This window comes from Stylophora pistillata, chromosome 4 (genome assembly GCF_964205215.1).
Source record: "Stylophora pistillata chromosome 4, jaStyPist1.2, whole genome shotgun sequence".
Lineage (NCBI taxonomy): Eukaryota > Metazoa > Cnidaria > Anthozoa > Scleractinia > Pocilloporidae > Stylophora > Stylophora pistillata.
The window spans coordinates 30,232,942-30,377,120 of record NC_142522.1 but is presented as its reverse complement, the minus strand read 5'-3'; the positions used below and the strand labels follow the sequence as shown (position 1 = coordinate 30,377,120).

The 144,179-nt window shown below is 38.1% G+C and overlaps 6 protein-coding genes, 3 long non-coding RNA genes and 3 pseudogenes across 10 annotated transcripts in view; 2 read left to right on the top strand and 10 right to left on the bottom strand.

The window, feature by feature from the left end:
- Positions 1-4,163: 4,163 nt before the first annotated feature.
- Positions 4,164-8,947, bottom strand: LOC148733288 (uncharacterized). The gene is made up of 2 exons (XR_016000672.1): positions 8,523-8,947; positions 4,164-5,228 (listed from the first exon to the last, which is right to left on the bottom strand). It is a non-coding gene; the product is annotated as an uncharacterized LOC148733288 (long non-coding RNA).
- Positions 8,948-21,615: 12,668 nt separating this feature from the next.
- LOC148733287 (uncharacterized) lies at positions 21,616-23,459 on the bottom strand. The gene has a single exon (XM_088758589.1). It carries the CDS (start codon positions 23,391-23,393, stop codon positions 21,744-21,746), a length of 1,650 nt encoding a protein of 549 aa, XP_088614715.1. The 5' UTR covers positions 23,394-23,459; the 3' UTR covers positions 21,616-21,743.
- Positions 23,460-35,059: 11,600 nt separating this feature from the next.
- On the bottom strand, positions 35,060-51,570 carry LOC148733286 (uncharacterized). 2 transcript variants are annotated; one of them, XM_088758985.1, is made up of 15 exons: positions 51,244-51,570; positions 49,205-49,250; positions 48,796-48,876; positions 47,432-47,488; positions 47,054-47,092; positions 46,781-46,837; positions 44,231-44,371; positions 43,423-43,514; positions 43,021-43,089; positions 41,988-42,036; positions 39,727-39,762; positions 38,787-38,807; positions 37,662-37,682; positions 36,569-36,685; positions 35,060-36,470 (listed from the first exon to the last, which is right to left on the bottom strand). In XM_088758985.1, the coding sequence occupies exons 1-15, from the start codon at positions 51,430-51,432 to the stop codon at positions 36,028-36,030; spliced, it is 1,458 nt and encodes a 485-aa protein (XP_088615111.1). In that variant the 5' UTR covers positions 51,433-51,570; the 3' UTR covers positions 35,060-36,027. The 2 variants fall into 2 exon arrangements, with proteins under 2 accessions (XP_088615111.1, XP_088615110.1); XM_088758984.1 differs by having other exon boundaries at positions 36,569-36,688; positions 51,244-51,568.
- A 2,728-nt stretch (positions 51,571-54,298) lies between these two features.
- Positions 54,299-55,481, top strand: LOC148733285 (uncharacterized). The gene is made up of 2 exons (XR_016000864.1): positions 54,299-54,394; positions 54,479-55,481. It is a non-coding gene; the product is annotated as an uncharacterized LOC148733285 (long non-coding RNA).
- Positions 55,482-56,848: 1,367 nt separating this feature from the next.
- Positions 56,849-58,388, bottom strand: LOC148733284 (uncharacterized; annotated as a pseudogene).
- A 63-nt stretch (positions 58,389-58,451) lies between these two features.
- Positions 58,452-59,476, bottom strand: LOC148733283 (uncharacterized; annotated as a pseudogene).
- Positions 59,477-59,523: 47 nt separating this feature from the next.
- LOC148733282 (uncharacterized) lies at positions 59,524-60,391 on the bottom strand. The gene is made up of 3 exons (XM_088757976.1): positions 60,161-60,391; positions 59,944-60,043; positions 59,524-59,809 (listed from the first exon to the last, which is right to left on the bottom strand). The coding sequence occupies exons 1-3, from the start codon at positions 60,389-60,391 to the stop codon at positions 59,595-59,597; spliced, it is 546 nt and encodes a 181-aa protein (XP_088614102.1). The 3' UTR covers positions 59,524-59,594.
- Positions 60,392-60,642: 251 nt separating this feature from the next.
- On the top strand, positions 60,643-61,860 carry LOC148733281 (uncharacterized; annotated as a pseudogene).
- A 10,002-nt stretch (positions 61,861-71,862) lies between these two features.
- LOC148733280 (uncharacterized) lies at positions 71,863-75,168 on the bottom strand. The gene is made up of 3 exons (XR_016000033.1): positions 75,143-75,168; positions 74,023-74,142; positions 71,863-73,756 (listed from the first exon to the last, which is right to left on the bottom strand). It is a non-coding gene; the product is annotated as an uncharacterized LOC148733280 (long non-coding RNA).
- A 1,018-nt stretch (positions 75,169-76,186) lies between these two features.
- LOC148733279 (uncharacterized) lies at positions 76,187-87,767 on the bottom strand. The gene is made up of 7 exons (XM_088757975.1): positions 87,715-87,767; positions 82,884-83,024; positions 81,284-81,375; positions 80,883-80,951; positions 79,380-79,428; positions 77,096-77,144; positions 76,187-76,190 (listed from the first exon to the last, which is right to left on the bottom strand). The coding sequence occupies exons 2-7, from the start codon at positions 83,002-83,004 to the stop codon at positions 76,187-76,189; spliced, it is 384 nt and encodes a 127-aa protein (XP_088614101.1). The 5' UTR covers positions 83,005-83,024; positions 87,715-87,767.
- Positions 87,768-89,633: 1,866 nt separating this feature from the next.
- Positions 89,634-92,412, bottom strand: LOC148733278 (uncharacterized). The gene is made up of 3 exons (XM_088757046.1): positions 92,056-92,412; positions 90,109-90,154; positions 89,634-89,778 (listed from the first exon to the last, which is right to left on the bottom strand). Exons 1-3 carry the CDS (start codon positions 92,242-92,244, stop codon positions 89,654-89,656), a joined length of 360 nt encoding a protein of 119 aa, XP_088613172.1. The 5' UTR covers positions 92,245-92,412; the 3' UTR covers positions 89,634-89,653.
- A 34,522-nt stretch (positions 92,413-126,934) lies between these two features.
- The window catches only part of LOC148733277 (uncharacterized), an 18,793-nt gene continuing 1,548 nt past the window's right edge, over positions 126,935-144,179 (bottom strand). Inside the window, exons 2-14 of the mRNA XM_088756939.1 lie at positions 142,356-142,401; positions 141,215-141,274; positions 140,818-140,850; positions 140,073-140,186; positions 139,660-139,748; positions 138,465-138,524; positions 137,365-137,419; positions 136,653-136,709; positions 135,021-135,044; positions 134,869-134,892; positions 134,021-134,044; positions 133,584-133,722; positions 126,935-127,203 (exon numbers count right to left, since the gene is read on the bottom strand). Coding sequence (XP_088613065.1) covers positions 127,191-127,203; positions 133,584-133,722; positions 134,021-134,044; positions 134,869-134,892; positions 135,021-135,044; positions 136,653-136,709; positions 137,365-137,419; positions 138,465-138,524; positions 139,660-139,748; positions 140,073-140,186; positions 140,818-140,850; positions 141,215-141,274; positions 142,356-142,401 — 738 coding nt within the window. The 3' untranslated portion in view covers positions 126,935-127,190. The remainder of the gene's footprint in view (positions 127,204-133,583; positions 133,723-134,020; positions 134,045-134,868; positions 134,893-135,020; positions 135,045-136,652; positions 136,710-137,364; positions 137,420-138,464; positions 138,525-139,659; positions 139,749-140,072; positions 140,187-140,817; positions 140,851-141,214; positions 141,275-142,355; positions 142,402-144,179) is intronic.

Sequence of the window (144,179 nt, the reverse complement as noted above, 5' to 3'; positions counted from 1 at the left end):
CGTTTTAGGCGATTATTCAAGTTTCTATACTTCTGCCATATGTTTACTTTTTTCTTATTTCTGGCCATTCTATACAGCTTTTTCTTCTTTTTACAGAGCTTAATAATCTCTGTTGTTATCCATGGAGGCTGACCATTTTTTCTTTACCTCTTTTTCGGGATTGACTGATCGACTGCAGTTAAGAACAAGTCTGACCAAGCATTCCATATTTGGTCAATGTCATCGTAAACATGAGCACAGTTTCAGGGAATGTTCATAAACAATTCCTTCGAAGAAGCCCAGTCGGCTTTACGGAAATTGTTCAATAATTTCTTGGAAGTTTTGTGGCAGTGTGGGTGAACATTTATAATGAAAGTTACGACGGTATGATCTGATATTGGCGCGCCAACGGTCGTATCTTGTACAGTATCTCTGTTGTCAGCATAGTTAAAGCCAGGTCTAGGATGTTTTGACCTCCAGTGGGATGAAGGACCATTTGAGACAAGAAATTATCCAGAATAGTATCCGAAAAAATTTCATACATATCAGAACTATTGAGCTTAAGATTGTCACACCAGTAAATATCCGGCAGGTTGAAGTCCCTAACAAGGACAATATCTTTATTTTGTATAGAATCCAATTATCTGCGTAGGATCTCCAAAGGTTCCAAGCCACTCGAAAAAGGACGATAAAATACTCCAAGCACAAATGATTTATTTTTTGAATGATGAATGTCAAGAAACAAAAGCTCAGCGTCCAAACCTGTAGGGACGCGCTGGTGGCAAATGAGATCGCCATTTACTGCAATAAGGACTCCACCGCCTCGTTGATCTCTGTCTTTGCGAAAAACACTGAAGTTTGAAGGGAATAGCTCGGAAGAGAAGACTGAAGCATATAAATGTGTTGCATAAAAACAACAGCACTAGTTTGGGCAAGTAAACTCGAGGTAAATGACTTTCATTGTAAATTTTTTATCTTCGCTGTTCTTCTGAAAAGAATAAGAATATCCCAAGACGATTAGTCTATGAAGAATTAGCTCTGTTCAGTTTCAAGTGTCAACGAAAGTCAAATCGTAAGTAAATTCAAGAATTAGCTCTGTTCAGTTTCAAGTGTCAACGAAAGTCAAATTGTAAGTAAATTCAAATGTATGTTTTGAAGTTGTGAGTCTCTTGTTTGCTTGCTGTAATAGCGTCTGTAAAATCCTCCTTCCACCGAAAAATTGAAGTCAAATGACATGCTTTTTCTGGCTACACAGAGGGGATGTAATGCAACCCGAAGTCATCGAATTTCTTCGGTTTTTGTTGTGAGATGTACGGTAGAATTATCCAAATTGCTAGAACTTGCAAAGAAATAGCGAAAGCTTTTCTATAGTAGCACTCAAACCTTCGCTTAACGTCTTACAACCAATAAACTGTTTCGGAGAATTCAGTCTGATATTAAACAAATGAAAGTTACATCAATTAATGTAATTGTTAAGTGCAAATGCCTCTCCTTTTAACTTTCTTCGCTACTTTTTGAGAAGGATTATTGAATTACAAACGGTTTTGTAGGTCGTATGCCAATCCATTTAAAAAGCACATTTGGTACCAAATCAATATTTTTCCATTTGAGAGTGCGAGAGTGAGAGAGAAAGAGGAGAGAATCAATAAGTTACGTATCGTCAAAAGTTCGTGACCGAAATCCCTGCATACAGATGCTGACCAGCTGGTAAAACAAAGTATATTTGTGAAAGTTTGCAACGGAGCTAAAGATGTACTAGGCGATTCAACACGCAACGTATATAATACCGCCCGCTGTTAGCAGGCCGGATAAAAGAATACTGCCCGCTCTTGGAACCAATCAGATCGTAGAATTTTTAAAAGACCGCCCGCTCACGAACTGAGAATAAAAGGATAAATGCGTTACTGACCAAACATGAGCTCAAGATGGCTGGGTATTAGCCGAGTTCTTTTTTTACTCTTAAAGGGACCGAGACGAAGTCGCGTTCCATAAAAATGTATCCGAAGTACTTTTCGGATTCTCCTTCATTGGATGGCTACGTCGATATCCCGTGCACTTTTAAAATTCTCTTTCATTGGATTGTTGCGTTAGTATCGAGCATATTCTTAGAATTCTCTTTCTTTGGATTGTTACGTTAGCATCTTGCACATTTTTAGAATTCTCTTTATTAGATTGTTACGTTAGTATACCCGGCGCTTTTAGAATTTTCTTTCATTGGATTTTTATGTTGATATCCCTTGCTCTTTAGAGCTTCTCTTTCATTGAATTGTCACGTTAGTATCTGGCGCACTTTAAGGATTCTCTTTCATTGGATTGTTAGTATTTGGCGCACTTTTAGATATTTCTTTCATTGTTTTTTAACAGTGCGTGATGGCGTGTATAAGGACAAGTTATCAATAAAGTTAGCTATTTTCCAATTTTAAATTATTAGGCTTAAAATAAAAAAAAATATTTCAAAACTGTCGATTGTTAATTTAGTCTCTTGCGCATTTTTAAAATATCTCTCATCAAATTGTTAGGTTAGTTTCCTGCGCACTTTTGGAATTCTCTTTCATCGGATTGTCACGCTAGTATCTTGCGCACTTAAAGAATTTTCTCTCGCTGGAATCTTACGGTAGTATCTTGCGAAGTTTCAGACTTTTCTCTCATCGGATTGTTACGGTAGCATCTCGCACGCATACAATTCTCTTTCAATGGAATTTTATATTCGTACCCCCCGCACTTTAGGGATTCTCTTTCACTGAAATGCTAGGTTAGTATTTTGTACACTTTAAAGATTCTATTTAATTGGATTGCTATGTTAGCATCTGGCGCACTTTAAGAATCTCTTTCATTGCGTCATTACGTTAGTATCTTGCGCACTTCTAGAATTCTCTTTAATTGGATTGTTACGTTGGTACCTCTTGAACTTTCAGAATTCTCTCTCCTCGGATTTGTTACGTTAGTATCTTGCGCACTTTTAGAATTCTCTGTAATTGAATTGTTACGGTGGTATCTAGCGCGCTTTCAGAATTCTCTCTTATTGGACTGCTGCATTGGTATCTTGCGAAATTTTAGAATTCTCTTTCATCGGATTCTTAAGTTGATATCTTGCACACTTTTAGAATTCTTTGTCCTTGGACTATTACGTTAGTATCTCGTGCACTTTTAGGATTCTCTCTCATCAGATTATTACGTTAGTGTTTTGCGCACTTTTAGAATTCTCTTTCATTGGAATTTTTTGTTAGTATCCTCCGCCCTTTGGGGATTCTCTTTCATTGGATTGTTTCGTTAGTATCTTGCGCACTTTCAGAAATCTCTCTAATTGGGTTTTTTTTACGTTCGTATCTTGCGCATTTTTTAGAATTCTCTCTCATCGGATTGTTAGGTTAGTATCGCCGCGCTTTCAGAATTCTCTCTCATTGGATTGTTACATTAGTACCTTGCGCACTTTTAGAATCCTCTTTCATCGGATTGTTACGTTAGTATCTTGCTCACTTCCAGAATTCCTTTTCATTGGATTGTTACTTTAGTATCTGGTGGAGTTTTAGAATTCTGTTTTATTAGCTTGTTAAGTTAGTATTTTGCGCAGTTTCGGAATCCTCTTTACCTCGATTATTACGTGTGTATCTCGTGCACTTTTAAACTCTTTTTAATTGGATTCTTACGTTAGTATCTCGTGCATTTGGATTCATTTGAATTTACTATCTTGCACACTTTAATAGTTCTGTTTCCTTGGATTTTTATGTTAGTATCTTCCGCACTTTAGGGATTCTCTTTCCCTGGATTGTTATTTTAGTATCTTGCGTACTTCTAGTATTTTTTCCTCAATGGATTCTAACGTTAGTATCTCGCGCACTTTCCGAATTGTCTCTCAATGGATTGTTACGTTAGTAACTTGAGCAGTTTTAGAATTTCAGCGTCTTCGCCGTAAACCCAAGTTTTTCCGTTGGAAGTTTGCTCGTTTGGAGATATTCCACTTTTTGCGCATTGCCACAAGTTTTCAAAGATGGAATTGGTACTTTTACAATCAATATTGTAGATTATTCCAACTCAACCAATTACGTTTTCATCGGATTCTTACGTTAGGATCTTGCACACTTCTAGAATTCTCCTTCGTCGGATTGTGCATCTGTGGCGTTCGTGTGTTGGTTAGTCAGCTTTGATCAGTCAGTAAAGTTAATTAACAACTATTCACCAAAGTGGAGGTGGTTAGTGGTGGATATTTACCGAGCCGCGAAGCGGCGAGGTAAATATCCACCGCTAACCACCGACACTGAGGTGAATAGTGGTTTTAGTATATACTAAAACAGTGAGATAATCTTCACCACCGTCGTTAATTTGAGTGATTTCTTCGCTTGTTACGGATGCAAACCGGGACGCCATTTTTTTCCTGAGTTGCTCGGAGGAAAATGGCAAAGGATGTTCGGAGTTTGACTAGCCAATCAGAGCGCGCCTTCAACGCTATCCACTGTTTTAGTATATACTAATTTGTTCTATTTGGTCCGTTGGGGACCTTATTGGTTTGCTTTATTTCGTTTCTAAGGTGCCGATTGTTGGTGTCATCTGTGGTGAGGAGCCTTCTCTAAGTCAGTAAACTGGCTGTTTAACGCCAGCCTTTGAGATTAGTGTAGGTCGATGGTATTCAGCAATGTTATTTTTGACGTAAAGAAAAGACGAAAAATAAATGAAACTCGTTAAAAAAAAGTTTGAGTTCCATTTCTTCCTTGTATCTCCGGAGTATTTTATCAGTGCCACCTAAATATCACCTTTGTTCGACATCAACTGGGTTATAACTGTGTTACTGACTGTTAAACATGCCAAATATGAGCGATCAGAGCTTCAGAATTTTTACTCAAGTGTAGGCGTTTCGTGGCCGGAATTATATCAGTTTTCAATCGTTTCTGCCTTTCATTCGGTAGAACGAGATTATCTGAGATAAGCCAAATTATAGCTGGTGGTTGAAATAAATCAAACGATCGCTCAAGGTCTGCATAACAATCCGTAAAACAATAAACTATTCCCAAAATGGTGGCTAATTGAGAACTATTCACCTACCATATAATCAGTTTTATCCATTCAAAGACAATCGGTAAAACATCAAAGACTTTGTACAATAATAAGAAATAAACGGCCACCGTTTTTGTTAGTATTACTAAATGATTTCAGAGTTCTTATCTGTGTAGTATCCACTAAAAAGTCAGTGATTCCATGCAGTGTCTTCTTTTGACCACAATCTTTGTTCTTCCATTACTCTGACATTTCTCATCCTAAAAATAGAATGTGAATGTGAATGGGAATGCTTACTTTCTATGAGTCGGACGAAAACTAAAAATTTAAATTCTGTAGAATTATTGGAAAGATTGGAAAAAGTTCCATATAACCCCCATACATTAATTATGCATTCCATGTCATTAATTATGTATGTACGTTATTGTTTTGCAAGTCAATAACGTATTCCCAAGGGTTTAGCCTATATACATTACTAATGAGTACTTACTGCTTCAATAAAAGAGAAATTGATTGAGAGTGGCTTTTCCTTTTCTATTTTTGTCTTTCGTTCTTCTCCCTTCTCTCCTTTATTCCCACTAATTTCTCCATCTTTTTTTTTCCTTTTTTTACCCTCTGAGCAGCCCTGCTGAGTCTAGCACCATTGCTCATTAGTCAACGCGTTATTACCAGACCATTAGGAGGTATCCTCCAAAAACTACTTTTTGTTTTACCTCACGTGACCAAAACCCTGACAACTGTTGCTACGCCGCCATATTTGTGTACAGATATCGCATGCAAATCTACTGCGTCCTTTGAAAGAAGATGGTTTTGTGCTTGACTGTCGGCTGTGGAAATAGAAGTGGAAGGAATAAAGGATTATATTTTGCCAAAGTACCTTCGATAATTGAAAATCAAGGAAATGAAGCCTGAGAATTGTCAGCAGAAAGAAGATCGCGCTGGATTTCTGCTATTAGCAGAGACGATCTCACCGATACCATTTTGGAAAACGATCGCGTGTGTGAGAAACACTTTGTTTCTGGAAGGCCGCAAAATCATGGGATAAATTTAACATTGATTGGGTCCCAACACTAAATTTAGGACATAATAAGGAGACTGGCCGTACGGATCGAGAACAAGCGGCAAAAAGAAGTAAGAGGGCGAGAGAAAGCGAATTGGTGAAGAAGCCGGCGTTTGCCAAAAGGGTGAAAGTACTAGAGTCCGAGAGGCAGGAGAAGTTTTTCAAAGTTAGCGAATCGGGGCACCAAAGTTTAGATTTAAACTTCGAAGGTAGCGAAGCAGAAAGTCTAGATAACCTCACAGAGAAAGGCACACAAACTGACTCAAGAATGTTTGTTTACGTCGGGACGCAATTGGAAGAGTTTGGGTGCAAGCAAGTTTTCCATTTATCTTCGTCCACGCTTCTACGTACAATAACACGCGTGCAATATGCGAGCGTGATTCAGCTAGCCCGGCCTTACAACCTAGGCAATGAGCGGATAAAATTGTCCCCTCCTTTTCTGCTATAATCTAGATAGGGATCAAAGAGTCATTCATTCTCTGCGAATGTCTCACCTTGGCTAACACAACAAATTTGTTTGAGATTATGTGGCCTTTCAGCTGGTTATAAATCCCGAAACCATCGGATTGTTGGCTTCCAGGCTTCGGAAAGCCTTAAACTGTTGTTGCGTGTACAAGCTCGTCTCCAAAACCAGATAGAAAAGGAGATCTGTAGATTCAACTGGAGGCAAGCAGTCTGGTTGAAAATTGTTACTCTAAATAAGGACGGGATAGATCCCAATCGCCGAAATATTTTCCAAATAATGCTGCCTTACTCGTGGTTCTAGCTTCTTGGCGTACTCAGAAAGAGGAGGATGGATACTGATATCAGTATTGGCACTTAATTTTGCTTCCGTTGCTGTAGTATTCATTTTTACAGGCAGAAATTGTTGATGTGCTTATTATTTGCATATATAATATTACCCTGGGTTGTACACAAATATGGCGACCGGAAATGATGTGACGTCACGTGAAAACGATCTATATGGGCATTGATATAATGCCCAAAAAGTCCTCTTTGCACTAAAGAATGCATTTCTTCTTCTCTACAATTGGCCAAATACCACATAAAAAAACAAACTTTATTCATCGATATCACCTAGGTCGCGCCATCCAAGTAAAGTGGGTATTCGGGAGCATTTACCGAGAAACCAAGGCCTTCTTCCTTGTTCCGGTAGAGTGTAGGGACAAAGATACACTACTGCCCGTCATACGCGCTCAAATATTTCCGAGGACACGCGTGATGAGCCACTTATGGAGAGCTTACAATTGCCTAAATGACGAGGGCTATAATCATCGCATAGTAAACCACTGCCTAAACTTCGTTGACCCAGACACTGGTGCCCACACACAGGGCATCGAAAATACATGTTGGAGAATCAAGCGAGGTTTGCCCCGAACAGGAACATCCAAAGGACTTTTCGATGGCTACCTACAAGATTATATGTGGCGTCAGCACTACGGAAACGATCCCTTTGGAAACATTATTGAATATATCGCCCACCTTTATGAAGGCAGAAAGACTAGTTTAATAAAGGTTTCTTTGCATCGCCGTATGCACCGGCCTTAGTGATCTACTTTCATCACTCGGGTACGAAAATATAATGAAAAAATCAACCAAAACCACAAGAACAGGTAAGATATAACACTTATTTAAACTCTGCATTGACAAACTTTACAGCCTGGTGATAGCCTCGATATTATTTTCCGCCCACCCATAAGCTTTCAACGCGAAACTGAACATTCAATTATATTTCAAAATTAAAAACCTCTAGAAAATGACTTAAATTTCTCGTTTTGCAAAGTTAAAACGCGCCGAATTTACCGTGTTTCAAAAAAGACTTATAAAAATATCCAAATTTTGAAAATAAAGACTACAAGTCTCTGCGGAGTTCTATTGTTATCGCTATTGTTTTCATTGAACGAAGACTGAATGCGTAATTAATGTATGGGGTTATATGGCACTCTTGCCTAAAGATTTCCATCTAACCCCATACCATAGTTAGCTAACTATGCCCATACCGATCAAAAACAAAAGCCGTGGTTTCAAAGGAAATCTGTTGTTTTAACTCTGCTTTCCTTTATCCAAGAATTGAATGCATAATCAAGTATGGGGTTATACGGAATTCTTGCTGAATTATTTTGCTCATTGAGACAATTAGGGAAAAGGGAAAGGCATCAAGACTTTTCAAAATTTTATTTACAATGGTGCAAAGGCCATTGTGTAGAAGAGTATTTAGACCTCCACATGGCTGCATTTATTTACAAAACGAAGTGCCCAAGCCATTGTCAAGCAGAAGCAGGGCATTTTCACAAGGGCATTTCGAAAAAAAAATATTTTAAAAATCGTAGGTTCTGCTTTTCCCGCAGCTAACAACCTAATTCAATCTAATTTCGAGATGAAGAGCCGCTCAGACCGAGCAATCGATTCGTGTTACGACGTTCAACTGAAATAATACAACTCGTTTATGTCTCGAAAGGAGCTTACGGCGATGTTTTCTAAAGGCAATGCTTACCTGCCGTTGAGGTGACACAACAGTCCTTTCGACGCTCGTCTTTGCCGGTCCAATGTCTTCCTTGCAGAGAGTGCTACGCTAATTTTTAGTGCAACGGACATCATTTCTGCATTCTGCGACAGACAGGTGGTTTGCTGAAAATTCTACAACTTGTGATGAATATGGATTAAATGTGACTACAACCAATAATCGGTTGCTGCGTCCCAAATTTGGCGCGGAAATCTGTTTGCACGCTCGGTCATCTAATCAAGAATCAAGCCAAATGAAAGGCATTGTGAGCGATGGATTTGTATGTGACAGGAGAAAACAATTCACAGCTACTGAATTTCAGGAACTACTAAGTGAGCAGGAACTTACTCTGACATTTAAAAAGAGCTCATTTGAAAGACTGATATCTTTAAAAGTGGTGGATCTCTGTATCATGAATAAAAAATATTCTGAAATTGCATGAATAAGTAAGTAATTGCTCGCTATTCTTTTATGAAAGGAGCGTACGAAAAACAACTCAAAGCTGATCATGGTGCACTGTAATTTACTGGACGAATACAACGTTTGAAATCTGACCAGTTAATTATTTCAACGAAGAAAATTAAAATTTCTAATTCTCCTCTTAAAAGTGGTAATTAAAACACAGTAAACACCAACAGTAAAAACATTGTTATAGTCATACACGGAAGTGGAAAGACAGAATAGGAGGAGTTTGCCAAGAGTTTGCCGAGAGACTAGGGACGAGTTTAAGTAATAGTCACCGCCTGAACAACGTTGTTAGTCTCCCAGGCCCAGTTACCAAAAACGACATAGGAAATAAGCCCGTCTTTCCTGAGAAAACGGTGGAAATCGAACTTATTAGTATCCTTCTCAGACGTTATTTGGATAGTCACGCAACGCTGTGACTGTTCTCCTTGGGACGCTGTGTGACATGGTAAAGGGACTACCACACCAGTGTGAGTCATGTCCTGTTTCCGTTTGCGTATCTAGTCTATTAGAGTGTCAACATACATTAAGATAATCTCAAAAAAGAAACAACAACTTTGAGTTTAAATTTACAAGACATGTTTCGACATTCTCATGTCATCTTCAGTTGCAAATGAGCTTTAAACTGTTGTACATTTGAATTTATATTAAGGTACGTTACAAACTACATGTCAGGGCTTACGTTACATTTGAATGTTAAAAACGCGAAAAATGTAAATAGTGCGCGCTTGACTAGATTAAAAAAATAAATAAATAAAATGATAATAATGATAAATTAAACGACCAAGGAACAACATAATTAAAAGGAAAGAGACAATTCTAGATGTTTCAATTGCTGATTAAGGATGGGTTTTTCCCACTTAAGATGCAATGCCTCTTTGATCTTAATTTGGTATTTTGAAGCGTCAGAATCTAAGATCGTGAAACATTCAGTATCACAAGAGTCAAGACAGGCCCTTGATGATTGCAGGTGCTTGTACATATGCGAAGTTTTGTCCTACAAGAGGTGCTCACGAACTCGTGTACAAATGTGGCGAGTGGTCTCACCAATAGAACTGACATTACAGCCAGCACATGAAAATTTATATATGACACGCGAACTTAGACCTAGCGGTACTGAATCTTTCACACTGAACATGTTTCTGAGTTTAAACGTACTGAAGACTAACTTAACATCTAAATCACCTCTACAATAACGTTTGAGTAGTTTTCTTAACTTAGTCTGAGCGGTGTTCGAAAACCGACCAAAATAGGGAAGTGTTTAATAGTGCGCAGAAGTTTTACCGGAGTTAGAAGAGGCGTTCTGCCCAGTAGGAGAAGGATTATTTTTCTTCGCTAGATACCTGTAAATGATCTTGTCTATGACCCAAGATGGAAAACAATTTTTCCGTAGCAAGAAAATACGTTTCTTGACATCCAGATGAAAACCAACCCAGGAATTATTGATCTTATATGCTCTGTCAATCAACGTTCTGACTAAACCTAATTTGTAAATCAAAGGGGCGAAGCTGAAATAATTAGTAAGAAGACCAGTAAACGTCTTCTTGCGATATACACTAGTGACGATGGATGTATGATTGTTGTCTAACAATATGTCTAGAAACGATAATCTCTTATCAATTTCCTTTTCCATTGTGAAACGAATACTAGGATGCCTGGCGTTGATATAATCAAAGGACACGAGCGCGTCCTCCTCGCTATTGAACAAACAGAAGGTGTCATCAACATAGCGTCTGTAGAACAGAACTTCAGAGAATGAATAGTTATCTAGCCAGTTTTTTTCATGATGTCCCATAAAGAGGTTTGCAAGTACTGGAGCAAGTGGGGACCCCATGGCAACCCCATCTATTTGATCATAAAACACACCCTTAAACAAGAAACCAGTCTCAGCAGTTGCGAAGGTAAAAAGCGTTTTTAGGTCAGCGGCGTTTATCTTAAGACCAGGGTTACCTTGATAAATGTATCTGATCGCCAGATCAATGCATTCATCAAGAGGTATACTAGTGAACAAACTCTCAACTTCGAAAGATACCATGATCTTCCCTGAGGTTGATAACTGGTTGATTTCATGTACAAAAGAAAACATGTCGCGGACGTTGTATTCACGCGGGACATGTGGCTCTGGTAGATTACAAAGGAGCTTAGATAAATTGTAATTGTAGGTACCTATTGAAGATACTATGGGTCGAAAAGGATGTGTTTCATTAGGCTGCCGAGCCTTGTGCATTTTAGTTAGCCCATAAAACCTGGCTGGTTGAGAACCAGTTGGATAGATTCTCTCATAGGTATCTTTGTCTAAGTGGCCCTTATTTTTAAGCGCTCTTAAAAAACGTTGTAATTTACCCTCCCTTTGTAATGTAGGATCGTTATCATTAACCTTAAACTTAGAAGGATCACTGATAATGGAAAAAATACCCTCTTCGTAGGCTTTCCTGTTCATGACAACTAAGCCATTTCCTTTGTCATTTTCCAAGTCAAGCACGCGCCATTTACATTTTTCGCGTTTTTAACATTCAAATGTAACGTAAGCCCTGACACGTAGTTTGTAACGTACCTTAATATAAATTCAAATGTACAACAGTTTAATGCTCATTTGCAACTGAAGATGACATGAGAATGTCGAAACATGTCTTGTAAATTTAAACTCAAAGTTGCTGATTCTTTTTTGAGAGTTATTGTCACTCTGCTGTCTTTACGTCCTTTTGGTAACATTAAGATATATAAGAAACCTTTTTTTTCCGCCATGTTAGTATGGTCCAGGCTCCCAATCAGTTGAGATGAACAGTGAAGAGGTCGGTGAGAAGCAGTGGGGGTGCATGTTAGCTGCGGAACGACTCTCCACCCTTTATCTCCTTGGTTTGAACCCGTCATTTAATTTCTGGCAAATATCCACTAACTAAGAGCCAGACTCAGCTTACTCGTAATCACGAAGTTAAACCGCAAGGCCTGAGATTGCAAGGGTCCAGACAACTTCCGGTTCTGTGGACATTTGTTTACCGCCTAACTCAAATCCTCTCCCGTGATGAAACATTTCTTCTGACTCCCTCTCCCCAACCCAAGTACTCGCCTTAGTTAAAAAAAGATGCGCAGCTAATGTTTTTAGCTGAGCCACGAAGACTTAAGAAGAAATTGTGAGTAATTAATTTCAATCATTTATCTTAAAGGTGTCTCGGAGTGCATTCATTGCTAAGAGTTTATGCGTTAGAAATTATTTTGAATAATTAAATTATTCTTTTTTTTTTTTTTAACAAAGTTTATTCAATTCAAATCTCAACTGTTATTCAAAGCGGCATGACTTTCGCTCAAATAAACGCGTTCAAAATTTTGATTTTTTATTGATGTTTTTTACAAATGATAGCCGCATTAAGTTTGGAATATTGCAGTTTAAAATTGTCATCTGAGTTTGTGAGGAGAATGAGCATACTGCACTTCCATGAATTAAATAAAATGAGGTGGAATTGGACACGAAAAAGTTATAGAAAACAAAAAGGTGCGTTGCATCTAGATCTCTCGAACTCAACGACTCGAACTCACTTCTAGATAGATTAATGAAACCTCAATAACTTACAATCACTTACAAAGAAAGTAGGTTCGATCAAATAAATCTACAGGACGGGATAGAATGGCGCTGGCTACCGGTTAGGCAACGCATTAGTTTTAAGATTGTGCTATTTGTTTTTAAGGCCCTCCATGGAATTGCGCCAACGTACGTAAGTGAACTTGTGTCAATTAAAAGACAGGAATTTATAAATTAAAATCCTCCTTCGATGGTTTGTTGCTTGCAACACCAATGTTTAGAAGTAGAGTTACATTAGGAGACAGATCTTTCCAGGTCGCAGCTCCGGCACTTTGGAATGCATCACCGCGTGAGATTCGTTCTAGTACAGATCTAGGGATTTTTGAGTGCTACCTGAAAACCCCCCCTCCTTTAAGGAAGCTTTTTATTCATTTTTATTAAAATTTTATTATGATAGTTGCCATTATCTTAACATATGTTGTATGCTGTAATTTTAAATTAAATAATAATAGTTATTCTTAATAACTGTTTTTCAATAATAGTTATTTTCAATAATAGTTATTCTAAATATAGCTATTCTCAATAATAGTTATTTTAATAACTGTTATTGAGATATAATGCGCGCTTGATCATTTCATGGAAAGCGCGCAATATAAGAATTAAATTTATTTATTTCTTGGAAATTATGATGAATAAACATGTCGTTGGAAGAAAAAAAGCATTTTTGCAAAGTAAATTGGTATTTTCCATAATATAATTCAATCAAGGACTATCGCGATATTGACGTGTACGTTCTTGTGCGTGAGGGACAAAACATGAGCTAGGTACCCCTGAAAAGAAGCTTACCGATTTAATTCCGTTGTTCTAATAAGCGCCTCTTATCTCTAGTGAGCGCCCCCTCGAATTTGTTTTTGTCAATAAGCGCCGCTACTCCTATAAGCACCCCTATTGGGTAAGTACCCTCGTTCCGATAGGCGCCCCTATTCTGTAATTAACAATTATTCCACGAGCGCGCGTTGGATATGAGATGATAGATAGCCAACGAGGGGCGTAGCGCCGAGTTGGCTATAATCATCTCATATCCAACAAGAGCGAGTGGAATAATTGTTTTATTAAAAACGTTAAATTAAGTTATTAAATTTTATTAAATTTTTAGCTCCCTTTTAATTTTAAGCTGACACGTACGCTTGCTATATTTGTAGATTATGGTATATTGGCTGATATACCATAATGGCTAACCCAATAAAAAGTCTTGAATTGCATTATCCAATGATCTAGTTTTTAATAATGTAAATTATTGATGACCCACGTATATAGTGTTATTTTGTTTTCGTTGGCTTGTGATTTAAATTGGTGATAGCAAAATAGTGTGGATATCTATTGTATACCCCTCCTTGGAAAATGTTTCGTTTAGTAAATAGGCGTTGCCTTTGATGACAGATCTATTTTAATTACACGCCTCGTGATTCACAATAATTCTTTACAATGATTTAAAAGTTAGATCATATTTGAAACCAGTTTTTAGGAGAATCAGTAAGTCGGCTTTTTATAATCTGTTCGCTTACCCGAATCTGCTAACCTGAAGTAAGAAACCTGTTTTTACGACCCGCCACAGAAGTAAGTTTCCAATCGTGTTTTTCTTCAATTTTGGCACGAGATAAAGACTTAATTTCCGTTTTTCTCATTTCGAATTACAAATGTCTTTCATTTAGATCGAATAATTATTAAAGCTTGGATAATATTATACGGTTTGTGGCGGTCGTCTGAGCTGACCAGTTCCGAGTAAGGAAACAGAAAATACAAATCACCAAATTAAGTGCGCCCAAAATTCTTTTTCACGTAACATCATGAGAATTACCTTTAGAGCTATGTGCCAAAGACGTAATTACCTCACCGAACAAATCCTACATTGCCGCTCTGAACTTTCCAAAATCTGTCCAGCAGTTTTATTACAATCTATCCGCGCCAAAATTCAGGAAACCAATTCGAAACTTTTCAATCATTTGAACCAAATTAAGGCCCAAAAACTTAACCAACTTATCGGTCCCCAAATCGCTAACCACTCATCACCAGAAAACCTCAAAACTGTAGTTACCATTCCAGAAAACCTCTCACTTTCCGATTCAGAAAAATCCATCCTTTGTAAGGGCTTAAATTTTATTCCCATTTCCAAAACAACGGACGAATTCTCAGTTTAACTTCACCGCGTTCAATTAAAAGCCTTTTTTCACGACAAAGAGGATGACTCTAACACCTCGAACAAAGACACTTTCGAAACACTTCAGACTCGAAAGTCTAAATGGACTCCTCCGGAGGGCCAGTTGGCATCATTAGACTTTTTAATTTTATCAAAGCATGTCGCCACGATATCATCAAACTTAATTTCAATCGTATTACCAAATTTTCCAATCTCTCCTCTGAAGAGTGGTCGGCTCTAAAAAGCCTTAGAAAACGCAAAGACATAGATATCAAAACGGCCGATAAGGGCGGCTCAGTCGTTGTTTGGCGCACCGACCTCTACCAAAAAGAAGCTTTGCGGCAACCTTCTGACACCTCTTTTTAATCAAAAGGTCGACAAAGACCTACCAGCAATCAAAACACCGTCAAGAATACGATCAACCAACGCATAACTAAACAAGAATTGCCGGCCACAGCAAAAAATCTCATCATAACCACTCCTAGAACTTCTTGTATTTACTTTTTACCTAAAATTCCCAAACCTAACAACCCGGGTCGGCCTACAGTTGCCCTACTGAACTTATCTTCAGCTAACTAGACAAAATTATGGCTCCCATCGTCAAAACTTTACCATCGTATATTTAAGACAGCCAACACGCTCTTCAAATTTTTCGCGACTTTAATTTCCTTGGCCAAAACAAACTTCTTTTCACCATGGATATTACATCTCTTTACACTGTCATTCCTAATGGCGAAAGCCTTCTGGCCATTAAACATTTTTTTGATCAACGTACTGTTAAGGAACCTAAATCTGAAACACTACTACGCTTAGCCGAACTAGTGCTCACACTCAATTGTTTTCATTCGGGGACAACTTTTTCAAACAAACCAATGGTGTAGCCATGGGTACCAAAATGGGACCTAGCTATGCCAATCTTTTTGCCATTCCACTAATTTATTCATGTTTTTCTCGTTGCTATGCACCTACCAATAACGTAGCTCCATTTTCTGCCTTTAAAAGCACACACAACCCACAATTCCTCTATTCGCTCCGACGAAGGGCTAACGCTCGAAACGTCAGCTTTTGTAATCATTACGGTGGCCAATTTACCATTTCAACTTTGTTGATATATCCAAATCTTTTTGTAGGTTTTGTCGAACATCAATTTTTCAACCAATACAACGGCTCCAAACCTGAACTCTACAGTCACTACATCGACAACTGTATTGACGCCACCTCCTCTACCAGACAGGAGCTGACTCACTTCATAACCGCAGTCAATTCTTTTCACCCGGCTCTCAAATATACCTGGGAAATTACTGACAATTCTTTATCCTTTTTAGACATCAAAGTTTCAATTGAAGGCAACGGTTTATGCACTGGCGTGTATTACAAACCTACAGACTCGCATAATTACCTGTTGTATTCGTCTTCGCATCCATCTCACGTTGAAAATTCCATTCCTTTTTCTCCGTTTCTAAGACTTCGTCGTTTATGTAGTGATGACTCTGATTTCCACCACAAATCAGAGTCAATGTGCCAGTTTTTCGGTAAACGTGGTTACCTCGATTCTGTCGTTCAAGCGGGTTACCACCGCGCCCAACTTATTGATCGATATTCAGCACTACAAACGTCACAAAAGGAAGATTCCGACCGCATTCCATTCACTCACGTTTCACCCTCACAACCACTTAGTTAAATCCATCATTCTTAAAAACTTTAAATTACTTCAAAACGATCCAGAGACAAGCAATATCTTTTCGCAGCCTCCGCTCATTTCATTCAAACGCGACAAAAACATAGGTAATTTTTTGGTCAGAAGTTCTTTTCAGACATATGACCAACCAGGCACTTTTAAATGCGCTTGTGCACCATGCTAAACGTGTCCTTTCATTCACAACACTGATAAAACATCGGGACCCAAACGATCCATTAAGATCACCGATCACTTCACGTGCACCTCCGCCAATGTAATCCATTGCATAACTTGCACTTATTGCAAAAAGATTTACATCGGCGAAACAGGCAGAAGACTAGGTGACCGATTCCGAGAACACTCTCGCGACGTGGAGAGGAATGACAAGGACACATCGAAACCAGTCGCTAGAAATTTTAATTTACCTAACCATTCTAAGCAACACATGGCAATCTGCGGTCTTTCGTTACACTTAGGTAGCACGGAAAGCCAGAAAACTATTGAAAAAAAGCTCATCTTTCAAACCGGTAGTCTAAATCCCACAGGTATCAACAAACGCTTTTCATTCCACTAATTTATTCGTGTTTTTCTCGTTGCCATGTTCCCGCCAATAACGTAGCTCCTTTTCCTGCCTTTAAAAGCACACGCAACCCACAATTCCCCTATTCGCTCCGACGAAGGGCTAACGCTCGAAACGTCAGCTTTTATAATCGTAACGGTGCCCAATTTACCATTTCAACTTTGTTGATATATTCAAATTAGAAAATACAAATAGTTTTAAAACATTGTAACTGTTGACTGCTGTATGGCAACCGGAAAGGTTGATGTTTCTTCTCCTTATTCCTCTTCGGCCCAATAATGGACTTTGAAAGAATTGATGAGACGAACTATAAGGAACGAGGACTTGAAACATTTTTACATTCTTGGTGGTACGTTCCCGTTCGAAGTATTTTGAAAGATCGCTCATGAACATCATATCATCGTTTAAACTACTTCAACAAAAATTCTTCCACATTTTCTGGATGATCTTTAATATCCCAAGATTGAGCATTTTTAAAAACGATGCGAAGCGTTGAATTTTTGCGGAAGGTTCTGACGTCATATTAGCACTGATGACTAGTATATGATGACTGGTATATTCAGCAAAGGGAGTGATAGAGGACACCTTTCGTTAAATTTGAATAAAGAGATATCATTACGAAGTGATAAGTCAGTGACTTAGGTGATAGAATATCTAACTGTCAAGTAAAAACTCTTAACAATGTAATTCTGAAGGTGTAGTCTGATCGTCCGGGTGAGTGTAGTCCTGAGAAGGACTGTTGTCGGTGGCAGTGACTGACGTTTCGACAACCTGTGCGGAAGTCATCATCAGAGTCAAGTGAGTGATTGTTGTCAGTAGAATGTTCTTATTCCAGTTCGTGTGAAATGATCGGTTGGTTTTGCCGTGATGTTATTGGCTGTAAGACTCAAGTGACGTAAGTCGTTCGTGATTGGTCTGTTTCGGTCTGTCGGTAAAGCTAGGTTGTTCTTTTTCGGTCATTTGTGATGTTTATGTCGTGAATGAGTCGTTTGTATGGGGCGGGTAGTTGTTGACATCTGTTTAGGGGAGTCTGTTCTAAGTTAGTAAACCAGCTTTCCAGAGTCAGTCGTTGAAAATAGTCAGTGCTGTAGGTTAGGCATTGCGCAGAGTCCCAGTCAATGTTGTGGTTGGTAAGTCGATGGTGTTCAGCAATGTGATTGCTGACATCACCTTTCCTCGTCGCCCGTCTGTGTTCAGTCAGTCTTGTTGTGAGGTTTCTGCCAGTCTCACCGATGTAGGAGGCTTGGCAGTCGGAACAATTGATCTTATAAATCGTTCCCTGTCTGTTCCTCGGTTCGTCTTTGTCTTTAACGTTGGTTAGTAACTGACGTAGTGTGGTGATGGGTCTGTGGGCGACGCGGATATTGAAGGGTAGTAAGATGCGCGAGATGTTTTCAGACATACCTTTTATGTACGGTATGGTTGCTGTAGTCGTAGGGGTTGCGGTGTCGGTTGTTTCGGTAGTGGTAGTGGGTCGGTGAGTGTTTCGTCGGATGAAGTCGTTGTTGTAGTTGTTCTTCGTAAAAACACGGTGAAGGTATTTGTTCTCGTCGGATAAGCTGTCTGTCGAGTCACATACTAGTTGTGCGCGTCGTGTTAGAGTTCTGATAGTTGTGGCTTTGTGTGATGTAGGGTTGTAGGATGACTCGTCTAGTAATCTGTCGGTGTGTGTCGGTTTCCTGTAAACTGTCGTTCGTAATGAGTTGTCGTTGTGGCTTACCAGGCAGTCTAGAAAAGGAAGTTTGCCATTTTCTTCGACTTCTCTGGTAAACTGTATGTCAGTGTTTAGTTCGTTAAGGTGGTTGTGGAATGCGTCAATTTCGTCGTGTCGAACGGCGGTGAATGTGTCGTCAACGTAACGTAACCAAAGCGGTATCGTTTGTCGGCAAGTCGAAAGGGCGCGTTCCTCGATGTTCTGCATCACAATTTCTGCTATAACAACAGAAACTGGAGACCCCATGGCAGTGCCGTGTAACTGTTTGTAGTGTTTACCGTTGTACTGAAAGTAAGTAGACGTTAGGAAAATGTTTAGCAAGTCCATGATGTCGTCTGTCGGTAGCAGTAGTGGTTCGGTAGATTTTCGGATTGCAGTTTCAGTGCATTGTAATGCTAATTGAAGTGGAATACTTGTGAACAGTGATTTCACATCAAATGACACTAGTTTGTAGTCGTCAGGTATCTGAACAGTCTTGGTAGCGTTAATGAAGTCTTCAGTGGATTGTAGTTTATGTCTGGATTTGTCGGTTAGCGGTTGTAGTATTGTCGTCAGGTACTTGGATAGTTGGTATGTGGGAGAGCCACAGAAAGAAACAATAGGTCGCATCGGGAAACCAGGTTTGTGTAGTTTCGGCAAACCGTAGAGTTTCGGTGGCTGTGGTACCGAGCACCTCAGTCGATAGTACCGTTGGTTGTCAAAGGCGTTCGTTTTCTTGAGTGTCAGTAGTTTACTGTTGAGTTTACGTTGAAGGGCAGGAGTTGGGTCACGTTTGAGTTCTTCGTAGGTTCGTTTGTCGTTAACTAGTGCGTCCATTTTGTCGTGATAGTCAGTTTTGTCCATAACAACAGTAACTCGTCCTTTGTCGGCTGGTAGGATAACTATGTTCTCGTCGTTCCTCAGTCGTTTCAGTGCGCGTTGTTCGTCTTTAGTCAAGTTGCTGTCATGTAGTGACGTTGATTGTATAGTGGAGGCAATTCTGCTTCTGATGTTATCCTTGGTCGGCTCAGATAGTTCTCGTTGCCGAGACAGGGCCGCCTCAACGCCAGATACAATAGCCTCAGTCGGTATGCGTTTAGGTGTTACTGAGTGTTTTAGTCCGTATGATAGTACCCGAGTTTCAGTCTTGTCTAAGGAACGAGAAGAAATGTTACTTACCCAGTTGTCGTCCGGTTTGCTTCGTCTCTCTTCTTTGTCTCGTAGCAGTCGTGTCAATTTTTGTTGATGTCCAGTGCGGGCGCGTTCAGTCGTCTTGTTGGCTCGTTTGTCGGCAATTGTCGTAACGGTGTCAAGTAGGTCAGTTGGTATCAGTTGTTTCAGTTGGTCGTGTAGTTGTCGTAATTTGTTTCTGTGGTGTTTGAGTCTTCTGTGGCAATCATTTATCCGCGCTTTGACCAGTCGTCTGCAGGTGGCTTTGACAATCTGGATGGCCTCCTGTGTGTTCAACGGGGGCTTAAGTTTGAGCCCGGCCGGAACAAGGCCGTGATCTTTACAGCGGTGATTGAACCAGAGTTGTTGTCGTATTCGCCTGACAGTGCTTGCGTAGGTGATGTAGTCATTCGCAAGTCTTTCGCTCTGTCGTCCAAGTGAACGTAATGCAGTAAATTTACTGCATTACGTTCACTTGGACGACAATACTACAACCGCTAACCGACAAATCCAGACATAAACTACAATCCACTGAAGACTTCATTAACGCTACCAAGACTGTTCAGATACCTGACGACTACAAACTAGTGTCATTTGATGTGAAATCACTGTTCACAAGTATTCCACTTCAATTAGCATTACAATGCACTGAAACTGCAATCCGAAAATCTACCGAACCACTACTGCTACCGACAGACGACATCATGGACTTGCTAAACATTTTCCTAACGTCTACTTACTTTCAGTACAACGGTAAACACTACAAACAGTTACACGGCACTGCCATGGGGTCTCCAGTTTCTGTTGTTATAGCAGAAATTGTGATGCAGAACATCGAGGAACGCGCCCTTTCGACTTGCCGACAAACGATACCGCTTTGGTTACGTTACGTTGACGACACATTCACCGCCGTTCGACACGACGAAATTGACGCATTCCACAACCACCTTAATGAACTAAACACTGACATACAGTTTACCAGAGAAGTCAAAGAAAATGGCAAACTTCCTTTTCTAGACTGCCTGGTAAGCCACAACGACAACTCATTACGAACGACAGTTTACAGGAAACCGACACACACCGACAGATTACTAGACGAGTCATCCTACAACCCTACATCACACAAAGCCACAACTATCAGAACTCTAACACGACGCGCACAACTAGTATGTGACTCGACAGACAGCTTATCCGACGAGAACAAATACCTTCACCGTGTTTTTACGAAGAACAACTACAACAACGACTTCATCCGACGAAACACTCACCGACCCACTACCACTACCGAAACAAACGACACCGCAACCCCTACGACTACAGCAACCATACCGTACATAAAAGGTATGTCTGAAAACATCTCGCGCATCTTACTACCCTTCAATATCCGCGTCGCCCACAGACCCATCACCACACTACGTCAGTTACTAACCAACGTTAAAGACAAAGACGAACCGAGGAACAGACAGGGAACGATTTATAAGATCAATTGTTCCGACTGCCAAGCCTCCTACATCGGTGAGACTGGCAGAAACCTCACAACAAGACTGACTGAACACAGACGGGCGACGAGGAAAGGTGATGTCAGCAATCACATTGCTGAACACCATCGACTTACCAACCACAACATTGACTGGGACTCTGCGCAATGCCTAACCTACAGCACTGACTATTTTCAACGACTGACTCTGGAAAGCTGGTTTACTAACTTAGAACAGACTCCCCTAAACAGATGTCAACAACTACCCGCCCCATACAAACGACTCATTCACGACATAAACATCACAAAAAAAAAAACCAGGAAAGATTTATTACTCGACGTTTCGGGGTCATCGTGACTCCATTATCAAGAGACTAGTTTAAAAACATGCAAATAAGGAAAGGTACAAGAATAGCATAAATTAGACTGAACGGCTTAAATAAACACCTTGGCGCGGATGGAATCCGTTTGCACGTTCAGTGTTGGCTTACGCATGCGAATATGCAACATTTCATTAACAAGGCAATCAAATTTGCCGTTACATTTCGTGATGACGTTGAATTGCTCGATCAAGCGTTCAGGCATTTCACTATTGTGCTGGAGGTGGTAGTGTTTGTAGATAGAAGATGATTTCCTTGTGTGCCCTTCTACGCGCTCGTGTAAGTGACCACGAGTATAGCCCACATACCCTGCATCACACAGGTTACATTTAAATTCATAAACGACACATTGTTGGTTAACAATAGGGGGCTTAATTTCGTGTTGCTTAAGTTGTTGATCGAGCTTAGGGCTAACGAACACTGGTTGGACAGTCACGCTTAACTTCGAGCTTAGACTGTTCAGTTGTTGTTTAACATGATTAGCTGACGACTGGTCCTTGAAGGGTAACACTAATCTCACAGTCTCCGATGGTACGTCTGGTGATGGACAGGGTTCTGCAGATGAAATCCTTCTCTCAACGAACCGCTTGATTGTAGTTTCAACCAGTGGCTTTGGGTATTTCAAGTTATGAAAAACCCCTCTAAGGCGGTCACATTCCTCGGAGAAGAAAGACCAGTTAGAAGATAATCGATAAGCGCGATCCACCATGGTGTTAACTAGGCTGCGCTTGTACTTAATGTCAACATGACTCTGGAAATGCAGAAGGAGACCCGTGTTGGTTCTTTTGATGTAGACCTTACTCTCAATCTTTGGTGCACGGTTAAGCAGTTCAGTTCCTAGAAAGGGAAGGGATCCTTCCCGTTCGACTTCCATGGTAAACTGGAGGGAGGGATGGGTAGAGTTAAGGGTGTCTAGAAACTGGCCAGCGGTCACCCTATCAGGCATTACGGTCAGGGTGTCATCGACGTACCTCCGGTAATAGCGCGGAAGTTGACCGTGTCGTTCGAGGTTTTCCTCAATCGAGCACATGAAGACGTTAGCCAGCAACGGTCCAAGGGGAGAACCCATAGCGACTCCATCTGTCTGCTCATATAAAGCACCGTCAAACTGGAAAAGCTGGTTTTTCGTAGCTGCTCGGAGGAGGTCGATTAGGTCCGCTTTAGAGATGTTCAAGCTGTGCGTCTCGTTGAACCAATCCTGGGCAAAGGCTTTTTCAGCTAAGATCTGTATTGTTTCCTCCAATGGTACATTTGTAAACAATGAGATGACGTCATAGGAAACTAAAATTTCGCCGTTCCTGATCTCGAAGCCTCGTACTTCATCAGCAAAGCGGAATGTGTCTGTCACTGTATATTGGTTGCACGACAAGGGTTTCAATTTGTCGTCAAGCCATTTCGCTAGCGAGTAATTGTAGGTGTTAGTAGCAGAGAGTATTGGCCGCACGGCCAACTGTTCTTTATGTGTCTTCGGCAAGCCATACAAGTGTGCGAGTCTGGACCCTTTCGGGCGGAGAGCGTCAGCAATGGATTTCGGTAGAATCTTTCGAACGAGAGTTTCCAACTCCCTTTCTTTCTGAAGGAGAGGGTGGTAATACTTAGGAGGTCGTCCTCTGGTTCTCGGTCTCTCCGAGTCGACGAATCGGAATTTGCTGGTATCGTTTATTGACGCTTCGGATAGTAGGCGAAGATATTCTGATTTATCCATAACAACAACACCAGACCCTTTATCCGGTTTTGTGACAACGATGTCATCGCGTTTTTTCAGATCAACGCGTTTTTTCAGTGCAAACGGATTCCATCCGCGCCAAGGTGTTTATTCAAGCCGTTCAGTCTAATTTATGCTATTCTTGTACCTTTCCTTATTTGCATGTTTTTAAACTAGTCTCTTGATAATGGAGTCACGATGACCCCGAAACGTCGAGTAATAAATCTTTCCTGGTTTTTTCTATGCCTTTGCTTTAGCAAATCCCTGCTGATCAAACATCACAAACGACCGAAAAAGAACAACCTAGCTTTACCGACAGACCGAAACAGACCAATCACGAACGACTTACGTCACTTGAGTCTTACAGCCAATAACATCACGGCAAAACCAACCGATCATTTCACACGAAATGGAATAAGAGCATTCTACTGACAACAATCACTCACTTGACTCTGATGATGACTTCCGCACAGGTTGTCGAAACGTCAGTCACTGCCACTGACAACAGTCCTTCTCAGGACTACACTCACCCGGACGATCAGACTACACCTTCACATGTTACCCCCGGGTTCAAACCATTTACTGCAATGTAATTGTGGTTTACGTGTAATCGTATGTGTGGGATTGCTTCTTTTTTTGATTGCATTCATTTGTCTTTGAATTCCCAATATTATTGATGCTGGCAAAACACCCATGGAAATTTCAATTTTTTTGCCTTCCATTGACTTCTTGTTTGTCACAGAGTAAACCAGGAATTTTTGTAGAAGACACACCACTAAAAGGTAACCACACAGAACCAATTGTTTCTTGCACTTTTAATTCTGCTTCCTTAATGTTTCAAATGAAACAGTCCCAAAGACTTATTACCACTTTTTCCAGAGTTGTACTTTTTCAATTCAGCATTTCCTATCTACAGCCTGCTCCCTTTAAAATATTCAAGGTCTTCTTTGGTCAACGTAACCCACACTTCCATGCAATGAGAACAGAATGAAATCACGTTATCATGATGCCTTTTACTGTAACAAACAAAGTCAAAACAGAGAAAAACAAAAGCAAGAAAAAGGAAAGAACACAAGGAAACTGGACAAAACAAAACAGAACAAAGCAGAAGACAAGAGAGGGGGAAAGTATGGAGATACAAGGCAAGGTAAGGCAAGCTAGGGCAAGACAAGGTAAGGCTATGCAAAGCAGAAATTAAGCTTTGATGAATGGACAATTAGACGTGTCAGTTACGTAGAACTGCAATTTGCTCAAATTTACAAACTCTGTTCTGAAATGACAGATTTGGCTTTTAGCTTTATGAATTACGAAAATATATTCTAGGCCTAGACAACGTAGATGAAAAGAGGCATAAGTGAAGTGCACTAATCGATGAAAAACAAGACTATGAAGTTGAAGTGGTAAATTGGCCACCGTAACGACTACAAAAGCTGACGTTTCGAGTGTTAGCCCTTCGTCGGAGCGAATAGAGGAATTGTGGGTTGTGTGTGCTTTTAAAGGCAGAGAATGGTGCTACGTTATTGGTGGGAACATGGCAACGAGAAAAACAAGAATAAATTAGTGGAATGAAAAGCGTTCGTTGATCCCTGTGGGATTTAGACTGCCGGTTTGAAAGATGAACTTTTGTTCAAGATTTTTACGGCTTTCCGTGCTACTAAGTGTAAGGAAAGACCGCAGATTGCCATATGTTGCTTAGAATGATTAGGTAAATTAAAATTTCTAGCGACCGGTTTCGATGTGTCCTTGTCATTCCTTTCCACGTCTCAAAGATGTTCTCGGAATCGGTCACCTAGTCTTCTGCCTGTTTCGCCGATGTAATCTTTTTGCAATAAGTGCAAGTTATGCAATGGATTACATTGGCGGAGGTGCACGTGAAGTGATCGGTGATCTTAATGGATCGTTTAGGTCCCGATATTTTATCTGTGTTGTGAATGAAAGGACACGTTTTGCATCGTGCACGAGCGCATTTAAAAGTGCCTGGTTGGTCATTAGTCTGAAAAGAGCTTCTGAGCAAAAATTTGCCTATGTTTTTGTCGCGTTTGAATGAAATGAGCGAAGGCTGCGAAAAGATAGTGCTTGTCTCTGGATCGTTTTGAAGTAATTTAAAGTTTTTTTTTTTTTTTTCTATGTCAATTTTCGCCTAGGAAACCGGAGTTTCCCGCTGGGCGAGCTAATTTCATTTTAATTTAAATCATTTTGAATTGTCACTTTCACCCCAAGGTTGGAAGTAAATGAAAAGTTAGAGGAAACGCCCTGTGCCATATTCGGATAATTTACACTTCAAGCATATACAGAGGTAGTTAAAGTTGTCTTTTTAACAGTCTGTGCATATATATTATCCAATATTGAAATAAACAACTGAAAGAAAGCTCTACTCAAGAACAAAGAAAAAATGAATCGTACTGAGGTAAGTTAAGTTACCATTATGAGCCTTTTTGCTTTACTTTACTATCTAGCGTCAGAGCCTTTTCTTGCATCAGTGGTTTGTGATGCACAATTATATCATCTATTTTTTGGAGAAATTAATATCTGATTAACTATTTTTTCATACTTCATATTTAACTACATTAGGAGCTGCTAGTAAATTTATAACTTGGTGAACAAGTGAAGGTCCCTTTGTTTTGGCCTCCAAGAAACATTTACAAGTCGCACTGTTCATTTAACTCTACAATAACTTCCTTTCTGTTTTGGGGGTCTTCGAGTTCAAAATTTAATAAAGAGAGTTAAAAGTTATGCCAAATTGCAATGCACGCTAATGCCAAGCAAGACATGACAAGAGAAGACAAGGAAATGCAAGGTAAACCAAAACAGGGTAAGGCAAATAGAGGCAAGACAATACAAGACAAGACAAGATAAGAAAAAAACAAGAAAAGCCGCCCGAGACAAGATAAGAAAAGACAAGACAATTAGGGCAAGGCAAGTAAAGGCAAGGCAAGTAAAGGCAAGGCATGAAAAGGCAAGCCAAGACAAGCCGAGACAAGCCAAGACAAGTCAAGAAAAGACAAGTAAAAAATAGCCAAGACAATCTAAGAATAGCCAAGACAAGCCAATATGTTATGGAAAAGCATGCAGGAGGCTAGCTGAGAGATGTCGAAGAGCTGCTCAGGCGATCGGGCCAACACATTGTGTCATTAATATCATCCAGCTGTCGATACAAAAAATTAATTTACAGAAACGTAATAACGAGATTGTGTTCCCCTCAATAGAAGAATGCTGGATTTTTTAATTCATGTTGATTTGCCATTTTATTTTATTTTTTTTTAATTAATTCTCAGTAATTCAGTTTGAGAGCCACGTGCACTGATCAAGAAATTATTAACAATACTTGTTCTGCCAGTATCTCGTCACCTAAGCGTCGGATATTTTTGTACTCATTAACGTTTTAAGTCACTGGGTAAATAAATTTAAAAATTTGCAGCCCGCGTAAAAAAGCGATTTAGAGTTATTCAGTGAAGTTTTTTTACGGCAATTATTTCAACTTGGAATGAAATCTGATTGTCGTTTACGGTCTTTAGAAGAAATTTTGGTCAAACATCAACTCCTCGTTTCACTGAAAATTTTAAACGTCTGATTACTTCTTCTAAGCTTATTCGATCGATACACTCACAATTAGAGCAGTCATACAGTTCATCAGCTGCTTTCTTCTTCACAAGCTTGATTATAACAAAAACCTAGGTTCGCTGCAAGCGCTCAAGAAGAAGAAAAACTCACCTGCCAGGAAGTCTGCATATTACTAAAATCTTTACTGTTTGCCATGGTTTATATCTGACATGAACTGAAAAAGCTAAAAATAATTTGAAAGTTTTGAAATTATTCCAACGGATGAGTGGTGCATCAAACATTGCCATAAGTGGAAATATTTGATACTCAGCGCACGGGCTTAACTTCAAGCATGAAACGTTCGAGGAAAAAGACATCTAGTGTTCCGCTTGGCTTCGTGAAATCTGCATATTATCGCTTTCGAATGACACGATCCCTTGAAAAGTTTTAATTCTTGCGTCAATAAGATAATCAAATAGTTATGGAGTAGTTTCACACTTGATTCCCTAAAGCTCCGTCAGTTCCTGCTCCCGCTAGCGTGTTGTGTTTATGCATGCCAATCCAATTTATTTTTCATTTAGCATCATGGGTGAGTACTGTACTTTTTCCTTTCCAACTGGTCAGGTGCTTCTTGAGAGCAGATTCGGATGAATCTAGAGAGGAAGAAGGATAGATTGCTGTTAGAATTCCTGTTTCCTATATTCAATATGGTGGACAAGTTTCCATTTTGCTAATTTTCATTGTTTCCTTTAGGCGTATACTTCGTATATAACAACATTCACGTAGATTTCCCGTCGAGCTGATCAACTGATGACAAATAAACTATTTTGAGTCCCTTGATTAATTTCGATAGTCGCTTCCCATACTTGTACGCCCATATAGTAAGGGGCTTTTTCTCCAGTTTAATCGGCTCTCATGAAACTTACCGGCCCAATGATCTTAAGAATTTATTTTGAACTCGTTGGCTGAACAATAAAGACAATATTTTGCTGACTTAGATTATACATTGAAATATCGGCCAAGTTTAAAAGACGTTTTTACCGAGTAACTTAACTCAAACAGAATTTCTAGAATGGAAAACAAAGCTGTAACAGTTTTGATCGATCTTAATAGGAGGTTGCGAACCGACAACCAGAAAAAACAGAAGCTGCAACTGACTTAACCCTAAAAAATGGCTCAGGGGAGGTTTGCTTACTATTACAGTAAAAATCCAATTTCCAAATGACTTCCGCCATACTTTCAAACCGCTGAAGCCCAACCGTAGTGACAAACTAGATTTTGGTTGTAAATATCGAACGTTCCTGTTCACTATTTCATTCAAATTAATTTCTCCGTTTATTGAGCGCAACAAAACAGCTTAAGATAAAGTGCAAAGTTCTGTTCTTACCGCTAAAAGAAAAGATATAGTTGTATTCTACATATTTAGAGCTTAAATCTCTTTAATTTTCTAATACGCTTGAAGTAAAAATATCGCAAACCGTAAATCATAAGCCGATCAGTTGGAAGTTCCTGTTCTATAAATAGTTCAAAAGCATTTCAAACTCCAGTACTTACCAATGCAAATGAGCTGTACGAGGGTAATTTGCTCCACAAAAGCATAAAGATAACTATCATAAAATGTTCACTCAAGCATTGGTACAAAAACAGTCGTAAATCAAATCGGAACGGCTAAAAAAATAAATTAAAGTACGACAAGGAAGGATGTAATGGAAAGCATTTCAAAATAGAAAAGGCAGAACTGAATGAGGTTGAACTTACAAAAATAGAGAAAGCAGAAATGAGGCTTGGAGGGGGTCGACAGTATGACGTAATTGTTAAGTAAAACTTCAAGTTGTTCAAAGTTGCAAACTCTGTTCTGAAATGACATGTTTAGTTTTATCGCTGTCACCAGCAATATAAGAAATGACACAGCTTTTAAAGGATCTATGAAGTACCAAGAGATTTTTCAGGCATAAGCACTGTGAACGAACTGAGGCATGAGTGAATCGAATTGATCTGTCAAAACGAGGAAGAATATGTTGGGTTTCATTTTGAAAACCGGAGTTCCCCCGTCAAATGAGCCAATTTTTAATTTGATTGAAATCAGTTTACCAAGATAATTCTTTTGCCGGTAATTTTTAATGTTCACCCCAATTTTGGAGATAAATAAAAATGATATAGATAACGCCCTTATGCCATTTTTGGATAACCTTAGACTTCTTATCAGTATTTATACTGCACGTACATGTAGCGCTAGCTAAGGTTGTCGTTTAGTCAATCTGTGTGCATTGTCCAGGGACCAACACCTAAAAGAAAGTTGATTCAAAACAAAATGGATCCTTTTTCTAAGGTAAGTTAAATCTCCTTTGCAGCATTTATGTTCTATTCCCCAGTGTCAGAGCCTTTTTTTTTTTTTTTTTTACGCGAGTGGTTCATGATGCACAATTCTATCTTTTGTTTTCAAAGGAGGTTAATTTCTAATTAATCATCTTTTCATATTTCATGTTTAACTACACTATGAGATGTCCGGGTTAATTTATGTTCTGGCCCCCATGTAATAAAATTCTCACTGTTCATTTAACTCAAATGTAATTTCATATTTTTTTTGCTTGGCCTTCAAAGTAATGTTTAAAAATGTAAGTTTGAAATTTGGTGGACACTATTGTCAAAAGAAACTTCCAAAACTTTAAGCGCAATTTGATCGAAATGATCACGTTTACAGATTAAAACAACAAGAGAAGGTAATAAATAACCTTAATTTTGAAAAAATCATTTTATATACCTTTGTTTCACTTGCATGAACTAGACATACGCTCAAACTTCCGCTTTAACCTAACGATCAACGAAAGTTTTTCAAAGCTTCTCTTAAGGCTAGCTTCGCACATTGGTTATGTTCATTTATTTTCGTGCAAACGCTTTGTGGGCTAAATCAGAGAGAAAAATTAGTCTATGGGCCTTCCAAGTGGCAGCCTAATGTTCGTACATGTCCGCCATGGCCCTTTTAACAACATCCACCCACCACTGGATATCATTTATTAGTATATACTAAAACAGTGGATAACGTTGAAGGCGCACTCTGATTGGCTAGTCAAACTCCGAATACCCTTTGCTATTTACCTCCGAGCAACTCGAGAAAAAGTGGCGTGCCGGTTTGCATCCGTGACAAGCGAAGATATCACTCAGATAACAACGAAGCAGTCCCTGAAAACACAGAGAAAGCGACTAAATTTGGTTTGGCTGTGTTGAAAGGTAATGGTAACCGGGAGTTTATCGATAAAAACCAATGAAAAAGGTTTTGAGTATGATGCACGATCCTCGCAGTAGATAGCGCTATTTGTGCAATAGCGAAAATCAGACCTGAAAAAAATCAGGCCTGTACGGGACTCGAACCACTGACCTCTGCGATACTAGTGCAGCGCTCTACCAATTGAGCAAACAAGCCAACTGAGAGGAGGCCATTAAGTTGATTCGTAATAAACCCGTGAAAGTGATGAATGAGATAGAATAAATATATGAAGTTCATATATTTTTTGAACTGTTTTTGAACTTCATCTGATACCGCAGTTCAAAAATATATGAACTTCATATATTTATTCTATCTCATTCATCACTTTCACGGGTTTATTACGAATCAACTTAATGGCCTGCTCTCAGTTGGCTTGTTAACTCAATTGGTAGAGCGCTGCACTAGTATCGCAGAGGTCAGTGGTTCGAGTCCCGTACAGGCCTGATTTTTTTCAGGTCTGATTTTCGCTATTGCACAAATAGCGCTATCTACTGCGAGGATCTTGCATCATACTCATCTGCTACCGCAGTTAAAAAATATATGAACTTCATATATTTATTCTATCTCGAAAAAGGTTTTGTTTACAAATGCAAATTAATCTTGACTAACCTCACTTGTTTACTTGAAAATCAAAGTTGAATGGTATTTTTTACAGAATGATTTCAAATACAGAAAGAGTTTGCAACACCATTTGAAGAAATGTCGCCACCAGAGCTAAACAAAATGTCTTCAGAAATTTTATCTGTCAGCGAAAAAAAGAGACGGCAGTTTCTACAACAAAAAATCACTTACCGCGATCCGAGCCGCGTTGGATCGTTACGCGAGGGAAAATGTTGAAATGTTGGAATCGGATGAATTAAAATCAATTTTTGGTGGTGTATATTATCTCACTGTTTTAGTATATACTAAAACCACTATTCACCTCAGTGTCGGTGGTTAGGGGTGGATATTTACCTTGCCGCTTCGCGGCTCGGTAAATATCCATCACTAACCACCTCCACTTCGGTGGAGAGTTGTTAACTAACAGACCAAGTACCAATTATGATCAACACAGACTTTTGTGAAAGAGGCTCGAAGGCCATTTTGATAAACATAATGGGCAGATATCGTCTGTTTGCTATTGTGACAGAATCGCTAAGCTTCACACCCACAATACCAAACAGATGAGAATAAATGCTAATTAGCTGAAGTTTGCTTCTTTATTAACTGTTACCTACCATGGTCCATTTATACGTGTAATCAAATTTTTAATCATTTGAGAATTGACGTTTACATCGCATAAATTTTATTTTAGGCTGGACAGTTAATACCTTTCTTAAGTGATATGTTTAGTGTCGATGGTAACAAGATTATGAAATAGAGGTCATAAGCTTTTTACATCACACATTGCTTCAATTTAGTCGGAAAGGTGTTAGCGCAGTTGAACGGAACCCTATAACGTTGGTGACAACTTTGGAACATCGCATAATGAAACCTTCAAAGCTGAGCTCTATGATTACTATAACGACAACTGTCGTCATAGTAATCGTTGACGACAACTGTCGTCAACGAAGGATCTCTTTTAATTTTTCTTTGTCTTGACTCCAAATTTACCACTCTATAATCATTTACTTATTGCAGATTCGTGATTTAAAAGTGCTCCTTATGTTGCTCCTCACAGTCTCATCCTTGGACGGCATTACACAGCGTGGATCAAAACCTGACGGAGAAAGGATCAAATGGGACGAAAAAGAAAAGCGATTGCCTGTGGAAGATCATTACCTCGAAGTATTTTCAAAAGAAGAACACGCGAAACAAAATCATTCGCGAACGATCGGAAAACGAGCACTGAGATGCAGACTTGAAGAAATCGTGGTCGATTATGGGAGTGCTCGTGGTCGGAAAATTCGCACAATTTTATGTAAATGTGCGGGAATGGAGTGTGCACCGTCCATCTTTCATAATTGCCGGAAGTGCATGCCGAAAAAGAAGCAACCCAATAACGCAAAGTTAGAGTGATCTGAAACAAAATATGACGTAAAGCTGACATCAAAAGAAGTGCGCTTTCTCACAGAGTCTTGCTAAAAAGTTTACGTTTCCTTCACTGAAACAGTTTCGAGCAACAAATTGTTTAAGTGAAGGAAACAAACCTCGTTCTTATTAGTAGAGCCCCAGATGGCTACATACAGTTTTCCAAAGCTCTGACAACCATGTTGAGCATCAATATTTTAGGATGGACTCAGTTTGTGCAGCGGTAAGGCTCATGACTCCAAATCGCTACATGACCTCCATTTATTCGAAGGACTCTTATAACTTGGTTCCCAGAGCTAAAACGAATTGTCTAGATGGTGATACTATGTAAAAACGGAAAAAGTTCTCTATTGCTTAAAAATGCATGCAAATTAGCCTTCTTTCCTTTGTTTTATAGTGTTGATTTTACTGGTGTTAAACAATGTTATCGAGGTCACAAAGATAATTAAAAGTGTATACAATAACAGCAATTAGGCCTGCCATTTATGAACTGAAAGGTCATCATGACTTGCTATGGCCCGTACACCAGAGTGTAAAATTGTTGATGCAAACAAAAAATTTTCGTACATTACGGAGATGTACAGAGTGGTGTAAGGGCTTGTAACTAGATTTTCGCTATTGCATAAATAGCGTTCTCTACTGCGAGGATCGTGCATCATACTTATCTAATTCCGCAGTTCAAATATATGAACTTCATATATTCATTGTATCTGATTTATCATCACGGATTTATTACGAATCAACTTAACGGCCTGCTCCCAGTTGGCTTGTTATCTCAATCGGTAGAGCGCTGCACTAGTATCGCAAAGGTCAGTGGTTCGAATCCCGTACAGGCCTGATTTTTTTCAGGTTTGATTTTCGCTATTGCATAAATAGCGCTCTCTACTGCGAGGATCGTACATCATACGTACCAATAATTAACTTCTTTACATGTCGCATCAATTGCTAGATCAGACCCCACGTCTCCTACCAGGCACACCAAGAGGCTTTGCTAAGACCAAATATTGGCCAGCATGAATTGCAAGTCTCTGTCTTTGTTTGGCTTCACGAGAGCGAGGCTTCTATTAGAGAGTTTTAGCACCGCGTTAACGTAAATAAAACAGCAAACGTTAGCTTGCCTTTTCAGGTTTCACGTTAAATAGCGGCAACCTTGCCGCTTCAGCTTCGCGTGAGCTCGCGTCATGGTGGATTTGAAGGCTCTTTTGTCTGACTTTCAAGGAATAGTTTTGCCATTTTTCCGGCAATTGGCTTCTACTCAATGAGGGAGAAAGTGAAGAAAATCTAACGTACTCAGAAAACGGGAAATAGTTCACTTTCACGTAGAAACGGCAAAGCGCAACCACTGTTTGGGCCGACTTGCGGCCGAATGAACGAATTGCGAACTGGTACTGATTAGGTCACGGGACTCAGTAGCACATGGCTGTGGTTTAAGAGTAGTTTCGTGTCGTGGACCGTAAATGCTACGCTTGTTGCAGTTTTTGTTTTTTCCTACCATTAATTGCACAGAAAGTGTAAGTATCAGGTTTATAATTTCCTTTTGCCTCGATCAGTTGTTAATTCGTTATGAAATTCTACTTATCGAAGCCAAAAAAGTATCACTTAACGCCATATTAACCATGTAAGTGAAAAAATTCCAACTAACTTCCACTTTTAACACACAACTGCGAAAACTTCAAAACTAGTTTCGTCTACGACCTCGTCAGTTGATAACAAACAAAAATCTAAAAATTTAAAAAATTTTGAAAAAACGCATACTTTGTGTAGTAATACACGAAAAGTAGCCACTCGCAACCAGGTCGCTAGAATTGTTGCATTGCCATAACTGCCCTCGGGATGTTGACATAATTCCATTCGCTTTTGGAATTGATTGACTTGCCCTATTCAACCTTATTTATCAGTACAGATTCCATTATCTGTCTCATCCAGAAGTGCGTTTACTCGCGGTAGAAAACACTTCCATGCTTTAGAACGGCGAGAGGAGAGCTCTGTTGCGTGGAGACATTGTTGTGACAGGCATGATAGAAATGAAGTAGGCTTTGTAATGAATGTAACGGGGGTTTTTCGTGACGATGCAATGTTGAGACAGATAACGGAATCTGTACTGATAAATAAGGTTGAAGAGGGCAAGTTAATTAATTCCAAAAGCGAATGGATTTATGTTAACATCCCGAGGGCAGTTATGGCAATGTAACAGTTCTAGAAACCTGGTTCCGAGTGGCTACTTTTCGTGTATTACCACACGAAGTATGCGTTTTTTTAAATTTTTCAAATTTTTAGATTTTTGTTTGTTATCAACTGACGAGGTCGTAGACGAAACTAGTTTTGAAGTTTTCGCAGAGGTGTGTTGAAAGTAGAAGTTGGAGTTTTTCACTTGCACGATTAATATGGAGTTGTTAATTCAAGTTTTTCTTTCATTCAGTTTTTACCGCGCAAGGCGTAGATAATTCAAGGCAACACAAAATTTCGCAAATGGTGCAAATTTTTGTACTTGGAGGTTGTAGGGCCCGAGATTGTCAATAATCATACAACTACGCGTCAGAAAATCTCTCTACAAATTGTTCCTAACAACCACCAAACGCGAAAAATTGGTGGGGAAAACAAGGTCACGTGGCTATTCTTCCCGCTCACGTTTCACGTAAACACGGTGCTAAATCCCTCTATTGTTACTCTAAGTCGCAAATCGCAGCAAAACATTTCGAACGCGTGCAATTCACGTCGCTTGAAGTTCATTGAACTCGCTCCTTTTATCTTCTGTCATCAATTTTATACTTTTCAGGACATGCATGGACTTCTCACTTAAGCTTTCTATTCTTCTACGTCTTTGTAGAATGCAAATGCTACAGCTCGATTGTAACAAGCGGTGATAATACCGCGATGGAGGAGCACCTTGCATGTTATACATGTATTTTACACTTATCATATTTCGTTGACTTTGTTTTTTCTTTTCCTGCATTAAGTTTATATACTTTTCGGCATGAACCATAAGAACCGGGTGATATGTGATTGCAAAGGGCAGAGAGACAGAAAAAAAGGAAAAGGCGCTCGCAAATATCGCGAGGGCTACCTCAAATGTCACTACCAGATAATCTGAAACGCTTTTGAACAAGTTATCAAGCAAGCCTTCACCCACCTCACGTTTTACCTTCGAAGGATCTCATCTTGTTTTTTCTCTTTATTTTTCATCCAAGGCCAGTGATCGCTTTCGTAAATTAAGAACATCGAAGAGAAATTAAGTAGAAAGTCGAGTCAAAATCCAAGAGATACTGAACAAGCAGCTCAGTTAATATGCTTTCCTATCAAATTTCCTGCATGTTGCAAGTTGAAAAAGCCTCTTCATTTTTACTCTCCAAGAAAGGGGATATTTTTTCTAGACTACCCTAGCATTTACATTTAATATTGCTGGCGATCCATATTTCTTTTACCTGAACAGGGATTGTCCATACTTAAACCAAATTTGACCCAGAAAAACAACGAAAAACCTCTAAGGCCGAGAAAAATCATTTTTTTTTTTATCTTGGATATTTCCACTAGCTCCATGTAAAGTCATTATTTATCTGCAATCAGGCGTATCCTAAGGACCACAAATGATTTAACGCCGGGGGAAGAGGAGGCTTTTGGGAACCACATTCTCATGTTTTCAGTTGTCACCAACGTCACCAACAGACTAAAAAGGTGGGACTATAGAAAATTGACTGCCAACTGACTACCAACGAGCGGAATAAGGGGTCACAGGAATACTAAAGAGGCTTTCGCGGGATTAGTTAAATTTTCTCATCACCCAACCAGAATCCTCCAGCCCCTCCCCGCATAATAAACAACCTAATTATAACGATTACATGTTTTGGAATTCAAACAGCTGACCAGCTTCTTTTCCCAACTTTCCTTTTCAACCGATTTTGCGTAGTCGATATAACTCCGTTTTTGCAATTCCTTGGGAAGCTTTCCTTTTTCGACTTCATCAAGTTTGATGACAACTAAACTATCATCTCTCCTTTCCATAAGTCGATGAAGGGCGTAATCCAGCTCTGACCCACAATATTTACTGTTAAAAAAGTGAGTAGATACAACGGCAATGGTTTTCTTGCACTTGTAAACGCTGTCCACCATTTTTTGCCTGAAAGTCACTCCAGGGATGAAGTCTCGGTAATGCACACAGCACTTTATACCATGGTTTTCTTCCAAGGTTGGAACTAGGGTGTTGACCACCCACTGCGAATCCTCGGAACTAAATATAATGAACGCATCGTACTCAAATTCCAGATCTAAAACAGAATTTGCATTCGATTTAATAATCAGCTCTTCCGTAATCCTCTTTTAAAAACCGCGAACTGACTTTAGCTTTTGGTAAAACAATACTTACCCGATGGTAAAGGCAAAGAACGGCAACGATAGCGGAAAATTATCAAGCCAATTATCACAACAGCACTTGTCGAGGAGAGGATAGCTGCAATGATAGCTCTAAATTTCTTGTTCCCACCTGCTAAATAGAAAGAAAGCACGTTTCCATGAAACGATTACAGTAAACATACAGCACGCGAGGCAAGGAATATTTTGTGAAAAATATTTAAAAAATATATATATATTTAACGAAGATCAATCGAGGTTCGATAAAAGATGATTGAGGTGATATGTTTAGAAGTTGTCCCTGGAAAAAAAAAATTGTTTTTATGCGATGACACGGGGGGGATGGCGAGCATCCAAACGTATTTTTTTTATGCCCATAAAAAACGGTTCCAACTGGCTTGGCTATCTGAAAGTCTGCGTAGGCTGAATAACTAGACTAGTACACAATGTATGTAATTATTGTTGTTGTCTTTCCTACGATCCATTTCGTACAAGCGATAAAATTGACCCCTATTTAACAATGGTTTGGTAGCGTCAGGAAAAAAATATCTCATTAAGTATACCTAACAAAGAAAGGAAGGAGTTTGATCCAGCAACTGGGGATTCGTAGCTGCGCATCAGGCTAGCTAACCAGGGAGTTCACTCTGGTGAGGCATAAGTTCTTCGTTCCACGCTTTTCATATTGATCCGTTAGTCTTTACATTTTATAATTAAGATTCAATCATTTGTTAGAACCTTTGAATGACCTCATATTTTGGGTCCCCTTCACCACCTTCCCCCCTTCCCCTCCGTTGTTTTCACTCATTTCACATACTTTTTTTCTCATTTGGAATCTGAATTTGGCCATTACACTATGGTTATTTAACTATTAAGTGAAGGGGAAGCTGTTCCATCCATTTCAAGCGTACCTGTAGACTGCGTTGGTTGGACTAGAAAAATAGAGTTTTCATGGAATGAAGCAGAACCATTAGCCCTCAAACCCCTCCCACCTTATATCACTCAGTTTAGCTTACATACATGTACTCATCTCACTTAAATTGAATTTTTCCATTATACCGATGGTAATTTGCTTTCAAATTTCAAATAAAGGCTGTTAGTTTTAAACCTACCTTTAGACTGTGTTGGTTGGACTGTAAACGGAGGAAAAAAAAAAGAAGGAAATCACTCTACTTGAACTAGTGAGGTATTTTGAACAGTCCCTTAGATATATATCATTACAATACAATTCTACAGGTACGGATAATAACCATAGATTAAAATAAAGTTGATCTCTTAGAGCACGCACGAATTTTAACCTCCGCAGTATTCATTTCGCTATAATTTCTCCTCTGGACCAATAATTATTTGATTTTTAAGAGAAAGCAAAACAAAACTGAGGGAAAGGAAAGGCGGACTCGACCTTGTGAAATGTAAATTTTACACGCATTAGTCAATTTTATCTAGTCACTCGAACGCAGGCATGTTTTAAGAAGAGGAGTAACACCCATCTCCTCTTCTGAGTGAACATAATCAGTTAGCTTTTCTATATTTCCGTGCACTGAATTCTTATATAACAACAGGCGGCTCAGGCCCATCATGAAATGTTTTTTTTTTTGGAGAGAAACGTTTTCTCGGAACAGAAAGCGAAACGTAACAAAACTAGCCACTGACTCTTGCCTTGCAACATTTGAAGATTTTGCGTAACGAGAGTTTCATCGTAAGCAGACTATCATATGAGAGTGATGACGTGTGAGACAAGCTCTAGAAAATTATTCAGATTTAAGAAATGAACTTCTGTTTAGAATAAAATATTGAAAACTTAACATTTTAGATTGCACGATAATTTTTAAATCTGTTGCATGATTTAAATGATATAACGAAACATCCACATATGCTGTTATGCTTGATTCATGGTTTTTAAACAAAGGCTTGTTGGATGGTAATGTATGTGCCCTTATTACGTTTTGCTTTCCATTTTAACTTTAACACTAAAAAAAAAAAAAAAAACTTTAATCCACTGGCAAACAGCGAAGAGGTTAATTTCATCGGATGAAAATAACTTCAAAAAAGTCAAATGGTGGCTGAAATTCACTGAACTTTTTTCTAGGGAAGAAGACTTCCACTCCTGCATTGAGGTACAAATGACTAAAGTGTAACTAACATCTCGCACCTAAAACCTCCATTCTCCTCTTCTGTGGAGAGGTTTTGCATCAAGAGAACATTAAAGTGGTCAAGGCCGCTGATTAAAAGCCTACCTGTAGAGTAAGTTAATTCACCTAGGAAAGATAAAAAAAAAAGGAAAAATCAGAAAACAATTAATTTGATATAACTCATTCTCCTATAATGACAGCCAACTCTCTTATGAACTAGACTAAATGCGCATGCACCTTTAGTGTTCGGATTACACATTAGACATTATGTACTCCAACTAGTGGCAGGGTGGAGAGCTTAAATTCAGAAATCCCAGGTTACGATCCTAAGTCTAAATAATCGGTTACGCTGCCTGCCTATCGTGGGCTGCTATACTACCTTTTGATGGTCACACAAGGTCTGGAGGAAGAGGTGACAAAAAACAAAAGAAAAAAAGGAAAAGGAAAAAAAATAAGGATAGAAAGAAGGAATGAGAGCAGGAATATTGCAGTAGGACCCTTCAGTATCGTGTCTTTCCCTTCCGGAACACAAGACAAGCGCATACCGATGAAAGTTGTGGAGAACATTAGCATAAGGATTTTTTCATACTAACTCTCCTCTCAAGGAAAAAGGAAAAAAAAAATAGAAACCACCAAGATCTCGGCACTTCCAATGATATGTAAACAGCACATACGAACAGAAAGACTGCTAGACATGTGATATTCCAGAGAAACTGCCACTCGTAATCAAGAACTATTTCTTGACGTGAAAGTAGGAATAGGGGAATATAGATTTCAAAACAAGTTTCTTCCGAAGGTCGTCAAAGAAGGGTTCAAACAGGGTAACAGGAAATAGTTACTCAAAACTACGCTTGGTCGGATTACGACCACGGGTTTTAGACACAAGTATCTTTGAGATCTACGAAGAATATGATAAAAATCGTATCATGCACGAGGATGGGGGTGGTGGGAATAAATTCAAATATGGAATTGATCTGAGATAAAATTTGGCATAGAGATGGAGAAAAAAATTTTTTTTTAAGGAAAAGCAACAGTAAAAACTCACCTAGAGTGCTCCTGCAACGTATCGGTACTTTGCAAACTGTCAATAAAAGGAACAAAGTATATTTCAAAGATGCAAAATTTATTCTCCCGACTGAAAAAATAGGAAATCTATCATAACAGGCCTGAACGATGAAACATTGATTAGTGATTCTGATCATACATTTCCTCATACATGAGTTTGATTTGTAAGATCCTGAAGACAAGAACTAACACACGTATGTGCTGTACCATTGTATTCTCCCATGGTGTTTCATTACGCAAACATAATGTCTCAAGGTTACTTTCCACCTTCAGATAAAAAAAATCGTTTTTTCCTTTATTTGACTAGACTGAAGTTAAACATTATGCCAAACGTTGCCGAAACAAAAAAGAAATTTGCAAAGCGTCCGAGTTATTTAGAAAATCGTATTTTCAAATGAAAGTAAATAAATGAGGAAGGTGTCAATCTCGTACCTGGGCGAATCCCTGGGGGAAATTTCAAGGCAATTGCTCTTCTTCATATTATTTGCATATTTTGTTTACACACGCACTTGACAAAATTCACACGTGGAAGCTCTTTGCTTTTCGAAAAACCTTTGCTCGTGGGACGATCAAACGCAGAAAAAGTCCTTGGGTTAAAAAAGAAGGAAAAAAAAGAAAAAAAAGGTCCAAAGAAGATTACCATTCTGTCCAAAAAAGAAAAAAATCCTTGGTAAAAGCGACTAGTACTCCGCTCCACGCTGACGTCCAGATTTCGAACAAAGTCACCGTCAAACTAGCATTTGTCATACACTAAGTTAAAAACGAGTTTTTCTTTTAATTATTCAAGACCAGCTTTGATACAAAACATTTACAGTTTCATGAAATCGTAATTTTGAAAGCGGTCTGACGATTCGTTGTCTTGCTTGTCAGCACATTATTCGGTTTTTGTAATTTGTACCAAAAGTACAGGTTTTCATTTGCCTTTGGAAACTTTGCACGTTATTGTGTTGTCCTCCTCAACAATCCTCCGAGCGATCGAGACTAAAAAGAAAAGTGTCTGTAATGCATTACTTTTCCTGGGAAATCTTGATCCATCGTCATTAATACCAGGAGATCCCGTTGTCCCATTAGTTTGCGGTTTCAGGAGGCTCCCGATGTGGAGCAAGTTGTTTGCAATCTTTAGGAACTAAAATCTCGCATTTGATTTTGAGAGAAATAAATCCGCTTTGAGCGAATTTATAGGTTATGTAGATTTGACTGATTTCATGAAAATTCGCCACACAGGGATAATAATAAACGAAAGTGTGTCGGGGTTTTATATTTGAAATATTTTTACGTGGCGTCCATTTACACAACACGTCTCCCATATTTTACGCTACTCCCAATAAATTTAACAGAAGGACCCTCGGTCGTTTCACGCCATACCGCGTTAAAATTATATTAATATCAAAAATTACAATTGTTAAGTCATTTAAGGCGATTTAATGGTCAGCAAGCCATCAGCTAAGGAGTCAGTTAGCCAGGTCAGTCAGCCAAAGAGTCATCCACTTAGTCAGCCAGTCAGTAACGCTGTCAGTCTGTCAACTAGTCAGTCAGCCTCCAACTCAGCAAGTCAGTCAGTGAAAGAGTCAGCCTGCCAGTCCATCAGTCGGTCAGGCAGTCAGATGCGATTTACTCAATGGCGCTGGTTTTTGCAAAAAAAAATTGTAAACAAGCAAAAACGCATTTTTTTTTTCATTAGATTGCGTTGAAATCTGTAAGAAAACACTAGGTCCAGGTGAAATGCAATGTCTCTGCGAAATTTGGCCAAAAGGTGAAAAACGCAGTCTTCTTAAGAGGGACTTTTTTTAAGACCGCGTAAGAGGCGGCACATCGACCGAGAAATGACCATCCTCATATTCCTGCCAGAGATATCGATGCCTTTTATAGCGATAGATGCGAAGCGATTCGAGGTGTAAACGATACTTTGTTGATCGGCTGCTACCATGAAAATGCATCTTTTGAATTTTTGAAATTTATTTCGGATGATATAGGCGCAAATAAAAGTTCATAATAAAATCAATAGTTTTGATCTTTCTACGAGTTTGCTTGACTGGTTAAAAGTTTTCACTTATTATGCGATACGCCTGGCTTTAAAAATCGAAACAAAAAAAAGGAATGTTCAAGGTAAATAAAAAAGAACAAAGTAAACAAAGACAAAGAATTTATTTAAACAAAAGAGCTAGAAAAAACTAACAAACAAATAAACAAACTGACCAAGTAGGTGTATTTACTTGCTTTAACCTTTGTACATTCACTTACCGAATGGAAAGATGTCGTTTATGTAAACTGGATATGGAAGAGAAGTAAACTAATTAAAGAAAAAGAAAAGGAAACAATGCATAGATTGGCATCCTTTCTCATATACTTTAAAGCAAAGAGGATACACTATTTGATTAAGAACATTACTAAAGTTAGAATGTGGCCAATTTTTAATAGAGTAACACGTATTACAAATATGCTTGCTACTTTACTTAAAAATAAAAGGAAGGCGAAACTATTGTACACTCAGCTATGTTTTGTTTTTTACTTACTTCGAAAATCTATGTGAAAATAACCTAACTCCTTCCTGCTTCCTCACTTTCTCACAATAGGACTTGTTTGTACGTCACTATATAATGCACGACTAAATGCGTGCATCGTTTGTAGAACACTCTTGATCCAAAACTTAGGTCACTCTCCCACACAAATTTTAATTAATTAATATCGTTATACTAGTTCTTCATTATATAAATTTAGTTGTTAGATTATTCTGATAGTTACTTAACTTGATTGATATGTCTTATTACTTTTAATAGTAGGAGGGCCATTATGAAAACGACTGGGTGAACAGTAATCAATGTGTTTTACCCTCGTTAAATAAAATTTTCTTCTTCTTCTACTTCTTCTACGTGCATTAGGCTCAAGATAGCAACAAAAAACGAAGCAACAACACAGAAGAAAAGCGTTTGTGTATTCCAGTGATTTTTTAGTGTATGCATTTATTTGAATTATTTTCTCATTTAGCAGAGTTCTTATACTACGTATGCAAGCAAATTAACATCGGAAAGAATTCCATTATGGGATTCAGTGGAAGATGAGTATATATAAACTCAGGCAAGTAAACTTCCGAGGAAACTTCCACACCGACGTCTTGTCACTATGAAAAAATTGACACCTAACTATTTCCTATGATAACCGAATTATCATACACACAGGATTTGCATCATGTAATTGACAAGCTTTCAACATTTGCTTGAAGAAGGATAGAAAATTAGAATCATTATGAAAATATGTTTATACAAAGGGCACTCACGTAAAGCGCAACAGAAGAACCAGTCGTCAGTCCGTACGAAGAATTAGTTATGGTAAAGTTCGTTGCGTTCTGAAATGAATATATTACAAAATTAAGGTGGCCCGATACTCTTTATGAAAACGGTGGTAATTTACACCTAAACGATGACAAATCACCATGAGCACCTCGCAAAGTACTATTTTTTTTTCCCAGAGCGAGACATTTCGCATACAATATCTCGGGCTAAATTGCAAAACCATCACAAGTGCTTTTTTTCCCTACCTCTACTTAAAAGGTGAGTGCGCGCACGGGTATGCCTACTCTGAAACGTAAATAAAGTCGCCTCTCTGATGTATTGGTGTTACTTATCATTATTGCTTTTTATTCGTTTTGTTTTACGATACGTCGTATGCAGGCGCTCACCTTATCAAATTCTTGACACATGCCTTCGCTCTGGCTGTCGGATTCTACAAATAGGTACATTATTGCGTATCCAGTCCAATTTGTCAGTTGAACTGAAAGAAATAGATATTACAGGACCTTACATGTATCTTATCTCTTATTTAATTATCGTTTCTACTCATAATGCTTTTTTGTGGGTCCACAATGTGAGCCTCCCATTTACCTTGATGTACAAATTCATTATGTTATCTAATTTAAAGTTTGTAATGGATTCCTGATGGTGTTATGAGGCGTCATATTTCTAAAAATCCGAGAAATCGTCCGCTTGATCTTTTTCCAATCCGCAGAGAAAAGAAATGAAATCGGAAACAAGAATCTTTAGGAGTTCTCACGGTGTAGATATAACCAGATTATATCTGTTTCCAATAGACTACAACCTATGAAATCGCATACCTTCAAACGATACACAGACAACTGGAGATTGACAACAAACGATCAGAATGTTGTATCGACTTGTTTTTCTTACTGAACTAAACTGAACGTAAAAATCCAGACTTAACGTGAAAATTCCAACGGCCTCCTAGAATACAGCAATAAATCGGCGCCTTTGTTGCATATACAATGCACACGCCGTCGGTTTTCGGTAAACAAGATGTCTGGAAAAGTCATATATACCCAACTATACATTAGGAATATACTATAACTTTCAAACACATTTAAGTCAGTTTACAAATAAGTTTATCTGGAAAGTGGTGCGAAGTTCCACTGAATTAATTTTTATGCATCAGTTTTCAGTCGATGCTCTATGTAATACTGGTATTCTACTTACTATCAAAAGGTGTCCATGACAGCGTTGCTATATACTTTCCCGTGTTGTTTAGCTCTTCAAATGCCATTTTTATTTCATCGATAGTCGGGGTGAAAGATTTTTCAACTCTCGACTTGTTCATCAAGCATCTTAGAAACCAATCTGATATCAATAATGAAATGTACTTAGTTTTACAGTAAAAATGAACCCCTCTTGAAATATACCTCTTAATTAACTGAAAAACAAACCCAAAACAAAAATAAAGAAACAAGCATAAAAACAATAAGTGATTAACAGTTAACTTGGAGGGATTGTCTAAAAATTCACTAGGGTACTAACAGACAAAGAGAAAGTTAAGATGTACTTTAACTGATGAAAAACGTTCCTTTAGGTACCCTCTGAGATATGGAGGCGTCCACCACAGAGGGTCTAAAAGGAAGGGTTACGTTGACAGTTGACGGTTAAAAATAAGCCCTTTTGACGGATGAAGGTTACATTTTAGATCATTTGACGGTTCACGATTAATTTTTTGGAAAGTCGTGTATAAAACGAAACTAGACGCGCGAATTTGGCTTTAATTTTTTAATTGACAACACCTCTTATAAATAAATGACTAACGTTTTATGACACCGGAACTGTTTTCGCACCAGAAGTCAGTTCTGTCGCTAACCAGTTTTACTCGCGATTAGAAGTTAAAAGATTTACATTAATAAATTTTATTAAAACTTTTAAACTTTTATTTATAAACAACAGAACTTGACCCCCAAATTGTTTATGTGAGAAAATCTGGTAACTAGTTTTTAGCACCTAGTCGAGGCCGAGGGGAATTTAAGTCGTCTTAGCGTTCCAGTGAATGCTGGCCCCTTCACTAATATATAAGCATCTGAGCTTCAAAAGTTTTTAAAGGGAAGAGATATTCAAATTTCTATTAACTATACGAGTAGGAGAAGGGCAAAGCTATTAAAGCTATATTAGAATGCAGCGGAAATAAAGTTCCAAAATTGACGAGGAATCTACGAAACGGGAAGAGCTCATTAATTCCAAAATAACATTGTCAGGAGGATAATTACTTCCCCATCCATTTTCGCTTAAGAAATGGACTCATGACCTCACTGGTATACCAGACTTCAGATTTAGTGATATTTACCATTATCTGGTTGGAAAAGATGGCTACGACGAAAAGTGTTCGTACAAAAGTCTTCGGGATTTTCGCATGGTTATTGTGTACCTTAGGTTTCTCTTAATTATTTCGTTTGTTAGTTGGCACGCGTCTTCTTACACTAGTTCCTCTTAATTTACTGATTTCAGTTAACGAGATAATATAGGCATCAATAAAGATCAGTGCTTCGCCGTCTCCGCAACATATTTCCGTGTTTTGGTACTACTTATTTGGTCACCATTTTTATTGGCATCCCAATTTCGCTCTCTCGACACACCAAAAATTTAGGGAGGAAATACTTATTGGCTGTCTTTGATAACCAAATTATCATAAACACAGGATTTGCATCATAAATCTCCTTTTAGAATGATCACACCTAACTTCCAAAATTTTAGAGAGTTTCCTGCTATTGTTCGATTCCTTACAAAAGAAGTACACAGTTAGTTAGTTTAACTCAGTAGTTCAGAGTGTCAAGACCAGCACTTAAAAGCACAGAACCTCTTGGTCACAAAAAAAGGAACTCCAGTACATGTAACCTCAAGTTATAGTGACCTATTTTACTGAGGATTTGGTATGTCACATTTGACCTATTATTGTATGTCTTACAGTTTGAGTTCAAGAATAATATGGTTCATGTGTACTTATCTCAATCCAATTGTTTAGTCTGCTGGAATCCTTATATTAGTTGATTCATGTTCAAAATGTGTCAAGATTGCATTCAGCTTTTAGAACATTGCATTTATCTGTATACTTGACTTAAAGGTAATTGGTGAAATCAGATATTTCACTACAGTCTTCATTGTTTAGTTCATCAGTAATGACAGATGTTGTCCTGTCACTGAATGAGATTTTGCCAGTCTTCCTAGTTTTAAGTCGAAGGACAATATCAAATTGTGATTGAAATTAGTCTTATCTAATGTTATGTTGTTTTGAGCTATTGTTTTATCAGTATTGACTTGTTTTCAGTCATCTCATGTATAATTCTAAGAATAGCCCACCATTCAATAGTTCTATGTTTGGTTAATAGGATTAAGTGTTTTAAGTGTCACACAATGATTATCGTTCTGTCATGCAAATCTTTAAAATTGTCTTGTTAGTGCATTGCTATTGTATGACAATCGATTGTATTTTTTACTAATTGTTTTATTTCATTATTTTAAATTATTGATTTGTTATTTGTCATTTATTATTTCTTTTAGCTTGCAATCACCCTTTCTCTTTATCAGTATTATTTCTTTTGTACTTTCCTGTATAAATAAATTTTATTGTGGCTATAAGTCTTTCTCGTTGTTCAAATGACAACATCAGAACCTACCTCGATCACATTATGATTACATATCAAGCTGGTAAAAGAACATTATTAATCATAACTCTTAAGTGTATTTTATATAATCAGTATATTTCAGACCTACCAGGATATTCATATCCGCCCGCCCCTGTCGGCTTGATAAGCTCGGTGTTTGGGACGGCTGCGTGAAAATATAAAACTTGACCTTTTAAAACAAAACTGGACACTCGCTTAAATGAACAGCATAACCACTTTTTGGCCATGTTACTTTTCTATGGATTTGAGGAGTAATACATTCGTGGCAAGACGAAAGAAGAAGGCATCTACTGTCACCTTTGGCTTTTAGACCGAAAAGCGTTACAAAGAAAGAGTTTTCACTCACAAATCTATGCAATACCTGTTGTGTCCAAGGATGTCTGATTTTTTTCCCTGTTATCTGAGAATGGCAGTTAAATTGAAATATAAAATTATATAGCATAACCAAAAAACATTAAAAAACAAAAGCAGCTCTGCTTGTTTTGTCTGCGACAGATCTCGTTTCCAAAGCTAAATGAATTACGGGAAAAGGAACATTCGCGTACCAAGCAGACTGTAATATGATCGATATCGAAATTTTGCAGCTGTAAAGACTTCTTGAGTTGCAGGTGTCTTGGAAAGCTTGAAAGTCGGAATCAAGTCTTTTAAATTCTAAGGCTTTAATTAGCTAAAACATCTCTTCCCCGACTGTTAATTACAATTACAGTTTTCTTCCAAAGGTATGTCGTTCCAAACTTACATGTGTTGTTTATTTGGACGGCTACAGATGTTCTATTTCCCTCGCCACTTGAGGCACCTGCAGAAGAAAACAACAAGTCTAATAAGGAGAAATTTCTCGGTTTTTTTCTTTGTTTGCAAGCATTTGTGCTCGTTTATTTCATATCGTTCTGAGTATCACTTGTATTTTAATGTTTGCGTAATAGCACGGAACAAGGATACAAAAGTTTACCATCCCGATAAAGGCCCATATTGCCTGAAGAAAATTACTACTCGACTATCCAATCACATCCTTCATACCTAGGTAAAAACTTCAACATTTAAAAAAATCATTGTTATGTCAGTTGGGTCTGAATGACGGGTAAAAAACAGCTTCTGAGCGCACAAAGCTTTGCGAGTGACTATATGAGGACACTTGACGTCTCTTTAACTTGGTATCCGGTCGATTCGCCACTACTAAAAACTCGCCACCACTCAAAGTCAATTCGCCACCGGTGGTGGCGAATCGACTTTCTGGTAACGTGTAGTCTCTTGTGTGAAACTTTCATCAAATGAAAGCTAAGAGGGAAAGGGACTCAGTTGGCAGGTATAGCGTCTCAATGGAACATTAAACGAAATAAAACACGTTGATATCACGAAGATTTTGATCAGTTGGTGAATAGCTAGTCTAGAGTGCTACTCGCCGAGTGATTTTCGCCAAGTGATTTCCGCCGATATGAATGAAATCGTATGAAACTTACATCTTAAAAATGCTTAGAGGTCTAAGTATATTGCGAAATTAAAAGCGCGAACCTTACTCAAACAGACTTTGACGTCGTTTCTTTGTTTGGTAAACCCTTTGTTTCAAGCACAAAGAATATCAACGTTAGCTTTAACAGCAGTTTACGAGTTTCTCAAATCCCACTCTTTTGTATTCACCATCAGTAGGCATGAATGGGCATGCCCGCCGACCGACCTCGGAGGATCAAACTTTTGTTGTCGCAATATAGCAATAGCGTTTAAAGACTTGTGATAAACTGAATCAATCTTTAACTGCGTAAGCCAAAACAAGAACTTTAGAGTGGGCACAGAGTTAGTTCAGTAGATAAGCTAAGCACATCATTTAATGGAAGTAGGGAACAGTACTATCGCGATAGAAAAAACCGGCCAAATTAACTTGGACTTCGAATTCAAATAGGAACCAAAGGCTAGATAGAAACAAATCACGTGCTAACTCAAACTTATCTATTAAGTTAATTTGATACTTTATAACAGCTCCCCGCAGTTCCTTGCAAGTATTCAGGGTAGTTTGGGGACTAATTATTCTGACATAAACGCAGGGTTAGATTTGTAGAAGTGGATTTCAGAGTAAATTCTTGTCAAGTGATAATATGTATAATAGCATACCTCGTTTGGTTCTTGCGAGGGACGGTGTGTTATATGCATTGACCGAGCGGTTTCGCTCATTCGCAGGAAAATATTGTTTTCCTGTTGGCGAGGGAGTAGCAAGAGAAGTATTATTCTATATGCATTGATAGATTTTAAGGATAAATGCATGGGCGGCTCTTAGTGAAGTAAAATGTACCTCAGGTTAAGAGTCTTTAAATCAAACTGCGTAAAGGGCTTCTCGACAAGTAACTTCGGTGTTCGTCTAAGGAAAGGTCAATAGACAAACTAAGCACGTCCGCTAATGGAAGCTAGATAAGATATTTCCAATTTGGAAACTTGTCACGATATATTTAACCTAAAGAGATTTGGAATTTATATAGCGAACACTTGATAATTTACTGTTTATCTGTATGATCAAAATTCATACCTTCTTTTCCAACACACTTTGCGTAACAGAAATGATCCACTGGCATCTGCAAAAAAAACCAAAAGCTAATTTCGCTAAAAAAAAAAAAAACTACGGCCATCGAGCTGTCCTTCAATATTCACATTCCGTTTTAGATATTACACGCAGGTCATAAATGAAATACAGTATCAACGTACTGACATAATCATCTCTTATTGATGAAAGCTTATAGATATTACTACGGATGCTACCATGTGAATGCAATAATTATATTTACGCTTATACTAGGAAAAGAAAGCAAGATACACACGAGCCAAAAAGACAAAAAAATGCGCTCAAAGCAATATATCCATACCGTGAAATATTTATTAGACCCTACACGGTATACTAATAGCTAGAGCAGTGTTATTCTTTGCCTTTGCCGAGATGCAGTCATTGCATTTCTGGAAAGACTTCGTGATTTTAAATAAGATAGATGCACTTTTTCTGTCGAAAAATGCAAATTTTTCTCTTTTAGTTCTGATTGGTAAAGAAAACATCTTCAAAAATTCACTTGATCGCTACCAAATTTGGAAACACTTAGACCCGTCATATAGTCGGAAATAGGGTCAAGGTAAACGTGATACGTAAACTTTGCAAAAACAAAAAATACGCGATGTTATCACACTGCAATGCCTACAATGCTGACATTTCTAAAGTACCAAAGGTAAAGAGGCCTAACTTAGGCTTCTTTACCTCTGGTACAAAATTATCAAAGCGAGTCAGCATTAACCTCAAAGCTGGAGAAAGGAAAACCTAATAGTATTCCATGATTTTTATCAAAAGTAGCGACAAAGGCCAAATCAAGTCAAAAATTTAAATTTGCAATCCAATGTTTTTCCCGCTTCAGAGGTCTAAGAATGGCAACAACACACTTCACTATGGAACCCATATACCACTGCAGGAATACAAGAATGAACGCTCCACACCACAAAACGTAGATTAACATAAATTCTAGTCCCAAATTTTTAGCAATAAAAGTGAAAAACAGGCAAAAACGTACCATAGCACGATCTAAACTATTTCCCAAAGATTCTCTACTTTAAGCCCACCCCCCAAAAGAGAACCGTCGAAACATCAATAAAATGGACAATAAAACTCCTTGTTTATTGCAGGAATTGCTGAGGAGCACCACTTGACGAGACAAAGAACGCGCCTTCCTGTGGGAATATATGCATGTAGGAAATTATTACATAACCATCCTTCGAGTCATTTTGTATTACAAAGTCACTCGAAGCGTTTTCTATTCAAAACTAGAAGTTTTGAATAGAAAACGCTCAACTCAAAGCTGGCTGGTCGAGAACAATTTTAATTTCTACAGCTTGTTAATAAAACCATAGTAAGAAATGTTTTGATACAAACAGGCTTGCTAGAAGCCAGGTTGAAATGGTTTGAAGTGAGAATCGACGTTCACGATTGTACTGGAGCCGACTGCTCGCGAATGCATCGCGTCAGTAATTTCTGTCCCTTGAAACCATCGGCTTGCTAACAGTGCTCGTAATCCAGCGTTAATGCAAGGACCCTTCAAGGGGTTAAGATTCTTACGCTTTATCAACTTAATGGTCTTCTGATATGTGCCCGTGAACGAGATAATGGTCTACTTCCGAAATCTGCCCTCACCATTCTTTCTTTAGTAACTGATCTTATGTTTTAAGTTGATTTCAGATTGTGCACACTGTTCTTTTGTAGCAAGACGAAATTTGAAATATTACGCCTTTCTCGTGTCGGTAGAAGCGAAGTGCTATTTAAATTGAGACAAAAGTCGTCGGAAATATTTCCGTATAACCGTGCTCTTGGTCATACAGAAGTTTTTCGTTAGAGGAGTAATGAAAACACTCTCTGATTAAATTAGGTTTCAAAAAGTCTGCATAACTAGAAATTATAATGCAGACATGCCTTATTGTCCAATTGCATCATTTACAAGTTAAAACTCTTTGGTGTAGTCTTCCCTGTGGCTTTTTACGATAAGTTCGTTATTAAACTAAACTAACCATTGAGGAAAATATAAGAATTTTATTTACCTCTTCGCCCGGGATTTCTGCGTCATTGGCCTGAAAGCTGTGGCTACATCTCCTCAAACAAAGCTCCATCTGCCCTGTTGACTTGGATACATTTGGAATTCCAGAGGGGCTTCGACACTGCACTGGCACAAGTGTACAATTAATCCAACTTAACACAAAAAAAACTCTGATAAAGAAAGATTCCCACATTGTTTTTGGTCTCGCTTCCTGTGCGCTAAATAGTTATGAACATACAACTCGAAGTGCTCGTATTAAGTTCACGTTTGTGGCGCGGTCATTTGACACTTATTCCGGTTATTCGCTCAAGTAGCTGATATCTGCTTGTTCAAGTATGCTCGAGTTCCAGCGGTGCGTAACAAGATGTTAGGAGGGCGGCAGCACATCACGCGAGAAAACGAAACAGCTTAAACTGAAGAAAACCACGAAACATAAAGAGGGAGATAAATGAAAACAAAGAAAAAAAAATGGAACTGAATATCAAGAAACACGAAAGGAGAGTGCACGGTTAAGGTTGAAGATCATCTACACTGACTATGAGCTGCAATGCACAGAATAAATGAACTGTAACATTTCATCTTTCATACTTAAAGGTTTCAATTAGGCTTATGTGAATATCCACCCGTAATCAGACGTCATTTGATGTTAAAATAGGGTCACTGTTTCCTCCCCTCGGCCCACAGGAAGTCAACGAAACGTAACTCAAGAAGACAAATCTATCGAACTGTCTATTCTTTGTGTTAATATTCCATTACTGTGCTTCAAGACGAAATGTTTGAAAGTGGGCACAACATACTTTAACAAGCAGATCTTTGGGACGCAGCAGATTCTTTTAGATCAACACAAAATTACAACACAAAATAGATCAAATCAAATTTGAATACATATATTTTATTAGACATTTTGTTGTGTAGTATATCTTTCGTTAAGTATTTTTAATAATCTAATAAGAGATTTATTATCCAACACGCCAAATTGTTATTTCAGTGCGGGCGAATTTTGCGGACATTTCTGGAGTACAAATATCGCTTGATATTTGTACTCGTCTAGCGCGTTATTTGTACTCTACGAAACACAGTTGGATAATAAAATACGTTGTGTCGGGTAGAAAAAAAAGTTAAAAATTGTCGCTAAAAGATCGCACTGACACCTATGTAAAACTTTGACTTTGACTTTGAGAACAAGCACCAGCAGCGATCTAGAAGTAACTTAAAATAAAATTAAACATTTAGTGAATTGCAATTTAATTACATGCACAGTTATTACAAAAATCGTTTTCACAGATTTAGTTCCCAGAGACGCCACTTCATGCTTCAAGACATGCTGTCTCGTTAATTAAATGTAGAGAGTGTGCCTGTGATTTTTCCGCTTTCTTTATTTGATCAGATAGTGATTTTCTATTTGTGTTGGTAACAAACTAGACAAAACTTGAAGTCAAATGGGTAGAAATTTAAGTTCCTTCTTACAGTGAGTGTTGCCAGAGGCTGGATACGTTTTACTTCTCGCCATATAAGTATAGAATATTATTTTCAAACATTTGTTACCTCACGGATACTTAGCCTTTGTGCAAAGTTTGAGCCAAATCGGTGATTTGAGCTTTATCGCCCCTGCCCGGTTTTCTCGTGAACACGCTCCTAAATCGTGGTGGCGCAAACCATCTCTACGACTAACTGAGAGGATACTTGAAATTAAACTTTCTCCTATCCATACAAATGTACCTTTATCCTAACTTACCTAATTTTATAGAAATAAGATAGATCGAAGTATAATAAAAACAATTGAAAATCAAGGCATTTAAGATTTCCATTGTTCATTCTAAAGCATTGAATATTTCCATGGATTCATTGATCGTGGCTTAGGAGGCAAAAAAGTTGGGCAGAAACAAAATAGCTTACAAACATTGAGACTCGATGTCTCATCACGAACCATAAAACTCTAGCTGAATAATAGACTATATCTGACTGTGAGTGTCATGTTTGCTGACTCATGATTTAAAGACCAACAACTCGACTAAGGAGCTGTTTTTATAGCTCATTGTTTGACCATCCGAACGACCTACCGCCCAACCAACTAAGTGACAGACTGACCGTTTAATCATCCGCGCGCGGATCACTCATTCGACTGACAGGGAGAACATATACATCATGCATGAGAAAGAAAAACAGACATTTCAAATTCATCCCGTGAGTAATTTCCGTCCCTTGAAACTAATGGCTTGCAAACAGAGCCAGTAATCCAGCCTAAAGATTTGTAGGCTTAATAACTTTAAGAGTCTTCCGATATGTGCCCGTCAACGTGATGGAGTCCACTTCCGAAATCTGCTCTCAGCAGCATTCTTACTTTAGAATATGATCTGATATTTTCATTTGAAAAAGGCACGGTAGTGCAGGCTCGCGATTTCGGATTGTACACATTTTTCTTTGGTACCAAGAAGAAATTTGAAATATTAAGTCTTTCTCGTATCTTCATAAGCGAGGTGTGATATCCCATCCAAACAGCTTACTAATAGGGCTGGAGTTTATCATCTAAATAGAAGGAAACATCGTCGGGATGATTTCCGTATAATCCGATTCTTCGTTAGTCATCAGAAATTATTTGGTAGAGGAAAAAAGTGGCGAAACAATCTCCGACTGAAAAAGATTTCAAGAAGGCCGCAATATTAGAAATGGATTTAGCATTGCACATTGTCCAAATACTTCCTTTCTACTGAGAGCTAGTTATACATTTTTACCCATAGCTTTTTTAAGATTAGTTTGTCATCGAAATAAACTAAACATTATTGCAAATGGAAGAATTTCTAGATTGCCTCTTCGCTTGATATTTCTGCGTCATTGGCATGAAAGCCGAAGCTACATCTCCTCAAACAGAGCTCCATCTACCCTGTTAAATTTGATGCATTTGTTGCATCAAATATTTGATGCATTTGTTACATCAAAATCGTTGCTATGTGATTAACTACAGTTAATCACATAGCAACGATTTTACGACTTGTATTTGAAATTGGAAAATAAAAATATAAATCTACATTCCATGAAACCATATCATTCATTCGCTGGCACCTCTCCCGAATATCTTAGCTGAAACTGTTGCTCCTCTTCTTCTTCGCGGTGAACTCTTTCGTTCTAGAGAGCGGCTTCTTCCTCGGTGGCAAGAGGTTCGTAACTGTCATCGTACGGCGCAAATTCAGAAAATTCCCCAATCACATCGTCAACTATAAAACTTTCTTGATCACTTTCAGATGTGCAGGAAGAGGAATCCGACGGAGATGACATCTTAAACGTCTTATAAACGGCTCTAAACACACAAGCTTTTCCCAAATGCGAATATTTTGGTTGATGTCTCTACGTAGCAGTGGATAAATCATGTGGTCAAACGCAAGAGCGCTTTAAGAGATCTTGTGAGCTACTGTTTTGCGAACTTTGTAATGGCGGACGGTATCTACGCACTTTTCAGTGGGAAATTTCCAGCCCCCGTACGCAAGTATCGTTCCAGTTTTTCGCTATGTTTTATAATTTTGAACATATAGAAAAGATTTATGTTGAAAAAACCCGGAAACAAAAACAAAAATTTTCGTGGTAGTAGCACTTTAAAAACGGTCGGAAAGCCTTCCTACCGTTCTCAAAGCCGAAGCATGACTTGGAACTTTGTCAACGCCGGGTAAATGCGTGTTCTAGAAAGAATTTCTCAGTTGATAGTGTTAACCACAATACTTATAATTGTGCTGTACACCAAAATCCTTGACAAAAGCCTTTTCAAACCGCTTGTTTGGAAACGTTACATAGACGACATCTTCTCGCTATGGCGTTACGGAATCGCGCCCCTTGAACAACGTCGCACGGGAAAATGCAAATAAGCTAGAAAAGAAAAAGAGAGCATGTGTAACTTCATGCAGGCCTGTCAATCTGACCGTCAATCATCCCCCGTGTACGCCGGGTTCGCAAGTATTGTTTCTTGCTCAGACAACCGAAACATAGCGTTATTCATCGAAGAAGAATAGCCGTAATCTTGATTAGGCGATATTGTTTAAAAATCGATCACATGTAAAATTATTTATTCAAGCCGAGCGATTTTTTCATAAAACTACCAAAATCTCGAACATTTGAGCTAGAGAAGGGTTCTCTGCTTATAGCTGAGTGTTTTTCTATATATAATTTTTTCGAAACAGCAAACTGAAAGGAAACATAGATATATTCGTCTATAAGCCGAGATAATGCATGCAGAAATAAATTAGCTAAACAAGTTCAAGTTGGTGATTGACTTTATTTATGTGGTGGCTTCCAAAGGAGCGATTTGTTGTTTTCGGTGCGTAGTAAATACGGCTTACTGTTCGTCTTTAGTGTCGGCGTCAAATTCGTCCTCCATCTCCTCATCCGCTACTTCTGCTGTTTCTTCCGAGTAGATTGCTTCATCTTCAGTGCCGTCTAGAGTGTTAGAAATTCTGCAGGTATAAATCTCGCGAAAGTGTTTTAAGAATTTCGAAACTGAACCAGGATTGCCCATTCCCACGATTGGTAAACAAACTCGTCACATATTACGGTGTTGAAATCTGCAACAAGTAACAAGAAAACTTACCTTGGCTTCCCTGCCCTGTAAACTAGTCAACTAATCTCTCATCTAGCCGCGGATTATTCGGAGTGTAACGGCCCATCGTTGTGCGTTTCGCTGACATCTTGAGCTCCCCATTAAAGAGGTTCTCTTGATCTCTCCTCCTGCGGCGGACCATAGACTTACTGATGACGTACTCTCTGGTTATCTCGGAATTCTTTTCGACGGTAATACTGCACTGAAACACTTTTCTTTTTCGAAACTTCTCCGTTCATTTCAGTTTTTTCGAGAATGGAATTCTCTGAATATGGTCTCGGTTTATAGCCGAGTATTTTCAATTCACATGTTTTAAGAACCCAATTAAGGTGGCTCAATAGGGTTATGCAAGATCACGAAGCGCGCGCCAGTGACATCAATCGAAAGTTAATATTCTCGTTGTTTTTGCTATTTTTCGAAGCAAAGCTAATGAAACATAAAAAAACAAGGGCCTAAATTTGCTGTACAACAGTCACCTCTGAAGTCAAGGCTTTAAGTTCCAAATTAAAACTACTCAAATATCGCCATTTTTTGACGTCTGTTTGACTTTGATTTCAATTTTCTTCAATTTCCTTCGGTAAAATTTTCTATTATTCTCCGACCGGGTAGAGTCTGACAAGACGAAACTTTTAAAATTGAAAAAAAAAAGGGGTTGTCAAAGTAGTTTTTTCGCTTTTAACATTTTTGTTGTTTTTTGGCTGAGCGAAAAGCTTGTCTTACAAATTTTTCTGATAAATTCACAGCGAGGAAAGCTAAAAGGGTATAACATCTCTGCCAAATTTTTAGGAATTTCACCGAAGGAAATACGAGAAATCTGAGGGAGAACTTTCTATTTTCTCACCTCAATGGCAATTACGTCATCAGAATAGGAACTCGCCAAGATCGCTATTTGAGCATGCGTGAACTTTCGAACCACGCGGTTTTGTCGAGGACGACTGTGTAAACGCGGGCGGTCATCATCTTTGACGTTTTCGTACAAACTGCTTTTGACCTGAAGGTCAGTTGAGAACATATCTCAGTTAATTCACTATGTCGCAGAATCCTTGGAAATATCTTCAAAGTGTTTCACAATTGCGGAGACTATTCTCGTCGTGTTTGTGACCCTTGGAAGCGATGAGCGACTGGACAATGGCGGTCTCGTCAAAATACACACAAGACCTTTCAGTCCAAATCGTTGGTACAAATTATTTAAATCCTCATATCTTAGGCCACTGCCAGCAATTTTCTCGGCAATGCTTTGCTTAATTGGGCTATCCGCACGATCTGGGTTGTACAGCTTTCCCCGAAAAGACAGGAATCTCTGATGACGGTTGTCAATATATTTCAGGTCTTCCGCGGCGTCCTTTACAGAGATTACAGAACTTCTGTTCACCAGCATTTCATCAGACAAAGCCAACCTAGACGAAAGCAAGATTCTTCGAAGAGCGATCACGTCCTCTAGGGCGTCGTGGGCATCAGAAGTGGTTTGAAATAAATGTTCGTAAACAGAACTCTGCCCAGGCTTTGGACATTTACCTTCTGCGTTTTGGAGGGAAGAGTGCTTGCTATTGATGAGTGATTTCATCAGTGTCAGAGTGTCTGCAAACCGGATGGAACTGATGCAACTGAGCTCCGCAATAAAATCTTCGCCACTGTTTCGGAGAAGTATTGGACTATCAAATGTGGTGGCGTTGTATCCAGCCAAGATTGTGCAAATGGGCTTTGTGGACCGTGTTGAAGCTGAATCTGTGCTGGCCCTCAAAAAAAGTTAAGAACTGCATAAGTATTTGCGATAACTCAAAGGCTTCTACTAGTCGATTATCTTTGAAAAGTCGGTGGATTCCATTGACAGTTTTAACTGTAAGTTTGTTGACCTTTGACACGTGAGAATCTATGTCTCTGGTTGGTAGAATATAGCATGAGAACTGTTTACCTGACCTATCCACGGCAGCGAGCTGAGATACTTCTGCTGATTTTCCCGTTGAATTTGTCTCGATGTCAATTAAAACAAAGTGATAAAATTTACAGTCATCAAATTTTTCCTTTTGAACTGTGGGTCTCGAAGTGTATTTCGGAACTGTATTTTCGTACTGTTCTTGTTGTTGTTTCGTGATAGCAGCGGTTATATCATAAAGATCAGTGATTGAAAGTTCAGAATTTTTCAACTCCAATGTTGTCGCGAAAAGATTATGTTCAGGCCAATGCCACTTTCATACATGGTACCTTCTTTGCCCTCGTTTTTCGAGGTTTCTGAAATCTGGTGTTTGTGTAATTGTGATCGACGTCGCTTGAATGCAACTGTTGATTTCCTTTGTTTGTCCTTCGAACTTTTCTTGTCCATTTTCGTATTATGGTCTACACAGAAAATATCTTGCTCTATGTTAAGTGACGCTAGAGTTTGAGGAATGTACCTGTAACCTAAATTTACTTGAGAGACACTGCAGGACACTCGATAATCATTGCTTTCACTTCCCCGTAAAAGCGAATTTTGGGGTTCTTCGAGCCCACGACACTGTTCAGAGACTCATTACGTTGCAAATTTGCTGCAGGTGCAAGTTTGTTTATAACAATGTCTGTGCTATATTCATCAAAGAGAGACTGAGCTAACCGCCTCCCGGTTAGCTCAATTGGTTAGAGCGCCGGATTGTGTTGTGCGGGAGGTCGATGGTTCGAGCCACGGCCGGACCGATACTCATGGTCTTAAAATAAGGGAGGAGAATTTGCTTTTTTTCTATAATCAAAGAAATGGATAGATATTCTAGTCTTCTCGGATAAGGACGAATAAACCGTAGGCCCCGTCTCCTGCAGGGTTAGGGGTAGGAGACGTTAATTTCCCACGCACGAGATTACTGTGTGGTGGATGTCCTCCCTTGGGGTGGAATGGTTGGGAATTGGCCCTGAAAAGCTTCTATGGGGAGTGGTCAAGTAACGTATGTATGTAGCTGGAAAATTTGAGGGCTAATTGAAGGCTATCTCCTTGGAGGTCTTTGCCATAGAGAAGATCTTTGTGACAATAATGAGAAGGGTCTTTCTTGTATCGACACCATGTTTCTCTACAACCAGTATGGTCACCAAATGCATGAGGTACAATGCTTTGAATTGCAGATTTTATTTTTGTAACATCCCCTTATTTTGTGCAATACAGTATATAAAGGATTTGACAAGGTAATTATGACTTTCTGTGACAACACTGAACTGTTGGGGAACTTACTTCGTTGGCTCAAGTTGTATAGGCGTGTTGTAAGCGATATTTTTATGTTAACTGTATCACTCCATTTTTCCACACCATAGGGTACCTTTTGCTTTAGGCGAGATTCAGTCATTGAATCATCATCCCCGGTGTAAATCGAAAATTTGACATTTGATTTAGTTAACTTATTGAAAAGTTCGACTGCAGCTAAAGGCTCCATTGACTTTGAAGAGCCTCAATGATTTTTGCTACAGTCGTGGTCATTTGGTTGTCTTCCTGCCGTTTTAGCTTCATCACAGGAGCGGCACATTTTATTTTTTGCGTAGTCAAGGACCTTACCAGTTGAAAGGCCCATGACTGTAGCAGGTCTGGTCTTAGAGTTAAAACCTCACCCCTATCTCTGCCACCCCATGTCGTAAGAACAGGCAATAGGTACCAAATTGTTCTGGTCAGGCTTGTTATCATTTTCAATTGCCTTCTCTCGTTTAAGATTTAGGAATTGCTGGCAACTATTCTTTGCTACTAGCTCTATTGCCTTTTCAGGTTCCCTTTCCCGAATTTTAAAAGTTGATGAGTTCAGTGCAGGCACATTGAGGATTGAAAGTCAATTGTTTAAATGGGTGTTGCCCACTCCTGTGTGAAAACAGCCAAGGGCAGCTCTCGTGTTCACATCAAAGGTCAATAGACCGTGTGCACCAGATCTGTGCTCTTTTGATGTTTTAATGGTGTTCTCCGCATTGCATTGGCTGCATATAACAGTAAACATGCTTGCCAAGCTACTGTGCTGTTCTTCAATAACATTGCCAAGAGACAAAGGGCCTAAAAATATTGTAAAATACACTGTAAACTAACCGGAAAAAAAGACTCCATCCACAGTATTTGTTATGTTCTTTTATATGATAATGGTGTAAAATATGCTATAGTGCAGTTAATTAAAAATAGTGAGAATTTACCGCAATGACAAAATGAACATTCCTTCAGACCATCTGTAAGGGTTTCTAAGTCCACCAGTCTGGATCCTTGTGGCAGGTTCGCCTTCCTCTTAGCTCTATTCTGCTGATGGGAATCAGGGTTGGAGTCAACAGAACAGGTAGGCCGATAATTAGGACAAGCGTGGCAGGAAAATCTTACCAAAAATTAAGACTTCCGAATAAAGGAAAATGTACTGACCTCACGTGTTCGTGTCATTCGTTTTGCTGGGGGTTCGTTTTCCTTGGATATGTTATCAAACTGGAGCTTCCTTTTGGCATTCCACGTTTTGAACCCTTCGTGTAACCTTTTTATTTTTGTTTCTTTTCTGGTTTCGATCGCTTCCACTTTCCGAAAGCGACTTGACGCATTACGGATGTTGTGTAGGCGTTGTGTAAACTTCTGGTTTTTCACTGTCAATATTGTGCTCATTACTGGAAAGTATCGATGCCGTTTCACTCTCATCAAGTAAACTTCGCGATAATGTGACAAAAATTGTCCACTCGCGTGAAGCCGCCATGTTTGTTTACATAGTTGATGCCATTTAAAAGCTCGCGTAATTTCGTACCCTTTCTTCGCCCGGCCAAAAAATCCTATTGAGCCACCTTAAAACAGACCGACGTTTAGGGTCTCGGCTTATAGCTGAGTTCGGCTCATAGACGAATAAATACGTTAAGACAGAAATGCCGCAGATTTACGAGGTTCGACCATCAATTTCGCCATGAAAGCAAAATAACATTACAGAAATATTCCTTTTTAGCCCGTTATTGCTGTCAGTTTCACTTAACACGTCGGGAAAGTCTATTTACTTTTCGAAAAGCTTAAGTATACGTTGTAAATTCATGCTCCAAGTATGTACACGCTCAGTTCCAACTCAGCTTTACCATAACAACACTTCGTTTCATCACCTTCAAACAATACTAATTGTTTCAATTGTATCTCCATTGTCTCTGAACGGACGCAAAGCGAAATTTTACAACTTCCGTTTGGGAATTCGTCAACTCAGATCTTAAGATACCGAAGCTGGCGGTGAGCTTTTGCAACCTCATTCCGCCTACAAAGCATCATGGATACCCCACTTTTCCCGGGCGACGCTTTTCAATGGGCGCGATTCCGTAATGGAGTACAAAAAAAGCAACAATAGAACATTTCATTGAAAAAAACAAACAATCATCATCCAACAAAAAAATTTAGGGCTGAAGTTTCCGATACGGAAACAACATTCCTGAACATCTACATCTGTAAAGGCGAACGATTCGAAAAGGACGCAAACCTTGATGTGCGTACTCATTTTAAACAAACTCAGTGAGACATTTCAGTATGCACACTTTAGTTCCTGTCATCCACAAGGAGTTCAGAAAGGTTTAATAAAATGAGAGGCACTTAGAATTCACAGAACAAACTCCTCTCAAACAATATTCGAGGAGAAAATTGCAAATTTCAAAGCGCATTTGCTAGCGAGAGGCTACCCAGAGGCCCTCATTGACACAACCCTCTCAGAGGCGAATTTCCAAAACAAGAAACTAGCTCTTCAACAGAAACCGAAGACGAACCAACGAATCTTGCCTTTTATTGCACAATACTAACCATCAGTTCAAAACCTAAAGCAAATTCTCATGAGACACTGGCATTTACTAGAAACATAACCAGTACTGAGCGAACTATATAAAAATCCGCCTCTCTTATCTTAAAAAAGAGGGCGATCGCTCAAAGACATACTCGTGAGGGCCAAACTTTGAATAGGCTATTCTAAACACGCGCTGGGGAGTCGTGTAGGCCTGTCAACCCCCTTTTTACATTGAACTGTTAGATCCTTAAGTTTCACGCGATCGACTTTACTTTCCTTTAGAATCTTCGCCTGAAGCCATTTCCCATCATCTAAACTTAAATCAAGTACATAATGTCTTCCCGACTTGAGGCAGTTACGAACACGTGCGATGAGGTCTGCTTGTTTTCCGCTTAATTTCAAGCCTCTACAATTTAACCAACGCTTCAATTGTGTGTTTATGTAGTTCTCTTGGTCTTGCTCGAACTTGGAGCCAGGAACACCGTCGTTTTGATTTAAAATACGAGCTTTAGAGGCGTTTGAACTAAAGATGGGCGCATCATTACCCATATCCATTTACTCGAGAAGCCTGTTTATTTGTCCTAATCGCTCTAGGGGGTCAAAACCTCATGACATCACAAACGCGCAGCGCCATTGGTAGAGCGCCGGACTGTTGTGCGGGAGGTGGAGGGTTCAAGCTCCGGCCGGACCAACACTCAGGGTCTTAAAATAACTGAGGAGAGTTTGCTACCTTTCTAAATATCAAGAAATGGATAGATACTCTAGTCTTCTCGGATAAGGACGAATAAACCGTAGGCCCCGTATCCTGCAGGGTTAGGGGTAGGAGACGTTATACGAGACGTTACTTTCCCACGCACAAGATTACTGTGTGGTGGATATCCTCTCCTGGGGTGGGATGATTGGGTTTACTGAGCCCGCAGTAATTGGCGTAAGCTGTTGCGGTGTCCCTGCCTGTCGGCGAATCTAATAAATAAATTTAATTTAATTTAACTTATATAAAAAGCGTAAAGTGGCTCGTACCGGTTTCCTCGCGCGGGGAACAGGTCACTCTTGCGTGACGCGCGCGAGAGAAACGTGCGAAAGAAGCGCGAGATCAAAGGATGAAAATTCAAAACAAAGATGGCGGCGCGTGGAATTTTTTCTACTTTTGTGAGAAGTTTACCTAAGAGCTTGTATTTGATGTGTTGAGCGGCTACTGTGAATGCAGGAGATAGAAACTAAGATGAAGAAGACGATTTTTGGAGAAGTAAAGGTTGCTTCACTTCACATTTAAAAGAAATATTCAACCGATATGAAATCTTGGGACGGCGAAAAAAAGAAAAGCTCAAGTGAAGGATAATCTACCTGAAGTAAAAGAAGACTTTGAAACTTAAAGGAAAATAATATGATATAGCTAGAAATCGTATGTAAGACTTTTAAGATGAGCCCGGGAGGCTATCTTTGACAGCTGTTTAATGATTTCCTTAATTAGCAGTAAACGTCTGTAAACATCAGATCGTAGGTGCGCGCTCGAGCACACGCAATTGTCAGCGGTAGCTATAACAGATCATGAGCAAATGTCGATCTTCTAGAATCCAGATTTTTAAATGCGCGAGAAGGCGCGCGGAAATTGCTAAACTCACGAAAGCTATTGCATGAAAACAAGTCAGGTGACCCCTTCTTTTTATTCTTCCAATATGATAATAACGTCGAAAGGAATCATCAGAATAAAAACTAGAAAATTATACGGAAGGAAATTTGCGATGTCTGAAAATTGCCTTTTTTTCTAGATTTTCTGAAATTGCGCTCCGTATAATTTTTTAAAAATCTTTGTGCATTTTCCTTTTCAAGTGCCAAAAACAATCACTGAAAAAAATCATGGGGTCACCGGGTTAGTTTTTGAATTATTTCAGCCACAAGCTAAAAAATGAGTCTGAATAAGCCTATGAAAGCGTTGCCATGGAAACTGCTAATGACGAAATGACACCTATTTTTGGATAACCAATGATTATATAATTTAACCTCGTAAAAGTGTTCAACTAGCCTTTGTCAGTCTTTCTGTTGTATTCTTTCAAAGTTACAAACCATCAAAAAGACGAAAACCCGTACGAGCCACCTTAATTACACACGCATTTCGAATAGCTCCTCAATTTTGATCTATGGAAGGAGAGACGTATAGATAACATCGCCATTAACAACTTTTTCTCGCTGATTTTTTATATAAAAACAAATAGAACACATGTTGCCCTGCGTTCGTTGAGTAGTAGATAACAGACGCTGGACAACATGGAAAATATTTGTTAAGTAACGTTCGGCACACAATTCTTTAAGCCAAGCGTTTTGCCACCCTGCCACCCTGAGACTTCTGAGCTGTATATAAGGAAGGCGTCGTACTCAAATTCCATTTCTGAAACAACAATTTCAGTAGATTAAACAACTGATAACCTTAAAACCAAAGAGTATCCTAACTAAAAACCAGCGGCTGGTGAATGTTGTAAGTTCTGTTAGAGTTCTTAAAACACAAAGTATTGGAAACACAGCACAACTTACTAGGTCATGAAGTTAACGGCCGACGAGGACAATTGGAAAAAGACTAAAAGAACAAATGTACATGTTGAGGATATGGCAGCTGCCATGTTGGGAACACTTTGATTGTCGCCACCTAATGAAAGGGAAAGTTCTCATAACGTAAAAGCGACTGCTGCAAACTAAACGAGGGACGTATGATTACAATTCAAAAATGACACTTTGACGTTAATTGACTAGAATCAGTCGAAATTATTTGAATTGACTACAGCAGGTTTTACTTGCGAAGAATGTTATCATACTCCGCAATTTGTCCTTGTGCAAAAAAGAGTCAGCTTTTTGTGGGATGACAAGGGAGCAATAGACAGTTTCTCATTTCCGAAACTCATAAAAAGCTGATTTGCTTCTGATAAACCTTCTCAAACAAATGTAAGTCGATGAAATTTTTCGGCTGAATGACAAGAAGGATACGTAATACACCCATTTCTCAAATACGACACTCTTGCCTCCCCCCTTGCCCCTCCCCCGATTTACAGTCACTAAGGCGGGATTGCGTCGTGAACGAGATATCAATTAGAGTTTATCAAACAAGAAGCGTCGGAAACTAAATTGAGTGACTTCGGACCAGCTGCAAATAACGCTTCTCAGTAGACTGCACGAATTTCGCTCTTACGAGTATCTAATCAGGGGTATCTGATTCCCAGATAAAAGGTATTTCTTTTTGTATTTTGGTTAAGGTTGTTGATTTGCAAACCTACCCGTAGACTCAACGTGCCGTTGAGCTACAAAGGAGAGCTAAAAATCATAAGGAAATTGCTCTGACTCCTTAAAATAGTAGAGTTTGCTTGGCAAGTTTAACGCTCCTCCACTTTTCCACTCTGGGATCATATTATATTTGAATACACAATATTAGGTTTATAAAATGTACCTGATTAAATAAATCCAATTCAGAGTGCTAGTAAAAGTACACTTGCCAAGCCAGGTGTACGCGGGAAACTACCGGCTGGTCGCTGACTTTGTACACTCAACCGTATGAAGCATTTTAGAATGATGGCTGCGACTGCAAACTGCTCAGACTGGCCACTTGTTTGGATGATCAGTCGTTTGAATGGATAAGATAAAATGCTTTACAGGGGGACTTTACACATCGAAATCAATCTGTTAATAGTACCATAGAGCATCCAAGGTATCAGGATATTATTATCAGAAGATTACCCCCTCCCCTCGGTGTTTCTGAACCAGAATGCTGATTTAATTTTATTGTTTTGTTTGGGTTGGGGAATATTAGAGCTAATTCTTTACATCTGGTTCATTCCAAACCCTTTCCAAAAGTCTAGAACAAAAACGCTAATTTTTGGTCCGCTACTTGATACGCCTCTCCCTGATGTCACCTTCAATCCAGCCTTACCACACCGCAGGCTTTTTTTGATGAAAAAGGGGGATCTCTGCACAAAAAGGCATATGAGTTAAAGGACCAGACTGAAGACACCCCCTTCCAGAAAACCCCGCATGCGAGAGCTCGCGATTCTGTAGCTTAAAGCGTTTTCATAGAGTTAGCTGATGTTTCACCCTCTCGCAGAGATTATACCGTCGAATCTCTCTTTCCAGTGGCTCTAGATCTTGGTCACCAACGTTAATGTCGCTGGCCCACGGCAATTTTCCGGTTTTCTTTAAGGTCGCCAGTCTAGAAAAATAGCTTGGAATCTGCTGAGTAGTGATCCACTCCTCTTTAATTTGCCGAACAAGCGTTGCTTAGTAGCCTCCCGACATAGTGTGCGTATTCGTCTTGAAGCATCAGGCGGGGTCATCTTGCGCCCAGTTTCTTCACCAACAAGAAATAGCTCGAGAAGGAAGTTACTCACTCGTTCAGTAAACCTGCTGCACTGCCTTGCCTTGAGGGCCCAGCCACCAGGCACAGTGTTGGAGCTGTTGGCGGTAGAAGTACTGGAGGTCTTATGGGTCTCTGGTATTTTTGCTTTCAGAAAGGACTGAGCATTTCGCCGCCCACTGCCGTCTAATACGATCGTAATGCGTTTCCCAGTGAAGTTTGTTCTGGTGCTTGCCGAAGTCGAGATGGCTGACAAGGTAGTGATTAGAGTAATGGCTTCAGGTTTTATTGGTGCAAGAACTTCACTATCTATTTACGGCAAACAGAAGACTCTAGCCGCCTATCAAGCTCAAAACCCTTGACGACCTTAAAAAGATTTGCTCGGCAAGAGAACCTACCTTTAAGCTAAGTAATCTGAATTCTGAACTTTGAGTAACCTTATTTGTAATTTCATATGCTATTTCTATGATGGCTGACGAGACACCCCTTCAGTCTCTCCTCCCTTTTAATCATTTGGATGATAGTTCCTTTAATCTAGTGATCTATGAAATTTCTCATGGTCCCCTGAGTTACGATGCCGACCGTCTTGAAACGTTATTATTTAATCCTGTCGAAAGGCCCGAATTATTTCATCCGCTTTCTAGTCATCTGAATCCCGACTCTGACTTTATCACTCGCCTGCCCAATAGTGGCTACATGGTTGAGGAAGATCTGAACAATCGAGTAGCTTCTTTTGGCGACAAAACAAACTTTTCTATTTTGCATTTAAACACTCGAAGCTTAATGAGAAATTTCGATCAACTTAATTTATTGCTGAGAAACCTTGATACGCCGTTCTCTGTGATTGGTGTCAGAATCTTGGCTGACTGATTGCACTGCAGAGCTTGTAAACATCGCAGGATACAGTTTTGTCTTCAACCATCGTAAATCGAAAACAGGCGGTGGCGTTGGAATTTATTTACAAAACGGCCTTGAATTCAAATTTCTCAAAGAATGCAAATTTTCGAATCCAGATGTAATTGAATCACTGTTCTTAGAAATTATCGTTCCCCACGATAAAAACAGTATCGTCGGTTGCGTGTACAGACCACCAAATCAAAACACTGCTATGTTTATCGAAAAATTCAGCAATATTCTCTCACTAATTTCTAAAGAAAATAAACATTGTTACGTGATGGGAGACTTTAACGTAGACCTTCTTCAATACAATCATCATGCTTCAACACAGGAATTTATTGACAGCTTATTTTCACACGCCTTTCTTCCTCTCATCTCCAATCCAACGCGCCTCACCTCATACTCTACGACACTAATTGACAACATATTCACCAACAACCTTACACATAATGCTTTTAGTGGCATTATACTAAATGATTTATCTGACCACTTACCTGTTTTTGCATATATTAACGACGCAATCCTAACGCGCAGCACAGAAAGGAAAATTATGATGCGCACATTCAATAACGATAATTTGCAAAAATTCAACGAGAACCTTTCAAACGTAAAAGGGTCCTCATTTCGCAACATGGAAGATCCCAATGAGGCCTATAATGATTTTATTGAAGAATACTCCAGCGTCTACAATGCCTGTTTTCCCTTAAAAGTTTTCAAAGGTAGACAGGTGAACGCGTTCTTTTCCCCATGGCTTAGCCCTGGACTTCTAAAATCAGTTAAAAAGAAGAACAGACTTTACAAAAAGCTCGTCACATCGCCCTCCACATCTTCTGAAACGAAGTATAAAACCTACAAAAACAAACTCACCCATCTCATTCGCATTGCCAAAAAAAAATACTATGACTCCAAATTTGAGAATGCCAGAAATGACCTCAAAACAACTTGGAAATTGTTAAACGAGGTTATCAACAAGCGTAAAAGTAAGTCATCTCTTCCCACATCATTTAAATCTGAAGGCAGAATATTAACGGATCCAATGGAGATCGCTGACAGATTCTGCAAATACTTTACAAACTTGGTCCCAACCTAGCTAGATCTATACCCAGAGTGAATCCTTCTTTTCGTTCTTATCTCGGTTACAACAAACATCCCTCCCTTAACTTAAAGCCCACCACAACTAGTGAACTGGAGAGTATTTAAAGCATGTTCGCTTCAAAGAAAGCTCGTGGTTCTGACAGTATCCCAATGCATGTCATTAAATATTCGTTTCACCTTATTTCTGCTCCTTTGGCAGTTATCATCAATATATCTTTACTAAAAGGCATTTTCCCGGACAAACTTAAAATCGCTAAAATCATTCCCATCTTCAAGGCAGAGGATCCTAGATTTTTTGTAAACCACAGACCCATTTCTTTGTTGTCTAATTTTCCAAATTTTTCGAAAAAGTCATATACAATCGCTTAGAAGAATTTGCCGAAAAACACGATATACTTTTGCATTTTCGATATACTTTATCATTACTTTGCTTTTACTGCAAACAAATAAGAACTTTTCTTACTTAAAAAGGCCTAGAAGTTGCGCTGCAATAAAAAATAATAATAAAATCAAAAGCGGCCGGGCTTCCCATGTGATTTTTAGATAAGTTGAAACTGGAATGAAACACGAAAATGGTTTTTCAAAATACTCCTAAAGTTCTTCTCGAAGTTTTCCTTGCGTTATGGAGACCTATAAACAAATGGACTGTGTATTACGATATTCTGGCACGTGCCACGTGACCCTCCCAGGCACGCCGGTTTGCCGTACTATTTCAAGGGAAAATTCTTTATCTAGGATGCAAACATCACACAAATTTATTTTGTAATTGCTTAGATCATGAATTGTTTAAGCTGGAAAAACCATTGAAATGAATCAAAACATGGCCGATTGTTTGCTTTTCCTGCTATTTTGGGGGTATTTTCCGTTATTTCGCAAAATGGTGAAAATTGTCAAGTTTGATTGATGGCTCACAAATATAAAAACAGACAATCATATATTTTTATGTTTGTACGTAAAGATCTAGGCTTCTACCTTCACTTAGCGAAGTATTTTTGTTGGCATGAGATTTTGGAGAAACACCCACATCATGAATTCGCTGCATTTTGACACGCAGTTTTGCGCATTTTTTCACAAAAACTTAACGCTAGTATAGCTATCTGAAAAATCAGTATCTAGATAAACCGTTTGGTCTAGATTGTAGGTTCATCGTGGGGAACAAGTGAGCCAAATTTTAGGGAATTCAGTGGGGGGGGGGGGGGCATGTAGACTCGTCTACATGGTTTTCAGGTGGACACGTTCTTAAAAGAGCTCATGAATCTGCTCCTTAATAACAACAATCTCTCTGTTTCATTCAGTTCATCTTAAACTTAGTTAATTCGTCCTACCAATGAGTATTTCATTATTGGAGAGATAACACGAAAAATCAGAGAATCTCAGCAGGGAGATTTCTGGTTTAGGCCCAGGGATATACCACTAATTATAATTGAGTTGAATACATAGTCCCTCTGTGCTGTCGTGTAGAGACACGGATTTCCGTAGAAAAAACTCAATTGAAATCTACACATCCCAGCCGATGTCTCAATTTTCCCTCTTTGAACTCGTAATTCCCGGCCTCTCAAAGAAACGTATTTGATCTTGAAAATGTCGTTCTGGTGAAAAATTTTGCTTTCAAACTTACCTGTACGGATAGTTGGTTTATCTATAAAAAAGGCGAGAGAGGAAAGATGAGAAGAAAAGTACTTTGACTTACAGATTTTAAGTGTACGCGTAAACTCTCTCCCACCCTGCCTTCTAATTAGTGTGAATACTGGAGAAATCGAGCAGCTGTACTGCTCTTAGAAGAAAAACACAAAAGCACTACTTGTAAATATTATGTTTGTTTGCATAAATCCCTGCTCTCAGCCGAACAACTCACCCGTAAACGTATTGCACAGTGTTGGCACTTTACAAGCTGCAAAATGACGGGTACAAAACATGTTTCAGAGAAGTAGAATTCATGCACAAGTAACTGAACAGGCAATCTAGCAATCAAGCATAAGTCTGCATTGTGAGTTTGATGAAAACCCCCCATGAAAAGGTGATTATAAATGAATTAATTTGAAATAATATTATTATTAATTCTTAAGATAATGAAAATAATAACACAATAATAACAAAAGGCAAGGCTTTGTAAAGTTCCTTTTACGGATTATGGTCTTGCTACGAGTTTGTTTTGATTGGGCGAAAGCTTTCATATATCTCGCGTTATACTTTGCCTCAAAACTCAACAGAAAAAATTAACTTATATTCCAGCAAATGAACTGTAATAATAATTATTATTACCCAACTACACCTAGACAAGTACAAATAACGCCATAGACGAGTACAAATATCACGCGGTATTTGTACTCGTCTATTGTATTCTCGCATCGCGCAAGCGAAGAATTGGATTGTAGTTACGAAAAAAGAAACAAATGGCGGACAATTTGAATCATATTTCCGAAGACGAAGAGTCAGAATGGCTGGCAAATATAGATCCAAGTTCATTAGATGAATCGAACGAAGAAAAACAGCTTGACGACCAGAAAATTTCTTCATTTCATGAAGAAAATAGAAACAGCAACACAACAACGCGTCAATTCCGTTCCGCTTCGCATACTTCTGTCACACACTCCCCGTAAATAAATATCCGCGAAATTCGCCCGCACTGAAATAACAGTTTGGCGTGTTGGATAATAAATAACTTATTAGACGTTTTGTTGTGTAGTATCGCTGAGTATTTTTACTCGTTATTTGTATTTTGACTCGCCCTACGGGCTCGTCAAAATACGGCACAACTCTACGATACTACACAACAAAACGTCTCATAAGATATATTTATTATTATTATTATTATTATAATTATTATTATTATTATCATTACTACTATTTTTCTTTATCATTATTATTATTATTATCATTTATTTCATTCTGAGAGCCCCACCTTTTTTCTTACGTAATATAATGTAAATAGGATATGCTATCTGTTAAATGGTACTGGGTATGGTGTGTAAGTGCCCTGACTAAGGAAATATCAAATTTACCCATGATCTATTGAAACTGAATAGCAGGGAATTTTAAAAAGAATAGGATTGCTACTCTGCTCAACAAAAGGAAGGCGAAACCGTTTAACACTCAGGTGTATTTGTTTTATTGTTCGTATTTACAGCTGTTGTTTCCAAAATACAAAACATACAGAAGTCTATAATGTAAAAAGTATGGGTGGGGATATTTAATTAACCCCCTATTGCCTTTGAGCCTCACTTCTTCATCCAGCTCCACACTTTAATGCGTCCTAATATCTCCAGGTTATAGTTGTTATTGACTTTCTGTTAGGAACGACAACGGTGCGAAGGGCTTTTCAAGGTCTATTCTTCAAGACTAGGAAGGAGAGAGACTAGAAAGGAGTTTAAGCGAAGGTCACCGCCCGAACAACGCTATTAGCCTCCCAGGCCCAGTTACCAGGAACTACATAGGAAATAAGCCCGTCTTTCCTGAGAAAACGGTGGAAATCGGACTAACTAGTATCCTTCTTAGAAGTTACTTGGATAACTGTCAATTAAAAACTCTTAACTATGTAATTGTGGTTTACGTAAAACCATAACAAGGAAGAGTTCTAACCTTTTATGTTGATACGTGGCACTAGCGTAATCATGTGTGTGCGGTCGTTTCTTTTCTGATTGAGTTCATTTGTCTTTGAATTCCCAATGTGATTGAAGCTGGCAAAAGTACTCATGGAAATTTCAACTTTTGGCTGAAAGTAAAGCCGTCCGTTGACTTCTTGTTTAGTCACAAAGTAAACCAGGAATTCAGTTTTGTAGAAGACAAACTAATGAAAGGTAACCACATAGAAGCAATTGTTTCTTGAACTTTTAATTCTGCTTCCTTAATGTTTCACTTGAAACAGTCCCAAAAACTTATTGCCACTTTTTTCAGAAATCCTACTTTTACAATTCAGCATTTGCTATCTACAGCCTGCTCCTTTTAGCATTCATGTTCAAGGTCCTCTTTGGTCAACGTAACCCACACTTACATGCAGTGAAAACAGTTATCAGGATACCTTTTACTGTGGAAAACAAAGACAAAACGAAGAAAAACAAAGCAAGAAAAAGTAAAGAACACAACGGAGTTGAACAGAAAAGATAACTTACACTTTAAGTATAAAAAGAGCTAGTTAAAGTTGTCTATTAGACAGTCTGTGCATATTATTCAATATTAAAACAACCGAAAGGAAGCTCTACTCAAGAACAAAGAAGAAATGAATCCATCTGAGGTAAGTTAAGCTACAATTACGAGCCTTTTTCCTATACTTTACTATCTAACGTCAGAGCCTCTTCTTGCATCAGTGGTTTGTGATGCACAATTATATTCTCTGTGTTTAGAGAATATTAAGATCTGATTAATTCTTTTTTTATACTTCATATTTAACTACATTAGGAGCTGCTGGTAAATTTCTAACTTGCAGAACAAATGAAGTTCCCTTTGTTTTGGCCTCCAAGAAACATTTGCAAGTCGCACTGTTCGTTTAGCTCTACTGTAACTTTCTCTTTGTTTTACTTGGTCTTCGAGTTAAAAATTTAGTAAAGAAAGTTCAGTTATGCTAAATTCAGTAATGCACGCTAAAGCCAAGCAAGGCATGACAAGAGAAGAAAAGGCAACGCAAGGTAAAGCAAAACAGGGTAAGGCAAATAGAGGCAAGACAATACAAGACAAGACAAGACAAAAAAAAAAACAACAACAACAAGAAAAGCCGGACACGACAAGATAAGAAAAGACAAGACAATTAGGACAAGGCAAGTAAAGGCAAGGCAAGAAAAGGCAAGCCAAGGTAAGCCGAGACAAGCCAAGACAAGCCAAGACAAGCCAAGACAAGCCAAGACAAGCCAAGACAAGGCAAGACAAGGAAAGACAAGCCAAGACAAGCGAAGATAAGTCAAGAAAAGCCAAGAGAAGCTAAGACAAGCGAAGACCAGCCGATACGTTATGAAATACCACGCAGGAGGCTGGCTGAGAGAAGTCGAAGAGCTGCTACGTAAGCGGATCGGGCCAAAACAGTGTGTCATTAATATCATCCAGCTGTCGATACAAAAAAATTATTTACAGAAACGTAATAACGAGATTGTGTTCCACTTAATAGAAAAATGCTGGATTTTTTAATTCATGTCGATTTGCCATTTTATTTTGTTTGTTTTTTGAATTACCACTCAATAATTCAGTTTGAGAGCCGCTTCCTCAGATCAATAAATCCTGATTAACAGTGGCTTTTTCTGCCATTATCTCATCATCTTAGCGTCGGATATATTTGTACTCATTAACGTTTTAAGTCACTGGGGAAATAAATTCAAAAATTGTAGCTCGCGTAAAAAGCGATTTCATCAGCTGCTTTCTTGTTCACCAGCTTAATTATAACAAAAACCTAGGATCGCTGCGAGCGCACAAGGAGAAGAAAAAACTCAAATGCTAATTTTCCAGTAGGGAGTCTGTATTTTACTAAAAAACCTTTACTGTACGCCTTGGTTTACATTTGACATGAACAAAGCTACAAAGAATATTTGAAAGTTTTGAAATTATTCAAAGGGATGAGTGGTGGATCAAACATTGCCCTAAGTGGAAATGTTTAATACTCAGAACACGGGGCTTAACTTCATGCATGAAACGTTTGATGAAAAAGACAGCTAATGCTCCGCTTGGCTCCGTGAAATCTGCATATTATCGCTTTTGAATGACATAATCCCTTGGAAAGTTTTAATTCTTGCGTCAATAAGATAATAAAATAGTTATAGAGTAGTTTCACACTTCATGCCCTAAAACTGAGTTCCTACTCCTGCTGGCGTGTTGTGTTTGTGCATGCAAATTCAATTTATTTTTCATTTAGCATCATGGATGAGTACTGTACTTTTTACTTTCCAAATGGTCGGGTGCTTCTTGAGAGCAGATTCGGATGAATCTAGAAAGGAAAAAGGATTGATTGTTGTTAGAATTCCTGTTTCCTATATTCATGATTAACAGCACTTTATACCATGGTTTTCTTCCAAGGTTGGAACTAGGGTGTTGACCACCCACTGCGAATCCTTGGAACTAAATATAATGAACGCGTCGTACTCAAATTCCAGATCTAAAACAGAATTTTCGTTCGATTTAATAATCAGCTCTTCCGTAATCCTCTTTTAAAAACCGCGAACTGACTATAGCTTTTGGTAAAAAAATACTTACCCGATGGTAAAGGCAAAGAACGGCAACGAGAGTGGAAAATTATCAAGCCAATTATCACAACAGCACTTGTCGAGAAGAGGATAGCTGCAATGATAGCTCTAAATTTCTTGTACCCACCTGCTAAATAGAAAGAAAGCACGTTTCCATGAAACGATTACAGTAAACATACAGCACGCGAGGCAAGGAATATTTTGTGAAAAATATTTTGTTAAAAAAATATATTTAGCGAAGATCACTCGAAGTTCGATAAAAGATGATTGAGATGATATCTTTAGAAGTTGTCCCTGGACAAAAAAATTGTTTTTATTTGATGAAACAGGGGGAATGGCGAGTATCCTAACGTATTTTTTTATGCCCATAAAAAACAATTCCAACTGGCTTGGCTATCTGAAAGTCTGCGTAGGCTGAATAACTAGACTAGTTCACAATGTATGTAATTATTGTTGTTGCCTTTCCTACGATCCATTTCTTGCAAGCGACAAAATCGAACCCTATTTAACAATGGTTTGGTAGCGTCAAGAAAAAAACCTCTCATTAAGTATGCCTAACAAAGAAAGGAAGGAATTTGATCCAGCAACTGGGGATTCGTAGCTGCGCATTAGGCTAGCTAACCAGGGAGTTCACTCTGGTGAGGCATAAGTTCTTCGCTCCACGCTTTTCATATTGATCCGTTAGTCTTTACATTTTATAATAAAGATTGAGCCATTTGTTAGAACCTTTGAATGACCTCATATTTTGGGCCCCCTTCATCACCTCCCGCCCTTCCCCCCTTCCCCTCCGTTGTTTTCACTCATTTCACATACCTTTTTTCTCATTTGAAATATGAATTTAGCCATTACACCGGTGGGTATTTAGCTATTGAGTGAGGGGAAAGCTGTTCCATCTATTTCAAGCCTACCTGTAGACTGCGTTGGTAGGACTACAAAAATAGAGTTTTCATGGAATAAAGCAGAGCCAATTTTGATTGCATGTATAACCATTAGCCCTCCTCCCCTCTCACCTTATATTACTCAGTTTAGCTTATATACATGTACTCATCTCACTTAAATTGAATTTTTCCATTATACCGATGGTAATTTCTTTTCAAATTTAAAATAAAGGCTGTTAGTTTTAAACCTACCTTTAGACTGAGTTGGCTGGACTGTAAGCGGAGGAAAAAAAAAGGAAATCACTCTACTTGAACTAGTGAGGTATTTTGAACAGTCCCCTTAGATATATGTCTTTACAATACAATTCTACAGATACGGATAATAACCATAGATTAAAATAAAGTTGATCTCTTAGAGCACGCACGAATTTTAACCTCTGCAGTATTCATTTCGCTATAATTTCTCCTCTGGACCATAATTATTTGATTTTTGAGAGAAAGCAAAACAAAACTGAGGGAAAGAAAGGCGGACTCGACCTTGTGAAATGTAAATTTTACACGCATTAGTCAATTTTATCTAGTCACTCGAACGCAGGCATGTTTTAAGAAGAGGAGTAACACCCATCTCCTCTTCTGAGTCAACATAAATAGTTAGCTTTTCTATATTTCCATGCACTGAATTCTCATATAACAACAGGCGGCTCAGGCCCATCATGAAGTGTTTTTTTTTTAGAGAAACGTATCTCGGAACAGAAAGCGAAACGTAACAAAACTAGCCACTGACTCTTGCCTTGCAACATTTGGAGATTTTGCGTAAAAAGAGTTTCATCGTAAGCAGACTATCCTATGAGAGTGTTGACATGTGAGACAAGCTCTAAAAAATTATTCAGATTTAAGAAATGAACTTCTGTTTAGAATAATATATTGAGAACTTAACATTTTAGATTGCACGATAATTTTTAAATCTGTTGCATGATTTAAATGATATAACGAAACATCCACACATGCTGTTATGCATGATTCATGGTTTTTAAACAAAGGCTTGCAAACAGCGAAGGGGTTAATTTCATCGGATGAAAATGACTTAAAAAAAGTCAAATGGTGGCTGAAATTCACTGAACTTTTTTCTAGGGAAGAAGACTTCCACTCCTGCATTGAGGTACAAATGACTAAAGTGTAACTAACATCTCGCATCTAAAACCTCCATTGTCCTCTTCTGTGTAGAGGTTTTGCATCCAGAGAACATTAATGTAGTCAAGGCCGTTGATTAAAAGCCTACCTGTAGAGTAAGTTGATTCACCTATGAAAGATAGAAAAAAAGAAAAATCAGAAAAAAAAAATTAATTTGATATAACTCACTCTCCTATAGTGACACCCAACTCTCTTATGAACTAGACTAAATGCGCATCTACCTTTAGTGTTCGGATTACACATTGGACATTATGTACTCCAACTAGTGGCAGGGTGGAGAGCTTAAATTCAGGAATCCCAGGTTACGATCGTAAGTCTAAATAATCGGTTACGCTGTCTGCCTATCGTGGGCTGCCACACTACCTCATGATGGTCACACAAGGTCTGGAGGAAGAGGTGACAAAAAACAAAAGAAAAAAAGGGAAAGAAAAAAACGGATAGAAAGAAGGACTGAGAGCACCAATATTGCACTAGGACCTTTCAGCATCGTATCTTTCCATTCCGGAACACAAGATAAGCGCATGCCGAAGAAAGTTGTGGAGAACTTTAACATAAGGACTTTTTCATACTAACTCTCCTCTCAAGGAAAAGCGAAATAAAAAAGTGAAAGCACCAAGATCTTGGCACTTCCAATGTTATGTAAACAGCGCATACCAACAGAAAGACTGCTAGACATGCGATATTCCAGAGAAACTGCCACACGTAATCAAGAACTATTTCTTGACGTGAAAGTAGGAATGGGGGAATACAGATTTCAAAACAAGTTGCTTCTGAAGGTCGTCAAAGAAGGATTTAAACAGGGTTACAGGAAATAGTTACTCAAAACTACGCTTGGTCGGATTACGCCCACAAGTTTTAGACACAAGTATCTTTGAGATCTACGAAGAATATGATAAAAATCGTATCATGCACGAGGAAGGGGATGGTGGGAATAAATTCAAATATGGAATTGATCTGAGATAGAATTTGGGATAGAGATGGAGAAAAAATTTTTTTCCTTTAAGGAAAAGCAACAGTAAAAACTCACCTAGAGTTCTCTTGCAACCTATCGGTACTTTGCAAACTGTCAATAAAAAGAACAAAGTATATTTCAAAGATGCAAAATTTATCCTCCCGACTTAAAAAACAGGAAATCTATCATAACAGGCCTGAACGATGAAACATTGATTAGTGATCCTGATCATACATTTCCTCATACATGAGTTTGATTTGTAAGATCTTGAAGGCAAGAACTAATACACGTATGTGCTGTACCATTGTATTCTCCCATGGTGTTCCATTACGCAAAATAATATCTTAAGGTTACTTTCCACCTTCAGATAAAGGAAAAAATCGTTTTTTCCTTTACTTGACTGACTGAAATTAAACACTGTGCCAAACGTTGCCGAAACAAAAAAGAAAATTGCAAAGCGTCCGAGTTATTTAAAAAATGGTATTTTCAAATAAAAGTAAATAAATGAGGAAGGTGTCATAATATCGTACCTGGGCGAATCCCTGGGGGAAATTTCGCGGCAATAGCTCTTCTTCATATTATTTGCATATTTTGTTTACACGCGTACTTGAAAAAATTCACACGTGGAAGCTCTTTCCTTTTGGAAAAACCTTTGCTCGTGGGACGATCAAACGCAGAAAAAGTTCTTGGGTTAAAAAAAAGGAAATAAAAGAAAAAAAAGGTCCAAAGAAGATTACCATTCTGTCCAGAAAAGAAAAAATTCCTTGGTAAAAGCGACTAGTACTCCACTCCGCGCTGGCGTCCAGATTTCGAACAAAGTCACCATCAAACTAGCTTTTGTCATACGCTAAGTTAAAAACGAGTTTTTCTTTTAATTACGCAAGACCAGCTTTGATACAAAATATTTACAGTTTCATCAAATCGTAATTTTGAAAGCGGTCTGAGGATTCGTTGTCTTGCTTGTCAGCACATTATTCGGTTTTTGTAATTTGTACCAAAAGTACAGGTTTTCGTTTGCCTTTGGAAACTTTACCCGTTATTGTGTTGTCCTCTTCAACAATCCTCCGAACGATCGAGATGAGAAAAAAAAAGTGTCTGTAATGCATTACTTTTCCTGGGATATCTTGATCCACTGTCATGCATTAATACCAGGAGATCCCGTTGTCCCATTAGTTTGCGGTTTCAGGAGGCTCCCGATGTGGAGCAAGTTGTTTGCAATCTTTAGGAACTAAAATCTCGCATTTGCTTTTGAGAGAAATAAATCCGCTTTGAGCGAATTTATAGGTTATGTAGAATTGACTGATTTCAAGAAATTTCGCCACACGGGGATAATAATAAACGAAAGTGTGTCGGGGTTTTATATTTGAAATATATTTACGAGGCGTCCATTTAGGCAACACGTCTCGCATATTTTACGCTACTCCCAATAAATTTAACAGAAGGACCCTTGGTCGTTTCACGCCATACCGCGTTAAAATTATATTTTTATCAAAAATTACAATTATTAAGTCATTTAAGGCGATTTAATGGTCAGCAAGCCATCAGCTAAGGAGTCAGTTATCCAGTCAGTCAGCCAAAGAGTCATCAACTAAGTCAGCCAGTCAATAACGCTGTCAGTCTGTCAACTAGTCAGTCAGCCTCCAACTCAGCAAGTCAGTCAGTGAAAGAGTCAGCCTGCCAGTCCATCAGTCGGTCAGGCAGTCAGACCTTATTTACTCATTGGCGCTGGTTTTTGCAAAAAAAAAAACTTGTAAACAACAAAAACGCATTTTTTTTCATTAGATTGCGCTAAAATTTGTAAGAAAACACTAGGTCCAGGTGAAATGCAATGTCTCTGCGAAATTTGGCCAAAAGGTGAAAAACGCAATCTTCTTGAGAGGGACTTTTTTTTTAAGACCGCGTAAGAGGCGGCACATCAACCGAGAAATGACCATCCTGATATTCCTGCCAGAGATATCGATGCCTTTTAAAGCGATAGATGCGAAGCGATTCGAAGTGTAATCGATACTTCGTTGATAGGCTGCTACCATGGAAATGCATCTTTTGAATTTTTGAAATTTATTGCGGATGATATGGGCACAAATAAAAGTTCATAATAAAATCAATATTTTTTATCTTTCTACGAGTTTGCTTGACTTGTAAAAAGTTTTCATTTATTATGCGATACGCCTGGCTTTAAAAATCGAAACAAAAAAAAAAGAATATTCAAGGTAAATAAACAAGAACAAAGCAAACAAAGACAAAGAATGTTTTTTAACCAAAAGAACTAGAAAAAACTAACAAACAAATAAACAAACTGACCATATAGGTGTATTTACTTGCTCTAAGCTTTGTACATTCACTTACAGAATGGAAAGATGTCGGGTATGTCAACTGGATATGGAAGAGAAGTAATCTAATTAAAGAAAAAGAAAAGGAAACAATGCATAGATTGGCATCCTTTCTCATCTACTTTAAAGCAAAGAGGATACATTATTTGATTAAGAACATTACTAAAGTTAGAATGTGGCCAGTTTTTAACAGAGTAACACGTATTTCAAATATGCTTGCTACTTTACTAAAAAATAAAGGGAAGGCGAAACTAGTGTACACTCAGCTTTGTTTTGTTTTTTACTTACCTCCAAAATTTCTGTGAAAATAACCTAACTCCTTCCTGCTTCCTCACTTTCTCCCAATAGGACTTGTTAGTACGTTACTATATAATACACGACTAAATGCTGTTTTTCGCGAAGCCTGATTCACATTTTTGGAAGTGATTACGACAGGTACTTTTCATCTCTAAAAGTCCAAAAAAACAAAACTGCGCGTAGCTTCGATAAGTTGTCCATCCTGAGATCGATTCTCCGTTTAGAGAATGCAGCACTCTTTAATAACAGTTTCCTTTAAACAAATTATTATTTCTCAATTCAAAATTCATTTTTAATTAAAAACGGATTTGGTCAATCCGGATTATTTCCACCTTTAGAAATGTGATAAACGATTGCTTCACTTTACAATATTTCGCCAAGGTACAAGCAATTCGAAATTTAAACTTAATTTAGCCTGCTTTAACAAAACTTTAAAAAACGTCTTGTACAATAAGCAATACCTATAATTACAACACGAGATCAGTTTCCAATATCAATATAACAATACCAGCTTGTAAAAAGAACTCTGGCGTCAGAACGTTTCACTCAAGTGCTTGTCGTTTGTGGAACACTCTTGATCCAAAACTTAGGTCACTCTCCCATACAAATTTTAATTAATTAATATCGTTATACTAGTTGTTCATTATATGAATTTAGTTGGTAGATTATTCTGATAGTTACTTAACTTGATTGATATGTCTTATTACTTTTAATAGTAGGAGAGCCATTATGAAAACGACTGGGTGACTAGTAATCAATGTGTTTTACCCTCGTTATTAAATAAAGAATTCTTCTTCTTCTACTTCTTCTACATGCATTAGGCTCGAGATAGCGACAAAAAACGATGCAACTACACAGAAGAAAAGCCTTTGTTTGTCTATTCCAGTGATTTTATGGTTGATGCATTTATCTGAATTATTTTCTCATTTAGCAGAGTTTTTATACTACGTATGCAAGCAAATTAACATCGGAAAGAATTCCATTATGGGATTCAGTGGAAGATGAGTATATATAAACGGAGGCAAGTAAACTTCCGAGTAACCTTCCACACCGACGTTTTGTGATATCAAAAAGTTGACACCTAACTATTTCCTATGATAACCAAATTATCATACACACAGGATTTGCATCACGTAATTGACAACCTTCAACATTTGCTAGTTGCTAGAAGAAGGATAGAAAATTAGAATTATGAAAATATGTTTATACAAAGGGCACTCACGTAAAGCGCAACAGAAGAACCAGTCGTCAGTCCGTACGAAGAATTAGTTATGGTAAAGTTCGTTGCGTTCTGAAATGAATATTATACAAAATTAAGGTGGCCCGATACTCTTCATGAAAACGGTGGTAATTTACACCTAAACGATGACAAATCACCATGAGCACCTCGCAAAGTGCTATTTTTTTTTCTAGAGCGAGACATTTCGCATACAATATCTCGGGCTAAATTGCAAAACCATCACAAGTGCTTTTTTTCCCTACCTCTACTTAAAAGGTGAGTGCGCGCACGGGTATGCCTACTCTGAAACTTAAATAAAGTCGCCTCTCTGATGTATTGGTGTTACTTATCATTATTGCTTTTTATTCGTTTTGTTTTACGATACGTCGTATGCAGGCGCTCACCTTATGAAATTCTTGACACAGGCCTTCGCTCTGGCTGTCGGATTCTACAAATAGGTATATTATTGCGTATCCAGTCCAATTGGTCAGTTGAACTGAAAGAAATAGATATTACAGGACCCTTACATGTATCTTACCTCTTATTTTATTATCGTTTTTACTCATACTGCTTTTTTGTGGGTCAAAAAGGTGAAATATAAATATAGAGGCAAGACCGATACAACGTAGATAAGTAAATTTTAAGAAGGAGCACTATATTTCGGCTGGCCAAACCAGCCTTCTTCAGGTGCAGTGGGAATTTACAGAGAATTGGGGTGATGCTTCATAGATAGCTGTATGATGTAACAGCGGAAACATGTAAAACTAATTTGATTGACAATGAGATAATAATAAAAATAGAAATAGTGAGCAAAAATAGAAATGAAGTAAGGTAAATTAAATAAATAACTAGAAGTAAGAATAGTAAAAGGAAAAAAAAAAACTAATACATTTCTTCGCGAGCGTTAAGGCCATCTGGATCAATAGTGTTGCCTCTTGAAATTAAAAAAGCTTCCCTGGACGCTCGCGAAGAAATGTGTTGGTGTTTTTTTTTTTTTCCTTCTACTATTCTTACTTCTAGTTATTTATCCAATTTACCTTACTTCATTTCTATTTCTGCTCACTATTTCTATTTTTATTGTTATTTCATTGTCAATCAAATTAGTTTTACATATTTCCGCGGTGACATCATACAGCTATCTATGAAGCATCACCCCAATTCTCTGTAAATTCCCACTGCACCTGAAGAAGGCTGGTTTGGCCAGCCGAAATATAGTGCTCTGTCTTAAAAATTACTTATCTACCTTATATCGGTCTTGCCTCTATATTTATATTTCATATTCGTTATTCTGAGCCGATCAGATCATCGCTGATCCAACGTACAAGAGTAGGATTATCGTCCACGGTTGCCTGCTGAACATTTCACAGTCAAAAAGGTGAGCCTCCCCTTACCTTGATGTACAAATTCATTATGTTATCTAATTTAAAGTTTGTAATGGATTCCTGATGGTGTTATGAGGCGTCATATTTCTAAAAATCCGAGAAATCGTCCGCTTAACTTCTTTCCAATCCGAAGAGAAAAGAAATGAAACCGTAAACAAGAATTTTTAGGAGTTGTCACGGTGCAGATATAACCAGATTATATCTGTTTCCAATAGACTACAACCTATGAAATCGCATACCTTCCGAGAACGATACACAGACAACTAATGGAGGTTGACTACAAACGATCAGAATGTTGTATCGACTTGTTTTTCTTACTGAACTAAACTGAACGTAAAAAATCCAGACTTTACGTGAAAATTCCAACGGCCTGCTAGGATACAGCAATAAATCGGCGCCTTTGTTGCATATACAATGCACACGCCGTCGGGTTTCGGTAAACAAGACGAATGGAAAAGTCATATATACCCAACTATACATTAGGAATATACTATATCTTTCAAACACATTTTAGTCAGTTTACAAATAAGTTTATCTGGAAAGTGGTGCGAATTTCCACTGAATTAATATTTATGCATCAGTTTTCAGTCGATGCTCTATGTAATACTGGTATTCTACTTACTATCAAAAGGTGTCCATGACAGCGTTGCTATGTACTTTCCCGTGTTGTTTAGCTCTTCAAATGCCATTTTTATTTCATCGATAGTCGGGGTGAAAGATTTTTCAACTCTCGACTTGTTCATCAAGCATCTTAGAAACCAATCTGATATCAATAATGAAGTACTTAGTTTTACAGTAAAAATGAACCCCTCTTGAAATATACCTCTTAATTAACTGAAAAACAAAGCCAAAACAAAAATAAACAAACAAAGATAAAAACAATAAGTGATTAAAAGTTAACTTGGAGAGATTGTCTAAAAATTCACTAGGGTACTAACAGACAAAGGGAAAGTTAAGATGTACTTTAATTGATGAAAAACGTCCATTTAGGAACCCTCTGAGATATGGAGGTGTCCACCAGAGAGGGTCGAAGAGGAGAGGTCACGTTGACGGTTGACGGTTAAAAATAAGCCTTTTTGACGGATGAAGGTTACATTTTAGATCATTTGACGGCTGACGATTAATTTTTTGGAAAGTCGTGTATAAAACGAAACTAAACGCGCGAATTTGGCTTTAATTTTTGAATTGACAACACCTCTTATTAATAAATGACTAACGTTTTATGACACCGGAACTGTTTCCGCACCAAAGGTCAGTTCTGTCGCTAACCAGTTTTACTCGCGACTAGAAGTTAAAAGACTTACATTAATAAATTTTATTAAAATTTTTATTTATAAACAACAGAACTTGACCCCCCAATTTTTTTATGTGAGAAAATCTGGTAACTAGTTTTTAGCACCAAGTCGAAGCTGAGGGGAATTTAAGTCGTCTCAGCATTCCAGTGAATGCTGGCCCCTTCACTAATATAACAGTATCTGAGCTTCAAAATTTTTTAAAGGGAAGAGATATTAAAATTTCTATTAACTATAAGAGTAGGAGAAGAGCAAAGCTGTTAAAACTATATTAGAATGCAGCGGGAATAAAGTTCCAAAATCGACGAGGAATCAACGAAACGAGAAGAGCTCATTGATTCCAAAATAACATTGTCAGGAGGATAATTACTTCCCCATCTACTTTTGCTTAAGAAATGGACTCATGACTTTACTGGTTTTCCAGACTTCAGGTTTAGTGATATTTACCATTATCTGGTTGGAAAAGATGGCTACGACGAAGAGTGTTCGTACAAAAGTCTTGGGGATTTTCGCATGGTTATTGTGTACCTTAAGTTTCTCTTAATTATTTCGTTTGTTAGTTGCCACGCGTCTTCTTACACTAGTTCCTCTTAATTTACTCATTTCAGTTTACGAGATAATATAGGCAATCAATAAAAATCAGTGCTTCGCCGTCTCCGCAACATATTTCCGTGTTTTGGTACTACTTATTTGGTCACGATTTTTATTGGCATCCCAATTTCGCTCTCTCGACACACCAAAAATTTAGGGAGGAAATACTTATTGGCTGTCTTTGATCGAATTTCCTTTTCTCCGCTCATTCAATCTTTTTTCGCGTTGACTTGGACTGCGAGGGACTGTGCACTGATTAAATGTTATTGGAACCGTCCCCTGTGCCAACTTCTAATCCTAGAAAGTTTCTTCACGATTTGTTTTGTCTCGAAGTGTTCGAGGCATATATATAAGTTCTTAACGGACGTGAACTCCTTAAAAGAGCGACGACCGATGTCAATCCACCTCTTTCTCAGACTCTCTTAACTTGGAAACTCGAAAAAATTGAGGATCGGCCTTTTTTAGAGTTGTTTTTTACATACCGAGATGGCACGAAACTGCACATTCAACCTAAGGTCACTCCTAGGCCGGGTGCTTTCAAAATATTCCCCTCAGCCTCGACTTGGTGCTTATAATTAGTTACCAGACTTTCTTGCACAAACAATTCGAAATTAGCCTTGTAAGGTAATCGATTAGTTCTTAATTGAGCAGATCTGAGACACTTGGCGGCTAACATTGGCTTGCTTTATTGACGGTTGACGGTAAAAATATTGCATTTTTGACGGTTGATGGTTAATATTTTGGCCATTTGACGGTTGACGGTTAATCTCATTGAGGCCCTCACCGCAGCCCTCTGTGATTTGTCGTTAAGAATTATTCCAACCTGATTTAGGCATTAACTTTGGCAAAGATAAGTAAGGCGGATATTGTACCCCTTTTTTCTTTTCTCCCTGCTGTAGTATGTTGTGTTCCAAAAATACATTTCAATAATCGTGAAAAAGATGGATTGGGAGAGCAAGTGTAGTCTATTGTTAATGATTTAAATGCTGCAGTTTTTATCTGGCTAAGAGAATATCATTAAAAAATTTTGAATATAACATAATGTTTTGTTAATACGAAATCCACACGGCCATAGGAACATCTTTCTATGAGTCACTTTGTGACAGTCTTTTTTATCTTTTCTCCATTCGTGTCCAAAGTAGCTTTTTTTTCCATGGATCCTCTGTACTTGCTATGATTAAAGAGAAATGAGTACTTAGCAAAAGCCTGGTAACGAAGGGTTATCGCTTGAAACCACAAAACCAGCACTATAAGGTATAGACAAGAGAACACTATCCAGAAAGGACAACTGGTGTACCTAAGAAATCATGTGCGTGGGCGTAACAAGATTCAAGATGCTTGGGATTCTATTCTGTACAAAGTTGTCAATGTCCCAAAATAATTTGGATATATCAACAAAGTTGAAATGGTAAATTGGTCACCGTAACGATTACAAAAGTTGACGTTTCGAGCGTTTGCCCTTCGTCGGAGCGAATAGAGGAATTGTGGGTTGTGTGTGCCTTTAAAGGCAGAAAATGGAGCTACGTTATTGGTGGGAACATGGCAACGAGAAAAACATGAATAAATTAGTGGAATGAAAAGCGTTCGTTGATCCCTGTGGGATTTAGACTGCCGGTTTGAAAGATGAGCTTTTGTTCAAGATTTTTACGGCTTTCCGTGCCACCTAGGTGCAAGGAAAGACCGCAGATTGCCATATGTTGCTTACAATGATTAGGTAAATTAAAATGTCTAGCGACTGGTCTCGATGTGTCCTTGCCATTCCTTTCCATGTCTCAAAAGACAGCCTTGTATCAGTTTACACAGTGGAACCCGTGGATAGTCCCGGTGAAATTAGGAAAGTGCATCGAAGTAACCTGAGGATGAGCACAGTCAGTCCTAGCAAGGAACAGAACGACCATAGACCTAAACCTGTCAAACCCTTCTCAACAGATTCCAATATTGCAACTGACCAAGAGGGCAATGCAGATGAAGAATTTGTGTTAATTCTCCCTAAGGGATACACAAGCCCAACAGCAGCCACAGTCACCTCAAGTGAAACAGAACCTATAGTTCCAGTTACAAATGACCATGTTTGCCCACACGAACAATTACCAATTGTTCAACCTAATTCAGATCCAATACCTTCAGCAGAACCAGTACCCAGAACAGAGGACCCTGAATCAGAAACTGTACCTATACCACCAAGACGAACAAATAGGAAAACAGCTGGAAAACACAAGAATAAATTCAAGCAACCAAGAACTGCAGTAACAAGTTCCATAACTATTACAGTCAATAAACTTTCAGTATATTTAGTGATAACCGCCTTATTAGCATTATATGGAATATATATTTAGGTTACTAATTTTTAACTAAGTTTGCATGTCGAGGACGAGAGTGTTAAGCAGGGGAGTGTGTGACCAGGCTCACAATTGTGCACGACATTGCAATATTTTTTGCTATAATTTTAGAATTACATCTTCAGAAACTATTTCCTATGAACCAAATTATCATACACACAGGATTTGCATCATAAATCTCTTTTAGAATGATCACACCTAACTTCCAAAATTTTAGAGAATTTCCTGCCATTGTTCGATTCCTTACGAAAGAAGTAAACAGTTAGTTAGTTTAACTCAGTAGTTCAGAGTGTCAAGACCAGCACTTAGAAGCTCAGAACCTCTTGGTCACAAAAAAAGTAACTCCAGTACATGTAACCTCAAGTTAGTGACCTATTTTACTGTGGATTTTGTATGTGTCACATTTGACCTATTATTGTATGTCTTACAGTTTGAGTTCAAGAATAACATGGTTCATGTGTACTTATCTCAATCCAATTGTTTAGTCTGCTTGAATCCTTATATTAGTTGATTCATGTTCAAAATGTGTCAAGATTGCATTCAGCTTTCAGAACATTGCATTTATCGGTATACTTGACTTAAAGTTAATTGGTGAAATCAGATATTTCACTACAGTCTTCATTGTTTAGTTCATCAGTAATGACAGATGTTGTCCTGTCACTGAATGAGATTTTGCCAGTCTTCCTAGTTTTAAGTCGAAGGACAATATGAAATTGTGATTGAAACTACTCTTATCTAATGTTATGTTGTTCTGAGCTATTGTTTTATCAGTATTGACTTGTTTTCAGTCATTTCATGTATAATTCTAAGAATAGCCCACCATTCAATAGTTCTATGTTTGCGGTTAATAGAATTAAGTCTTTCAAGTGTCACACAATGATTACTGTTCTGTCATGCAATGCAATTGTCTTGTTAGTGCCTTGCTATTGTATGACAATCGATTGTATTTTTTACTAATTGTTTTATTTCATTATTTTAAATTATTGATTTGTTATTTGTCATTTATTATTTCTTTTAGCTTGCAATCACCCTTTCTATTTATTAGTATTATTTCTTTTGTACTTTCCTGTATAAATAAATTTTATTGTAGCCATAAGTCAGTCTCGTTGTTCAAATGACAACATCAGAACCTACCTCGGTCACATTATGATTACATAACAAGCTGGTAAAAGAACGTTATTAATCATAACTCTTTAGTGTATTTTATATAATCAGTATATTTCAGACCTACCAGGATATTCATATCCGCCCGCCCATGTCGGCTTGATAAGCTCGGTGTTTGGAACGGCTGCGTGAAAATATAAAACTTTAAAACAAAACTGGACACTCACTTAAATGAACGGCATAACCACTGTTTGGCCATGTTACTTTTCTATGGATTTGAGGAGTAATACATTCGTGGCAAGACGAAAGAAGAAGGCATCTACTGGTCACCTTTGGCTTTTAGACCGAAAAGCGTTACAAAGAAAGAGTTTTCACTCACAAATCTATGCAATACCTGTTGTGTCCAAGGATGTCTGATTTTTTTCCCTGTTATCTGAAAATGGCAATTGAATTGAAATATAAAATTATATAGCATAACCAAAAAACATTAAAAAACAAAAGCAGCTCTGCTTGTTTTGTCTGCGACGGATCTCGTTCCCAAAGCTAAATGAATTACGGGAAAAGGAACATTTGCGTACCAAGCAGACTGTAAGATGATCGATATCGAAATTTTGCAGCTGTAAAGACTTTTTGAGTTGCAGGCGTCTTGGAAAGCTTCAAAGTCGGAATCAAGTCTTTAAAAATCTAAGGCTTTAATTAGCTAAAACATCTCTTCCCCGACTGTTAATTACAATTACAGTTTACTTCCAAAGGTATATCGTTCCAAACTTACATGTGTTGTTTATTTGGACGGCTTCAGATGTTCTATTTCCCTCGCGACCTGAGGCATCTGCGAGAGAAAACAATCAGTCTAATAAGGAGAAACTTCTCGGTTTTTTTCTTTGTTTGCAAGTAATTGTGCTCGTTTATTTCATATCGTTCTGAGTATCACTTGTATCTTAATGTTTGCGTAATAGCGCGGAACAAGGATGCAAAAGTTTACCATTCCGATAAAGGCCCATATTGTCTGAAGAAAATTACTACTCGACCATCCAATCACACCTTCATACCTAGGTAAAAACGTCAACATTTAAAAAAATCGTTATGCCAGTTGCGTCTGAGTGACGGGTAAAAAACAGCTTCTGAGCTCACAAAGCTTTGCGAGTGACTATATGAGGACTCTTGACGTGTCTTTAATTTGCTATCCGGTCGATTCGCCACTACTATAAACTCGCCTCCACTCAAAGTCAATTCGCCACCGGTGGTGGCGAATTGACTTTCTGGTGATTTTACTTTCCAGGGACTCAGAGGGCAGGTATAGCGTCTTCAATGGAACGTTAAACGAAATAAAACACGTTGCTATCACGAAGATTATGATCAGCTGGTGAATACCTAAACTAGAGTGTTAATCGCCGAGTGATTTTCGCCAAGTGATTTCTGCCGATATAAATGAAATTGTATGAAACTTACATCTTAAAAATCCTAAGAGGTCTAAGTATATTGCGAAATTAAAAGCGCGAACCTTACTCAAACAGAGTTTGGCGTCCTTTCTTTGTTTGGTAAGCCCTTTATTTCAAGCACAAAGAATGTCAACGTTAGCTTTAACAGGAGTTTACGAGTTTCGCAAAGCACACTCTTTTGTATTCACCATCAGTAGGCATGAATGGGCATACCCGCTGACCGACCTCGGAGGATCACACTTTTGTTGTCGCAATATAGCAATAGCGTTTGAAGACTTGTGATAAACTGAATAAATCTTTAACTGCGTAAGCCAAAACAAGAACTTTAGAGTGGGCACAGAGTTAGGTCAGTAGATAAACTATGCACAACAACTAATGGAAGTTAGAAAAAACACGATCACAATCAGGGAACACCATCGCAATTGAAAAAACCGGCCAAATTAACTTGGACTTCGAATTCAAATAGGAACCAAAGTCTAGATAGAAATAAATCACGCGCTAACTCAAACTTATCTAAGTTAATTTGATACTTTATAACAGCTCCTCGCAGTTCCTCACAAGTATCAGGGTAGTTTGGGGCCTAAGTATTCTGACATAAGCGCAGGGTTAGATTTGTAGAAGTGGATTTCAGAGTAAATTCTTGTCAAGTGATAATATGTATAATAGCATACCTCGTTTGGTTCTTGCGAGGGACGGTGTGTTATATGCATTGACCGAGCGGTTTCGCTCATTCGCAGAAAAATATTTTTTTCCTGTTGGCGAGGGAGTAGCAAAAGAAGTATTATTATACATGTATTGATAGATTTTAAGGATAAATGCATGGGCGGCTCTTAGTGAAGTAAAATGTACCTCAGTTTAAGAGTCTTAATTTAAATCAAACTGCGTGAATCTTCTCGACAAGTAACTTCGGTGTTCGTCTAAGGAAAGGTCAATAGACAAACTAAGCACGTCCGCTAATGGAAGCTAGATAAGATAATTCCAATTTGGAAACTTGTCACGATATATTTAACCTAAATAGATTTGGAATTGTTATAGCGAACACTTGATAATTTACTGTTTATCTGTACGATCAAAATTCATACCTTCTTTTCCAACACACTTTGCGTAACAGAAATGATCCACTGGCACCTGCAAAAAAACACCAAAAGCTAATTTCGCTAAAAAAAAAAGAGAACTACGGCCATCGAGCTGTCCTTCAATATTCATATTCCGTTTTAGATATTACACGCAGGTCATAAATGAAATATAGTATCAACGTACTGACATGATTATTTCTTATTGATGAAAGCTTAGATCACTACGGATGCTACCTTGTGAATGCAATAATTATAGCTACACTTATACTAGGAAAAGAAAGCGAGATACGCTAGCCAAAAAGGAAAAAAAATGCGCTCAAAGTAATATATCCATGCCGTGAAATATTCATTAGACCCTACACGATATACTAATAGCTAGAGCTGTGTTTTTCTTTGCCTTTGCCGAGATGCAGTCATCGCATTTCCGGAAAGACTTGGTGATTTTAAATAAGATAGATGGAATTTTTCTGTCAAAAAATGCAAATCTTTCTCTTTTCGTTCTGATTGGTAAAGAAAACATCTTCAAAAAATTCACTTGATCGTTACCAAATTTGGAAACACTTAGACTTGTGATATAGTCGAAAATAGGGTCAAGGTAAACGTGATACTTGTAAACTTTGCAAAAACAAAAATACGCGATGTTATCACACTGCAATGCCTACAATGCTGACATTTCTAAAGTAGCAAAGGTAAAGAATCCTAACTTGGGCTTCTTTACTTCTGGTACAAAATTATCAGAGCAAGTTAGCATTAACCTCACAGCTGGAGAACGGGAATCCTAATAGTATTTCGTAACTGAATTTTTTATCAAAAATAGCCACGGGGCTAAATCAAGTCAAAAATAATAATTTGCAATGTAATGTTTTTCACGATTCAGGGTACTAAGAACGTACATTAACATCAATTCTAGTCCCGAAATTTTTAACAAATATAGCGAAAAACAGGCAAAAACGTACCACAGCACGATCTAAACTATTTCCCAAAGATTCTCTACTTTAAGCTCGCCCCCAAAAAAGAACTGTCGAAACATCAATAAAATGGACAATAAAAGGTCCTTGTTTATTGCAGGAATTTGCTGAGGAGTACCACTTGATGAGACAAAGAACGAGCCTTCCTGTGGGAATATATGCATGTAGGAAATTATTGCATAACCATCCTTCGAGTCATTTTGTACTCGAAGCGTTTTCTATTCAAAACTAGTAGTTTTGAATAGAAAACGCTAAACTCAAAGCTGGCTGGTCGAGAACAACTTTAATTTCTATAGCTTGTTAATCAAACCATAGTAAGAAAAGTTTTGATACAAACAGGCTTGCTAGAAGCCAGTTTGAAATGGTTTGAAGTGAGAATCGACATACACGATTGTATTGGAGCCGACTGCTCACAAATGCATCGCGTAAGTAATTTCTGTCCCTTGAAACCATCGGCTTGCGAACAGTGCTCGTAATCCAGCTTTAATGCAAGGACCCTTCAAGGGGTTAAGATTCTTACGCTTTATCACGTCTTCTGATATGTGGCCGTGAACGAGATAGTCTATTTCCGAAATCTGCCCTCAGCATTTTTTCTTTAGTAACTGATGTTTTAAGTTGATTTCGGATTGTGCACACTGTTCTTTTGTGGCAAGACGAAATTTGAAATATCACGCCTTTCGATCTCGTGCCGGTAGAAGCGAAGTGCTGTTAAATTGAGACAAGATTCGTCGGAAATATTTCCATAGAACCGCGCTCTTGGTTATACAAAAGGTTTTTCGTTAGAGGAGTAATGAAATCACTCTCTTATTAAATTAGGTTTCAAAAAGTCTGCATAACTAGAAATTATAATGCAGGAATGCCTTATTGTCCAATTGCATCATTTACAAGTTAAAACTCTTTCGTGTAGTCTTCCCTGTGGCGTTTTACGATAAGTTCGTTATTAAACTAAACTAACCATTGTCGAAAATATAAGAATTTTATTTACCTCTTCGCCTGGGATTTCTGCCTCATTGGCCTGAAAGCTTTGGCGACATCTCCTCACACAAAGCTTCATCTGCCCTTTTGACTTGGATACATTTGGAATTCCAGAGGGGCTTTGACACTGTACGGGCACGAGTGTACAATTGATCCAACTTAAAACAAAAAACACTCTGATACAGAAAGATTCCCACATTGTTTTTGGTCTCGCTTCCTGTGCGCTAGATTGTTATGAACATACAACTCGAAGTGCTCGTATTAAGTTCACGTTTGTGGCGCGGTCATTTGACACTTATTCCGCTTATTCGCTCAAGTAGCTGATATTTGCTGGTTCAAGTATGCACGAGTTCCAGCGGCGCGTAACAAGATGTTAAAAGGGCGGCAGCGCATCACGCGAGAAAACGAAAGAGCTTAAAGTGAAGAAAACCACGAAACATAAAGAGGGAGATAAGTGAAAACAAACAAAATGGAACTGAATATCAAGAAGCACGAAAGGAGAGTGCACGGTTAAGGTTGAAGATCATCGATATTGACTGTGAGCTACAATGCACAGAATAAATGAACTGTAACATTTCATCTTTCATACTTAAAGGTTTCAAGTAGGCTCATGTGAATATCCAATCATAATCAGACGTCATTTGATGTTAAAATAGGGTCACTGTTTCCTCCCCTCGGCACACAGGAAGTCAACGAAACGTAACTCAAGAAGACAAATTTATAGAACTGTCTATTCTTTGTGTTAACTATTCCATTACTGTGCTTCGAGACGAAGTGTTTGAAAGTGGGCACAACATATTTAACAAGCAGATCTTTGGGACGCAGCAGATTCCTTTAGATCAACACAAAATAACAACACAAAATAGACCAAATCAAATTTGAATACATATATTTTATTAGACATTTTGTTGTGTAGTATATCTATCGTTAAGTATTTTTAATAATCTAATAAGATATTTATTATCGAATACGCCAAATTGTTATTTTAGTGCGGGCAAATTTTGCGGACATTTCTGGACTACGAATTTCGCGTGATATTTGTACTCGTCTAGCGCGTTTTTTGCACTCTACGAAGCACAGTTGGATGACAAAATACGTTGTGTTGGGTAGAAAAGAAAAACTTAAAAATTGTCATTAAAAGATCGTACTGACGCCTATGTAAAGCTTTGACTTTGACTTTGACACCAAGTACCAGCAGTAATCTAGAAGTTACTTAAAATGAAATTAAACAATTAGTGAATTGCAATTCAATTACATGCACAGTTATTACAAAAATCGTTTTCACAGATTTAGTTCCAAGAGACGCCACTTCATTCTTCAAGACATGCTGTCTCGTGAATTAAATGTAGAGAGTGTGCCTGCGATTTTTCCGCTTTCTTTATTTGATCAGATAGTGATTTTCTATTTGTGTTGGTACAAACTAGACAAAACTTGAAGTCGAATGGGTAGAAATGTAAGTTCCTTCTTTGAGCGAGTGTTGCCAGAGGCTGGATACGTTTTACTTCTCGCCGTGTAAGTATATAATAATATTTTCGCACATGTGTTACCTCACGGATACTTAGCCTTTGTGCCAAGTTTGAGCCAAATCGGTGATTTGAGCTTTATCGCCCCTGCCCGGTTTTGCCCGGTTTTCTCGTGAACACGCTCCTAAATCGTGGTGGCGCAAACCATCTCCACGACTAACTGAGAGGATACTTGAAATTAAACTTTCTCCTATCCACACAAATGTAACTTCATCCTAAACTACATACTTTTATACAAATAAGATAGATCGGCGATTAATAAAAATAATTAAAAATTAAAGTAGTGAAGATTTCCTCTGTTCATTTTAAAGCGTTGAATATTTCCATGGATTCATTGATCGTTGCTTAGCAGGCATAAAAGTTGGGCAGAAGCAAAATAGCTTACAAACATTGAGACTCGATGACTGATCATGAGCCACAAAACTCTAGCTGAATAACAGACTATATCTGACTGTGAGTGCCACATTTGCTGACTCGTGATTTAAAGACCAACAACTCGACTAAGGAGCTGTTTTTATAGCTCATTGTTTGACCATCCGAACGACCTACCGCCCGACCGACTAAGTGACAGACTGACCGTTTGATTATCCCACTTATTCGATTGACAGGGAGAACATATAGATCATGCATGAGAAGGAAAAACAGACATTTCAAATGCATCCCGTGAGTAATTTCCGTTCCTTGAAACTAATGGCTTGCAAACAGAGCGAGTAATCTAGCCTAAAGATTTGTAGGCTTAAGGGTCTTCTGATATGTGCCCGTCAACGTGATGGAGTCCACTTTCGAAATCTGCCCTCAGCAGCATTCCGCTTACTTTAGAATATGATCTGATATTTTCATTTGAAAAGGCACGGTAGTGCAGGCTCGCGATTTCGGATTGTACACATTTTTCTTTGGTACCAAGTAGATAGTTGAAATATTAAGTCTTTCTCCGTATATTCATAAGCGAGGTGTGATATCCCATCCAAACAGTTTACTCATAGGGCTGAAATTATCATCTAAATAGAAGCAAACATCGTCGGGATGATTTCCGTATAATCCGACTCTTTGTTACTCAGAAATTATTTGGTAGAGGAAAAAATGGCGAAAACAATCGACTGAAAAAGGTCACAAGACGGCCGCATTAATAGAAATGGATCTAACATTGGACATTGTCCAAATACTTCCTTTCCAAGTTAGAACTCTTTTATACATTTTTACCCAGGGCTTTTTTAAGATTAGTTTGTCATCGAAATAAACTAAACATTATTGCAAATGTAAGAATTTCTAGATTACCTCTTCGCTTGATATTTCTACGTCATTGGCATGAAAGCTGTGGCTACATCTCCTCAAACAGAGCTCCATCTGTCCTGTTAAATTCGATGCATTTGGAATACCAGTCTCTGCGGAGTTCTATTGTTCTCGCTATTGTTTTCAGTGAACGCAGACTGAATGCATAATTATTGTATGGGGCTATAGGGAACTCTTGCCGAAAGATCCCCACATTTTTTCTGCATGCTAAATTGTCACGAGCAAAATTGTCACGAGCTAAATTGTCGCGCCTCCCGGGTAGCTCAATGGATAGAGCGCTGGACTGTAGTGCGGGAGGTCGAGGGTTCGAGCCCCGGCCGGACCAACACTCAAGGTCTTAAAATAATTGAGAAGAATTTGCTACCTTTCTATAACATCAAGAAATGGTTAGATATTCTAGTCTTCTCGGATAGGAACGAATAAATGGAGGTCCCGTCTCCTGCAGGGTTGGGGCAGGAGACGTTAATTTCCCACACACGAGGTTACTGTGTGATGGATGTCCTCCCCTGGGGTTGGATGGGTGGGTTAGGACAGCAGGTCCACATCAGCTATTACAGCTGCCAATTAATCAACCTGCTTAAACAAATAACTGAACTTCATCATCACTTCATCAACTTGCTTGTATGCACGAGTCCCAGCTGCGCGTAACATGATGTTAGAAGGGAGACAGTGCATCACGTGAGAAGACTGACACACTTAGATTGGAAAAAACCACGGAAGATAAAAAGTAGATTATTGAAAGTAAAAAATAGCAAAGATAGAAATATCAATAAAAGTAAAGCAAGACTGCGTGGTTCATGTTCAAGATCAGCCGCACTGACTGCAAGTTCCATAGTTTGGAATAAAAATCCAGTAGCCTCGCATCTTTCACACTTCAAGGCTTTCAAATAGGCTTATGTAAATATCCACTCAGACGTCATTTGATGTGAATATAGTCACTGCAAACTTCCCTTGGCCATATAGGAAGCCAAAGAAACGCAATACAAAAAGAGAAATTTATTGAACTCTCTTGCACTGGTGCAAATAATCAAGCACTATACTTTGTGCCACAGTTTAACGAGGAAACTTTTGGGACGAAGCAAACTTCCTTCAAATTAAATCAAATTTGAATACGATAACTTGTCTTGGTAGAAAACAAATAACTCCAAAATTGTCGTGCCTCCAGCAGCAATCTAGAAGCACTCTTTCATAAACGATTGCGAGGGTTTCATCAGGTTTCCAAACGCGAGAAAAAATTGAAACCACGAGGCCGCAAGCTGGGTTGTTTTATTGTTTGCGAGCGTTTGGAAACGTCACCTGGTGAAATCTGAAGCAGGATGTTTTGAAAGTACTTTTCCAAGAAAGAAGACTTTGTGGAAATTATCACTTTAATAAGTTTTCCGAATTCAATTATTTTATATGAGACGTGGGACATGAACCTGTCACCTACTTGTTGCTTGCTGGTCTGTGATCTTATTTCATTTGCATGCAATGCCACATTGTTACCGGGATGTTGTAACTTCTAAGCAAGCACGTTGCTTCGCAATGCAGATGGGCATGCCTACAAAGTACAGATGGGTATGCAAAGTACAGATTTAAATCCCAAAGTGTACAAGCAAGGATGAGACCGAACCAAAATATGGGGTCGCAATCAACTGAAGGGGAATTTATTTTAGTAAAGAAAAGCTCCTTCTCTTTCTGTCAGTCGTGAATATGCTTGCTTTAAAGTGTATCGTAACCCGGCTGTGCATGGTGTGATTGAATAAAGCTGTTCATCTTCATGTGTTGGTTTCGCTTTATGAATACGCAAATTAAGAAATATTTTACCCACGTGAAATCTCATTCAATCGATATTTATATAAAAAGATTAATTACACGCACATTTCGAACAGCTCTTCAATTTTAGTCTGTGGAAGAAGAGACGCATGGATGACATCGTCATTAACATTTTTTCCGCTTTTTTATTATATAAAAACAAATAGAATGCATGTTGCCCTGCGTTCGTTGAGTAGTAGATAACAGACGCTCGACAACATGGAAAATATTTGTTAAGTAACGTTCGGCACACAATTCTTTAAGCCAAGCGTTTTGCCACCCTGCCACACAGACTTCTGAGCTGTATATAAGGAAGGCGTCGTACTCAAATTCCATTTCTGAAACAACAATTTCAGTAGATTAAACAACTGATAACCTTAAAACCAAAGGGTATCCTAACTAAAACCAGCGGCTGGTGAATGTTGTAAGTTCTGTTAGAATTCTTACAACACAAAGTATTGGAAACACAACACAACTTACTAGGCGATGAAGTTAACGGCCGACGAGGACAATAGCAAAACGACTAAAAGAACAAATGCACATTTTGAGAATAAGGTAGCTGCCATGCTGGGCACACTTTGATTGTCGCCACCTAATGAAAAGGGAAAGTTCTCATAACTTAAAAGCAGCTGCTGTAAATACATCTTACACGAGGGACGTATGATTGCAATTCAAAAATGACACTTTGACGTTAACTGACTAGAATCAGTCGAAGTTATTTGAATTGATGACAGCAGGTTTTACTTGCGAAGAATGTTATCATACTCCACAATTTGCCCTTGTGCAAAAAAGAGGCAGATTTTTGTGGGATGACAAGGGAGCAATGGACAGTTTCTGATTTCCAAAACTCATAAAAAGCTGATTTGCTTCTGATAAACCTTCTCAAACAAATTTAAGTCGATGAAATTTTTTCGGCTGAATGACAAGAAGGATACGTAATACACCCATTTCTCAATTACGACACTCTTGCTTCTCCCCTTCCCCCCGATTTACAGTCACCAAGGCGGGATTGCGTCATGAACGAGATATCAGTTAGAGTTTATCAAACAAGAAGCGGTGGAAACTAAATCGAGTGACTTCGGACCAGCTGTGAATAAGGCTTCTTCGTGGACTGCACAAATTTCGCTCTAACGAGTATCTAATCAGGGGAATCTGATTTCTAGATAAAAGGTATTTCCTTTTGTATTTTGGTCAAGGTTGTTGATTTGCAAACCTATCCGTAGACTTCACGTGCCGTTGAGCTGCAAAAGAGAGCTAAAAATCATAAGGAAATTGATCTGACTCTTTAAATTAGTGGAGTTTGTTTGACAAGTTTAACGCTTCTCCACTTTTCCATCGTTTTGTTCACTCTTTGATATTCTCATCCAAATCACAACTTTTCATTCCAACAATCTGAAAGTCCACGTTTCCTCCGTTGGATTAAACAATGGTACATAAGCCCTCCTCACATTCCACTTTATGCAAGAGATACGTTTGATTCACAATAGCGTGAGATATTATCTCAAAAGAGGTCCTGTGAGCAAGGAAAAGAGGGAATTATGAATTACTGAGGAGCCCCTGACCATAATCAGGCAACCTGATAAATAAGTACTTCGCTCTGGGTAGCATAAATCTTATTCGCCCAGTGTTCCACATTGATTCATTTGAGTTCAAATTTTCCTTAACTTCCTTAAGGGAAGTTCCGAGTAGTCTTCCATATTTCAAGCGCCTACCCCTTCCTTTTTATGTTCAATTTATTTACTTAATACTTGTCGCCTTTTGATTAAAAAATTTTTTCGTATACCAATGGTTGCCGGGAAAAAAGTAAGGCAGTTAACTTTCAAATCTACCCCCAAATTGAGTTGCGAAGCCTACGAAAGGGGAAAAAAATCAGAAGGAATCCCTCTGGCTGCAGGAACCGGTAAGGCATTTTGACCAGTTCGATTATAGAACATTTTACGAATACCAATACTGTACCAGTAGTAGCAACAACGATTATAAATTATAACGAATGGAATCATCATATAACAGGAGTTGGACCATTTATGCCTCTTGCTCGCTTGCCAATAACCTAGTGCCGTACACTGTGCATTGCTAGGGGTGAGCTCGGTTTGCTGGGAGAATTAAGCGGACAACCTTTATTTGCCATAATTTGGCCACTCAGTTGAGTGGCCGTTTATTTTTAATACCAAATCAAATTACAGTAAAACCGGAAATAAAACCTAATCCCAGCAAAGGTGAGGGCAAACACCCGTCGAATGAGAACTCAACGCACCTATGAGAATGCTCGAAAGTAATGGGCGAGTTAATAGGGTGGGAAATGTTTGCCCTGCACCGAAGCTTAACTAAAAGAGGCCCGAAATCACATGTTCGGATGTTTAAGTATCTGCCATTGTAAGTCCCGGATGTAGCCCATTCGGGGTAATGATAAAACGCGGCGCAGTTGCATCAATTAATTTATTCCCTTTCGTAATAAATGTCATTTGATTTCCCCAGTTGTTGTTACTTTTGTGTGGTCAGGTTGTCACCTCTCTGGTTGTGCATGGAAGGGATGTACAGTTCTGGCGTAGTTAGCATGGGTCATCATACTTACTCGGCGAGAGTGTTTTACTCTGTGTCATTCATGTACTATTTGTGTTGTTGCATTTTTTGTATGCCTATAACTAACTTGTGGTATTATAGATAACTTATTTGTACCAGATTGTTGTATACTGCCATCTCTCTTCCTTTTATTTTATCCTTTTATTTTATTTTAATAATTCATCTTAAGTATGGAAGGGATGTACAGTTCTGGCTTTGTCCGCATGGGTCATGATACTTACTCGGCGGGAGTGCTATTACTCTGTGCCATTCATGTACCATTTGTGCTGTTGCATCTTTTGCATGCCTATAACTACCTTGTGGTGTTATAGATAACTTGTTTGTGCCAGATTGTTGTATACTGTCATCTCTCTTCCTTTTGTTTTATTTAATAATTCATCTTATGTATGGAAGGGATGTACAGTTCTGGCTTTGTCAGCATGGGTCATACTTACTCGGCGGGAGTGTTTTACTCTGTGCCATTCATGTACCATTTGGCCTGTTGCATCTTTTGTATGCCTATAACTACCATGTGGTGTTATAGACAACCTATTTGTACCAGATTGTTTTATACTGTCATCTCTCTTCCTTTTATCTGATTTAAGGATTTATTTAATGATTGTTTTCTTTTGGCCTTTTTTATGGGTCTTGCTATTGTATAGACTCTGTCAGACATGGCTTCATCCGGCCTTTTATGTTATTAGTTAGGTGTCCATTATTTCAAAGCCTGTTTTTCCTTTTTACTTTGTTTGAAAGGATTGTATCTTCAGGATCCTCCTCTTTTTCCATTTGTTTGCAGATAATGCCACCTAAGAAGTCAAGAACCACCAAAAAGGTCAGTGCTGCCCCCCCTCTTCTCAGCATGCCCACCGTACTCTCGCTCAGATTACATCCACTAGAGAACCAGTGCAGTCCGGTGGTCTTCCTATTACCCCCGGCCTTACCTGCTGAGCTGGTCACCAAGATTTCAGACAAGGTCACAAGATGACTTGTGCCAACCTCCTTCTCTTCTCCTATGGCCACATCCTCCAAGGGGGATGACGTCACAGAAGCGGCAGCCTTTGGTGCAAACCTGTCGACACCTGTCATCCAAACCGCTGTGAGTCAAGTCCAGGAACATCTTTCAGGTTACTCTGTTAGTCTAACTTTTCCAAATACCTTCTTCGTCTCTCCAAGTTTACCTACTGATGCTCCAGTTTCTTCGAAACTCAGAGCAAAGATTCCAAACAATGAATTTAGGGATTGGGGGGGCTTTGATCACCAACCCAGTTTTAGATAACAAGTATCAAGTCAATTTACAGAGTGACGATGGCTCTACTCCATCACTGGCATTAGAGCCTGTTGCTAAATCCAAAAAGCTCCTAAATATTTCGTCGTGGAAAAGCAGTTTTCTTATATATGTTGGGGTGTATACTAGCCAGTTTCCTTCAGAGGCCGTTCCGCCTTATTCATCACTTGTGCATTCCCAAGGGTTCAACTGTGAATGATGGTATTGCCCATGACTATATCACAGTTAAATACGCATCTATCAGGGATGCCTTCCGTTGTATCAAGTTGGCTGGTCGCGGTTGTTTTTTAACCAAAACTGATATTCAAAATGATTTCGTATCATACCAATCGGACAAGATTGGTATGCAGTGGCGTGACCCCCCCTTTTTACTTTGACCACTGTATGCCTATGGGTTGTCCAAGCTCTTGAAATTCTTAGCACAGCAGCTGAATGGGTTGCCCATCATAAGCTAAAAATAGATCATATCATTCATCTGTTGGATGATTTTCTAATTATTGCCCCAGAAAAGCAACTCTGTCTGGCTCAGCTAGATTTGTTTATTGATCTTGGTTCATATGTTGGCATTCCCATAGCACCTGAGAAAACCTGCGGCCCTCTTACTACGTGATCTTTTGAAGGCATTGAACTAGATTCGATGTTGCAGGAAGCTCGTTTGCCTCCTTAAAAATACGTACACGTTCTTCTTTGATTTTAGAATTTTGCTTAGGAAGAAGGTCGCCCTGCGGGAGAGACGATCTTTAACGGGCCTTTTAAAATTTGCTTCTTCCCATCGTTTAGCTTCTCTGTCTGACTCCTCTAAATCTGAAATGATCAAACTCGCATTGCGGGTTACAGTAAAATAAATCCTTCGAGAGACACACGGTTACCCATTACTTTACCCATAGTAGAAAATATCATATTGGCCTGCGAAAAAACTAAATCATCGAAAAAAAAAAAAAAAACAGAAAAAAAAAACAAAACAAAACAAAAAAAAATAGTAAAGGCTGATAGTTTCGAAAGAAACTGTTTGGGGCTGCGTCGGTGGGAGTAACGAAATAATTGGGATATATCAACTAAGTTGAAATGGTAAATTGGCCACCGTAACGATTACAAAAGCTGACGTTTCGAGCGTTAGCCCTTCGTCAGCTTTTGTAATCGTTACGGTGGCCCATTTACCATTTCAACTTTGTTGATATATCCAAAAACAAATTAGCTCAGGCCATGTATGTTGTTGCGTTCTTTGCGGCCCTTAGACCCACAGATCAGGGACTTTGGACGCGGAAACTCTAATGGAGTCTCTGTCAGCCTTCCAGGCGTAGTTCAGTACCATTTTCCCATGCGTGCAGGGGGATACCGTATAGACATAGGCTATCTCAAACATGGCACAGATCTGGTGTGCAGGGGCCACTGGTATCTGTGCTATGTTTGTCTTAATATTACAGTGAATATGGAATATTAGACTATGAGCCACCTCTTAGATTTACATATATTAAATCTCATGAGTATAGTACACTCTTATATTGCTTCATTAAACCATGTGTGCGGGTGCCACTTGGTAAATGAGTTACGCACATATAGTTCATTACCTTGTGGAGCTCCACAGTGTATTATTAGTGTTACCCTGAAGGGATTAGGTAGGGCCTACTTAGGAGCATTTGTGCAGGGGCTAACTGTTTCCTAAAATGGCAAATATCCTGAGCATAAATTGAATGTGCAATCATAAGCCCTTGTAATTTAGAAATGGCTGCTGAGCAAGGGCCAGCAGTTTGACCTTTTACGATAGGTTTATTTGGTAGTGCTAGTTTCGGGGACATTGGGGTAAGGGCCCAATGTTTCCCCTCTGGTCCACTTTCTCTGGCCTGTAAGTAGGTGGAGTTCTTAAAGGAATTTATTTAACGGTTTGTCATCTCATTCTAGGATGACCTGCTTAAAGGGCGGTTGTGCAAGGGCCAACTGTTTCACAAGCATGATAATAATTTCATTAGTATTAACATGACATTGGATACTAGCTTTCAGTCTATCATTCTCGCCAGGGGGCACTAGGCTGGTTTCCTTGCCAGTGTGAGCCGCGTTGTTTTCTTACAATAGTTTTTGTTTAGGCACTGTGCATTGCTTGGGCTTTGGGTGGGGCGGCCCTGTCTCTCGGGTCGATCAGGGCTTTGGCGTGTCTGCCCTCACCTTTGCTGGGATTGGGTTTTATTTCCGGTTTTACTCTAATTTGATTTGGTATTAAAAATAAACGGCCATTCAACTGAGTGGCCGAATTACGGCAAATAAAGGTTGTCCGCTTAATTCTCCCAGCAAACCGAGCTCACCCCTAGCAATGCACAGTATACAGCACTAGGTTATTGGCAAGCGAGCAAGAGGCATAAATAGTAATGATTGCACTGTGACTGTCTCAGTGAGCAACACAACTAGCTGACTGATGTTAGGTCATGCCGATTGAAAGTATTACAACGAGCGTATAGCTAGTCATTTGCACCAACTGTAATTTTGCCTAGAGCAGCACGGTGGAATTTTTCCCTCAAGGGACTATTGAGTTCAGCCTTGTTGCTTTTGCCGAATATTTTCTTTTATAAGTCTTAGGACAGGAGTCCGTACAGCTTCAAAATACGATTTAAGTCCGAGGTAAGGTGAAGCGAGAGCAGAGGGCCCGATAACGCGTGGGTAGCTTGTATCATGATCCTGAATCAAATCACCCGATCTCAGCTGAGGCAATTAAAATGGAGGCGGTGTTGCGAATGTTTTTAGGATCGTACTAGATTGTTTTATCCACTCTAAGCCGAGAAGTACTACTAAAAAACAAAGAAAAATCAGGCACACCAGTCTAAGTGAAGCCTTCCAAGTAATGTTTGGATCGCTATTCCTGCAATCCAAATACTGGCGAAAGACTTATCTAAGACGCGTACACGTGGTGTTCGGCCGCCGCCATGTGATTAGCCTGTATGATTTGTTAGCGACTGACTGCGCTAAATTCAAGTAAACACAGCCTACTTAACTGGACAGTGAAATGGACAACTCTCTTGAAGTCCTTCTGAAAGGAGATAATGAGGATTCCTTCTAAAAGCCCTTCAGTCTTCGGTAATATGTTTGCCCTGCACGGACCATTTTCACTTGTCCACGTGAGATCCAAGCAATATGAAAATTTGAGTATACATGGTACGATCCAGAATTTGATGCTATTTTGTGTACATACTGGTACTAGTCCAAGTTAGAAGCCTGCCTAATGTTTTTCCCAAAGTCCGAACAGTTCACGAGATACAGTGGTTCGAGTGAAATGACTCACGACTTTAAGTAAAATCATAGTAAATGCGTCCATGAAGTTTAAAACTTGCTCAGAGACTATTGGGTGGAGATATAACTAAGAATCTTTGCCAATTTCAAATGAATAATATAGTCATTTGAGTCAACTAAATTTGAAGAGGATGCGATAACTATGTTTGAAAATATTAATGTTTCAAGAAAGCCTTAAAAAATCGAGACTTTTCATGATTCAAATTTCTAGTGAAAATCGCTTAAAATATCTCGGATGCGGCCATGTCTCTGCTCAAAATTATTCCATATCCATAGATTTTGTCTGTTTAGGAGTATATAGAGGTGATAAAAGCTGTGTGAAGTTACGAACGTATAGCCATGCGAAACATATTTTGCATCGGCATTTCGCTCACGACAACGGGCGAATGACAAATATATTAATGGGGACTATGACCGCGATCTGTTAACATTTGGTTAAACATACTACTGATTGTGGTGAAGATATTCTGGGCTCATATCTTATTTAAATACACAACATTAGGTTCATAAAATGTACCTGATTAAATAAATTCAATTCAGCGTGCTAGTAAAAGTACACTTGCCAAGCCAGGTGTACGCGGGAAACTACCGGCCGGTCGCTGACTTTGTTGCACTCAACCGTATGCAGCATTTTAGAATGATGGCTGCGGCTGCAAACTGCTCATATATTCTTCAAGATTGACATTGGCCACTTGATTGGATGATCAGTCGTTTGAATAGATAAGATTATAATGCTTGATAGGAGGACTTTACACATCGAAATCGATCTGTTAATAGTACCATAGAGCATCCAAGGTATCAGGGTATTATTATCAGAGGATTACCCCCTCCCCCTCGGTGTTTCGAACCAGAAATTCTGATCTAATTTTATTGTTTTGTTTGGTTGGGGAATATTAGATCTAATTCTTTACATCTGGTTCATTCGAAACCCTTTCCAAAAGTCTAGAAAAAAACGCTAATTTTTGGTCCGCTACCTGATACGCCTCTCCCTTATGTCCCTTCCAGTCCAGCCTTACCACACCGCAGGCTTTTTTAATGAAAAGGGGGGGTCTCTGCAAAAAAGGCATATGAGTTGAAGAACCAGACTAAAGACAGCCCTTCCAGAAAACCTCGCATGCGAGAGTTCGCGATTCTGTAGCTTAAAGCGTGTTTATAGAGTTAGATGATGTTTCACCCTCTCCCAGAGGTTATACCGTCGAATCTCTCTTCCCAGTGGCTCTAGACCTTGGTCACCAACGTTAATGTCGCTGGCCCACGGCAATTTTCAGGTTTTCTTTAAGGTCGCCAGTCTAGAAAAATAGCTTACAATCTGCTAAGTCGTGAGCCACTCCTCTTTAATTTTTCCAACAAGCGTTGGTTAGTACCCTCCCGACGTAGTGTGCGTATTCGTCTTGAATCATCAGGCGGGGTCACCTTGCACCCAGTCTCTTCACCAACAAGAAATAGCTCGAGAAGGAAGTCACTTACTCGTTCTGTAAACCTGCTGCACTGCCTTGCCTTGAGGGCCCAGCCACCAGGCACACTGTTGGAGCTGTTGGCGGTAGAAGTACCGGAAGTCTTATGGGTCTCTGGTATTTTTGCTTTCAGAGAGGACTGAGCATTTCGCCGCCCACTGCCGTCTAATATGCTCGTACTGCGTTTCCCAGTGAAGTTTGTTCTGGTGCTTGCCGGAGTCGAGATGGCTGACAAGGTAGTGGTTAGAGCGGTAGACCTCAGTACACCCTTTCTCAGGACATGAAAACGAGGCGCTTGCAGTTTCTTCGCAGTTACGTTCCCCCACATCTTTCGCTGATGGTGGATTTCTCGATCGCAAAGCTGTTTTTTTCAACGCGCCCTTTGCGGCGTCTGGTGCGCGAAAAGGCTTCAAAACCTTTATACCTCTCACCTGATTCGTTGAATCCATGGGAAGAGCCTTTTTCCGAGATCCTACTCCCACATGAAATGCACAAACAATTCATGTTGGTTTATCGCGTTTGCAAATAATTTATTTCACTCCTTAAGGCTCTGTAAACAATTTATTTCAAAAGTTTTCAGCCCCCCCTCCACCACCCCCAAACATTTAGAGTGAATAATGGACAGTCCCTTATAATAGTAGAGAAGAATTTCTGGTGCCCTACAAGACTAGAAATATGTACACCCGGCATTGTTTCGGTCCTACTAATATTGGATGTAATCGCACAACGCAGGAACATTTTTCAATTACAGATAGTTTCACGGAAATAAGTCCGCTTTTATTTCAACAAAGCCTTCCTAAAAAGTACATCCATAATGCTTTGCGCGCTTCGACACTGTCGATGTTCACATGTTTTTTTAATTGTTTTATATTTATTTAGCAGGTCTTACGCTTACGTAATTAATTTAATGTTGCAGGTGCAGCTGTTAAAATACTCACTTGTACCCTGACAGACCATTACTTATCTCTCTGAAGGGAGGAGAAGAGAGACGAAAATTATTTTGCGTGCAAACAACTTATTATCTTCTTTTTTTGCAGCAACAAAAAATTTATTTGGGGGGTTGCATACAATTTATTTCGGTTTATTGCCCTTGCAAATATTTCATTTCAGTGTTTACAGTTCTGCAAACAATTGATTTCAAAATTTTCCATTCCCCCACCCCACTCGCAAATAGAGTATAGTATACATTCGACTGGCAATCGCTGCCAGGACTTTTCGAAATGAAAACTGTAGATGATACGTTTCCTTACTGTTCCATCATGAAGCTTATCCTAGAACTAAATTTATTGGGACGACTACCGGTTTAAAAAAACACCAAGATTTCACAATATCTTATCTGTGAATCACTAGTTGTCTCATCGGAGCAGTGCACAGTCCCTTTGTAATTAGATAAACATTTCCTACATATCGCCAGAAAACCAAAATAATAATACCATTTTAACCCGGAAGCATGACAAAACTTATATTTTATCTCATGCTTTGTTCATTTTAAAAAGTGCCCGGTATTGTGACACAGCATCATTACAATGAGTTACCTTGTCCGGACACGCAAAGCACGCCGAAGTGTTGGTATATTTGGAAAGATTTCCGTATAACACCATACCAATCAAAAACAAAGCCGTAGTCCCAAAAGAAATCTGTTGTTTTGCCTCTGCTTTCTTTTATCCAAGAATTGAATGCATAATGAAGAATGGGGTTATACGGAAATCTTGCTGTATATTTTTCTCCACATCTCCCTGGATATCCTTCTGCTCGGTTTCTGTTTGCTCCGATGCTCAAGATATTTACAAACTTTACTTGGCCGCCATCCCAAGCCAAGCCAAACATAATTTACCCTCTTCCTCTACTCCCTCCCGGGAGGCTTTAAAACAACCATACAATTGCTTTTTTGTGCTGCTAGAGCAATTCTTCACAATAAAAATAGATCTAGCGCTCTAGTCTCGAGCAGAAACGTTACATTCTTTCTTAGAAGATTGCTGAAAAGAGCAAACACATTTAAAATCGCCCATCTTTACAAAATTTCTGCTGGTATGGTTATGAATGGAAAGCGTGGGAAATCTCGGCGTCTGTGTGTGACAAGCAATCCTCTCAGCGCTTTACCAAAGTAATGGCGTCGGAAAACAAAAATAGCCAAAATATTTTGGATTTGCATTCTTGATATACTTGATCATAACTTTGCTTTTACTGCAAACAAATAAGAACTTTTCTTGCTTAAAAAGGCCTAGAAGTTGTGGTGCAATAAAAATAATAATAAAATAAAAAGCGGCCGGGGTTCCCATGTGATTTTTAGATACGATGAAACTGGAATGAAACATGAAAATGGTTTTTCTAAATACTCCTAAAGATCTTCTCGAAGTTTTCCATGCGTTAAGGAGACCTATAAACAAACGGACTGTGTATTACGATATTCTGGCACGTGTCAAGTGACCCTCCCAGGCACGCAGGTTTGCCGCATTTCAAGAGAAAATTCTTTATCTAAGATGCAAACATCACACACTTTTATATTTGTAATTGCTTAGATCATCAATTGTTTAAGCTGGAAAAACCGTTGAAATGAATCAAAACGTGGCTGTTTGTTTGCTTTTTCCCGCTATTTTGGGGGCATTTTCCGTTATTTCGCAAAATGGTCAAAATTGCAAAGTTTGATTGATGGCTCACAAATATAAAAAGAGACCATCGTATATATTTATGTTGCACATAAAGATCTAGGTTTCTGCTTTCACTTAGCGAAATACTTTTTGTTGGCTTGAGATTTTGGAGAAACACCCACATGAATTCACTGCATTTTAGCACGGATTTTTGCGCATTTTTTGACAAAAACTTAAAGCTAGTATAGCTATCTGAAAAATCAGTATCTGGATAAACCTTTTGGTCTAGATTATAGGTTCATTGTGGGCAACAAGTGAGCCAAATTTGAGCGATTACAGTGGGGGGGGGGGGGGGGGCGTGTAGAAGACTCGTCTGCATGGTTGTCAGGTGGACACTTTCTTTTAAAAACCTCATGAATCTGCTCCTATATAAAAACAATCTCTCTGTTCATTCATTTCATCTTATACTTAGTTAATTCGTCCTACTAATGAGTATTTCATTCTCGGAGAGATAACACGAAAAATCAGAGAATCTGAGTAGGGAGATTTCTGGTCTGGGCCCTGGGATATGCCACTAATTATAATTGAGTTGAATACATAGTCTCTCTGTGCGGTCGTGTAGAGACGCCGATTTCCGTGGAAAAAACTCAAGTGAAATCTACACATCCCAGCCGATGTCTCAATTTCTCCTCTTTGAACTCGTAATTCCTGGCCTCTCAAAGAAACGTATTTCCTCTTGAAGATGTCGTTCTGGTGAAGAGTTTTGATTTCAAACCTACCTGTGCGGATAGTTGGTTGATCTATAGAAAATACAAGAGAGGAAATATGAGGAGAATAGTACTTTGACTTCCAGATTTTACGTGTACTTGTAAACTCTCTGCCACCCTGCCTTCTGATAGTGTGAATACTAGAGAAATCGAGCCGCTGTACTGCTCTAAGAAGAAGAACACAAAAGCAATACTTGTAAATATTATGTTTCTTTGCATAAATCTCTGCTCTCAGCCAAACAACTCACCTGTAAACGTATGGCACGGTGTTGGCACTTTACAAGCTGCAAAATGACGGGTACAGTACATGTTCTGAAGTAGAATTCATGCACAAGTAACTGAAAAGGCAATCTAGCCATCAAGCATAAGTCTGCATTGTGAGTTTCATCAAACTCCACCATGAAAAGTTGATTATAAATTAATTAATTTGAAATAATAATGTTATTAATTCTTATATTAATGAAAATAATAACACAATGATAACAAAAGGCAAAGCTTTGTAAAGTTCCTTTTACGGATTATGGTCTTGCTACGAGTATGTTTTGATTGAGCGAAAGCTTTCATATATCTCGCATTATACTTTGCCTCAAAACTCAAAAGAAAAATAAACTAATATTCCAGCAAATGAATTTTTTTTTCTAGCTTTGTTCGGGCGTTCACCAAACTTACTGAATAGCAAGTAGAAGGGTATCTTAACTGCATATGGTACAGAGGTAATCTAATTAAAATAAATTAAAAGAGGAAATATGATGTAGATTACCCTTTGGTATCATTTTATCCTTACGACTGCTTTTATCGTATAACAATAATAATTATTATTATTATCATAATTATTATTATTATCATTATTACTATTTTTCCTTATCATTATTATCATTATAATTATCATTTATTTCATTCTGAGAGTCCCCCTTTTTTCTCACGTAATATAATTTAAAAAGGATACGCTATCTGTCAAATGGTACTGGGTATGGTATGTAAGTGCCCTGACTAAGGAAATGTCAAATTTACCCATGATCTATTGAAACTGAATAGCGGGGAATTTTAAAAAGAATAGGATTGCTATTCTGCTCAACAAAAGGAAGGCGAAAACGTTAAACACTCAGGTGTATTTGTTTTATTATTCATATTTACAGCTGTCGTTTCCAAACTATAAAACATACAGAAGTCTATAATGTACAAAACATGGGTGGAGATGTATAATTAACCCCCTTATACCTTTAAGCCTCACTTCTTCATCCAGCTCCACACTTTAAGAATGGCTGCCTGTTAGGATCGAGAATCATCCGTCAGCGACTATTTTGGTGAATTGCTGATATTTTGCCCAACGATACCCTTTCGTAAACTGTTTTCAAATATCAAGTTTAAACGTTCCGACGAGTGTTAATTTTTCAGAAATTTGCGAACATTTGAAAACGCGGTTTAAGTGCGGTTTTCCGCTTGGCAAATTGTCCAAAATTCCCTGCAAAACCAAAGTTCCGTTGAAGGCTTAAAACGAATTCAGTTAACACCAAACGTTACTATGTTAAGAAAAAGTATTCCCATTCATTTGTGTTATGTTAACTTTTTCCGTACACAGCTATCTTGTGATTTTTTTTTGGCCCTTAAGCAACACCCTCAAAAAGTGATGTACATTTGGCGAAAAATAAGTAAAATTTAACGCGATAAAAGTATACCTGGTACATAATTTTTTAAATTTTTAACTAGATATTCGTAATACAATGTCATTATTAAATACCTGAGTAAAATTTGAGGCTGTGAATCGGAACGTTTCTTTCTGAAAATACCACAAATGTTTATGTCCTGAGCGAGCAAAGATGTATGTTGTGTAAACAGACGCTAATCCAATTATTCTCTGCCAGGTAGAAAAAGGTTTTGAAATCAACTCTAATTTTGGAAATTTTTAGCTGTTGTGCCACAAGATATTAGGTATAAGGGAAATCATACATTCAGAGTTGCGTGAGAGCAGAGAGAAAATAAAATCAGTGTCGAAAATGTACATACGGTTGTTACATCGATCACCATTATGCAAATTACTACCTCAGCTGTAGGAAAACTATGATATCTCTTGCTCAGTTTGTTGAATGACTCTTAAACAATTCAATGGTTGTTTTTCATATATATAGAGATAATATGTATATATTTATCCATAATTCCTGAGAATGCAGGGGAGAACAGCATACTGTAAAAGTATTTCAGTGTACCAATGCGAATTATTTCTATTTATCATAACCGACGTTCGATCCCAGCAAACACGCACCACATGAGACCCTAAATTTCAGTTGCGGTTTTAACGCGCGTATGTTCAAGCACCCCCAAAACGTTTCCAATTACGTTACGTTGCGTGACATTAATAATTACCAGGAGAATAAGACCTGTTCTCTTGTATTAAATTACTTTGAAGGTCATAAGGCGCTTTACTTTGTATTTATACTTACAGAAAATGAGTTCTCATTGTAAAAGATAAAAAGTATTTAGATTATTAGTGTGGAATCAAGTCTTAAGTAGCTTCTTTCGAATGTATCTTTTGCATTACTTGAATGTGAGAAGGTGGTAATGTAATATGTACTTCACTTGCAGATTTTTCAGTCCAAAAATGTTTTGGAGAACCTTATCAAACATCTTGCAAAATTTTTGACCTGTCTCTTTACATTTTACAAGCTATAAGTCACTACAACGGAGACCGAATTTAATTTGGATATTTAACAACTCAATATGGTTCAATTACCTAGTTATTTGGTTACACACTTTGCATCATTTTGCTCGCTCATGTCACGAACATTTCTGACATCTTCGAAAGGAAGCAATGCGATTCAGAGGATCAAAAATTGCACAGTGAATGGAAATAGCAATGTTTGACAAAAATATTGTTAAAAATCCAAAGTGTCAGGTAACAACTACATATTTTTCGCGCGAAATATCACCCGTTTTTCAACGCCATTTTGCATGGTCTGTAAGGATGTTCTTTCAAGGGCTTAAGTAATCCCAGAATCGATGTGCCCGAAAAAACTTACTCACCAGAATTGAATAAGAATAGCTTTCCTTACAACGTGTGAAGTTTGGTGCTGATTGATTTCATTTTAAGCCTAGAGCGGAGCTTGATTTTCGCAGTTAATTTTTGACTGTGCGACATGCGGAGCCTGAACTCAGTAACCTGACACCGCATTTTCAGATTTTCGTAAATTTATGAAAAGTTAAGAATCGCTGGAACATGATTTTTGAAAAGGGTTTGCTGAAAGGTTTATTTGGGTGAAATATGAGCAATTCACCAAAATGGTTAAAAAGTCATTCAAGAAAATGAGCAAGAGATATCAAAGTTTTCCTACAGCTGAGGTAGTAATTTGCATAATGGTGATCGATGTAAAAACCGTATGTACATTTTCGACACTGATTTTATTTTCTCTCTGTTCTCACGCAACTCCGAATGTATGATTTCCCTTTTACCTAATATCTTGTGGCAGAACAGCTAAAAATTTCCAAAATTGAAGTTGATTTCAAAACCTTTTTCTACCTGGCAGGGAATAATTAGATTAGCGTTTGTTTACACCTGACATACATCTTTGCTCGCTCAGGACACAAACATTTGTGGTATTTTCAAAAGGAAGCGTTCCGATTCAAAGCCTCAAATTTTACTCAGGTATTGAATTATGACATTTTATTAGGAATGATCTAGTTAAAAATTTAAAAAATTATGTACCAGGTATACTTTTATCGCGTTAAATTTTAACTATTTTTCGCCCCATGTACAGCACTTTTTGAGGGTGTTGCTTAAGGGACAAAAAAAAATCACAAGATAGCTGTGTACGGAAAAAATTAACATAAGACAAATAAATGGGAAGACTTTTTCTTAAAACTTGGGAAGTTTGGTGTTAACTGAATTAATTTTAAGCCTTCAACGGAGCTTGAGTTTTGCAGTGAATTTTGGACAATTTGCCAAGCGGAAAACTGCACTTAAACCGCGTTTTACAAATTTTCGAAAATTTCTGAAAAATTAACACTCGTCGGAACTTTTAAACTTGATTTTTGAAAACAGTTTACGAAAGGGTATCGTTGAGCAAAATATGAACAACTCACCAAAATGGTCGCTAACGGACGATTCTCGATCCTTACAGGCAGCCATTCTTAAAACGTCCTAATATTTCCAGGTCATAGTTGTTATTGATTTTCTGTCAGGATCGACAGCGGTGCGAAGAGCTTTTCAGGGTCTATTCTTCAGGACTAGGAACGAGAGAGACTAGAAACGAGTTTGAGCGAAGGCCACCGCCCGAACAACGTTATTATTCTACCGGGCCCAGTTAACAGGAACTACATAGGAAATAAGCCAGTATTTCTTGAGAAAACAGTGGAAATCGAACTAATTGGTACCCTTTTTAGACGTTATTTGGATAACTGTCAATTAAAAACTCTTAACTATGTAATTGTGGTTTACGTAAAACCATAACAAGGAAGAGTTCTAATCTTTTATTTTGATACGTGGCACTGGTGTATTCGTGTGTGTGCGGTTGTTTCTTTTGTCATTGCGTTCATTTGTCTTTGAATTCCCAATGTGATTGATGCTGGCAAAAGTACCCATGGAAATTTCAATTTTTGGCTGAAAGTACAGCCGTCCATTGACTTCTTGTTTAGTCACAAAGTAAACCAGGAATTTTTTGTAGAACAAAAACTAATAAAAGGTAACCACATAGAAGCAATTGTTTCTTGAACTTGTAATTCTGCTTCCTTAATGTTTCACTTGAAACAGTCCCAAAAAATTATTGCCACTTTTCCAAGAAATCCTACTTTTTCAATTCAGCATTTGCTATCTACAGCCTGCTCCTTTTAGCATTCATGTTCAAGGTCCTCTTTGGTCAACGTAACCCACACTTACATGCAATGAAAGCAGTTATCAGGATACCCTTTACTGTGGAAAACAAGACAAAACAGAGAAAAACAAAGCAGGAAAAAGGAAAGAACAGAACTGAGCTGAACAGAATAGATAACTTACCCTTTAAGTATATAAAGAGCTAGTTAAAGTTGCCTATTAGACAGTCTGTGCATATTATCCAATATTAAACAACCGAAAGAAAGCTATACTCGAGAACAAAGAAAAAAATGAATCATACTGAGGTAAGTTATGTTACCATAACGAACATTTTTCCTTTACTTTACTAACTAGGGTCAGAGCCTATTCTTGCATCAGTAGTTTGTGATGCACAATTATGTTATCTGTGTTTAGAGGATATTAAGATCTGATTAGTTTTTTTTTTCATACTTCATATTTAACTACATTAGGTGGTGCTGGTAAATTTATAACTTGCGCAACAAGTGAAGTTCCCTTTGTTTAGGCCTCCAAGCAACATTTGCAAGTCACACTGTTCATTTAGCTTCAATGTAACTTCCTTTTTGTTTTACTTGGTCCTCGAGTTAAAAATTTAATAAAGAAAGTTCAAAGTTATGCCAAATTGTAATGCATGCTAAAGCCAAGCAAGGCATGACAAGAGAAGACAAGGCAACGCAAGGTAAAGCAAGACAGGGTAAGGCAAATAGAGGCAAGACAATACAAGACCGCCTCCCGGTTAGCTCATTGGATAGAGCGCTGGACTGTTGTGCTGTTGTGCAGGAGGTCGAGGGTTCAAGCCCCGGCCGGACGAACACTCAAGGTCTTAAAATTATTGAGAAGAATATGCTACCTGTTCATAACATCAAGTAATGGTTAGATATTCTAGTCTTCTCGGATAGGGACGAATAAGTGGAGGTACCGTCTCCTACAGGGTTAGGGGTAGGAGACGTTAATTTCCCATGCACGAGATTACTGTGTGATGGATGTCCTTCCCTGGGGTGGGATGGGTGGTATTAAATGGGTGGAATACACGCTGGGATCGCATATGTTCCGTTCTAGTCCTGCCCCACTGCGGTAATGCAGTGAAATATGGTGACAAAATGAGACAAGACAAGATAGAAAAAAACAAAAACAGAAAATCCCGACAAGACAAGCCAAGAAAAGTCAAGAAAAGCCAAGAGAAGCTAAGACAAGCCGATATGTTATGGAAAAGGATGCAGGAGGCTGGCTGAGAGATGTCGAAGAGCTGCTCAGCGGATCGGGCCAACACAGTGTGTCATTAATATCATCCAGCTGTCGGTACAAAAAATGTATTTACAGAGACGTAATAACGATATTGTGTTCCACTCAATAGAAGAATGCTGCACAAAATACTGTAGTCCCATGCAAGATATTGGTCCGGTCCCCAAAAACTGAAGTGTAAACGAAACCTTGCTAACTTGGTCCTTATGCCTCTTTTTGCTCGACCCGTGATAAAACCTCATCCGTATAAACGGCTAAAATTATGCGGTCCGTACTACTTTTTTGACGCATCCGCGCCCGATTTTTCTGCCGTGTAAACGGCCTTTGTGGCCCCAAAACCAGAAAAAACACGGGTCCGTACCCATCCCCCAAAACATGGTATGATTTGTTTACACGGGAAAAAATGTGAGGTCCGTACTCCTTTTATGACACGTCCGTACCCGATTTTTTCTGCCTTGCAAACGGCCTTCAAAGCGTTGAAGCAAAGACTCAGCTATTTTTAAAAGGGGCAAAATGAAGTCGCCGAAAGGTTACCGGGAAAGAAGACCGCCAGTATGGGAAAGTACGGGTACCCCTGCCATGGAAACCATGGAGAATACAAGGATATCCTCAGAAGGGAAGAGCAGCATAGAAGGCCTTCCAAGAGAACATGGTCTTGAAAGTAGACTAAATGAGTTCCAGTTCACTTCTGTCACAACGCTTCGTACAGAAGGCATGTTCGGAGTATACAACCGAGATCAGGTGGTTCCATCTGCACTTGAATTTAAATTTTTTTCTCTCGCAGTGCATTGGAATGTGCAATGAAATCCGCTATGGGGCTTGGATCTAAGAGGAAGAGAGAGACGCGTTATGAAACAAAGATGACTGTCAAATGCCATTGCTCTCCACAAAGCGGAAAGATGATCGGTCTTTTGTTAAGGAAAGTTCGCTGGTAAAGAAAGAGGCGTCGGAAATGTGTGACTTTTTCCGTGTGTACGGAAAGGATGTTAAAGTTAGTGGAGTGAGACAAATCTACAAACAGAGGCCAGGCCCTCTTCCTTTGTACTGTCGAAAGCCAAAAGCCATGGTGACATTGCACGATCAAGAAAGTGCTCCTTTGTTGCAGTGGTTGCATTCTGTTACACAACAAAATGGAAGCAAAAGAGCTGAAAGGGCGAAAGGCAAAGAACCAGGTGTGTCTACTGAGCAATCATCCGAAGCCAGTGAGAAAAGTGTGATGGGGGTTGGTCATCGAGTAACCAAAGACGGCGTGGAGTACCTAGTGAAGGGCACACAAGAGCCTGACAGTGCCGGAATGTGGATCCCAAGAGAGAATGTCGATCTCGCTCTTATAGCGGCATACACAAGGCGGCAGAGGGCTTCTCGTTGCTCAACGTAGTCAAAGGAACATTTCAGGCTTCTTTTACTCGTACACGTTAGCACAACTAATACCTCACTATAGGAAATGAACGATGCATGCTATGCAACGAAAATACGGCCATTTTAAAGATGTTTTGTTTCTTTGTTAATTAAAATTGAAATTTTTTACTGTAAAGATGCTATTCATGGTTAAAATAATGCGAAACATGCAAAACGTATAATATTTAAGGTTACACAAGCAGTAATAAACGGCTAATCCTAGAATATTTGCCGCGATTCTAAAATTTTCCCGGAAAGTATCGCAAAAATTCAGGAGGATGATCCAAATTTCCGGAACGACTTATGTTAAGACCGAGTATTGCTCAAACAGGGTTTGCTAGAGTTGTCACCCCCGTATAAATCATAAGCAAATCAGTTGAAGTTCCTGTTCTATAAATAGTTTAAAACGCATTTCAAACTCTAATACTTACTATTGCAAATGAGCTGTACGAGCATAATTTTATCCACAAAAGCATAAAGATAACTATCATAAAATGTTCACTCAGGCATTGGTACAAAAACAGTCGTAAAAAAATCGGAACGGCTAAAAAAATAAATTAAAGTACGTTAAGGAAGGATATAATGGAAAGCATTTCAAAATAGAAAAGGCAGAACTGAATGAAGATAAAGTAACAAAAATACAGAAAGCAGAAATGAGGCTTGGACGGGGTCGACAGTATGACGTTATTGGTACTGAATTAAAACTTCAAGTTGCTTAAAGTTGCAAACTCTGTTCTGAAATGGCATGTTTAGTTTTATTGTTGACACCAGCAATATAAGCAGTGACATAGCTTTTAAAGGATCTGAAGTACCAAAAGATTTTCCGCGCATAAGCACTGTGAACGAGAGGAGGCATGGGTGAATCGAATTGATCTGTGAAAACGAGGAAGAAAATGTTGAGTTTCATTTTGGAAACCGGAGTTCCCCGTCAAATAAGCCAATATTTAATTTGATTGAAATCAGTTTACCAAGATAATTCTTTTGCCGGTAATTTTTAATTTTTACGCCAATTTTGGAGGTATATCAAAATGATAGAGATAACGCCCTTATGCCATTTTTGGATAACCTCAGTCTTCGGATCAGTAATTATACTGCACGTACAGCTAGGGCTAGTTAAGGCGGTCGTTTAGTCAATCTTTATGCATTGTCCAAGGGCCAACACCTGAAATACAGTTGATTCAAAACAAAATGAATCCTTTTTCTGAGGTAAGTTAAATCTTCTTTGCAGCATTTATATTCTATTCCCCAGTGTCAGCGCCTTTTCTTTTTTTTTTTTTTTTTTGGTTTTTTCCATGAGTGGTTCATGATGCACAATTCTATCTTTTGTTTTCAAAGGAGTTTAATTTCTGATTAATCATCTTTTCCATATTTCACCTATAACTACACTATGAGATGCCCGGGTTAATTTATGTTCTGGCCCCCACGTAATGAAGTTCTCACTGTTCATTTAACTCAAATGTGATTTCATATTTGTTTTGCTTGGCTTGCAAAGTAATGTTTAAAAATGTAAGTTCGAAATTTGGTGGACACTATTGTCAAAATTTGATGGTGCCGAGTGCAAGGAAGCACGTAGCAATACATAGCCAATTGATGGAAACCGACGTTCTATATCTAAACCAATTGGTGGCCGCCTCTTTAATGACATATCGTGGTAATGGAAAATCTATGACTCCTCGATATTCAAAGACGAATTTCATAGCATCAATGCTGGTACTGAATACCATCGATCATCAGCAGTCATCGATATATCCACACGTATTTGCGCTAAATGACCAAAGGATTAATACAGAGAAAGGATTCCAAAGTTCTGGTTTTGATGTTGACATGGGTAACCAGTTTCATTGCTTATTTATAAGCAACAAGTTTTAAAAATCAATGAATTTATCACTTTCTTAAATATGGCTCATTTTGTTGCGCTGTACTTCACTCATAGTCAGGAGCTGCGCGATGGCAAAATCAGATATCAAAAATGCTCACCAACTGACTCCGGTTAGCCCGTATACGGATTTTTTAATAGCGTGTTTAATATTCTACGTCGATAAAAAGCTCACCATGAGGCTCTCCCGTTGTTAAAAAATATTCGAGTGTTTTACTTCTGCTCTCAAATAAATAGTCACGCGCGATGGGAGGAGCAACCAAAACCCTCCGACCCCTCATCTCTCCAGGCGTCAAATAATGATCGGTCTCTTATGTAAATAAACAAAACTGGAACAGATCGAGAACAAAAGCACTGCATATAGGGAAATCATCCTTTTGAATGCTCTCTTGATTATTTTCATGTTTTCAAAGTAAAGTATTTCCTGATACGAATTAACCAGGGGTATATGAGATTTATGCATTTGGTTTAGGCTCTGGACTATACTCATCATAAAATAGGATAATCAGACAAAAAAATCTCAATCGTGCAATTAATCGGTGGCGTACGGTCTGTAGCGATCTTGTATAAAATTTTGATTTAACTCATAAAAATAATTAACATGGCTGATCTTCCCTTGTTTAGAGCACACTTGATTATTTCCCTTTTAATAGTAGGAGTCTTTCTAAAAAATACCGATTCCAACCTTCGATGTTTGGAATCTTTATTTTCATTCTCGCCGGATAGGTCATAAACTAAACGACAATATATGTTAATAAACGATACAAATTTTTTTTCTAATTTAAGGCACACGTGCGACCGCCTCGACGAGTTTTCCCACATAACAGGCAGGTAATGTGTTATTGAGGACTTAAAGGCAACGCTAATGTCTACCAATCAATCAGAGACCCATAATCATGTGATGGCCATTATCAAGACAGTAATAAATGCTAAGAAAACAAAAGGTTGTAATTTTACCTAAGGGGTCGATCGAATTGGCAATGCATATGATTTTCGATACATCACGTAGAGATGTTAGTCAGTTTCTTCCGCTTCTTTCTGATACATTTATTTGTTACAATGGTTTATTTAATTTCATTTTACTTTCTTTAATTTTCGTTCCGTTCTATCAATCCCCTCGAAACATAAAACAAATCAGTGCGACCAATGACACAAAGGTTTCTGTCCTCTCTTATAAATGACCGTCAAAGACCATAAATGATAGAAATCATTTATTGACATGAGGATGTGCAGAAATTATCCTCGAAAGTGAGGTACAATTAAAATAAATTGCAGAAAACAAGAATGGAAAAATCAGGCTTTGACAGGGTTTGAACCCGTGCCATTCGCTCTGAGAAGGGCTAACGCTAAAAACCTCAGCATTGAACTCTTTACGGTGGCCAATTTACATTATCAACTTAGTTGATAAAACCAAATTACCTAACAGAAACTAGTTGGGTGCTACTACCAACTGAGCTACAGTGTACCAAGCACGACAAGTTTTAGTAGTTTTCTCTCTCACCACATCGATCTCAAACAAAACGAAAACGAACGCGTTTTTAATGTTTTCAAATGAAGATATCACACGACGCCGCAACAAGTTCCGTCCTCACTTAATAGCTAGCTAGTGACTCAGGCAAAAAATCATTCCCGCCAAAATGATTTCCATTAATGAAACTACTACCAGCGCTGCACAAACGACTTATTCACGACATGAATATTACAAACGAACCAAACAGAACGACCTAACTTTACGTACGGATCGAAACAAACCAGTTACGACCGCCTTACGCCACCTGAGTCTTACAGCCAATAAAATCGATATCACGGCAAAACTGACCTATCATTTTATACATACTGGACTATTTTATACCTACTCAACATACATATTTTATACATACTGAACATTCGACTGCATGACTGTTCAACTGACTCTGATGATGTCTTCCGCTCATTTTGTCAATGTGTCAGTCACCACCACCGGCAACAGTCCTTCTCAGGACCACACTTTCCCGGATGATCAGACCACACTATCGCGTATTATCTCTGGGCTCAAACCATTGATACTCAAAAATAAATATGTCTTCATGGGTAATTTTCACCATAGATATAGTTTAGGTCTTAAATCATTTTACAATACAATGGAAAATTCCTTTCTTTTCATAATTTTGAAAATAGTTAGTCATGGTTCAATGTTGTGCAAAACGCCCTTCTGTCTACTTGGACCTCACTTGAAAATTATTTCCGTGCTGCAAATGAATAACAACAGTAAGAAAAGAAAAGAGGATGAGGTGATCGCGAGAAAATTAAATACGGTGAAAGGTAACTAAAAAGCGGGTCAAATGTCTACGAGATTAAATTCTAACTCAAAAAATGACCTCCATATCAAAAAGAATTTGTCAAGGCACGCTGAGAAATTCTTCAATCTTGTGTAAAATATATATAAATGCCAGGTATACTCCGATGAAAGGTCCCTTTTGCTATTTTTGGTTGTTAGCGATGCAGTAACGAGACCGATGCCACACCTCTGCTTCAACGAGGAACTGTTCAGCGATAGAAGAGTACGGCGTTTCTAGTTACGTTTTTGTAGTTCATGCAAGCAGTTTAGGCTATAATAATGGGGATAACGATGCATTTTTTCTTTTTCGCAAAGACGTTAACCATTCCAATCTTGTGCTCTGTGTCCTCACTCTATTTAAGAAGTCGTATTTGAGTCTAGTTTATCATCCCAAGGAATCCACCCCCAGGTTTTTCATTTTCCGTTTTGTAGTAGTAGTAGTAGTAGTAGTAGTAGCAGCAGCAGTAGTAGTAGTAGTAGTAGTAGTAGTAGTAGTAGTAGTAGTAGTGACTTTATTTCATGAGGGTAGCACATGACAGTTTGAACAACTTATAACCTAGTGGCCTTCGAAAACACTAAAAAATATTATGCTAGAGCTACCTAACGTAAGCAAAAAGACCTTAAAAAAATTAAAAATATATCTAATATCGTCTACAGTTAAAAAACACGAGTCCTTTTTTTGAGTGACTAATTTTTTTTTAATAAGCGTTGTCTTAAAACGTGAGTAACTGTCCAAAACTCACAAAAATATAGGTACAGAGTTCCAATTCCTAATAGAACGAACTGGAAAAGAGCGACCACCCTCCGTAGCACTGCTATATCTTGGACAAAAGAAATTTAAGTTACAACATCTTATGTTCCTCGTATGCATGCTAGAATTATGATTACTGACATAACTTCCTATGTATTTGTCGTTTTCTTTAGAGTTGACAACCGCGTAGGCATTGCGTTGGTTTCTTAGAGTTTCCGTTCAGATTCAAGTTTCAGTTCAGTTTCAAGTTTCAGTTCGCTTCCAAGTTTAATTTTTTTTTTATTGACTTTGCCTCATATTTACACGCACTTAGACAAATATGAAGTCAATGAAACACTAACGAGGCAAGGAAGCTCAGAGGAGCCAATAAGTGTTAGGTAAAGGACTTCATTAGAAAATTAAAGAGAAATTAGGGCTCTTGAAATAAGCATCTCTTCTTTTTTTCTGTTTTGCCTCTCTGAATACCGACTTTGAACATAGAGTTTCATGCGCCTGTTTAGGATATCTGTCATGTTTGTCTTTTACGTAGGGCTGAAATGTTCATTCCAGTTGCAGTTCCAGTTGCATATACGCAGAACGATTTAGAAAATATGAAAAAATAGAATTTTTTGTTTGTTTGGTTGGTTTTTCTTTCTTTTTCAAAATATTTTATGCGATTTGTCTCGATGAACGTATTATTTCTCTGAATTTTTCTCTTATATCCACCTGCCCTCTTAGAGATTCAGTTAATAAGAGCTGACTACTTTAATTCGCGCCCACAAAACGTTAAGAGTTTAAGCGACAGCCTTGAACATATATATTTGCAGGTACAAGCTAGCATTAATTTCAAGCATTTGTTTCAAACTCAGTGGAGCATACGTTTCCCTTTCACTCCGGTTTATTCGGTCCACAGCTGTTTAAAGTATTATGTTTATCGACTAAAATCGGAAAACATGACAGTTACAAATAGGAAAGGAAATATTTTGGATGACAGGATGTGTTATGTAAGTTAATAAAGACCTACACCGGATGAAAGACGCAATGCGATGTTTTAATTACGTCGCTACATACCAGCCATCTGCTAATAGCTGGTTATTAAATTTAAGGGCGTGGGAACACCTAAATTCTACCAAGGTCTTAGGCTTAGGGTGTAAAGAACAGGTTATAGGAAAATCAAACATAATCCATTGGCTCAGGCTGATCTAGGTTGGCTTGTATATTTCTATCTTCGTCCAGTGAAAAGAAGCGTTATGGTAAAAAAAAAGGTGAAAACTTCTGTTGTCGTTTTTACTGGCATTTATCGCAAGGTGATGAATCTGAAAGGTTTTGGAGCGACATGAAAAAAATCGAAAAGACTGAACGAAGACAAAACATCTCGAAAAGGATATTCATGCAGCACCTTTTGGTACAAAATCCACCGTCAGCGTTGTATTTTATGATGGGAACTAAATAGGGAAATACCAACAATACACTTCGGATCTAAGTTCTTAAATATACCTATTATCATACAATATGGTCACAATAAGAAAGGAAAGACATCTTTTCTCAATTTACCAATAGTTCATTTCTCCATATTTTTCCTCCTAGAACCATTACGAAGTATGAGACACATTCTTTACTTTCGACTTTTTTTCATTGAAGGCCGGCATCGTTATCATAATGGAGTTGTAAAAACGAATTACCTCTTTTATAGGAACTTCGGAAACAAAATGTCTACCAGTCAATTAAAGATTAATAATCGCTTACGATGTCCAAGCAAGTTATAAATGCTGAGTCAACTATCGAGTGGCAATCTAGGATGAAGAAGTCGAACTGTCCATTATGGATGATACTGGTAGAAATGTAAGTCAATCCTGACTTTTACGCTTTTATTTCTCCTATTCAATCCGTATGTAACAGAATATGGGGTAATGCTGACAAATGTGAAAGGAAAATGTTTTGTGATCAACCTTCATCAGTTTTACCGTTTAAATGGGGATTGAGAATTGTTGCAAAAACTGACCTAATCAAAGGTAATCACACCAAACAGAGGAACATGTTTGTGGCTTATTTCAAGTCTTGTATACTACCATAGCCATAAGATTCGATTGCAAAAAATTTAAGAGCAAATTTTTCGTACTACTTTCTGTCGCTTCATTTTCATAACAATTTTATGGTTACCTTCAAGAAGAGTATGACATTTTTAACGTCGAAGACATGTTTCAATGTTACGAAAATCATCGTCAGTTACAGAATATTTGAAAAACCGTTAGGACTATATAACAACTAGGCGGTTATGGTTATTAATATTTCATTCCAAATGATAAATTCCGTTAAAACATGTAGAATACACGGCCACCCACACATAGGAATGTTAAGTTCTCGGGAATTAACCGATTGAAACGTAAATAATCAAACGCGTAGGCGTTCGAGAAACGCTATAAGCACATTCCACCCTCACAAGGCTTACAAAAGCACCACATTGACATGAGAGCAGATTCAGATGCCTTGTAAAGATCGAAGTGCGAGTTGAATGTCGGGTTATTTCCGGTTTTCAAAGAACATGATTTAGAATCCTCACTAAAAGATTTACAATAATTTTTCATAATTTCATGACTCTGGATTTCACTTCGAACTCATAGTTTGAAGACAAGTTCATTGATAAAACGAGACAATATTTTGCCACTTCGCTCATTCTAATTTGAATCGCCCAAACAAATGAACTCATAAAGTAAGTAACATTTAATGCTCTCATGACACTTAGAGACCCCACTGTCTTTGAAAAATTAACTTTTGATTGGTTTTTCATGACAATAGCATCATCCCCTGTCAAAATGGTACTCAAACACTCAATGTCGGGGACAATGTACAAACTTGATTATTCGTCTACTCTAAAGCTTTGCCCATGGAATTTTCCAAAAAGAAAGAATGGTGAGATTGTCTGGAGAATCTTGACGGATTTGGACTCGACTGCCATAAAATAAGCCAAATATGAATGCCGCAAATCCAACGGTTTGAAGAAACAAAGTGCTGAAGTTTTTTCTCTTTCCTCTTTCCGCATGTTAAGATCTTAAAATGCTGTTAACATTATGGTTTTACACCCACAAGATCAAGAAGAGGAATTCAATTCAAAACTTTAGAACTACATATCCTTTTCACCTGTTTATATCCGCATATTTCTTCGTAACTGTGCACTTCTGTTTGCCCATATATGAGCTGGTGATGTTTAAATGATCTAAATTAAATTTTCCACAAACAGTTCGTCCCCCCATGGTTTTATTTCCTAAAATATATAAATTGAGCTTCTCTAGTTCCCTAAAGATCATATAATCGACAAAGCTAAGAAGGTGATCAAAGAGTCTGACGATATTTTCAAGCATATCGTCATCGACAAGAAGCGGAAATGTTTAACACCACTGGCAAGGTATTTATCGGTTAATTTCCGAAAGTTAAAGAGTACTTTGTTGAACAATTGCTAATTGTTAGATTATTTTTCGATCTCTATCATTTAGTAAGTTTTTTTTTTTTTTTAATAAGTGAGTTCAATCACTCAGATGATTAAAGCAAAAGGTCTATGTTTCGATTGATTTATTCCGTTGTAAGAACGAAAAGGGAACTTAGGCAGAATCGATTTTGAGACGTGGACGGCGGCCCGAAGGAGAATGTAATTACCTCTAACCGACTTAGGCGTCAACCAACCAAAAGAAAAGCTTTTGTCTCTGCATCAGTTTTAAATAAGGCGATAATGACGATAGATCTGTCTCAAGCGTTAAGGCAACGAAGACTCAATCTAGGGTTGCTGTTAGGAATAGGGACCACAGAATGAATGCCACTGCTTTTAACGAACTTCGAAAACTTTCGTTACTTACTAGCAATTTAAGCTAAAACCCAAAAATATGTAACAACCACCATAAAAAACACGCAAATAAATCTATGGATCGCTAAAACCTAATTTTCTCAAAAAAATTTGTATTCTCTATTAAATGTTGTTATGTTTTTATGTTATTCACAGTTTGTTGCTTTCAAAGTAATCCTTCTATTACTGCTGACGACTTCAACCTCTCACAGTAAGCCACAGCTGCGGCGAGATAAAGCTGCTGAGCCAGGACGTTACACATGGGACGAAAATGAAGATTACATTTCTTACAAGTTCCCTAGTGGGATCAAGGATGCCCAGGATAGCGTTGAGCACTTGCCACACTCGGATCCCACATGCCAACCAAATTGCCAATTCTTAACAACAATTATGAGTCAGTTCTCCAACAATAGAGTGAGAACTCAAATTTGTAATACGGTGGGCCAGAGGTGTAAGTGTTACACCATTACGTTTGGAAAAAACTGCCTGAGATGTATACGCAAACTGTGAAAAAGAAATTCATATTTAATTTAAGGAAAAAGAAACACCGAAGTTTAATAGGGATATTTTAACAAGTTGAAGGTAATTTTAAATAATCATTAAATTTGAACACTCGGCTTAACTCCCCAGTCTCAAGGAATATGCTTTTTATGAACATACTACGATTGAGAAGATTTTATTAAAGACGACAAAAATAAAACTGAGTGAAATATTGGACTGCAGTTTACAGCGAAGGCTTGTAAGGGTGTTTCCTCTTCATGAACCATGCCTTTCGTACTCTACGTTTTCTAAAACACACTTCTTCCTCCCTAGTAGGCTGAACGCCATGAAAAATTATCCAAATTTTATTCCAATAAAACTGCAAATGATGGTAATTCAAAGTAATAACCAATAGAGCGAGTAATCTAGTACATACCCGAATTTTCGTTTCCTTCCTTTCTTTTTCCCTAGCGAGTGCATAGCGCTGGCGCGATTGTGCTGACTATTTACGCATCTAAGATCATTCTGAAATTAGTGAACTGATCAATAGTCAATTCAAAAATGAGCCCTCTGGCTAATGTTCTTAACAAATACAGTACGGTACAGACTTCACAAGCTTCATAAGCTTGATACAAAGTTATATTCTAGACGGAAAAACGTTTTACAGAGACAGATTGGAAAACGGCAAAAAATTTCCCTCGAACCAATGACGAATAGAGATTGTCCTATGCATGAAGATGCATAACGAGTAGCTACGTGGTTTTACAAAGCATATAATTAGGGATTCCTTTGGATGTAAAAGCTTCCCAACTACATTTCATTCTGGTCGAGAGTTGGTTGCCTTCAAGCATGTAACTAGTTTTCTCTCCCAAGTCTCAGTGGACTTTGGATAGTCTATATAACTCCTTTTTTGTAGTTCTCTGGGGAGTTTCTTTCTATCGACTTCATCAAGTTTGACAACAACTAAGCTATCATCTTTTTTTCCATAACTCGGTGAAGGGCGTAGCTCAGTTCTAAGCCACAATAAATTAGTGTTGATAAAGTTAGTGGACACAACGGCTACAGTAAAAGTCCGCATACAAGAACGCCCATATTCGGGGTTCAGGCTGATTGGGTTCTTATATATCGGGCATTTTAGGTGAAATCAGCCTGAAAGTGTTCTAAAGTGTTCTTAATTTTCTACTTCTAAAACTGAAAATGTAAGGGATCTACTAACTATGATGAAATACATAAATTATTTTTGTAATTATAAGACTTTTAATTCCAAATACAGTTGTTGTACATTTGCTATACACAGCGAGTGAAATTTCTAGGATTTACACAGAGATCTTAGTGCAATACCACAGTAAAGCTACAGACGCTGTTTGTTCTATTAAACTGAAAAGGGAAGAGTTTTTATATATAAGAACAATTTTCAATTTTCAGCCTGAATGTGTTCTTATATATATATATGGTTTACGCTGGTTTACTCTAGTTTGAGCACTCTGGCATGGCTTAGACGATACCACAAAGGTTGGGTCGTTTGGGGTGACCGTCTCGGTTCTCCCCCATCCTAGCATTAGCACTGCACTGATGAGGCCCAGAAGGCCGAAACAGTACTGTCTGCAGTTAGTTATATATATATATATATATATATATATATATATATATATATATATATATAATCCTTCTTTACCGAATTTTAGCCTGGGTGTTCTAAATCCACATGTTCTTGTATACGGTTTTATACTGTACTGTCTTCTTACACTTGTAAATGCTATCAACCATATTTTGACGGAAAGGAACTCCAAGAGAGACATCACTGTACTGCACACAACATCTTAGCCCATGCTTTTCCTCAAGAGTTGGGATAAGAGCTTTACCCACCCACTCTGAGTCTTGGGAGCTATATATGACAAACGCGTCTTATTCAAATTGTAGGTCTGAAAATGAAGTACGCAAATATGTGTTACAGACAAACAGATAGACGGGTAGTAAGAGAGACAAAATAACTGGATGAAGAGTATTTAAAGGCTTCTGGTTTGTAAGGAAAAAGTATTCACAAAACATTGGAAAGAGCGCTCACTTCAGATTTCTTCTGAAATCGTTTTCCTTACAGTTTCTCCGCCTTTTTTTTCAGAGGCTGAACTGGCACAAAGAATTCCCAGCCAACGAATAGGTACCAATTCAAAGTAAAACACGCGGGAGAAAGAATGTTTACGGCTTTGTTAGGATTCAATCTTGGTAAAAACTCCTAAACATTGCCTACTTGCTGCCATATTGATTATGCGCGGCGCACCGAGGAAATCTGAGGAATTAATGTAGAAAATGGGAGTAATTGTGAAGAAACGTCTGGACTATTGTGTATTTTTCTTTTTTTTTTTTTCACCCGATAGGGTTTATCTGTATATTCCTCATTTTAATTCGAACCAAGAGTTATGAACTGAAAAATAAAAATTGCTGAGTTTTTATTTGATGAATAAGTTTACTTCTGTCAGGTTTGTACACGCAGCAGCGTCGAACTTATTGTGATGGAGGGCGGTCCTTTAAAATGCAACGTTTTATCTAGGAGCGAGGCTGTACTTTCTCATCTTTAAACGACTTGAACATGGAAACCTGCTTTTTCAAAGCTACACGATTTAGTATTTCAATTTCATCAATGTGGACGCGTCACATGTGGACGTAGAGTAGATTACTGTAATTTCATGTCGAACATAATGTCTATCCAACAAAACCTTGCAAAATTTTACTTCATAGAAAGCGTTGAGCGTAGCAATTCACAACGCCACTGTTAACTATATAATTTGGATATATCAACAAAGTTGAAATGGTAAATTGGCCACCGTAACGATTACAAAAGCTGACGTTTCGAGCGTTAGCCCTTCGTCGGAGCGAATAGAGGAATTGTGGGTTCTATGTGCTTTTAAAGGCAGAAAATGGAGCTACGTTATTGGTGGGAACATGGCAACGAGAAAAACAAGAATAAATTAGTGGCATGAGAAGTGTTCGTTGATCCCTGTGCGATTCAGACTACCGGTTTGAAAGATGAGCAAAAGCTCATCTTGAACAAAAGCTCATCTTTCAAACCGGTAGTCTAAATCCCACAGGGATCAACGAACGCTTTTCATTCCACTAATTTATTCTTGTTTTTCTCGTTCCCTTGTTCCCACCAATAACGTAGTTCCATTTTCTGCCTTTAAAAGCACACACAACCCACAATTCCTCTATTCGCTCCGACGAAGGGCTAACGCTCGAAACGTCAGCTTTTGTAATCCTTACGGTGGCCAATTTACCATTTCAACTTTGTTGATATATCCAAATTATTTCGTTACTCCCACCGACGCAGCCCCAAACAGTTTCTTTCGAAACTATTAGCCTTTATTCATTTGTTAACTATATAGAACACTGTCTTCCTTAACGTCTTTGTTCAGGGTTGTCCGAAGTCAAACGGCGGAAATCCTCTCAAAGTTTTTCCAAGTACGTTGCCATTACTGCTTTCGTATAAGCATTCTGTGCACATTTTGGCGCTTATTAATTAAGAATGGCTGCCTGTAAGAATCGAGAACCGTCCGTTAGCGACTTGGTGAATTTCTCATATTTTGCCCAACGATACCCTTTCGTAAACTGTTTTCAAAAATCAAGTTTAAAAGTTCCGACGAGTGTTAACTTTTCAGAAATTTGCGAAAATTTGAAAACGCGGTTTAAGTGCGGTTTTCCGCTTGGCAAATTGTCCAAAATTCACTGCAAAACCCAAGCTCCGTTGAAGGCTTAAAATTAATTAAGTTAACACCAAACTTCACAAGTTTTAAGAAAAATTCTTCCCATTCGTTTGTGTCATGTTAATTTTTTCCGTACACAGCTATCTTGTGATTTTTTTTTTTGTCCCTTAAGCAACACCCTCAAATAGTGCTGTACATGGGGCGAAAAATAGGTAAAATTTAACGCGATAAAAGTATACCTGGTACATAATTTTTTAAATTTTTAACTATATATTCGTAATAAAATGTCATTATTCAATACCTGAGTAAATTTGAGGCTTTGAATCGGAACGCTTCCTTTTGAAATTACCACAAATGTTTGTGTCCTGAGCGAGCAAAGATGTATGTTGTGTAAACAAACGCTAATCCAATTATTCCCTGCCAGGTAGAAAAAGGTTTTGAAATCAACCTTAGTTTTGGAAATTTTTAGCTGTTGCGCCACAAGATATTAGGTAAAAGGGAAATCATACATTCAGAGTTGCGTGAGAACAGAGAGAAAATAAAATCATTATCGGAAATGTACATACGGTTGTTACATCGATTATCATTATGCAAATTATTACCTCAGCTGTAGGGAAACTATTATATCTCTTGCTCATTTTGTTCAATGACTCTTTTAACAATTTTGGTGAATTGCTCATATTTCGCCCAGAGAAAGCTTTCAGCAAACCCTTTTCAAAAATCATGTTCCAGCGATTCTTAACTTTTCATAAATTTACGAAATTCTGAAAACGCGGTTTCAGGTTACCTGAGTTCAGGCTCCGCCTGTCGCACAGTCAAAAATCAACTGCGAAAACCAAGCTCCGCTCAAGGCTTAAAATGAAATCAATCAACACCAAACTTCACACGTTGTAAGGAAAGCTATTCTTATTCAATTCTGGTGAGTAAGTTTTTTTCGGGCACATCGATTTTGGGATTACCTAAGCCCTTGAAAGAACATCCTTACAGACCACGCAAAATGACGTTGAAAAACGGGTGATATTTCGCGCGAAAAAAATGTAGCTGTTACCTGACACTTTGGATTTTTAACAATCTATTCGTCAAACATTGCTATTTCCATTCACTGCGCAATTTTTGATCCTCTGAATCGCATTGCTTCATTTCGAAAATGTCAGAAGTATTCGTGACATGAGCGAGCAAAATGATGCAAAGTGTGTAACCAAATAACTAGGTAATTGAACCAAATTGAGTTGTTAAATATCCAAATTAAATTCGGTCTCCGTTGTAGTGACTTATAGCTTGTAAAATGTAAAGAGACAGGTCAAAAATTTTGCAAGATGTTTGATAAGGTTCTCCAAAACATTTTTGGGCTGAAAAATCTGCAAGTGAACTGACACATTACATTACCACCTTCTCACATTCAAGTAATGCAAAAGATACATTCGAAAGAAGCTACTTAAGACTTGATTCCACACTAATAATCTAAACACTTTTTATCTTTTACAATGAGAACTCATTTTCTGTAAGTATAAATACAAAGAAAAGCGCTTTATGACCTTCAAAGTAATTTAATACAAGAGAACAGGTCTTATTCTCCTGGTAATTATTAATGTCACGCAACGTAACGTAATTGGAAACGTTTTGGGGGTGCTTGAACATACGCGCGTTAAAACCGCAACTGAAAGGACGACGGCGTTAAATTAGAGAAAGAAATCGCGCATTAAAACATGAGCGGATAGAAATGTAGGTTGAATACTCCCGCATCCGTCAGTTTGCATATTTCGGCCACCAGATGAGTAAACTTCATTACTGACGAGAAGACCAGAAAAGAAAAGTGAGGGTCAATACTGGCATGATTAAAAGAAAAACAAAACAAAATGCAACAACTTCTGATCCGGCCTACGTGGATTTTTAAAAAAATAAGATAACCGCTAACTGACGATTAGGAACGATACGCCGTTCATTCGTTTCTTCCTCACTTTCCTATTCTGCTAAACAAAAGAGAAAGTCAGGATCATGATGACTTTTGGCAAGTACATTTGCTGAAAATCTCTTTCAGAAGAGCCAAGTACGGGGCCTTTTTACGAATGGACTTTGATGGTATATTGAGGCCAAGATCTTCACACGTGTGCTGCAACATGGGTAGCCTCAAGATTCTCAAAGAGTCCTTTAGCGCCATTTCACAAAGATCGTACTGATCGTAGATCAGGGGATGGTCAAGTTGTATTGACGTGAAAGTCTCCTTTGCCTCGCTAAAATTACTCTCCTCCTGAGCTGCTCGGGTATCAGCGTCATCACCATCTCATTGGCGTACTAACGCACTCTGTCTTGAGAAGAAAGAGGTTATCTGGGTAGTTGTGAGGAATTCCGATGACTGGAAAAGTCGTGCACCATCGGTGCCCCGGGCACGCCGCATATCTCGAGCAACTACCTCAGCGTCAAGCTTGTGGCCTGTCGTCTGCCCTGTTCGAAATTTAGACAGAAGGTACGACTTTTGTTTTTCGTTGAATCTGTAAGCCTTCTTTATTACTCTGAGAGCCCAGCCTTCTTTCAGAGAAACACGAGAATCTTCCTTTCCCACAGTATACTGGGTATACTGACGCACTATCCTTTGCCATTTGTAATAAGTCTGAGATTGAAGTGTAAAAGTGTTATCGTGTGGTTATCAGACCTTGAGTGAAGTTTTTGTCTATTACAGTCATTGGTATATTACTGACAGCCCATTTAGGGTCTCATGTGGTGCGTGTCTGTTGGGATCGGACGTCGGTTATGATAAATAGAAATAATTCGCACTGGTACAATGAAATGCTTGTACAGAATGCTGTTCTCCCCCTGCATTCTCAGGAATTATTGATCAAGATATACATATTATCTCTATATATATGAAAAACAACCATTGAATAATTTAAGAGTCATTCAACAAACTGAGCAAGAGATATCATAGTTTTCCCACAGCTGAGGTAGTAATTTGCATAATGGTCATCGATGTAACAACCGTATGTACATTTTCGACACTGATTTTATTTTCTCTCTGCTCTCACGCAACTCTGAATGTATGATTTCCCTTATACCTAATATCTTGTGGCATAACCGCTAAAAATTTCAAAAACTGGAGTTGAGTTCAAAACCTTTCTCTACCTGGCAGGGAATAATTGGATTAACGTTTTTTTACACAACATACATCTTTGCTCGCTCAGGACACAAACATTTGTGGTATTTTCAAAAGGAAGCGTTCCGATTCAAAGCCTCAAATTTTACTCAGGTATTTGATAATGACATTTTATTACAAATATCTAGTTAAAAATTTGAAAAATTATCTACCAGGTATACTTTTATCGCGTTAAAATTTACCTATTTTTCGCCCCATCTACAGCACTATTTGAGGGTGTTGCTCAAGGGACAAAAAAAATCACAAGATAGCTGTGTACGGAAAAAATTAACATAAGACACATGAAAGTTTGGTGTTAACTGAATTCGTTTTAAGCCTTCAACGGAGCTTGGGTTTTGCAGGGAATTTTGGACAATTTGCCAAGCGGAAAACTGCACTTAAACCGCGTTTTCAAATTTTCGCAAATTTCTGAAAAATTAACACTCGTCGGAACGTTTAAACTTGACTTTTGAAAACAGTTTACCAAAGGGTATCGTTGGGCAAAATATGAGCAATTCAGCAAAATGGTCGCTGACGGACGATTCTCGATCCTGACAGGCAGCCATTCTTAACAACTATTCACCGAACTGGAGGCGGTTAGCGGGGGATATTTACCGAGCCGCGAAGCGGCGAGCGAGGTAAATAATTACTCATCCCCATGAAATTCTATTGTTCTCTCTCTGCATTAAATAATGATTGTAGTCTTTAAGATGACAAAACAACTGTATGAGGAAAACGGAGGTTGTCCTTTTTGTTAGCAGGGAAATTATCAGGGGTAATATAATTAAACGCGCTAAATAAGCCTGCTGCAATATCAAAAATATTGCAACGTGCAGGCTGCAATATAAAAAATATTGCATTGTGCAGGTTACAATTATTAAAAATAGTGCTTCTCCACTCCTCAAAGACTTTCAAAACCCACACCCATTTCCGGCGGCTGCCGTCTGAAACCCAACTTTTGTCAACTTTCTCGCATTGTGAAGCTGTAATTGGCGTTCTAAATCTTTGCTCTATTCAAAGTTAGTGGAGGTGACTATAAATAAGTGGTGAGGACATTTCTTCAAATGGTGTTGTAAACTATTTCTGTATTTGAACCCATTCTGTAAAATTTATCATTCAACTTTGATTTTCAAGTGGACAAGTGAGGTTACGCAAGATTAATTTGCATTTATAAACAAAACCCTTCTCATTGGATTTTATAGATAAACTCCGGTTCAAAAACTTAAACCATTACCTTTAAACACGGCCAAACACATTTAGTCACTTTCTTTGTGTTTTTAGGGACTGCTTCGTCGTTAATTTGAGTGATTTCTTCGCCTGTCACGGATACAAACCGGGACGCCATTTTTTCCCGAGTTACTCGGAGGTAAATAGCAAAGGATATTCGGAGTTTGACTAGCCAATCAGAGCGCGCCTCCAACGCTATCCACTGTTTTAGCAAATAGTAAGAGAGATTTTTCTTGGGGAGAACACCAACCTGTAAAGGAGCCCGTATGTCTTAGGGACGCCTTTCTTTTGTAGTCGATGGCAGTAGAAGAAAATCAGCAAAGCAGCCACAACACACACAGCTACCGTGGGGAGAGTACTAGCAAGGACAATATTAAGCCTGCTACTGTCTAAAAAAAAGAACAAGAGGACGATCAAGAGGAATAAAACTGATAATATTCTTAAAAGCCTTGCAATTCTTAAAATTCATTACATTCTTCCTCACAATAAACCGTTAGAAATGGTGCAGGATGTATGTAAATTTTTGGACAGAAAAATACTAAACCTTGAAACTATATAAGATCAGTGCTATCATTGAAAGTAGTCCGGTAGTACTTGTTCGAGGGTTGTTAAAAATATGGTTACCCTACAATCAGGCTGCTATATTTGAGAAGCTAAATATGGATATCACCCACTTTTTAAACCTACCTGACGTTGGACTCGTGGAGGGAGCTACATAAAAACAGGAGAGAAAGTAAGAGACGACACTATGTTAAAAGCTATTTTTTTTCCTATTCAGTCTAAGGGCTATTCTTCTTCTGTTGCCCTCATGTTCCACGAAAGTAGGACTATCAATCTATCCAGAGGGTTAAAAAACATCAGTTTACCAATGAGATGTAGCCATAAGGGTACCCTTAATTACAAACTGATGAATTAGCTAATAATCGGTCCATTTGTGATGAGCAGAGGTTTCTTGGATCGCCTGCGGGTAAACACTACAAGTTGCTTGAAGAAAACATATGGCGAAAGTTTGCTCTTCTCAATTGTCCTGAGATCGTTTATCCGAGAATACATATTTCAACTCATTCAGCCGCACAAAAGGAACTTTAAGGTAAACGTAAGCTCTATATGGCAGGGATGGAAGAAAAAAAGAGGTAACATGCTAAGGTAATAATAATATGATAATAATAATAATAATTTATTAACAGATCCACTAGGTGGCTCTCCCCTGTCAAAAATACATCAATTACAATTAAAATAAATCAAATTAAGTTATTCACAAATTACGAAATATGCAATTAAAAGTAGAAGTAAGATTGACAGATTAAAAATGACAGTAAAACTAACTAATCGCTTTGTACTCTATTACACAAAATTTCCTGGAAAGTCTTAAAAAGGTTCTGTAATTTTTACAGTTTCTAATAGATTCTGGTACATTTTTGAATAGCTTCGACGCGTTGTCTTAGTACATTTTCTTTTCCGATCAGTGTAGGGGTTATGGTACTCATATTGTATAAACGGAAAACCAGGGGAGAAAAGGGAAACGTTAAACCCACCTTTCGTTGGACTTGCCACAATGCCTATAAAGAACAGAAAAGGAATAAAAAATTATGCTGAAACACATCTGCTTCGCCGTTCAGTATTGGGGTTATGCTATTCACATTGTATTAATTTATCCAGCGAAGGAAAGTAAAACTTGAAAACTCACCTGCGGATGGACTTGTGACGATGGCTATAGAGAACAGGAAAGAAAAAACAAACCTGTTAAGTTCCCTTTTTATTGCCGATCAGTGCAAGGGTCATGGTACACATATTGTAACAATTATTCAGCGGAGAAAAAGAAAAACTCTTGATTTTCCCGTCGATGGACTTTTGACGACAGCTATATAGAACACGAAAGGAAATAAAGAATAACGGTTGGCATCAATTTTCTTTGCCGATAAGCGCTGGCTTTTTGTATTGCCTTCAAATTTTAAACCTACAAGAATATCTTTTTTTCTGGAAAATGTAAAATTACCATTTCATAAGACGGAATTTTCAAGAAAAGCGGGGAAAGTTTCATTGCTTTCTTAAGGTGGCTGAACACAGTTTTTGATACCTGTGTTTTTTGCACCATTTTCTCCAACACCCTTGATCTCTCGGTCGCCAAAACTGTCCGCAAGCAAGTTAACAACACACACTTTGTTGTTCTGATAGTTAAGCTGACGTATGTGCCGTTGCCATGACGACATGAATAAATGTAAACAGGCCTTTAAATTCGGTTTTGTTTCATTTGCAGAAAATCTAGTCATTGGATTTTCTTCATAATTTGCATACAAGGAGCTTGTAACGATACTCACAAGTTAACACCATTTTTCCAACAATTTAACAGAGAGATCTTTAATTTTCCCTTGTTTTAAGGTACACTCGATTATCTAGAATTTCCTTTGTTAAAAATTAATTTTTTTCAAGACGCCAGTTACTTGTTTCCTAATGTATTTTCGTGCCAAATTTCGTGAAATTATAGTGAGTGGTTCTCAAGAAATAGGCATATTTCCGAGGAAGCAATTTTCCATTCAGTCGCAGTTTTTTTACTTACTACATATGCGCTACATTTAACTAGTTCTTTCGGTAACGACGAGAAAGCTGAGAATTGCTGGGTTCTTTGCACCTTTAACTTTTCTTACATGTCTTTGTAATAAAAGATTAAAGCCCTCAATGCACTGCGGCAACTATAGAGAAAAATAGCACAGATAGTGCGGATACGTCTTGAGTAAAAAAAATGACCGCTCTATTGACGGCATGTTTGATTATTTGTGCGCTCTGAATTGCATCAGCAAAAGCGCGCGCGAAAACTGTGTTCAGCCATCTTAAATATACGTTGTCATCGACAACACTTGTATGATGTGCTTCGTTTGAAGACAGTTGTGTGCCAGTAAAATAAGGATCACAAAATACATGTTTGAATCCTAGAGGACCATCACTTATTACACCTCCGCAAGACTGATAAAGTGGAAAGAAAAGAAGGTGAAGGCCTGGAGTGCCGAAAAGAAATACTGAACAAATTTAACTTTGAAAGAAGTCAATAATGTTAAACGGAAACGAAGTTTAAGGTGCAGACCTCTTTCATAAAAAGTGGGCATGACTATCATTTTTTATGTGCATTTAAATAACCCTTCTTAGCCTCGCTTGTGAGTGAGAGTTCTATTTTTCTCTTTTTCGTTTGTTTGCTCTGACAAATTAGCTAGGCCAAGAAAGCTAATTTACATTTTGTTAGAAGAGCAAATGAGGCCTGCCATTTCTGAAAGAGGTCCGTTGAGGAACGTTCAGCGAACTTGAACGATAATCAAATTTTCTTTACTTGTATTCAGGGTTGATATGCCACTTATCGTTGGCTTCTCATGACACGGAATATGGCCTGTACAAGAAAAAAAAATAGACAAAAAAAATCGTAAGAAACGAGAAACACTCTGTCTTTCCAAGGGGCACGGTTGGTGGTTACACCCTTCGATCTAACATTGTGACAAATTTAAACTGAGGGATTCAGAAAAATATACGATTTTATCAACGATTGACAAATGGTTAGACTAAGTTTCCTATTCCGGATCTAGCAATCACCTCATCTTAAATGTTACTCGTTCCGATAACGTTTTGACCTTCAGGGATCTAGCGAATCAAACAAAAATTTCGCCACAAACGAGTTGGTTGGCGAAACGTACATTTCGTGAGGACTGCGACCTGCCCTAATCACAGCACTATAGTACCATTATTTGATCAAAACGCATGAATGTCTAGTCACAATGGTGTTTGTTACGTTGGGGGATAGCTTTGAGGACTGTTTACAAGCTACTTGACATCGTAGTAAGGAAATCAAAGTAAAGACGACATCGACTCCATTTATGGCGAGGTAAGCTATTACATTTGGGAGTCATACTTTGCAACAAAATTAAGAGAGAGAAACTACACAGCCCTCAGTCTTTGGCTTACGGCAGAAATAAATAAAAACAATAAACACTATACAAAGTATGTACATTAGTTTTCAAGGTGCACCTGAAACGTTTAAAGAGACTTACAGTCTATGGACACGGTAAAATTACTGTGGCTGGAGGAAAATGGTATGGAAACAACCTACCAAAAAACAAAACAAACACAAAATGAAGATAAAACAAAAACCTAAAAAAATAAATTCCGTCAAGTTTGTCAGGTAATTGAACAAGTGAAGTTATCTGTGAAGGACTTTTATTTTTTACATCAATCCTCAACGTAAATGATTAGTCACCGCTGCATGTACTGTAAATTTCACGCTACTTCAAAGGACATATATTACAATTTAAACGTTTATAAAGGACGTTTTCTGCACTAATTGTAATAGATCTGCATGAAAAAAAGAATAGCACCTTATGCCTTAGAGTATGAATAAGAATGACAATGTACACATACATTGTCATTCTTATTCATATTCATCTACTGCAATATCTTTCACCGAACATAATGTTTAGACTCTTTTAACTATCAATATTAATCACCTACAATTTTACAATTATCACTCGTACTCTAAACTTATATATTTTTACCTATAAAGTTTTAAGTACTTCTAATAATATACCTTTAATTATAGTTAATTTATAGTCTACCGTTTTATACATGAGCCTCTGGCTCGGGCAATTGGGCAACCATGCCTCACGTTAGACAATAAACTTTGATTGATTGATTGATTGATTGATTGATTGTTTAGGATATTCAGACTTTCAAGAGATTCTTTGATCAGCTAACCCCCATCAAATTTCCGCATGTACTTTCTTTCGTGCGATATCATTCTTGTTGATGCTTTTCCTAAATCAAGACTTCGTTGATGCATGGGTTTAATATGAGGGGCCTAGTCCGATTTGGGGAAATATGGTATAATTTTTGCATAGCACTCGACACAGCTTATTTCAACATATATCAAGCAGCCGGGGAGTACGCCACGAATGCATTTTTGTGTTCATGCAAGTCCTCAAACAAAACTGTATAATAGATTATGTGGTAAGAAAGCCTACCTTTGATACCTCAACAATTTTAAAAATCAACTTTTGTCCCTTCACTTTTTCGAAGTAAGTCAATAATGCTGTCATAATTCTCCCTTCCCCTCTCCCTCAAACCCAACAAAAATCATGGATTTGGATAGACTTACACTGAGTCGCAAGCGCGTGTCATTTGGTAGACCACTGCTTATAAAATAACTCGTCTCGTTCTGAAATAAAATTGTTAATACAGTTAATCTATTTTTATGTCTTCAAGGTTGACTTCTAGCATTACTTAATTATTCGTTGCGTTTAGGCCAGTTTAAAGAACGAGATCATGAGATTAGATAGAAGGTTTATTAAAAGTATTCAAAAATGGCACCCAAGTGGTGAAATACATGTGAATTTACAAATATGCTTTAAATATTTAAAAAATACGAAAATCTTACATTTGACTTTAAAATTAAGAGTCAAAAAGGGACTGGGAATTACAAGAATCAGCAGTTACATACCAATGAAAAAACGCTTAGGTTTGCTTGACTACAAGAACTGGGCGTTGGACGCCATTGTTGGAAAGAAAGATTTTTTAAATCTTTCGGTCCGGCATTTAAAGAGTGATACATGGTTTTTGTTGCGCAACTCATAAACGTGGCAATCGGCGCGCTTTGGTGGAATAAGGTGGTACAGCCGTGACCCAGGCACACAGATACCGCCCCAAACTTTCTTGCAGAGTTCGTCTCTTCTCACATTTAGGCGAGTGGAGTTTGCAGCCACAATGGCGTCTTTGTAGCTCAGCGCCGGAAATAATATACGCAGATTATTGATCATTTCTCAGTAATGACGGCCTCATAAGCCAGTGCTCCAAGCTACGACCTTTTTAGAAACCGTGGCGAGTTAAAGAAAATTTTGGAAACTCAAATCAGGAAAGGTTGCAAAACTGGCGAACCGTCTTCACCGTTCGTAGAAAGATGTAACTTTCATTTCTAAAGGCAGCTTTAGGGTCCCAGGGAAAAGTGAGATCAACTTTTGCATCAATGTTATTAATACTGTCATAGCCTTTTACTCCTTGATTGTTTATATGGTGTGGTAAACGATGCTGAATAAATCGTTTCGTCTTTTGTTTGTTAGTTTTTTTTGTTTTGTTTTTTATTCTGTTGCTTTTATTACTGGCGACCATTCAAAACAATTTTGGTGGACAAATGGCACCTTGGAAAAACGTTGAGCTGGGAGTACTGTTAAGGGGCTAAAGTTAACGTAAAACGATCGAGATTGAGCAAATTTTTAAAATATCCATTGAGAAGATAGGAAGGAGAGGAGATCAGAACCTCTTTAAGTTAAGGTTTTCAGGGTTTTGGCGGTTCTCACCTTATAAAAGTCCACGCATTTAAGGATAGCTTCAGATACCATACCAACGGCGTAAATCAATCTGTATCCAGTCCAATTAAAAGCGTCACCTGAAAAAAATATATACTTAACTATTCCACTATTATCATTATGATAATCGTTATTGTTATCATTCTCACTATCATTATCATTATTGCTACTATCAATTTTCTATTTCGACTCCCATTTATACTGAGCACCATGAGTTTATTAGTTTTATTACTGTTAAATATTTATGTTATGTGTTTTTCATTTTTCCTATAACTTTTTTGTATATATGATCGCAAGAGTAAATTTTCATTCTAAATTAGGAATGTGCCAAAAAAAATGAAAGAGAAATAAAACTTACTATAATTTTTAATTGATTGTTGCCATACTTTCGTTATATTACATACTTAGCAGAGGTTCCCACGTTACATTTGCCATAAAACTTCCACTGTCCTTGGGTTCTTGGAATGTTACCTTCGTATTAGGATGCATGAAAGTGCCTGGACTGTTCATTAAGCAGGCTTTGTTTGAAAACAAAATTTAGGTAATATAATCAGGAGTACCTCAATAAAATACGAGGGTACAAAGTATATGACTAGTGTTCTAGGAAGCCTGAAACCATATAACGCTGTAAAACCAAGTCTCACACAAACAGACAGTGAACCAAAATTAAACTCATGTGAGAAATGAAAAATATCGCTTCTAAACCATTTCCGCAAGGAAAGTAATAAAATTATACCAACTTTGAAATAAAATAAACTTTAAAATAAACTTTAAATTCCCATACATGTCCCCGAAATATGGCTGAAGGGTTATTTATTTTGCTCAATGCACCTTTAGATCATCTTTCTCCAAACCAACAATAAAACACGATAGGAAGTTAGTATGATAACAAATACCTAACCAATTTATTATTTATATCCAAAAAACCTACCATACCACTTAACAGTACCCAACAAAGAGACGTGCTAAAAGTTGAATTTAGAACAAACGAAAACCCTTCAGAACTTTCTGACCATAACTGACCTTTGAAAATTTAGCTTACTTAATGAAGAAGTGGCTGTAACGATACTTTATTCACATACTTGTCAACTTTCTAATAGAAAAATAAAACAAATTTGTTATCAGAAAGAAAGTATATTTAGATCTTACCGTCTCCGTTATTTTTCTCGCTCCCTGGGATTTCTAAGTGAGAAAGGAGGAAAATATTAACAAAAATGTGGCTTTTATTTATCGAGCACTTTGCTGGAATCAAAAAAATGGATTTCATCTCATGGGCCATATGTGGAGGACGTAGTCACAGATCAACACGGCTCTCGAAATCTATTCATTAACTTTCACATCCATGATTATATTTGAAATGTTGCACACATAAAACCAAAAGATATCATAATATTGAAGATTTTAATTGTGGTTGCTTCATCTTGTATCGAACTGTTCTTTTCCAAAACTACAACAATGGTGATTACGAGAGAAATAATTTGGGAGTAGCCATCTTTGGCCAATTCATGATACTTGAGTTGTATGGATTGTTGATAGACAAGCTTACCGCGTTTGATTCTCTTGAAAGATGACGTAAATTCCTCACTGAATGAAACATCCTCGTTATCTACAACAGAATTCAGTTTCCCTATCAACATTGGAGTAAAATTAAGTTAAGATATATCAATAACTAGGAATCAACGAAACGAAACGCGACGAGCTCATTAATTCCAAAATAATATTGTCAGGAGGAAAATTACTTCCCCATCCACTTTCGCTTAAGAAATGGACTCATGACCTCAATGGAATTCCAGTCTTCAGGTATAGTGATAGTTACCATTATCTGGTTGGAAAAAATGGCTACGACGAAGACTGTTCGTACAAAAGTCTTTAGGATTTTCGCGTGGTTATTGTGAAGGTTAGGTTTCTCTTAAAGCTTCTTAATTATTTCGTCTTGTTAGGCTAGTTCCTCTTAATTGACTCATTTAATTTTACGAGATAATATAGACATTCAATAAAGATCAGTGCTGAAATTGCTTCGCCGTCTCCGTAACAGATTTCCGTGTTTTGGTACTACTTATCTGGTCACGATTTTTCTTGGCATCCCAATTTCACTCAGTCGACACACCACAAATTTAGGGGGGAAATACTTCTTGCACGGCTGTCTTTGTTAGAATTTCGTTTTTTCCGCTCATTCAATCTTTTCTCGCGTTGACTAGGACTGCTAGGGACTGTGTGCTGATTAAATATTGTTGGAACCGTCCTATATGCCAACTTTTAATCTTAGAAAGTTTCTTCACGATTTGTTTTGTCTTGAAATGTTCGAAGCATATATGAATGGAAGTTCTTAATGGACGTGAATTCCTTATCAGAGCGACGACCGAAGTCAGTCCACTTCTTTCTCAGTTTCTTTCCGCTTGGAAACTCGAAAAGAATTGAGGTTCGATCGGCCTTTTTTAGAGTTATTTTTACACACCGAGATGGCACGAAACTTCACATTCCACCTACAGTCACTCCTATCTGCTTTCAAAATAAGCACGTATTCCCCTCAGCATCGACTTTGCGCTTATAATTAGTTACCATACTTTCTAAAGTACAAATGAAAGACTAAATCATACTTAGCTAACTTAATACTTCATAACACAAAACCAAGATCACGCCTTTTTGAATTAGCGAACACTTGATAATTTACTGATCAAAATTCATACCTTCTTTTCCAATACACTTTGCGTAACAGAAATGATCCACTGGCACCTGCAATAAACGCCAAAAGCTAATTTCGCTAAAAAAGAGAACTACAGTCATCGAGCTGTCCTTCGATATTCACATTCCGTTTTACATATTACACTCAAGTCATAAATGAAATACAGTGTCAACGTACTGACATAAGTTTCTCTTATTGATAAAAGCTTAGATCACTACGGATGCTACCTTGTGAATGCAATATATATGGCTGCACCTATACTAGGAAGAGAAAGCGACATACACGCCAGCCAAAAAGGAAAAAAGTGCACTCAAAGTAATTTATCCATACCATAAAATATTCATTAGACCCCACACGGTATACTAACAGCTAGAGCTGTGTTATTCTTCGTCTTTCCCGAGACTCCAGTTATACATACATGCATACATACATACATACACTTTATTGAGCATGCATCCCTGAAAAGGGCTTTTCAGCATCAACATTACAAATAGTAAAACTAAATAAATAACTTAATAACTATATACTTTCATGTTACTTAATTATATATTACTTAATTACTATATGCAAACAACAATCATCATCAAAAATCGTTCATGTTACAAATCAGTTCATTAATTAAACGTCTCTTAAAGACCTTAGTACTCGTGATTTCCCTTAAATATTTACTTACATTATTCCATACTTTTACACCACGATAATAAAAGGCGCGTTGGCCAGCATTGATTCTACTAGATGGAATATTTAAACTATCTCTATATCTCGTCTCTCTATCATGAATAGTAGCTCTAGTTGAAAATTTATTTGACAGATAACTAGGCGAACGCCCTTTGAGACATTTGTGCATCATAACTGCATCATTGACCATAAGTCTTTGTTTGACATTTAGCCATCGAAGCGATGTTAAACCTGCAGAGATATGGTCATATCTGCGGAGTCCCAAGATAATCCTGGCTGTGAAATTTTGAACAAATTGAAGCTTACAAATATTAGTCGCAGAAGTATTGCTCCATACTGAGGAGCAGTAAAACAGCCTACTAAAAAAACACTATTAATAACTAACAACAGCGTTTCCCTATCAAGTAAATGCTTATTTCTATTGATTTATTGAAGATGTTTTCATTACCAATCAGAACGAAAAGAGAAACATTTGCATCACAGTCATAACATTTCTGGAAAGACTTGGTGATTTTAAATAAGATAGATGCACTTTTTCTGTCGAAAAATGCAAATGTTTCTCTTTTCGTTCTGATTTGTAAAGAAGACATCTTCAAAAAATTCGCTTCATCGTTACCAAATTTGGAAACACTTAGACTTGTCATATAGTCGAAAATAGGGTCAAGGTAAACGTGATATGTAAACTTTGCTAAAACAAAAAATACGCGATGTTATCACACTGCAATGCCTATAATGCTGACATTTCTAAAGTACAAAGGTAAAGAAGCCTAACTTGGGCTTCTTTACCTTTGGTACAAAATTATCAAAGGAAGTCAGCATTAACCTCAAAGCTGGAACAAGGAAAGCCCAATAGTATTCCCTAATTTCTATCAAAAATAGCCACCGAGGGCCAAATTAAGTCAAAAATAATAATTTGCAATCCAATGTTTTTCACACTTCAGGGGTCTAAGAATGGCATCAACACACTTCACTATAGAACCCATAAACCACTGCAGGAATACAAGAATGAACGCTCTACATCACAAAACGTAGATTAACATCAATTCTAGTCCCAAATTTTTAGTAATAAAAGCGAAAAACAGGCAAAAACGTACCATAGCACGATCTAAACTATTTCTCAAAGATTCTCTACTTTAAGCCCACCCCCGGA

What these genes read in the sequence shown, in the direction of transcription:
- LOC148733278 (XM_088757046.1), bottom strand. Translation starts at nt 92,244, where the DNA reads ATGTGGGAATCTTTCTGTATCAGAGTGTTTTTTGTTTTAAGTTGGATC. An exon ending in CAGAAATCCCAGGCGAAGAG is followed by an intron (nt 90,155 to 92,055) that starts GTAAATAAAATT and finishes GTTTTTTTGCAG; the next exon opens with GTGCCAGTGGATCATTTCTG. An exon ending in AAAGTGTGTTGGAAAAGAAG is followed by an intron (nt 89,779 to 90,108) that starts GTATGAATTTTG and finishes CCTCGCCAACAG; the next exon opens with GAAAAAAATATTTTTCTGCG.
- LOC148733287 (XM_088758589.1), bottom strand. Translation starts at nt 23,393, where the DNA reads ATGGATAAATCAGAATATCTTCGCCTACTATCCGAAGCGTCAATAAAC.
- LOC148733286 (XM_088758984.1), bottom strand. Translation starts at nt 51,432, where the DNA reads ATGTGGGAATCTTTCTTTATCAGAGTTTTTTTTGTGTTAAGTTGGATT. An exon ending in GGGCGGATATGAATATCCTG is followed by an intron (nt 44,372 to 46,780) that starts GTAGGTCTGAAA and finishes TATTGATATCAG; the next exon opens with ATTGGTTTCTAAGATGCTTG. An exon ending in CCAACCAACACAGTCTAAAG is followed by an intron (nt 36,689 to 37,661) that starts GTAGGTTTAAAA and finishes CTTTCTATTTAG; the next exon opens with CAGGTGGGAACAAGAAATTT.
- LOC148733282 (XM_088757976.1), bottom strand. Translation starts at nt 60,391, where the DNA reads ATGAGCACAATATTGACAGTGAAAAACCAGAAGTTTACACAACGCCTA. An exon ending in GAATGACACGAACACGTGAG is followed by an intron (nt 60,044 to 60,160) that starts GTCAGTACATTT and finishes TCCCATCAGCAG; the next exon opens with AATAGAGCTAAGAGGAAGGC. An exon ending in ATGTTCATTTTGTCATTGCG is followed by an intron (nt 59,810 to 59,943) that starts GTAAATTCTCAC and finishes CAATATTTTTAG; the next exon opens with GCCCTTTGTCTCTTGGCAAT.
- LOC148733279 (XM_088757975.1), bottom strand. Translation starts at nt 83,004, where the DNA reads ATGAACAAGTCGAGAGTTGAAAAATCTTTCACCCCGACTATCGATGAA. An exon ending in GTTCTTCTGTTGCGCTTTAC is followed by an intron (nt 79,429 to 80,882) that starts GTGAGTGCCCTT and finishes TTCTTTAATTAG; the next exon opens with ATTACTTCTCTTCCATATCC. An exon ending in ACCCGACATCTTTCCATTCT is followed by an intron (nt 77,145 to 79,379) that starts GTAAGTGAATGT and finishes TTTTATTGACAG; the next exon opens with TTTGCAAAGTACCGATAGGT.